Source organism: Styela clava, chromosome 1 (assembly GCF_964204865.1).
Source record: "Styela clava chromosome 1, kaStyClav1.hap1.2, whole genome shotgun sequence".
Classification (NCBI taxonomy): Eukaryota; Metazoa; Chordata; class Ascidiacea; order Stolidobranchia; family Styelidae; genus Styela; species Styela clava.
Window position 1 is genome coordinate 2746137 of NC_135250.1, and position 144179 is coordinate 2890315.

General features: G+C 35.5%; 7 protein-coding genes and 1 non-coding gene across 9 annotated transcripts; 5 read left to right on the plus strand and 3 right to left on the minus strand.

Annotated features, from left to right (window-relative positions):
- Positions 1-767: 767 nt before the first annotated feature.
- On the minus strand, positions 768-4035 carry LOC120334149 (uncharacterized). The gene has a single exon (XM_039401636.2). It carries the CDS (start codon positions 3382-3384, stop codon positions 1747-1749), a length of 1638 nt encoding a protein of 545 aa, XP_039257570.2. The 5' UTR covers positions 3385-4035; the 3' UTR covers positions 768-1746.
- A 2674-nt stretch (positions 4036-6709) lies between these two features.
- On the plus strand, positions 6710-10929 carry LOC120333835 (sodium-independent sulfate anion transporter-like). The gene has a single exon (XM_039401246.2). It carries the CDS (start codon positions 6734-6736, stop codon positions 8582-8584), a length of 1851 nt encoding a protein of 616 aa, XP_039257180.2. The 5' UTR covers positions 6710-6733; the 3' UTR covers positions 8585-10929.
- LOC120333926 (NADH dehydrogenase [ubiquinone] 1 alpha subcomplex assembly factor 2-like) lies at positions 10887-12713 on the plus strand. Its single transcript, XM_039401369.2, has one exon. The coding sequence runs from the start codon at positions 11007-11009 to the stop codon at positions 11439-11441; it is 435 nt and encodes a 144-aa protein (XP_039257303.2). The 5' UTR covers positions 10887-11006; the 3' UTR covers positions 11442-12713.
- Positions 12443-13826, minus strand: LOC144427336 (small nuclear ribonucleoprotein E-like). The gene has a single exon (XM_078116405.1). The coding sequence runs from the start codon at positions 13727-13729 to the stop codon at positions 13439-13441; it is 291 nt and encodes a 96-aa protein (XP_077972531.1). The 5' UTR covers positions 13730-13826; the 3' UTR covers positions 12443-13438.
- Positions 13827-15201: 1375 nt separating this feature from the next.
- LOC120341612 (U11/U12 small nuclear ribonucleoprotein 25 kDa protein-like) lies at positions 15202-15618 on the plus strand. Its single transcript, XM_039410154.2, has one exon. It carries the CDS (start codon positions 15202-15204, stop codon positions 15616-15618), a length of 417 nt encoding a protein of 138 aa, XP_039266088.2.
- A 1-nt stretch (position 15619) lies between these two features.
- Positions 15620-100431, plus strand: LOC120331615 (kinesin-like protein KIF27). Of its 2 annotated transcripts, none has more exons than XM_078116390.1 (29): positions 15620-16365; positions 17164-17265; positions 18541-18768; positions 19978-20083; positions 21651-21802; positions 22988-23172; positions 23668-23790; positions 24171-24330; positions 24908-25003; positions 26688-26856; positions 28116-28249; positions 29898-29993; positions 31231-31443; positions 85206-85423; positions 86737-86810; positions 87519-87683; positions 88184-88311; positions 88507-88569; positions 88912-88996; positions 90244-90356; positions 90902-90989; positions 91567-91772; positions 92200-92451; positions 93473-93688; positions 94150-94262; positions 94904-94989; positions 95637-95742; positions 97210-97328; positions 97688-100431. In XM_078116390.1, exons 1-29 carry the CDS (start codon positions 16285-16287, stop codon positions 98473-98475), a joined length of 4665 nt encoding a protein of 1554 aa, XP_077972516.1. In that variant the 5' UTR covers positions 15620-16284; the 3' UTR covers positions 98476-100431. The 2 variants fall into 2 exon arrangements, with proteins under 2 accessions (XP_077972516.1, XP_077972519.1); XM_078116393.1 differs by having other exon boundaries at positions 97691-100431.
- LOC120338709 (U5 spliceosomal RNA) lies at positions 29077-29192 on the plus strand. The gene has a single exon (XR_005569140.1). It is a non-coding gene; the product is annotated as a U5 spliceosomal RNA (small nuclear RNA).
- Positions 31847-67447, minus strand: LOC120331761 (uncharacterized). Its single transcript, XM_078116397.1, has 7 exons — positions 67281-67447; positions 44853-46367; positions 38111-38275; positions 37205-37350; positions 36618-36754; positions 35830-35997; positions 31847-34915 (listed from the first exon to the last, which is right to left on the minus strand). The coding sequence occupies exons 1-7, from the start codon at positions 67405-67407 to the stop codon at positions 34672-34674; spliced, it is 2502 nt and encodes an 833-aa protein (XP_077972523.1). The 5' UTR covers positions 67408-67447; the 3' UTR covers positions 31847-34671.
- Positions 100432-144179: the final 43748 nt, after the last annotated feature.

Sequence of the window (144179 nt, forward strand, 5' to 3'; positions counted from 1 at the left end):
ACCGCAGGTTAAATTGAAGACAATTAAATTAATAAAGCAAGATATTTTAAATATGCCCGTATAGGTCACGAATTCATCACTTTGCACAACAGAAAAATATATATTCGTTGGTATATTATTTGTTGTAAAAGTCGACTCTTTTAACAGGTGGCATAATCGCGGCGATGAATATGTATTTTTAATTTACTGCTAGACTTTATATGTATATTCATTGTATGAAATGAATCATACTCTACACTTAGCAAAATTTTCATTATCTGAGATTTTTCTAAGGGCGATAACGAGTTGGCAAGATTGCAAAAATATGTATTAAAATTAAATACATCAGGCAGTTTATCTCGTACGTTTAGGTCACAGATCGCCGTGGACCGAATAGTAATGTTTTTTTTGGCGTGAGAAGAAGAAACCGCGAGTTACGTTGGACACATTAAATTATTATATAAAGATATTTTAGAATCTCGTAGTTGTCATGGATTGAATATTTTACGTAACAGGATGATCATTATACGCTGAAAATACGGCTCTTTCAACGAGCGCGGAATCGCGGTGGGTGTTACAGGCGGCAATGGGAATTTCCGATTTTGAAAATCCTGGCTGCGCGGCTGGCAGTGGTGGTCATCTATCCTCCACTTATTTATTTCTAATTTCAGACACAACAATATGCTACACCTGATAATAATATCTGGTTCACATAAATTATTATACAAATATACTGGTAAGTAGTAGAATATTCTAGGCCTAAATAAATAAATATCTGAATACAAGTAGTATTTTTGTCAATAGACTTGACTATTATCGTAATATCATGGTACCAATGATAGAAAGCGTCAGACAACTCCTTGGCTATTATTTCATATGGTCATTTGTACAAAGTGAATAATTTTAATAAACTGCCAGTGTCACAAGTTGCTATTATTTTTTATTGATAGCTGTAAACTATTAATTACTTTGTGTACATATACTGTTGGTTTGTGGCTTTATTCTGATATTTCTATTGAAGCTTATTTCCTAATTTACTGGGTTTTAATAAACTAAAACAAAAATGTGTTATTTTCGATTTTAGAATGTATTCGGAATTCCACATTCGAAAACATTATTTTAGAATGTACTCGGAATAGTTTAGTATTCGGAAATGGCCATCCCTGAGTCCGGAATACAGAATCGTTTTCTAATGGCTTCATGTACGCTACAAACTTTTCTGACTCTACAGCATTACTCACTTCATTTTATCAATTGGGAACATATTAAGAGAAAGAATGAGAAAACACCATTGAAAGAACCAAACTGAACATATCAAAGAAAATTATATAAATAAGAGATCAATGCTCAAATATTTGGACACGATGTGATAACGAAACCACAGCACAGTGCGAATTTTTCAATTTTGACAATGTCATCTCAACAAAAATTTAAAATCGAGAAAAATTCCACAAATGCCCAAAAATTTTTTGAAATAATAGCCGTAATAAATAATAATTTTTGTAATAGCCTTCCAGCCAGTGGTGGGGTTCAGCCGGGTCGTAACCGGTTCTATAGAACCGTCTCTTTGAATTTTATGAGATCAGCGAACCGGTTAGCATTACTGGTTACTGTCAATGTTTTGTTTGAAACAGAACCGGCTGAAAAATATGACTTTGGTGAAGGAACAGGCTGACAAAAAATTTGAATCCCATCACTGCTTCTAGCCATAACGATCCATCAGTCCACTTTGTGTTAAAAAAATTTATTGAAAGACTTAAATTTTGCTTACACATGCACATCTTTTGCACACACGTTTTCTTTGACATGATGTTTCCAAGAGCTGTGCTGAGAAAAGGACTTCCCGCATGCTTCACATTTGTACGGTTTTTCTCCTGTGTGAACTCTAAGATGAATTTCCAAGTTAGTCTTGAAATGAAACAATTTTCCACAAAAATCACATGAAAAGGGTTTTTCATTAGAGTGAATCACAGAATGATGATTTAGATAGTCTTTAGTTAAAAATGACCTATCACATTTTTTGCATGAAAAAGATTTTAAGCCTGTATTTTTCAATATATGTCTTTCTTCATGACGTGCCCTATTCGGCATTTGCGTGAAACGTTGTCCACAAATTCTACATTCGAATGGTTTTTCTCCAGTGTGCACTCGTTCATGTGTTATTAAATTATGTTTCACTAGGAAACGTTTGTTGCATACTTCGCATGAAAATCGCTTTTTGCCAATATGTATCTTAATATGATTTTTAAGCGATGCAGTATCGAAAAATTTCTTTTTGCATTGCACGCATTCAATGTCCCTGGTACCGGTGTGTGCTCGATTGACATGAACACTCAAATGTTTAGCAGCTTTGTAGGTTTTATCGCAGAATTTACACTGATATGGTCTTTTATTAGAATGAGTTGCCATATGCTTTTTAACATCTCCTGCACGTTTGAATTGCTTGCCACAGACCTCACAGAAAAAAGACTTCTCGCTCGAGTGTACTTTGAAATGCGCTTCCAAATTATGTTTAATTGAACAAGTAAATTGACAGATTGGGCATGAAAAGCTTCTCAAAGCAAGATGATGCTTTTCATGTCGTAACATATCCGCTCTAGTTTTGAAAGATTTATCACACTTGTCACATTTATGGAGCCTCTCATTTGAGTGAACTCTATTAAAGTGTATTTTGAGCTCTTTCGAAGAAACAAATTTCTTCCCACAATCTTTACATTTATACGACTTTACAGCAAAATGACGCTTCAAGTGTTTCCCCATATCTCCAGTATTAGAAAATCTCATCCCACATACGTGACAACCATGTGGCTTATACCCAGTATGGGTTCGAATATGTAGAGTCAGCCCCCAGCGACTTCGGAACTGTTTACCGCACTTGGAGCATTTATAAGCATATTGTCCAGTATGTTCAAACCGATGCACAATTAAACTTTCCTTGCCACTGAATGTTCTCGGACAAAACTCACATTTATAAGCTTTATCTGATAAATGAACCTGCTTGTGCTTCCAGTATGTACTTCTATCTGTCAAAATCTTGCCACAAACTTCACATTTACGGGGTATCTTTCGACGTTTTTTATTTCTTTTATTCCCCAACAAAAGCTCTTCGATATAGTTATTTTCCAAACAAATTCTTTGTTCATCAAATAAATCTCTATTTTCGGATATAAAAGAGTCGTCAGCCTCCAGATTACAAAGAGAATTGATTTTCTCAAAAATATTGGTAACTTCAGTTTGATTTTCATTGAAAAATGACAGACCGTCTTCAATAATTTCTTCTTTAATTTCTGGCATGAATGCCGGTTTTGCAAATTCATCATCAAATGCGAGATCAAAAAAATTAATTCGATCCATTTCCAGTGAATAAATAATTGGCCTGTAATTTAATCTAGAAAATATTATCATTATCCATCAACCAGAAAACTACATTACAAATACTAAGCGAGTTGCTATCACATTGACTTGACTGACCTTCTAAGCAAGACTTTGTAGTCGAGAAAAATTTATGATCGAATCAATGGGGTGAATATAGTTTGAAAACGTCACTTTGTTTCAGACTCCAATATCGATGACCTAATAGCCATGATATAACCAATCAATCAATTTTATTTTGGTCACATACGGTATAATTCTTGAACATTGAAAAGAAAGTTGGCCCAAGAACATAACCTTGTGCGACTAGCAATACAGGAGTAAACTGAACCGATATTGACGGACTGAAATAACCTCGGTTCTGTAAAAGCTTGGACCATGACGATGACTGCTCAACGGGAATTGCAATTTTTGAGAATGTGGCAAAAAGAGTCAAAGAACACCCCAAAAAAAGACATACACAACAGTAATACAAAATCGGGCAATACCTTTTAAATATAAAAACCTCATGAGTCGGCTACCTGATATTACACACAACATGTCAATTTTAATGAATCCTTGCTCCGGGGCTGCCCTACAGTACAGCACACTATCCAAATTCCATAAATATCCCTCCATTTGGCTCAATGAAACAAACACTCCACGTGTCTCACAAATGAGGGGCGTCTGGGACCATGTCAGATGCTTCATATCGCGCCATGCTTGTCTCCATAATAATCCAAATTGATCGTGGGCGTCACATGACCAAAATTGCCGTTTTTTGCTAAAAACTCTCGAATGCTACGGTAAATTTTTTTTTCCTTCGGTAAATCGGATTATTTTTTCACAGGGACTTCAATGATGACGTTACTAGATTGCGCTTTTTTGTAGTATTTTGCGCAACTTCATTATACTGTATTATTACCGATATTGAGGGACAACAACGTCCAGACGTCTCCCAAAGGGGGTGTCTGATCATCTGTAAAATGGGTTTCTCTGAAACGAGACAATGTCACCCGATTTGTATAGTGTGCCGTACTGTCCTACTGTACCATCAATGACTGGAACTTATTACGAAACCGGTACTGTATTAATTACAATCTGACAATGGTGGTACACAGAACCGGTACCGTACTTTAGTTTCGAAACGCTAGAACCACTAGGCCTTCTGGGTAGAGCTCGACCGCTATCACTTTTTGACGCCGATATTAATATAAATCATATTTTGTGCCACAAAATGGGCTTTTATTATGTACCTCGTGAGTCTGTAGTTTCATTTTGATATTTATCATCATTGCAGTAAGACTTTTATTTAACTAGCTACTGTTAATGCTTGAACAAATGTTATTCTGTAACTTTTCCTGCGACTTCAATATCAGTCTAGCCTTTTCCAGGAAAAAGAATTGTTAATCTGACGATTTTAAATATAACTGTGGCCGTGGGCATGTGTTAAGGGTATTGAAAAGTTATAAATTGATATATTCTAAAGTGAATCGTGATAATGATAAAAGACTTCGATATTGTAATAGCATATGTGCAGTTACATGTGAAATTTTTAATAACTATCTTTCTAGAGACGCTCAATACCTTATTATAATGGATTAAGGTTTTTTTGTGTAATTCTCATGAAAATGATAAACAAATATCCATATTGATAAAACTGTTAACCCCAGAAATTCAAAATTTAATTTGGGAAGGTCACAAATTCGGGAGCTACTTTGATGACATTATTGCTTTGAGCTACCTGTACCATGTTTCTGTGATTACTAACCCACCAGCTTCAAATCGATTCTATTTATAGAACCACCGTTTTCTATTGATACTAAATTTGCCTTTTTCTTATTGTGCTTTCTCTCTCGAAATTGTTACTCCGGATGATAACTGCTCAGTTATGACCATGCATGAAATGGCTAATCATGTACCGGTACCAACGGGAATTGGGAGAGACATCTTTTTAATGCAAAATGGATAGAAATTTTGGTAAACCAGCAGTTATGCAGAGGCGAGAGCCGTTGAAGCACGCATCCCGGCGCTTGCCGAGTATGGCCGATATATATCGACGGTATGATATATCGGCAAACACGCAATATCCGCCCGATATATCGGTCGAGCTCTGGGCCTAACGTCAAGCACCGCATTAACATTATTCTTGCAGTTTCGAAGATAGGAACTTTGTCTAAACTGAAATAATTACTAAAAAAGAACGATACACTACCGGTACCGGTGTCGACACTTACTGACAATGCAGAAACTGATAATGAACCTAACAACATGACGGCGTGTGTTGCGCTGCGAAAGTTTAATTTTAACATACCGTTAGATGTCATTCTTGAGCTGATTTTTGTGAAGGTGTTTTTGCATTATTGCAACAACTCGTGATCGGCTCTTGCACAATTTTGCGGCAAAGGGGTAGGATTGGGGCAGAAATAAAGACTAAAAGATTTTATTTCACAGAATGCGTTAAAAATTTAAAAATACCTGAATATATACATTATTGAATATGAAAGCCACTGTTCAGATAATATTGTTTCATGTGGGTCAGTCTGTAAGACCGACGAAGGTCATCGAGGCTCCTTTTCCGTTGACAGGTTGAGTGAGTTTTACCGTACTGTTTCAGTGTTTATAGGTATTCATTCGTACGGTGCCGGTATTTGGGTACCGTACGAGTCGATGAGTAGGCTACGTTGAAAATAATAAAAATGTGGTGTAATTCAAACATAAGAAAATAAATTTGCAGAGAAAAGAATTAGTGGGCCTATTAGTGCAGTTATGTGGATTCTTAGCTCAGACGGGTCAAGAAAATCATGAGAGCTTTTATTATTACGATACGGTACTAGTTCAGAAATCATATTGACACAGATCAGCAGATTCAACAGGAAGATGTACCGTAATTATGATGCGAAAATATCACTGTGCAACCTTGTGATATTTATGTTAGTGTCAACCCTGGGTGTAATAAGTTAGGCAATGTAAATGCAAAGCCTGAAAGATTTCCAACCCTTTCTTTAATAATAGCTCCTTTCATATCAGATAGACTATCAGTATATTGTTGTTACCAATAGTCGCTGTGCTGGGCTTTGTTCAGAAGGAAATGTGTTGAAAAGTGTCATCTGAATAGTCTCATGCTAGATACAGTACTTGTCTCTATGATGTATTATTATTATTAATTTAAATTATCACAACTAGTAATAATAGTGAACAATCCTAACTTTTCAATTTCTGAAAGCTAGGATGAATTTCTCTTCGGTTGGAAAGCGCTGACTTGAAGCCAAATTTTATGTAGTCAGATTTAATATTTAGGGTGTCCATAAAATCTGGACAATTTTGTCTATCTATGTAGGCTACAAAATATTAAACAATTTTTATTTAACCCAGGGCATTTATGCAATAATAATAATTGATAATGACTAATATAAATGTCTCCGATCCATTCATCAATAACTCAGAGTCCCAACCATTTTTACCTCCAAAAATTGAGGAACCTGAAAAGTCGAAGAAAACAATCTTTGGACAAGAAGTTGAATTTGAATGTACAACGAGCAAATGTCTAGATATCACAAAATCTTACTTTCCGATTTTGAGTTGGCTCCCAAAGTACAAATTAAACTGGTTGCAATGTGATATCATCGCTGGATTAACTGTTGGATTGACTGTGATACCACAGGGACTTGCTTATGCTCAAATAGCTGGTTTACCTGTCCAGTATGGTCTCTATAGTGCTTTCATGGGTGGATTTGTGTATTGTATATTTGGCACAAGCAAAGATATAACGCTTGGACCAACAGCAATCATGTCATTGTTAGTGCACACTTATGGTGATGGAGATCCTGTTCAGGCTGTTTTGCTGACCTTTCTAGCAGGCGTAGTTCAATTTGCAATGGGGATATTACGTTTAGGATTCATTATGCGTTTCATTTCTACCCCTGTAATCAGTGGATTCACTTCAGCGGCCGCAATAACAATTGCTCTTGGCCAGTTCAAGCATATATTTGGAGTGAAAACAACTTCTAGTAGCTTTGTTCCTCAACTTATCGAAATGCTGAAAGCCCTTGGAGATACTAATGTATGGGATGTTGTAATGGGTCTCAGCTGTATTGCATGCCTGGTGTTACTCCGCTATATAAAAGATTGGATTGAGCCTGAGTCCCCAGATGATACTATTTGTCAAAAAATATCGAAAAAATTCGTTTGGCTTATAAGCACAGCAAGAAATGCTGTTGTGGTCATATCAGCTGCCTTTGTAGCTTATGCAATCCACTCTCAAGATATCACATCATGTAAAGTTGAAGACTGTGTTACCCTCACTGGAAAAATTGATGAAGGGTTGCCAGATTTTAAGCCACCGGAATTCAATGAAGTCAATGGGAACACTACAGTAACGACAAAGGAGCTTGTAAGCAGAATAGGTGACGGCATGTTTGTGATTCCGTTAATGGGACTCCTTGAAAGTATTGCTATTGGGAAAGCTTTTGCGAGAAAAAACGACTATTTACTAGACACTAATCAAGAAATGATAGCTATCGGTGCTTCTAACATCCTCAGCTCATTTGTATCATCATATTGTGTTACTGGAAGTTTTTCTCGAACGGCTATCAATGCTCAAAGTAATGTTAAAACCCCTGCTGGTGGGATCTTCACCGGAGCGCTTGTGATTTTAAGCCTCGCGGTCCTGACGCCTTCATTCTACTATATCCCCAAAGCTGCACTCGCTGCCGTAATTATCTCCGCTGTTATTTATATGGTTGATTATGCTACTGTAGTTACTCTATGGAAAGTCAAAAAGATTGACCTGTTACCATTAATTGCAACTTTTCTTGTGTGTTTCTGGCAAATTCCTTACGGAATCCTAGCTGGAGTTGCGGTCTCGCTTCTAATCATGTTATATCCAAATGCTTTCCCGGGAATCCCATACAAAACCATCACAAATCGTGATTCTGGAACTAATGTCATTGTAACCCCTGAAGCGGGTCTACACTACCCAGCTGCGGAATATGTAACTGATAAGATAAGGCATCTTATCTTCAAAAAGATAAGCGATCAAGATATATCAACGATTACAATAGATGCATCAAATCTATCTCATCTAGATTACACTGCGATTCAGAGCTTTATAGAACTTGCTGAAGAGTTTAACAAACACGATATTAAAATGACATTCATTAATCTCAGTACAGATATGATGGATTCACTACAAAAAGCTGACCCAACTTCGATCATTATATTTGACAGTGATATTGATGATTCAAGCAGTTAAAAATGTTCATGTGTGGTAACTTGTTATCAAAAGCTGCTTTAAAAATGTCCCCACTAGTCTCACACTTATCCTGATTGTATGGCATTCTAAGCTTCTGCGAAAGCACAATATTTATGCTCAGAACGTCCTAGCGTGAATCTCACTTCATATGCTTACGTTAAACATTTTCCCAACAATATACTCGGACACAACACTGATTTCCTAGCAATAATGGTAAGTCTATACAGCAAGAAAAAACCTCAAAAATTTCGTATATATTGTTCATAATGGAAGACCTGAATATAGACATATGCTTGTTGTATATTCTCTGTAAGTGTACTGGCATACTCATGAATCACAGCATTTTTTATTACTTTACGCAACCTCTTAGTACCTTTCAATACTCCATCTGGTAAAGTATCTTAGCCCTGAACAAAGTTTTAGACAGACATCTGCTTATGTGATAGACATTCTATTTCTGGAGGAATTAGAATCTGTATGGTTCATCACAAATATCTGGCTAACTAATCACATACCTGACATTGACTGGTAACCAGACCAGGGGTTCACCATATCTCTAGAATAATATGCAAATCTCATCCTACTGTACTGTACCTACTGGTTCATATTAATTTTAGTACATAGTAGAAAAGTTGATTGGCACGAGGTTTGCACCCAAAACCTTTATTCATTGATACCGCATGACGACCACACTAATCATAGGATTTGTCCATATCTGCATAAATTTCAATATACGGTCATAGTCATTTATCATTGTGTACCAAGAGTCATTTCTGTATTGGTAAGCTTTTTTCGGTAAATTTCATTGATAATCTGTATCAAGTATTTACAGTGTATGTTCTATTTAATCTGTATTATTCTTTCAACATTATATTGGTATTCATTTATTTATTCACAATTAGCATATTACATTATTTTTGATTTTCAATACCTTTTATATATATTCATTAGAACCTATTTACTATGCTTGCCAAATGCCATCAAATAATTGTGATAGTACAATCTATGCTGTAGCAAGTGATGGGATTCAAACTTTTAAGAATGAGTTCTCTTTTGTATTGACCCTACCGACAACGGATTCCCTCATTCCATGTATGTATTTAACATGACACTCTTTACATAAATCTACTACATAACTTTGGAACGTTAATAAATATAATGCTAGTTGTCAGCTGCGGTCTTTTAACATAGCTGTACACTAGTGGTGTCCAACCTTCTATGGCTCGAGGCCCCCTTTCGAAGGCCTTTGGCAGTCAGTCCTGGCACTCTGTTTATCATTCCAGTGGTATTTATAGTGCTACTTTGATTGGTAGATTCCAAATCCCATTATGTTCAAATAATTCTTGCTCAACAAAGTAAAAACACTCTGTGAAATAACCTTATCAAGCAATGAAACTAGGAAGAACGAGTGGTTTACTTATGAAGTGGGAAGTAAAATGATTTTTGCGCCCAGCATTGTGCCCCCCCTCCAACTGCTCTGTGGCCCCTTGGGCAGCCACGAGCCCTCGGTTGGGAATCGCTGCTGTGCAATGTCATTGTTCAGTTCAATTACTTCAATTTATATGAACGAGTATATGATAATACATTTTCAATCTCAGTAAATTTTAGTACATGTTACATTTCTATTATAAAATTTGATTCAAATTCATCTGTATTGCCATTTCTGTGCCTGATGTTGAAATTTTCTATATGCTTCACATTAGTGGTTTCCAAACTGTGCGATAATTTTCAATGTACTGTGAAATGTTGATCCATTGAAATTTGAAATTGTTGAAATTTCAGATTGTTTTCTGGTACCTCCCACCCCCCCTTCCCTCCACCATTATTACCCCGCCCTGTTTTAAAATAACAAATTAGTATTCATCCAGTTAGGGTTAGGAATGACTTGAATGGAATTTGATTTTCCAGCACAATCTGCATTGCTAACTGGGTAATCAAAAATAGGTAGTCATTAAATTAATAAAACTATGGATAACTTTTGCCCACCCTGTATATTAAGGGGTGGGGGTAACTGGAAAAGGTCCAAATTTTTTCTTATTGGCCTGTGTGTTAACTCAGACTCAAGAAAACTAAAGTTAGTTAACAGAAACACTGGTATATGAAAGCATTTATTAGTCTAATGAGAATTCTTAGTAAAGTTGGTGCTTACTCGTTTTCTGTCAAAAATTTTTGATATTAACACCAGTAAAAGCCTGAAAGTGGGCCTCTGCATAATTTTAAAATTTTTGACTCCTGATTTATAAATATGAATTAGTCATGCTAAACTTCAACCTTAATTAATAGATCATCTTGACTACTTTGTTACTGGCATATTTGCTTTTCTCGATTATACTATCAAAGTGCAATATTTTGTTAATTTTTGATTTTCTTAGAGCAGATAGTTAAATTAAAAAATGTTTTAATATAAAATCATCGTGGAATAATGCTTCGACGAGGTTTGCAAGCGATTTCGAAATCACTACGATTGGAACCGGATAAAATATGCAAAGGAAGAGACTTTATAGGGAATATTTACTATGAGACACCGCCACAAAAATATTATTTTGGACTCAAAGAAGTATTTAAAACGCGACGATCAGTCGATACTCCGGTGAAAGACCCACATCAACGAGATATAATTGAATCGGGCCGAGATATTCCCACAGAATGGTTATCTTGGCTTCAAGGGAGAAGGAAACTTCCTCCGACAGAGCTAGAAGTTGAAAACAATTTACTTAGAATGCGAAAAATGAAAGAAAAAGTGAAATTTTTAGATGAACAGCAAAAAAAAGAAAGGGATATACCAAAAACTGAAGTTCCTAAACCTAAGAAAAAGGACCCAGATCAAGCTGAAGTAGAATCCTGGGATCCTAAATGATATTAATTCACCTTAACTTCTTAGGGGAGCAGAGCACATGTATATGCTTGAACAAATTCCTCAGAAAATGAAATGGAAGTAAATATCCCTTGTTGCCTCATAGTGTTGTGCATTTCTCAACTCTGAATTTAATGATCTGTCTGAAAATTCATTGGGCTGTACAAGTGTGATGTTTTTTTAGAGTCTCGAAGTGCTAATAATTTTCATGGTCCCCTCATTCAGAGTGCTTGACAAGCAACAGAAAATTCACTGTGCCACAAGAGTGTGATGTTTCTTAAGGTCATGAAGTGATAATAATATTAGAATCCTGAGATATGAAATGATATCAACTCCTGAGTGAAAGTGCATGCTATTTGAGTATCACCTTGCTATCTGAGTATCTATCTCTTACTAGTGTTGTACATTTCTGACTAAAAATTCACTGGGCTATAGAAGTGTGATGTTTTTTAGAGGCACGCGGTGATAATAATTTTTATAGTCCTCAGAATACTTGTCCTATATCACTTGGTGTCACCATGAGTTTAATGATACTAAATGCACCTTGGTAGCACCCAGGTAGCATGTGTACTAGGTTAGGCCATAATTTATCCTAATTTGCCTTATTTTAGTTCTATTACGAGTTCGGGGACTATCCAAGTGACACCCCTAGTATTTGTACCCGAAATTATGGCCTAGCCCAAACCTGGTTCACATACTTCGGGAGTACCCAAGTGTGAATCATGGTTTAGTGATTAGAAGAGCCCATGTTGTAACTGTTATAACCCTTACAACCCTCTTGCACATTATGTGGCGAAATGATTATAAGTACTCAGGGAATCATTCATTTACAGCTGTCATAGGTAGTGATGTAGTTCCTTTTAACACGAGCAGTCTCACTTGGTTACATAAACCAAATCCATGCTCCACACTAAAGAGATCTGGAACCCATATAAAAATTCAACAGCTGCGCAGTGCAAATGTAAATTCTGACAAAATGTCGGAGAATAAATTACAACAGTTCATATAGTATAAAGGTTTATTGGGAAATTTTTTAAGTTCTAAGTAAGTCAAAAAGCAGCAAAATATATCCATTGCCAGTGAGATGGAGACACCACCATTGGCAATAGCATGAAAGGTTTTACTGCACAATTGAACAAACAGCAGCAGCGATCGAATTTGCACTCCACATGATAAAAACTGAACTAGGACTTTAAAATAGGATTTAAAAAATTAAGAAGCAGCTTTCAATAATTTTGAATTTGGTTATTTGCCTTTTTCTATTAAGGTAATACAGACAGTAATAATAAAACTTGTTGCAGCATCGTTATTAAAATTATGAATAATGAGAAATTAAAGTATGTTTGCACATGTAAACTGCACCTTAAAATCTGTTTTCAGGTTAAAAATATTTTTGATGATTGGAAAGCTAATTGCAACTTATAATTCCAGAGTTCCAGTTTATAAAACTGTAAATTTAACAGCGATGGTCTTGTTGAATATTTTTAATAAATGTTACTTGCGAAACTTATTGCAGCATTTTTAATTTCTGAATGAAGTGAAGACTTCAGAATAGGATATAAAAATTGTTGAAAATCAGCTTTCAATAATTTTGAAGTTGGTTATTAGACTTTTTCTGTTCAGCTAATACAGTAATAACAAAAACTGTTGCAGCATCATCATCAAAATTATAAATAAAAGAAATTAAAGTCTGTTTGCACTTCAGGTAAACTAAACCTTAAAATCTGTTTTTAGGTTCAAAAAATTTTGATGATTGGAAAGGTAACTGCAATTTATAATTCCAGGGTTTCAGTTCATAAAACTGTAAATTTAGCAGTGATGGTTTCGCTGGATTTTTTTAATAAATGGTACGAACAAAATTTATTGAAGCATCATTACCAGGATTCAAAAATTACATGGAACCGCAGCTTAAATTCCGTTTAAGTTTAAAATAAAATTGATGATCAGAAAGTTCTTTAATCCGTTGTTTCAGTCCATAAAACTAGCTGCCAATAGACGAACTATGCAGCCATGGATTCCGGCTCCTGGACCTGCTGAATGACAGTGATATTGTCTCCCTTTAACATGATTCTGCCAAGAGTTTTTCTGGTGCTCCTCTTCAGGTGAACTTCCTCTGATTCATCCAATACTAAATTCATGTATTCATCGAATCCGACAATATGTCCTTCCACTCTGATGTTAACTTGGTCATACAACCAAATTGAAACTCTCGATCGGTTTTGCAAGTATCGGAAAATTAGATTAATAGGCTGGACCATAACCTTCTGTACTTTGGTTCCTTTGTACGCCATTTTTCTCCGTAATTTCGGCTTTTGAACCAGAAAATTTCAAAAATTCGCAAGCAAAACCTGCGCGCCTAAGCAAGAATAACAGAATAGTGAACACGCTGAGTGCAATCGTCGCGGGAACATACGCTATCAAGTGGACAGAAGTTGACAAATGTTGGTGTATGATTATCTATTTTGCACATTTTAGGCTGATTTATATAATAATTTGGGTTAAAATAAAGATCGAAACTTTAATTCATTTTTTATTATACTTTTGCTCTGTCTCGATTATTGAGAATTTAAGTAAAATCATTGCACACATCAGTGGATTTCCATGGTCACGTGACATCAGTTGTCAGTACACAAACAGAAAATTTTGTTTGGATGCCTTTGAAATAAAATTGATACAATTAGCGCCGTGTTTCGAGTTTGTTCAGATTTGCTCGTTGAAGGTGGGAGCGTGTGTTTTATTGGGAAGTTTAAAAAAACACGGTAGTGAAGATAGGTTACAGATTATATAGTTTCTTAACATATAAGCAGAAGTTAAGGAGAGTGCCGGTATGATATTGCGGTATTGCAATGGTTTCCACTTGCTGGGCATTGAGCCTTGTTCTGAGTTGAATATTAATAAAAAATTATTGTAGTATTTGTTTGGGTTGTATTGGTATATTCTAGTCCAGTGTTCTTCAACCTTATTTATCGAAGTATACCTTTTACAGTTTTTCAAGAACTTTGTATACCGGGTACCTTACAAATACCAGTGTTTATTTAAGGCTCAAATAAACAATAAATTTCAAGCACATATTGTACTGCAATATCATCATGCAATCTAATAGGCTAGTGACCGCAAGTTATAAATTTGACTGACTGCCTTAGCGTCGACGGGAATAATGTTCGACATAAATGAAACAAAGTGCATGGCAGCCGAAATCACCAACCCAGACACATGACCGTATTATCTATATAATTTGTGATGTATCAACGTGCTCACGTAGTCACGTCGGTTCTTAGCGTTAATAACATTTTATATTTCATGTGCATTTTCATTGTTGTCTCCAATTGAATATTTTATATTTTATTATATACTGTATATATATCAGAGTTTAGATTTCCTGATTTAGGCTGTACACCTTTCGTATTCCCTTTATCAGTTGTATACCCAACGGTCTATCCTATACCCTATGGTCTGGTATACATATACACTTGGGTATATCGTATACCCGGTTGAAGAGCACTGTTCTAGTCTATATCAAAATATTTGTGGTACTATCTATTATTACATGTATACATATATTCTGGTTTAAAAATCGAACTCTCTCTTTTGATACATTTGGGACCTCGAAGTATGCGCACCAAGATGGCGCACAACCTGAACCTAGGTTGTGTACCAGGTTGGGGTTCAGGTTATGCGACATCTTGGTGCGCATACGTCAGGAGTACCTACATTTGAGCCATTTCCGAATTTATAAATTTCACAGTGCTACTGTATTATTATAATGACTGAGGAAGATAGTAAGGATATATTTAAAGAAAAATTGGACGAAATGTTGGGTGATCCACTGCTCTATGACATCAGAGATGACATCACAATAGAAGAAATAAACTCTTTAATAGACCTCGAATATGGACGAGCCATGACTATCACAGTGAATAGAGCTGATGGGGATTGCTACACAGTTATTGTCAATCAAAATGGAACAGTAAAAGATTTAAAATCTGCAATAAAACGACACTTTATGCTTAAAATGCAACGAGAAAATGGGCCTAAGCATATCAGTTGGAAATATGTATGGCGGACATATTGGTTATATTTCGATGGACAAAAACTTAGAAATGATAAAGATAAATTAAAAACTTACGGGATTAGAAATAATGATACTGTTTGTTTTATAAAACGACTGAGAGAAAAATGAATCAATGAAATGTTATCCTCTGTTTGAGTAGCCTATGGATTTTTTTCATAAATGCCTACAACGAATGTATAAGGTCAGAAGGTATTTGTTGGATTGGTAAATTTTGGATTTCAAGAATATTTCAGACTCCAATATGATAGCTTTTGTATTCCCTTCCTGCTTGGAATATAATTTTATTTGATTTGCCAGAATCAATGATTTCATATTCTAAATCAGTTCTGTTGTTCTCTTTACAATTGACATACATAGATCGAATTGACTTCATCGGATCACATCCTGTGTTGATAATTCGGTTTGGGCCTTCCGACAAAATATAAAGCTGAGTGGAATGAGTTTAATGAGTGTTACAGATTCATGAACAGCTGGAGAGGAAATGGATCTGATTCCCGAAGATGCTCAAAAAAAAATTATTGGTAGTCTAAACTGAATGTGCTGAATGTAATGGCAAAGGCAACCAAGATGATACTGTCATCAGAACAGCCTGCACCTTGACCCATAGCCCTGAATAACTCAGTAAATTGATCACCCAGTCTACTCTGGATTGCATTGAATAAGTGTAATAATGTAAAAAATCATTTTTCATTTTCTCAAATCCTTTTTTACCCAGGAAATAATATGATTTCAATATAATTTTAATTTTCTTTGATTGCACATTGTGAGAGCAAGATGGCCGATGATTCTGTAAATGTCTGTGTTGCTGTCCGTGTGAGGCCTCTTCTACCAAGTGAAAGACTTCACAGCCACCAGGTGATAAATTGAAAGATATTTACAACATTGAAATGATTTTTTTAACCTTCATATATGTCTAATAGGATTCATTTTTTTTCAATGTCAAAAGTCAACAATATTTGAAACTGTCTCCAGATTACTGGGGGAACCAGGAATTTCTGAAGGGGGGTTCTAAAATGTCTAATTTCCATGTTAGATCATAACAATTAGCGGGTCCGACGTGGGTTAGATCATCGGTGTGGGTTTCAAGAGTCCCTCAAGCTACAAAAATTGCTATGTATGATAAAGCCATTTCAAAAGATAGGGGGGGAGGTATGACAAATTATCTTGATTATACTGTTTAGGCGCGATATTTATTTAGTGTAAATCTAACCATATATGATCATACTACGGCAGACTGCAGATAATAGGTTGTTTGACACTTTCCAGTGCATTAGTCTAGCAAGGGGGTGTGCAAAATTGGCCAAAACACTAACTTCAGACATCTAATCTGGCTAACCCACAAACATTTAGTTTTTTTACGTAAAGAATTAAAAGATTATTGACAAATGGAGCGACACAAGGGCAAAAATCATTATGTATTTTCACCCTTGTGAGCGGCTTTTTGAACATAAACTGTTGGATTTGGATTTTATGCCTGATTGGGAAAATCTGAGTGTTGACCAGGGCTTGGCTGGCAGGGCTCTCTGGTTTAGCATATGGAAAATATGGCATAACATATCATATAACTATTTTTCCTTAATTTTACAACTCATATTCCTCACATGCAACCTTTGGGCGAGTAGTAAATTGACATCAGTGTTTTTATCTATTCAGGTTTGTGTGAAGAAAGTCCCGAACTCCAAGAATCAACTTCTTGTTGGAAAAGACAGATCTTTCACTTTTGATCATTTGCATTGGTGGAACACAAAACAACAGGTTCAAATTTATTTTGGTTGAAAAACTTGAATTCACTTTATCTGCATGTTTAATAAGTATTCTTTTGAATATTTATAGTTTTCATACTTGTTTACACTTACTCTTTCTGGTTTGCAGTGTAGGAATGTTTTTTTTTATATTAATTTGAGGGTAAGGAACGACTATAAGTGGGTTTATCCATATGGCGACCACTTGTCTGGTTATCAGTCCATATCAATTACATTAAGTTAGTCGTTCCAGATGCATTGAATTGATAGTGGAGGAAACCATAACTGGCCAGCATTTATTTGAACTACCATGAGGTGATGACACAAAGCATTTGTAACATGAATTTAAGCTTGCACAAAAGTTTTGTTATCAAATTCGGTTTTCACAGAAAATGGCACATTATTTCAGACTTGAAGTCAGGTGCCTGGGTCAGAGTTAAATTTTTTGTTGATTCAAAATTTAGAGTTGGGTGTAAATTTTCTATGATAACACTGGCCTGGTTCTACGTAAGTTTATTCTCACATATAAGCTGGCCTCCTAAAATGGCGTATTTATAAAAATTTGCATAAAAGCAGACTCTACAAATCGTAACACGCCTTACACACACATCACAGCAAATGGTTACAGAAGAGAATTAGTGCGATTGGATTTAGCGCGTTGAGCCAAATTTTTACTGTGATCAGAGTTATGCGCATAGAAGTCGACCCCTTGGTTTGACAACTTTTATTGGAGTTTCAAACTCTGAAACTCCGCTTATATGCGAGGTTATATGGTATATGTTCTTAACTATTTATAAAACCCCTTGTGTAATGTTGTTTTCATCAATGACCCGCCTTGTGCTGCAATAGCACAATAAAGGAAATATCCCTGTTATTTTAGTGTCAATCATTTATCAGAATGCTTTTATATATTATTATTATATTATATATTATTATCATTAGTTATTTGTTCAGCCTTTTATTACTTATCGATTTTAATCGGTAAGTATGTTGATAGGTGTTTGTCTGTTAGATGCACGCGATATCTCACGAAAGTGAGATTGGATCTGCTGCAGATTTTGCATGTGCATTCATCATATCTTAGACCAGTAGCCAATTGATTTTGGACGAATTATGTCGTATAATTAGCGAGTTATTAATTAATTAGTGATGGGACACAAGGTGTCACTATGGAGTAAGCGCGCTGTGTTGGGGGATCCCCTTAATTTCTATCGATAAGTCTTCGGTCTCTGACCGATATTCTCATTTTTTTATTATTTAAATTCAAATCTTTTCTTTTTACTTTCAGGATATCTATAAAACCACTGTGAAGCCGCTAGTTGAAGGGTGTTTTCAAGGTTACAATGCGACAGTATTCGCGTATGGTCAAACTGGTTCAGGGAAGACATACACTATCGGTGGAAGCAACCCTGCAAACATAACGAGGGATGAACAAGGAATTATACCAAGAGCTATTAATGAGATGTTTTCTGAGATTAAATCACCAGGAAGAAAACATATTGACCATGCAATTAAGGTTAGGATAAGGATAAGGTTTACATATTTATCCCGGGGGAGAGGAAAGACGATTTGACGGCTTAACCATATGGCAAACCACGTCCTCTCGTTCCATTACCATTCCATGTCGGGTATGGGATTAGTTAGGTATTTGTTTTTCCGAAGCATGGACTTGATGGTGGAGGAAGCCGTGACCGACCAGGGGTTACATGAACAACCCAACGGCGGCGAGGAGTCCAGCAATCCTCTCGCACATAACCATCCCGCATGGGATTCGAACCTGCGAACCCACGCAGAGTAATTAGAGATGCTGTTGCGAGCGTATTACTAACGCTTAGCACAATGAGCACGATGAGCCACACCGCCGCGGTTATTTTGAGTTTTAGTTGTCACTGATGTTGTTTCAAGCTATGAACAGTGAACACAGTCTTTCTTGGAATATTCCAGCAGATTTTTGAGGGGTCACCCATAACTTTACTCATCGGGGAGTCTCTCACATTTCAGTGAGTATGTGTAAGTCACCCAAACTCTAGTCGGGGAGGAGTCTCTTACTTCTTTGTGAGTGTGTGTAGCACACCCATAACTTTACTTGGAGAGTCTCTTACTTATTAGTGAGGGTGTTTAACCTTATTTTGAGCAAATTTCCTATTATGCCTCCTCCTGCATGTCCATCTATGTAAAAGATGGTAATTATTCTCATTACCATACCAAACCTAGACAGGTCATTGTGACTGGACAATAGCTATATGCCTAACCTGGTACTCCCGTAGTATGTGTACAAGGTTAGTCCATAATTTTATTACGATTTTCCTTGTTTAGTTTTATTACGAGTCGGAGACTGTCTGCTGTGTTAGCCAAGTGAATATACCCCCTGCCCATAGGTTTCAGTCCCTTTACACAACTTGATGTAAAGTCGACGAACAAAATTAGTTACCTCCATATTGGTACACTTCTGGATCGACCCTAACCTAAGCCATTTATCTCATTGCCTTCCTTCTTTTTGGAATACCTAGGAAATTCTACTTAACTATTGGTGCATGGCTATGATGTTTTATTTTTTGATGTTTTCACTCAGAATAATAAGACTCGATGGGCATCTATTAATAAGACTCGATGGGCATCTATTAATATGTAAAGAAAATATAAATTCGGACACCATAGTTGAGTTCGGCGCTAGTCCCTCATGCTCACAATTTTATATTTCTAATATTAGTTTTTCACCACCCAGGTTTCTTATGTTGAAATCTATAAAGAAGAAGTCCGAGATTTATTGGAAGTTGATCTTCAAAAATGTAAAGATGTTCATATCAGAGAAGATCAGAATGGGAACACTGGTAAATAATTGCTTGAGTCAAGGGGTTGGCGATTATTTTCTATACAGCTTTTTTACACTCTCATTTCGGCCAAGGATCTCTGTAGGGATGCGCAATGTAGAATAATTTACTAGTCTAGAATATATTTCCATGCGAGAAAAAATGCTCGGATTAAACAAAAATTGTGCAATAACGAGTCTTCGCCATGAGGTGTACTTCGCCGACTTCTTGTCTAGAATACGCCAATTGAGATTACAATTACAGTGTTTGATGTTAACCGATTTTACGGGTTCTTTGCGAGCAGACGCAAGTTCAAATAGACGAGTGAGATCTCCCTGCGAGAAAAAAACGCGCGTCTTTAATTGATAAATTAGAAACCTGAAATACAAAAATTGATGCATGGCGCCGGAGAGGTAGAAACCGAATCCTGTTATTGGATCCTGTTGGATTCGAAAACTTTGGTATTAAAACCCTCCGAATTCGGTATTCTACATTGCCCATCCCTAGTTCTCTGTCCATGAGCAAAATCTTTGCAACTAATATAGGAAGATCTACTATTTTCATTAGATATCTTTCTTACATTGCCTATACGGCTTTGCAGCATTGCATACACAATTTTTTTTAAACCAGGGGTATAGTCTTTCGAATTGCTGACTGATATATGTTATATGTTTGCTCTTTGCTTTATTATCTTTTATCTCTTAATTATGAGTTTGGTTGCGTGAGACTAACTCCCTATCTTTTCTCAATGCATTTATGCTAGTGGATCTGTATGTGTATAATGCAAAAATGCTGTAGCAAGGATAAACATAGAATAAACAAGTCGCGTTTCAAACTATGTATAGCGTTAACATGAAAATTTTCGATGGCAATTTAAAGTAATGGATAGTCAGGCAAATCCCGCCCTCAATTAGTGACGATACGTTTCTAAACGCCGACCAAACATAATGTGTGCGGGAGGCCCACAAAATTTTGCGATTTTCACTGCCTAGAAAAGCGTTTTTTGAACTGTTGGGGGCCTCAATAAAACTTATGTTGTTTACCCTTTTTATTTTCATTATTTTAAATTGCCGCTTCTCAATCAAAAAATTTGCGTTTTTTTTTAAAAACTCCGCCGATGAACGTATTCACCGGATTCACAATTCTGTGCGAGTACAAAAATAAAATCATTGTCATCGTTATCGTAGAACAAATCTGTGGAAAATTTGCGTTTTAGAGAAAATAACACAAACATAAGGACGTTTACGGCCTAAATAATACGTCACGCTGATGAAAACAATCGCGCGAAAGTTTCTATCGAGAATGTTTTCAATCAACGGAAACGTCTTGGAAGCGGCGTCGACAATGAGTGACGTCACACAAATATCCGATTTTCTTATGAAAGCTAATTTATTCGAATTGGCCATCCCTGCCTGCTGCACACTATCATAAATGTATTTCTGCAACATTTTGTCTGATCAAAGTCTTAGATTGTCTGAGGAATCAGATGAAATGTTACAAAGATTCATTTGTGTTAATGTGCAGCAAGACCCTTGAACTGTGTAATATTTTTCTCTTGTTGCTATTTCATCTTCAATATATATTTCAGTGATAATCGGCGCAAGAGAGGAGAATTGCTCCACAGCTGACGAAGTCATGAGCTTACTTCAGAAGGGCAGCGCAGTTCGTCACACGGGTGCGACACAGATGAATGAGTTATCAAGCAGATCTCATGCAATATTTACTATTCACATGATACAGGTAGGTTCAGTATGGTTCACTATATTTTTAACAATGCATTTGCTTACCCAATTTTACCTATTTTTCTACATTTCTCTATAAACCATTACACCCAACGAGCAAAATGAAATTTGCATTCACCCTAACATGCATATTTCATGCGCATTCAAAATACCGTTATGAACAATAATAAATAATTTAACATCTGTAGCTTATATTTTCCTTTTTGTACTTTTGTTCGCCCACTGCCTGCTTTTATGGCTGCCGTGGTTCAAATAGCCTTGGGTTATGTAGGTAGAATGAATGTTTTATTACAAAGCAAGAGATTGGAAGGAAAGTTACTATTATTGTAGTTTAGTGTACATGGGTTCTCTGGAATTTTAAATTGTTGGGCTGCGTCTCGTGTAACAGTTTATTAATATTGAAGTTAAAGAGATAGATTTTATAAGCAGCTGGAATCGCTAAAATTTCTGGTACCTACAGTTTCAGGCTTTCAGCTCCATCTATTTTTGTAAGATTGGCTTCAGCTCTGGATCCCCAGCCCTCTTGAAGAGGTGACTCTTGAACTCCCCCGCACAGGTCACACGGGGGTCCGGCGTTTTAAATAAAAAAAGAGGCCAATAACTGATAGTTCATCACATGTCCCCTGTTATTGTAACCGCTGGTCGTTTACAGCAGTGGTCGGCAACCACCGGGCTGCGGCCCACTGCCGGTCCGCGGAAAAGTCACTACTGGTCCGCAGAAAGGTGACACGAAAACGAAAAGTCAAAGTGGGCCAAACGTAAGAAATACGTTACATGAATAGTATCTTTGTTTTTGAATGTATTGTCAATATAAATTTTCTAACGCAGCTACTAATCTAATAAATTATATGCGTAAGAAAATTTATGTTGACAATACATTTGTTCGTTTGTATAAAAGTGGTCCGTCAAAATTTTGGTTATGCTTCACCGGTCCGTCACTGAAAAAAGTTGCCGACCACTTGTTTACAGCTTCCTCCACCATCAAGTCCATGCTTCGGAAAACATATAACTGGCTAACTAACCATACTCGACATGGACTGGTGACCGGACCAGAGGCCGTGGTTCACCATATGATTGAGCTGTCTTATCGGCTTTCCTATCTCTCGAGATAAATATGTAAATCCAATCCCACCCTACCACTTTTCTGATTCAAGATTTATGCATTTCTTTACATCATTGCCAGACATGGCCGTGCACACCGAGACCTAAAAATTTGAACACAAACAACAGTAATAATAGCATGAATGGATTGATGGATTCAGATGATCTTGATGATGAGAAAATACAGAATGTAATGTCAGCTAAGTTTCATTTCGTCGACCTCGCTGGCTCAGAAAGAGCTAATCGAACTGGGAATACTGGAGAGAGGTTTGTTCAAGTATTATTATTTTTTCGTTTGGCGCTTTTTGCTTTGAACAAGAATCTGTACAAGACCTGGATCTTTCGGGGGCGACATTGCCTAACCAATTTATTACACTTTGCATTAGGTGGGGTTTATCAAAAATGTTTTAATATCTAATATTTTAAGGCAGTTTTATAACAGGAAAATAGATAATTTGCAAAATTTGAAATAAAATTGTAGTTTTAATTCTCAAAACAGTTCACAAAGGAGATCTTATTAAAGAGATTAGTTTTTATACATTTCTTGCTTCAGTATCATGTGATACTAGCAATTCAGCTACTTCAGTCCCTATCTATACAGATTTACTACTGATATATCTAGAATTTATGCTTTAAATGAATTATATGTACACTGTATGTTTTAACTTTATTAGTATTTAAGGAGCGTTTTCAATGTTAAACATCTTACCATCTCCAAATTTTCATCCTATTTATGTATCTATCACATTTGTTGTTTCATAGGTTCAAAGAGTCAGTTCAAATCAACACTGGGCTTCTTGCTTTGGGAAATGTTATCAGTGCTTTGAGTGATCCGAAGAAAAAGAAAATTGGACACGTGCCTTACAGGGACTCAAAGATTACAAGGTAAATTAAAATTCCACCATATTTCTATCATGGAAGTCAAATGTCTTCTACAGCTGGTGGATTTTAGCATTTTTGGAGGTAATCAAATTCGAGTTTTTAAACTTCTACACATGAATTTGGATGCCATACGAAGCCATAACCAAGATACTTTTGTATTTTCTTTGTATTTCTTGTGGCGCAGTAATAAAGAATTTTCAGTTCTGTGAATGGGCATAAGATTTGAGTTGATCTCGATTTGTAATTCATGTCCATTTATTTCCAGAGTCCTTAAAGTGGTATGTGAAGAGCTACAATTTGGGAAGGACGAGAATTTTTAATGTTTGAAATAATGAAGAACTTGCTTTGCCACCCAAATCAGTTCCAACCCTTTGTATTTCCAGAGTCCTGAAAGACTCACTCGGAGGGAACGCTCGCACAGTCATGATCACCTGCATTAGTCCTTCTTCAACAAGTTTTGACGAAACATTGAATGCTTTGAAGTACGCAAACCGTGCCAAGAACATTACCAATAAACCAGTGGTAAACAGAGATCCTCAGCAGGTGGGCACTGACAATGAAGTCTGAAGAGTGGGTTTTTGTGGGGTTCTTTCATGGGGCAGTGACTTTTTTGGTTGGGCGGAATAATTCCAGAGGTCTTAGGAACCAATGTGCAATAGTTTTCTTTTATTGTCTGAATTGTATAAATCATATAATCCTCGGCAGGTGGGTGCCGACAGGGGACATGTTCTTTCGATGTTGTGATGAGTCAGTGCAGTGATTCTCCAAGTTTCTTGATCTGTGTTCCTCTTTCAAAGACTTTCAACACTTTATGGCCGGCCTGATTTTCTATAACAAAAAGCTAGTTTTGTTTTAACAGGTTTTCGTCCGTTAGTTTATGCGACAAGTTTAATATTAAAAAGTCAACAAATGAAAGTATAATAATAAACACATCATGGTCGAAAACTTTAACAATTTTTACCTCAAATTAATGTAGTCATCATGGATGTTACCAACCCCTTGGCTTATATCCTCCAGAGAAACACTATGTGGTCGCCTAGGTGTCAAAAGGCACAATTTGACTCTGGTGTGAATCATACTATCATAAAGGGAAATTTGTTCAGTTTTATTTTTTTCATAGATTCTAATTGAAGACCTTCAAGATGAAATTGAAGAATTGAAACAACAGTTACAGAGCAGACCAACAACAAGGGAGATTGCAATGCAAAAACAAAAGGTAGAATATTCAGCTTTCCAGAAATTATAGAAATTCAATTCTAATATGACTACAGTGGAAACTGTCTTGGGATTTGGCATAGCATACCCAATTTATTGAAAAAGAAATTTTTTTCTCCATCCAGCTATTTTGATGATATAGTACTACACTGTCACTACACTGTCAGTATTGGTCAGATTAGGGGGTGGTTATGTGGGTCGGAAAAAGCATTTTTCTGTACCATACGTAGCAATTTCTTGTAACTTGAAACGCTTTCAAGGGGGCTCCCGAAGTATGCGAACCAAGATGGCGGACATCGGAATGTAATATGTGTACTAGGTTAGGGTTAGGCCATAATTTTAGGTATAAATACTACGGGAGGCTCTTGGCTAGTCTTCGAACTGATAATAGGACTAAAATGAGGAAAATTGGAAAAAAATTATCGCTTAACCCTAACCTGTTACCCATGTTACGTTCTGATGTCCGCCATCTTGGTTCGCATACTTCGGGAGCACCCTTTCAAGACCTGAAAACCCACATTTCGCCGCTACCTACCTGCTAGCTCAGTGGTTCCCAAACTTTTTAAAAAAAATTCTATGACGGACCTCTTGCAGTTTTTGTAATGATTCACGGTCTTGTGCACTAAAATAAAACATTTAAAGATCAAAACAAAACAAAAAAATGCGCCGTACGGTATAGTGAAAAACCAACAAGTGTGCGAAAAGGCACCGTCAGCTACCTCTCTGCAGTCATCAACTTGTAATGCATCGATTGAACTCTCTCTGTGATATCACAGGCTCACAGCTTTGTGACATCACAATTGGGCAGCGTGATCGAAACAGAAAGTGGAAAATCCCCAGCTGGGATTGTGAAGTAGCAAAGACGAGAATGTTTATTTGCAAATTTAATCGCTTAATTTTCATATTATCAAACTATGAGCCATATAACAGATTTTTTTTGCGGACCCTCCGAAAGTGCTTCACGGACAGTGGCATAGCCAGGGGGGTTGTTTTGCGGGTCGAACCCCCCCCCCCCCCCCCTTTTGAAATGTGAAAAAAATAAAAAAATTTTTGTATCATAGATTCCGTAGCTTAAAATGCTTTTTAGACCCCAAGACTAATAAAAACACGCGTATTCAAGCGTTTGATCGGATCCGCTAGCAGTTTTGATCTAACTTGCTAAAAAAAATATTTAGAACCCCCCCTCTTTGAAAATTTCTGGCTACGCCCCTGTTCACGAACCCCAAAATGTCCGCGGACCCTAGTTTGGGAACTCCTGCCCTAGCTGTTATGGTCTAACTTGGCAATTGGAAATTTGTGAAGCCTTCCTGAACTCCTGGATACACCCCTAGTACATATTATGTTGCTTACAAACTTATGCAAATGTTTTTGCTTCAATCTTGTATTTAATCCAGATTAACAAGATAAGTTGAGATAAGTTAATTTTGCCATAAATAGCAGCATTACTGCTAAGTACTCTAATCGCATACTTCAAATTTGAAATATTGATTACGGCAAGAGTTCTGAAGTTTTTGCGGAACACTGCAATGATATATGATGCAGAAAATTACTTTTATACATTTCAAAAGGGGGGTTTGGGACAGTATCCTGGGTACGGCCCTGCCCCACTGTCTGGTCTACTAGAAATACCCCAAGTTTCCTGCTGGATGTTATTTTTCATCAAAATATCAACAATTCTATTTCAGATGCTTGAACTAGAAGTCGAAGAGTTGCAAACCCACTGTAGATTATACAAGAAACACATAGAAGAAGCAGCGAAGCATTTCAAATTAGTTTGTGCTGGAAAACAAGTCAATAAAACACACAGTAGTAATATTAAGAAGTGGTTGGAGTCTGTCTCAAAGAATGGCCTGGGTAAGTCTTGGTAACTTTTTTTTTATATCCTTCTCAAAGTGAACTCTCGGACCCATTAGGGAGCTGGTTCTCTGGGTCTCATGAGCAAAGGGAGCTGGTTTATAGGTCTCATGAGCAAAGGGAGCTGGTTCTCTGGGTCTCATGAGCAAAGGGAGCTGGTTCTCTGGGTCTCCTGAGCAAAGGGAGCTGGTTTATAGGTCTCATGAGCAAAGGGAGCTGGTTTATAGGTCTCATGAGCAAAGGGAGCTGGTTCATAGGTCTCATGAGCAAAGGGAGCTGGTTCTCTGGGTCTCATGAGCAAAGAGAGCTGGTTCTCTAGGTCTCATGAGCAAAGGGAGCTGGTTCTCTAGGTCTCATGAGCAAAGGGAGCTGGTTCTCTGGGTCTCATGAGCAAAGGGAGCTGGTTTATAGGTCTCATGAGCAAAGGGAGCTGGTTCTCTGGGTCTCATGAGCAAAGGGAGCTGGTTCTCTGGGTCTCCTGAGCAAAGGGAGCTGGTTTATAGGTCTCATGAGCAAAGGGAGCTGGTTTATAGGTCTCATGAGCAAAGGGAGCTGGTTCATAGGTCTCATGAGCAAAGGGAGCTGGTTCTCTGGGTCTCATGAGCAAAGAGAGCTGGTTCTCTAGGTCTCATGAGCAAAGGGAGCTGGTTCTCTAGGTCTCATGAGCAAAGAGAGCTGGTTCTCTAGGTCTCATGAGCAAAGGGAGCTGGTTCTCTAGGTCTCATGAGCAAAGAGAGCTGGTTCTCTGGGTCTCATGAGCAAAGGGAGCTGGTTCTCTAGGTCTCATGAGCAAAGAGAGCTGGTTCTCTAGGTCTCATGAGCAAAGGGAGCTGGTTCTTTGGGTCTCATGAGCAAAGGGAGCTGTTTCTCTGGGTCTTAATACTGCTTTTTTCTTCCTAGTTCAGGGTTCTTCAAACTGAACTTTTGACCCCTCATGGAGCTGGCTATTATATTTGAGCAATTGCCAGATGTGAGAGGATTGCTAGATTTTTCCAATATCTTTGACGGAATTTATCTCGGGAATGCTGACTCAAGTCTTTCTTTTTTTTTTTACCCTGTTTTATCCTGACTTCAGTTCCTGTACCTTTGCTTTCGATTTTATAGCGCGTTATTTTATTTGTCATATCTTAATATTAAAAAAGCCAACAAGAGAACTCCACCATGGCCAGGGACTGAGCCTGAAAAACCCTGATTAGGGCCATCATGTCCACTTGTTTATTAGTTCAGTTTCCTCATTATTATCTCATTTCAACTCCCAGCTTTCTCCAAACAAAATCTCAACGCAAGTTTCTCTGCTTCTATGTCTCGAGATGAGCGGATACAACAGGAACTAGAAGAATATAGAAGAACTCTGGAATCTGATGATAAGGTTTTTGCAGCTAAAGATGCCCAGGTGGGTTTCTTATTTTAACAGGCATTTCCACTGTGAATGAGATTTAACTATTTGTGTTTGATTGTATCGGAAAGTTTCAATAATCAAGGACACTTTACACAAAACTCGTGCTTGCTCTGATAAGTTCCAAATGACCTGGGTTTTGTTTTTTGGCCACTCTGCAAGGGGCATAGCCAGGGCGAGTTCCAGTGTTGAAACCCCCCCTTTTGAATTTAAAATAATGTCATTTTTCTGTATCATAGATAGCAATTTTTCAAAGCTTCAAGCGCTTTTTAGACCCTCATGACTTTTGAAAACCATGTTACCCAATGAACCTGCTAGCTGTTACAGTCGACTTGGCAATTAGAAATTTTGAAAATTCCCTCACCTTGAAAATTCATGACAATACCCCTGCAACCCTGTATGTCTTTATATGCTATTTAACACAGATTTCATGTGATCATTACCTGCATTACATACAGATCTAATTTCACAAATCCCACACCCTTTGAAAGTAGAAAAAAAAAACAGTGTTGTTTGAAATGGGTTATTAGTTATGATAAGTAATGACTTGGTGTTAAAAGGGCTGGCAAAATGTCATCAGTCGCAAAAGGAAAAGAAAGGTGCTTCTCTCTTAAAAGAACTCATGCATGGCAATATTTTCTCTCTCTTTTTTTTATTTGCACTACCTCATTCTCTCACTTTTTCTATTATGAGCAAAGAGTGAGAGAACAAAAAGAAAAAAGCAAATCTGGGATGTTCTTCATTTATTTTATTATTATCTACTTACACCACAAACGTTAGGTTATTTAAATTGGGTATATAATTTTGTATGGTTTCAATCATTAATACTCTGGTTTCTCTTCATTACACGCATAAATCTTTCGCCTTTTACTAAAGATTTCCGTGGAGAGGAGCATTCAATGAGTCTTCAACAATTTTTCTTGCCCAGGAAATCCTGGGTTCCTAACCTTAATGAATTCTAAACGACTCATTTCTCTCTAAAAACAACAGAACTCATTTCTGGGATGGAATTTATTGAGAATGCTGACTCTTTCGTTTTGTAAATTTTTTTTACCTTGACTTCTGTTCTATAAAAAGCTGAATTAGGATAAGCGTTTGGAATACCGCATATCTGATTACCCTGCGTGGTTCGAATCCCATGCTGGGATAATTTTGTGCCAGAGAACTACTGGACTCCTCGCCGCCATGGGGTCGGTTACGACTTTCGCTACTCTCAAGTCCATGCATCTGAAAACAAATAACTGGCTAACTAATCCCATACCCGACAACATGAACTGGAAACAGCACAAGACACCGCGGTTTGCCAAATGATTTATCGGCTTTCCTCTACCCCGGGATAAATATGTAAATCCTATCCCAATTCCAGTTTGATCTTATCCTCTTTTGATAATATGTGTATCTATGTTCGGTCACTTTGGTCTTATCAGCTTTTCATAAAATGGTTATCTGTACTTGGGCTTATCTTCTTTGTTTGATATTGTCTCTGTTGAATAAGATATTTATCTTTGTTTGATTGTATCTTCTTCTGATAAGATAATTACCCTTTTTTTTCACAGATTGAGCAACTTGGTAAGGCATTATCTCTTAACCTTATCTTCTTTTATGATGTTTTTATTCTTGTTTTATCTTATCCTCATTTTAACAGATTGATCAACTTGGTAAAGCATTATCTGAAGTCCAAGATGAAATCAGAGATAGAGAGGAAACTCTTCAAATGGCTGAAGAGATAAGAGAACAGCAGGTTTGCTGAACAATTTATATTCAATGGTTTGAATGCCTTAACACAGGAGTGTGCAACGGGCAGTCTGCAGGCAGAACCCAGCGCTCCAAACTATTTAGTATGGCCCTTGTCAACATTCATATTTTCCCCATCAAGCATAAAATTTGAATTCGACAGTTAATGTTTAAAAAGGCGCTCACATGGATAAACATATATGATATTTTTTGCTCTTTACTCTGCGTTAAAGTTTTTGTCGTTTTTGCCCGGTGCATTTATTACTGTAAGGCTAAAATATAGCCACATTCTTTTCTGTTGCGTTTTTTCCTTAATTTTTTGTGTAGCCCAGCTAGATGCCCGAAGTCTGTTGTGTGTGTGGCCCATCGACAAAAAATTTTGCACTCTCCTGCCTTAACAACTAGTGGTTCTCAGACTTTCGTGATACGTTGCCCCTTTTTGAAGACTCCAAAATTTGTATTTCTCTGCTTCCCAATGAAAATACCTAGTTACTATTCGATTTAATCGGTAAGTATGTTGATAGGTATTTTTCTGTCTGTCTGTTAGATGCACGCGATATCTCACGAAAGCAAGATTGAATCTGCTCCAGATTTTGCATGTGCATTCATCATATCTTGGACCAGAAGCCTATTGATTTTGGGCGAATTATGTCGTATAATTAGCGAGTTATTAATTAGTTAGTGAAGGGACACAAGGTGTCACTATGGAGTAAGAGCGCTGTTTTGGGGGATCCCCTAACTTTCGATCTAAAAGTCTTCGGTCTCGTTTTGTTTTCAACTGGACCCATTAGTTAAGCTCAGCTCCATCAGTCAGCCTGACGTTGGATAAATTCATCATTTCGTCTACTATTGGAAGCTTCACAGGACAAGTTTTTAAATGAAACTATTTTGAATTTGGTTCATCACTTGATGGGGCTAATGGGTCACCAATTTATCTCAAATTTAAGTACTGAAGAAATTACTGTTCCGAAGTAACAACGAAGTAACAACGGTTTTGATACACCGCTGAACTATTAGCGCTTCATGCTTTTTATGTGCTTTGTTTGTATTGTAGTAGCTGTCACAGCTATCTGGTTGATTCTGTCAGTAGTGATATGCTTGCCTCAAAGGTTGGACCATGAAGGTACAAGTGTGAGTTTTCGTAAAGCGAAACTGCAAAATGCTCTTTTAGCGCTTTATGTTTTTTTGTGCCATGTTTGGAGTATTTTATTTTGCAAGCTACATAACAAACATTTTATTCACAGGGGGCGAAATTAATCGAACAGAAAGTCATCATTGAGGAATTGCAAGAGGAGATTCTTTACATGAGAGAAGAGTTCCAACATCTTCAGAATCCTTCTCCATCTGGACATCATCATCATGTTGGGTTGTTGGGAAGAGCTCAGTCTGTTCCTCATCCAGCAAGAGGAGCTGCATTCTCCACTGATTCAAAATTGCTATCAGAGGAAGCGAAAAGAGTGAGTTATTTTTTGTTTTTGTAGGCATGAGTTTTCTTTACAGCTCAAGTATTGTGGATGGACTAGGGTCGGCCGCTGAAAGAATTGGAAAGTTTGAGGATTTCGTTTTTCTGGAGTGTTAGAAATTTGGTGTCACTTTATCCATATGGCTCTCTTTCTTATAGATGGACATTAGAATGATAAAACAGGTGGTATTGGAATGGGATTTAATGAGTTGCCTTTTTCTTCTTTTCATTTGGCGTCTTGCGAAATTCTGCGTTTCTAATGCACTCCAGGCAGATAGCTTCAAAAGCTTAATTAATATACCGATGGACTCTTTATTTTAAATCATTTTTTTAATGTCAGTTAAATTGAACCTTTCATTAGACTGGCCATGACCCAGCATAAGAATTAATACTCATTATTCTGTCATGAAAATCTTTATTGTCTTTGACAAAAAGTCTTTGAGAAAAATAATCGAAAAATAATGAACTGCAGTAATAAATTTAAATAGGAACAAAAAAATAAAAAAAAAGCGAAACTTTTTGAGAATAACGAGATAAAAATATAACACGATCAATATTTAAAAACATAATAAAATGAAGAGGAATTCGGGAGTTACATGAGAAAATGGGACTTTCTACAGTTATAACCAAATCCCGTTCCCCACCATTAATATTAATATATCAGCCAAAAAGGGTTTGATTATGAATGTCCTGATAAAGATGAATAGGCCCCCTCGAACAAAATCCTTTTTTTTTATCATTAAGTGTGAGTATTCATATATTGACGAGGGAGGGAGGGGGGGGGGTGGGGGAAACTGGAAAAGGTTTAGAAAATGAATTGGTTCAGGCATGTCAGGTCAAATTTCGATTACCTTATATGGTTCACTTAACTTCATCAAAATTGGCAAACATATCAGACCCAATTGCTTTTTGTATTGTAAACTGGAAGCAAGTAAAGTCAGCATTTTAAGATTATTTTGTTTATGCAAACCGGTTATAGGCAAGTGAGGGACAGGTGATGTACTACTACTAATTGCTGATGCTTCTGGATTTGTATATAGCGGTGGTTCCAAAGGGACTCGTGGCACACCGAGGAGGCCACAATGCCAGGCGCGAAACTGTTTTTACTTTTTACTTACAAGAAACCCCCCCATTCTTCCTAATTTCCTTGCTTGATGAGGTTATCCCACAGGGGGTTTCAACCCACTGGAATGATAAACAGGGGGCCATGAGTGCTGAAAGTCTCCGGAAAAGGGCCACGTGCCTTAAAAGGCCGGGAATCACTGGTTTATGGGAATCAATGATGTACAATGATGCTTAAGTGTTTCAGAATGTGTCATGACTAGAAAAAAGATGATATTTTGCACAATATGTGGTCCAAACTAAATCAGTTATTTTTTTATTTGAGGTTATTATACATTTTCTGAGGTGTATAGAAAATTTGTTTAAAGTTATGGAAAAACATTTCAACTATATGATCATTGAATTTTAATATAAATTGTTTGAGTAGTACAAAAAATATTTGTTACAATTTATTTTGACCCAAATTATTCTATTTGACATATTTGCTTTTAAGATACCATATATCCTTGCATATAAGCTGATCTCACATACAAGTAGACCCCCTGAAACAGTGAAATTTATAAAAATTATGATCCGAATTTTTAGTGTGACCTTTTAGTTCCGCCCCTTTTTTATTGAGTTTCAGACTGGACTTATATGCGAGGATGGTATCTTAAAAGCAAATGTGTTAAAAAATACCTAAATTCATGAACACCACTGTATTTTTTCGGAGATGCCTTGATCTAGTGATATAGTTAATACAAAGTCTTCCTGAGAAGGCTTATATAAAAATAAAATGCCGGTAACGTTGAAGAGCATAATTAGCTATGCGTATAATGTGCAGAAACTGTTAATTTTCATGGGAATTGTTTGCCAAAATGCACATGTGTATTATTAGAAACAAGGTACATCAGAAAAAGTGACCTAGTTGATTATAAAACTATATATTAAACATAAAACATGTTAGAAAAGCAACAAAACAATTTCTTCGATGCAATTCAAATTCCGCCATGATCTGGGGTGGGCATTAATCAACCAATATCAGTGAACTGTGTGACAAGGTCATGGGTCATACTGTATGAAATCGGCACTTCAGAAGTGTGTGTACCAATATGGAGGCAACTAACTTTGTTCGTACACTTTACATCAAGTTGTGTAAAGGCACTGAAGCCTATAGGCAGGAGGTATATACACTTGTCTAACACATACAGTCCCCGAACTTGTAATAAAACTAAAATAAGGAAAATCGGAATAAAATTTGGGCCTAACCCTAGCTTAGATTGATAGACCTCCCGCTATGGTGGCGCCAAATTATTTTTGTCTCGTTGGTACCGACAGTGAACTTGTGAGAACTCACTATGAACATAAAATAATGCATGACCAGTATGGAGGTAACTAATTTTGTATATCCATTTTACATCATGTTGTGTAAAGGGACTGAAATCTATAGTCAGGGGGTATGATCACTTGGCGAACACAAACAGTCCCTAAACTCATAATAGAACTAAAATAAGGAAAATCAAAATTTAATTAGGGCCTAACCCTACCCTTAACACATACTTCGGGAGTACTCCAAATTTTCGACTGGTTGGTACCCTGACAGTAGATTGGCTCACTCACTTTGAACATAAAAAATAACTTTTGTCAATTTTAATTTCAAAAATGATATTATTACTTAAAACAGTAATAAACACAGTGGTTAAAAAAATGATAAAACAATATGTTGAACAAATATGGAGGTTATTGGTCACCAATGACCAAGATTGAAACTTCTTCGAGATTTTGCACAAAATATAAGTATCGGTAACCATTACTTAATCAGACCCCTTTCTCTAGATTGGAAGCCTTTGTTTGTTGAGTTTTGAGTAAAAAACCGTGTTAATTGAGAGAAATAACTTGGCATGTTGGGTCTGCAAACTATGTCTGTTAGAGAGAATTTTATTAAAAAGAATTATAAAAATCTCATCTGCCTAGTAATGTCATCTCATATAATTTGTTGGTTCATCTTTTTCAAATGCCTAGCTCAGTAGTTCTTACACTCATTGGACTTCGCCCCCCTTGAGGTCCTCCGTCCCAGATGTTGCATATCTCAGATGCTCATCATTTTGAACTTACGCTGTACTTTAGATCTGATACACAGAACTAACAGTGTGTTACTTTTTTCTTCTTTTGCTTTTCTTCATCAAGAGTAAGACATGTTCCTTGGTTTCGGGGCTGGTTCTTTCACAGGACTTGTAGCAGTTGGCATTTGTCGCATTCTGCTTTTTAAAGTTCCAGAAACGCGAGATAAATCTTTCCCTGAGTCCACGATAATGCAGCGTATTGTGTCACACTGACTTAAGAGTTTTGGAAATGTTATCCCAGGGTTTCCAGTAACTGTTAGTTCTTCTAAGTCCGTTAGTTGTACAATTTCTTGATTGATTTGGCTAAAAATGGAGAACATTTATAAAAACCGAGTCATTAAATATATAGGGTGTCCATGAAGTCTTAAAATTTTTCAAAAATGCAAAGGGAATTCATCCATATATTGTTTTGGCCTTCACAGATGTATTAAAGGAGTAAAAATACTTGAACAATTACGGATTAAAAAATGACAAACCTGGTTAGGATATATTGAAAACTAGCTTCATAACAAAATTAAAATTGTAAAGAGACTTTATGGACACCCTGTATTACTTGTGAATTCAATCACAAATGGGTCAATTAAAACATATTTTTAATTAAAAATGGATGGACAGTTAATATAGGAATTTGAATCTGACTAGTGGCGACCTGAAAGATATATAAATGTTTATTTTTTCCATGGTCATGTCAATAGGTATCTTTGCTCAGAGATTAGTCTCTTTCACCTTTGAGCGAGTGGACTTGCTTTTGGCAAATACTCTTAGACACTATCTTGACACAGGGTGAAGAACCCAGCTATATGCCAAGCTGTATTGATTTCAATTATCTTAAAAACATAATAGCTGAATGACTAGAGCAGTGGAACTCAAACTTTTAAGCAGCGCCCCCTTTTTAGTATTTGTCAAGTCTCGCACCCACCCTAAAAATAACTAGCTAACAAAAAAGAAGCTACAAATTACAGATTGTGAGGTGAAAGTATGTTATTTCCAACAAACCTGTTGTAAATATGTGAATGGAACGTAAATAATGAAATAAATGTAAATATTCGAAGTAAGGCAGACAAGAATGTATCTAACGAATACTCTTATATTTTTAATTTGCTTCACAGCCCCTGAAAAAATTGTCTACGCCCCACTGTTTGGGTATCACTGGGCTAGAGCCTTGTTGAGAGCAACGTGTATACCACCTCGGAAAAATTCATGAGAATAGAACTCACCAAATGTAATTATTATCCAAATGCAGATGAGTCAGCTTAATCAAACTGAATACAGACTTTGGTATTTCTTCAAGCTCACAATCATTGAGTCCTAGTTTCTTTAAATCCCATAAACTGCAGATTTCGTCACCAATCTCAATTCCTGGATTTCCACCAAGAGCAAGGACTCTGAAAAGAGAATGTGGATTATGTTAATGATATGTATTTATTTATATAGTCAACGAAATACAATAATTTAAAATTATTTCAAGAGTTCCATTTTAGTCGGAAGAAAAGACGACAATAGGGACTGTAGTTTGAATATTTTATATCTGATCAGTTATATAGTGTACAGGAGAGGTGTGCAACATGTGGGCCATGATCTGGCCCGCCAAGTCGTTGAGTATGGCCCTTTTCAGCACTTGGATTTTTTCCCATCAAGCATTAAATTCTAATCCGACAGTTTATGTTTAAAAAGACACTTGAAATTCTCCGATGCATCTGCATATATTGAAAACTGTTCAAAATGTACAAAAGGCAGAGTACAAGTTGCACGTATCAGGAGTAAATGTTATGTTAAATATTGAATGACAAATAGTAAGGGAGTTAGGAACTTAATAAGCCAAGTGAAGAATGTGTCAAACAGGTTGGTAACCACTGGAACGCTTATTTCAGACGGACAATTCTTTCTGGCCTTTTTTACCAATTTATTCGTGCATTATGCAGGTTCAACCCAAACCAGTTAACTTGTGATTACCGGTAAATCCCTTCTGTTATTCGCAACTATAGTACATTAAGTTGATACTTACTTTAATTTCATCATGTTCAGCACAACATCAGGAATCTTCTTTAAATTGCATCCACCCAGATCCAACCAAATAATATTTGTTAAATGCTTCAAAGGACCAAAGCTCGATAACTCTTTGTTGTTTCCAAGACCCAGCATCTGAAATAGACAAGAATAATTTTACAGCAAAGTTATTTTGATATTATATTTGAAATTTGGGGTTTCGCAGCATTTTTATGTTTTGCCCTCATTTTGTAAATTATGACATGTTAGAATGAGCTTTTCTGCATATTTCCTTATATATAACTTGGGATCTTAAACATGTTCATGGTAGACAGGTGAAATTTTCGATAAAAACACAATATATTATGGTAAAAAGCTGTTTAACAATTTGAGGTTTTTCAGTGTTTTCCTAATATTTATTTAATTCTTGGTGTCGCTGTGTCATGATTTATTATATATTCAGTTAGCTCAGTTGGTTAGATCATTCACTGATGACCAGAATGTCGAGTGTGAGTTCTACTGACATGACCTGCAAGAACTGATAAAAAAGTGGTTTGTTACCACTAGGCCATCTCTCCTACTTAATAAAATATAGATAAAAATTACCTGTAGCTTTGATAGTCTCGACCATGTTTGTGGGATTGCTTTCAAATTGCATCCCCACATGTTGATTATCCGGAGATCAGCAAGTTTGCCAAGCACATCTGCATTCTCTATCTTGCTGTTGTGGTTTAAACTCACAGCTTCAACATCTGTAGAAAGTAGGGCTTGGTTTAGTATTAGAACTTTGAAGAATAGCATAAATATAACTCCATGGAATACGAATACTATATTATATTCTAATATATTTAAAATATGATATTATAATTTTAAATGAATTTAGTATGATTTCTGTTGAATTTGACCGGCGACTTAATAAAATATGGAAGATTACGGGTCAAAATGATATTGCGTGATATAAAATAATGTACTTGATCGACGTTACACGTTCATGAATATCACTTGTGTAGCTGTCTTAAAAACAGAAATTTTTTTTGTCAACCCATCAGACATCTACTGCGGAGGCAATTCGAATGATAATTGGGGGGCTCCCGAAGTATGTGAACCAAGATGGCGGACATCGTGTACTAGGTTAGGGTTAGGCCATAATTTCAGGTATAAATACTACGGGAGGCTCTTGGCTAGTCTTTGAACTGATAATAGGACTAAAATAAGGAAAATTGGAAAAAAATTATCGCCTAACCCTAACCTGTTACCCATGTTACGTTCCGATGTCCGCCATCTTGGTTCGCATACTTCGGGAGCACCCAATTGGGACTATATGTCCATCGGTATTCTCAACTTACTGTATGGCGGCCTAATAGCCTTATACTGAGAAGGTCATTCAAATGGATTCTGGGGCCATATATACATTCTTATACCTAACCTTCTAAATGCTGACTGGAACAATATATCAAACCTATCTGGAGATTAGAAACTATTTTTAAAAATGAAAACTAACCCATCACTCACCTCTAAATGCGTAATACTCAATCTCTGTCACAGCAGCCGGTACACAGTCCAAGTTACAATTATCTAAATCTAATGTTTGTCGTTTCATGTTTTCCGCCGGACTTAACTCCCATTCCACGCTTTCGAAGCGACGTAGTAATGCGTACATATCCCACTTGCCGTTATCTATTAAAAAGAAATAATGTTATTTAGTTTTTCTTTACTACCGGTATGTCAAAAGTTGGAATTACATATATGATAGACCAATACTATTATTGACATATCAAAATTGCTTGCTACATTAATACTCCCTCGACATGCTCATTGGTCAATCTTTATTGTATATATTTTGAATTTATTTTTACACCCAGGTAAATCAATTTTAAACTGAATCCTCAATAAAATTTAATTTGATTCCCTTAATTTTTTAGATGTAGCCAAAGTTTGTTGCTTTTCCAATTCTTTGCAAAAAGGAAAATGTGTTTTCCTCAAAACTAACTTTGACAACTTATAGCCAAGTCTATAAATCTTGTTAATCAGTTTCTAATTCCAGGTTCCTAAACTTTGTTCACTTATTAATATACCGCCGTTAATTAGTCCATAACATTTATTACGTTGAGACTTGAGAGGAATCAGGACCGGTAAACCGCAAAAACTTTATTACCCGTTTTGATTTAGTAATCGTCTCTAACCACCAATAAAATACGACATAGTTCAAGGTGCCTGCAAGGGATGCCTTATTACATTAGGCAAGAAATTCAAATCTTATATTGTATTGCTTATTGTTACAAGAAAGCCTATACATATTCCAGCTCTTACTAAAACCTTTTTCCTAAACAAGAGCCCCCTGATTCATGTCAGCAAATGTAAAGTACAAATCAATGCTGGAGTATTATTTCCTACTGCTTGGTAAGCAGGTTTCAAGAACAATTTGAACTATCAGTAGAGGTTGCGCGAGATTAACTACCATTCCTTTCTCAACGACTTTGCGCTAGTGGATTCGTATGCGTATGATGCAAGGATGCTGTAGCAGGAATATAAATAACATACTATGCAATTCAAGTCTTGCTGCACACTAACACAAGTATATTTCTGTAACGTTTCGTCAGACCAAAATCAGACTTCTTCAGAGGTTGTCAACTGCTTGTCTGATGAAGTCTGATTTTAGTCAGACGAAACGTTGCAGAAATACTGTGCAGCAGGACTCTTCAATTACAATTTGTACTGCTTAACAAAATTATCATAACGCAACAGAACGGAGCGAACAAATACTAGGATAAATTAATTAATGAATTTTCCTAACCAGAGATTGCAGGACAACATTTTTATAACGTTTTTTGCTTTAAACAAAGCTCTGTATATGTACTACTGTACAGGATTCTATCTGTTTCTTGATAATATTCACTTAAAATGTCAAGTTTTGTGTTATGAATAATTGAACATTTGGTCAAATTTTTGATTAACAGGAATCCAAATATTTCAGTTAGTTGAAAGAAATTTTGACAGATAAAATCATTTCTTTTCTGTAAGCGACTGGTAGGCTAAGGGACAAAACCTTTACTACTTAAACTTAGACATCTTTATCAGTTTGGGCCATCTCTGTGCCAAATTCTAGTGGTATCTTTCTTCTGTAATCTTTAACGAAAAATGTTTTTTTTTCAAGGGAACTTCTGTAGGTATAAGTATTTTTATTCTTGAATTTTCAGTGATATGAAACTAACTCAATATTCCTTGATAATAACTGCTTTTGTGTGTAATACACTAATTTTCCTCAACAGACCTTTTTCAAATCTAAATATATATATATATAGGGTGTCTATAAAATCTTGAAATCTTTCAAAATTGCAAAGGGAATTCATTGATACCATATATTGTTTTGAGGCTCACAGATGTAATAAATGAAGGAAATATACTTGAACAATTACTGATTAAAAATAACAAACCTGATTAATATATATTGAGGACTGACTTCATAACAAATTTGAAATTGTAAAGGAACTTTATGGACACCCTGTACTATATAAACAGCTTTGTTCCTTTAGTTTTCAGAAATACGAATCTTAGCTGTTCAGCACAATACTATTGCAGTTTTATTTCAACAGGCTCACAGGCAACAATTTTTTTAAACTGAGAAATCCTATCGATGTACACCTGTATAAACCCTGAGTTTCGTATTTATTAGACTGGCATTTAGTTTCATCGAAAATATCTATTCTATAATAAATACAATTATCCAAATATCTCGATCAATGAGGTATTTTCCAAAATCATGCACAATGTGCGATAATTACTAGTCAATATGTCATGTTTTGTATCGAAATGATTCTCAATGTAACAATAACGTTAATTTTGTTGCGTATCGGTGTATATTCTAATTTTGGAATGCAGACGTATTAGTCTGTCATGTGTAATGTTTCAAATAGAAATTATTTCGTGGAATAAACCGGTCAAAACTGGTCTTAACTCGTATTAGGTATGGTCTATATCTGACTAGCATGGTGTACCAATGGCCGATTTCTGAGAGAATGGTAAATATAGGAGTTTCCTTTTTCTATTCCTGATGGAAGTTTCCTATTTCCCAGTATATGCTGTTCATATAGTTTAGTAAGTCGAGCTTACAAGAAATTTTTATTTAAAATTCTAAATTTTTTACTTTGCAGAAAATACCTTGAAATTCACAAATTTCAACGAGTCATGAAATTATTACCTCATCAAATTTTGGTCATCAGTTCACAAAATAATTTTTTTTTATTGCAATATGACAATTATGATCTATATCAGAATTCACTGTAATTCTTGAAAAATAAGTTATTTTATGACATCATGATGTCATTATTAATCACAAAATTTAAAACAATTCATCAACATATCATGATTTATAGGATAATATGACGTAAAAGTTTTTGCAGAATATTCAACTTTTTCGTAATCTCATAAATTATCCTTCTATGTAAAATTCCTTTTTAAATTAAGTTTAAACTTGATTCCCTCACCTAAATAAATGTTAGTTATTTTTAACTTCATTCTGCTGTATGGGAACACTGTATTAATTTGAAATGGGAATTAAAAACAATTGTAAATCTCAGAATTTACAGTATTCTTATGCCATTGCGCTTTTTATGACATCATTATTAATTATCAAATTTGAAATGATTCATCATCAACAAATCATGATTTATAATACAGTATGACAGAAACGTTTTTGAAAATTTTTGACTTTTTACCTTTTTTAAAATATGTCTTTCCTGCTAAATATTACATTTCGAATTTAAAAATTAAGTTTTCGGAGTTAAGTTATTTTCCAAGTTTCTAGATACTTTTTTGTAATATGGAAATACTATTTCAAATAGTAAACATCGCATGAAAACGTATTAAAGTAATAGATCATTCAGGGGGAACCAGGGGCCCAAAATTTTGCCCACCTAGTCTGGCGGGCCAGGTATGTGTGACATAAATAGTTCCATTTTATGAACAATATTTACAGTGTTACAAAGCAAAGGTGGAAAACAATATGCCTCGTGCCAAAACTAAATTTAACAACAATTTGAACAAATTTTTTGGGCTATTTTTAGCTAAAACATCAAAATTTGATTTTAGTTCGGTTGTGGCAGCATCAGGCAGGCCAGATTGAATTCCCCAACAGGACGGATTTGGCCCCTGGCCATACGTTGCCCATGTCTGTTCTAAAGCTATGATTCAATTGTTGCTACTCTAGACATTTTCCAAAAATATAAGCCCTTATTACTACCAAATTTAACTGTGTTAATTTTACATAAAGACCTCTTATCCCAAGATAATCTCCAGTCCTATTGCTGCACACAAACTTTTTGCAGCACAGTTACACATTTGCAACAATACTATCATGCTTCCTTTCTAAAATGAATGAATTTGTCACATTTGGAAACTACCGCACAAAATCTAGCACCGCTTCCATGAATACAGTATTGACCCTCTGTATGTGTCCAAATTATGTTTATGTATTATATGATTGATAGATGATGTAGAATACGTGCAGTTTCGACAATTGGCTTGACGTCAGTTTTTAATATCTTGTACCGTATTTGTAATTATGATAATTAGAATTTTTCTGCATGGCAAAAAACTTTGCAACGAAACCGAAAATTTTGTATTGTTATGAGTTGCAATAATTTCAAAATTATTGCAATACATTTTTGGATAGGAATAACGCCAACTGAAACTGGATAAAAATGTATATGTGTGTGTCTGTGTGAAACTATTATAATATGGTGAAAAAACATTTTTTGTTATATGGGAAAAAGAAATTCTATTTTGCAATGCATATCAAACATTTCCAATGTGATCTTAATTTTAGGTAAAATAAAATTTGTTTTTTTTGTAAGTTTTTCCTTACCTGGTACACAACCCGAGTTCAGGTTGTGCGCCATCTTGGTGCGCATACTTCAGGAGGTCTTTTTTTTACTATGCATGAGAAAGTTAATGAGCCACAAAATTTTTTGTGCAAAGTGGCCCACGAGAGAAAAAAGGTCTGGATGCTCGTTACTATTTTGTGCTGATTAGTTTTAATTCTTCTATTGACGTAACATGGAAGTGAACAATAAAACTTCCAGGAAACCAACGAGTTAATCAATAGAATTGATATTCGTGCCCTATACCGAAACGTGACTTAATTCCTATGTTTAAATTTTACCAACGTGATTATATCGTGTCGAGGTGCGTTTTTGCAATACTATTAATAATTACGTGATTGTGCATTGATCTTGTATGACAATTCCTTGAAAATATTGTATTCTTACTGCCATCTATGGGTTGAAATTCGGAATGTTGTTATGGTTACAAACAAATACAGAATGCCATTTAATTTTTTTTTGGGGGGGCGGGGAGAAGGGGGTTATTAATAATTTGTATAAAACAAAACGTATAAAGACTGGAGATAGTTTAAACTGGTATGAGAATTTGTCCGACCAGAAACCTTTAGTGTCCGGGAAAATTCATTTGAATTCTCCCACATTGATTCCCTGTTGAAAAATTCTAAACAATCCTTAAAAATATGAGCTTATGTGAAAAATTCGAATGAAATATACCAGTAAATTAGGCATAGCCACTCAATAAGGCGGCCCACCCAAAATCAGGCGAAGAAATCGGGTCTACAAAATCAACTAAATAGCCGGGAAATACGGTATTCTTCTTATTTATCACAAATTCCTAACTTACCGAATACTAAGCGATGTTCAAGAGTGCCGACGCACAATAACCAGGCATTTCTCTTCACGCTGGAATGCGATTTTTTTTATATTTTTTCCGATTCGTGTATGTATAGTTCATATTTTCAGAATGGTGAAGAAATAAATTACTGATTACAGTAATCTAATCTCCATCCAGTTCATTCATTTTGTATAGCAATCTGAGATAGCTCAATTATAATATGATCTCTACAGGCCAGGGATAAATGTAGTGTAATAATGACCTAACTTCTAGCAATTTCATCATTTCTTTGCAAGGAAATTGGTCAGGATATTACAGCCATCAGATTCATACATTGTTAAATGAGGAAATTAGTGGCTGGCAGTGTTCCCTTTCACAATAAATCAATTTCAAATTTGTAAGGATTGATGGTGTTTCAACAACATGTACAATAATTTATGATTCTTATTCCAGTTAATAATCTTTCCTGAGCACTTCGGAAGTGTGTGTATCAATATGGAGGTAAACTAATTTTGTTCGCCCACTTTATATCAAGTTGTGTAAAGGGACTGAAATCTATGGGTATGCGTATATTCATTTGGCTAACACAGACAGTGCCCGAACTCGAATTAAAACTGAAAAAAGGAAAATTGGAATAAAATTGTTGCCTAACCCTAACCTGGTACGCACACAACGGGAATTCCGAAATTTTTTAAAACTTATTGTAATTGGGAACACTATTTTCATACCATGTGAGAGATAAGCTCAATTGAACAACCAATAAGATTTCTGCGGCTAATTCAAATTAGGAAAACACCATTTGATTGGTTGTTGATATTTGATTGAAACATTTCTTGGTATTGCGTGTGTTGTCATAGCTTTCAAATTTTCAATTTCAAAATAAACAAGTACATGACCTTGTCTGAGTGCATTTTCTTGTAGTTTCTAATTACTGGTACTTTACTTACAGACTTTGTTATTTAATAAAACAAATAAACATACAAGGGTGTCTATAAAGTCCCTTTACAATTTCAAATTTGTTATGAAGCCAGTTCTCAATATATCTTAACTAGGTTTGTTGTTTTTTAATCAGTAATTGTTCAATTCTTTTTAATTCATTCATCTGTGGGGCCAAAGTAATACATGGTATCGATAAATTCCCTTTGCAATTTCAAAAAATTTTAAGATTTCATGGACACCCTATAGATACACACACAGAGTCCAGGAGATTCAAACCTATTTTTTTTGAATACTCATGCTTATTTTTATCTATACATTGATAGGCTGTTCTGGTCAATGTTGATTATTGGCCAGTTTAGGTTTTCAAGTACAGATCACGTTTTCATGACTCATGGTATCTCTATTTCGTAATTTATTATCAGAATCAGTCTAAAACTGCATGACTGCAGTTTGATTCAATTCTGAATAATCTAAATTTTTTCAAGAAAAAGTCACTAACACAAATGCAGATATAAGGGAGCAGTATTTAGGAATATGCTATGCCAATCAATCATAAAAATATGATATCATTTTCAGTTGCTTGACAGATGCATTAAAAAAGCAACTGACAGATGCATTAAAAAAATTTAAATTTCCCCACCTCTTATAGATATTGTAAATCCCTTTTTCAAAGTGTCACTGTCACCTTCATCATCTTCCTCTTTAATATTTTCATCTTTCTCCTGATTGGTTGAGGACAGTTTGGGCATTGTTGCATGCTTGGTTGGTCGCTTTAAAGTGCTAAAGTCAAATTCTGAATCATCTTGCACTGAAGATGACTCGAGAGCACTATCTGGGGTTGTCATTGTTTCATTGTCTATGTCATAGTCTTCATTTTCATCAGTTGAATTGTTTTGACACAATGCTTTGTTGTCAACATCAACCCCAGAGTCCCGATCGGCTTCAATTTTTTGAACACCCTCCGCTACCCCTTTGCGATATGTTACGCTCCCATCCTCTTGTGTATATTCCTCCGGAATTTTAGTTTTTAAAAGGGGATAAATGTCTCCCACACCCCCGTTTTTTACCTTGGGCATCATATTTTTAGCGCTTGTTGAAAGATGTGAGTCGCTTGATTTTGGAGCTGGAATTGATGAGTCAGCAAATGCTGATGCACTGTTTTTGATTTGGTCGTTCCACAAAGCGATTTCTTTGTCCGCAAGACTGTTTGAATTGTCTAGATCGCTGTCTGTATGTCTTCGACGGATACCTATTCTGTAAAATGATTGAGTCTGTGTGATTGTTGCTTGTTTTACTTGTTGTCTTTGTTGATATAACACTCGGGGTTTTGTGTCTTTTCTCGGAGATGCAGATGGGTCACTAAAAGATCGAAGTAGTGGGCGTTGTTTGAAAGTTTGTGGCGATAACACCGCCCTTTTTTGAGGCTCAAGGCTGTCGCTACTTTTTGGTCGTTGACCAGTTTTTGTGTTGTTCTTGGCTTTGCTTTTATTCGCTTTAAAACTAAGCCTATTTACTTTATTGTTCGTTTGTTTACTGGAAGTATTTTCTTCTTGTATTTTTTCACGTTTTTCAACTATTATGATCTTGTCAGTTGTAAGTTTAGTCTCGTTTTTCTCGTCAACATGGCCACACGAGTTGCAATAAGACACTTTTGTAATACTCCTCCCTGGAGATGCGGGAATACCTTTGCTAGTCTTCCAAGGTACCACAGTTATGCTCTCGTTATCTTGCAGAAGTGACTTTAAGGAATTATCTTCAAACGTGGTGTAAAGGACATGCTGTGGAGTTGAGTGCTGTGATTTAGAATCAGTTTTTGTTTTACTGGGAGTGTGTTTCTGTTTAACCGATTGTAACACTTTTTCCGCTAAAGTTTTGTCTCTTATTTTTGCAAGCTCAGTTTCTTCTTTTGTTTTTAAATTTGTGGAATTTTTACTAATCAATGGGGATGATTTTTTCTCTTCTTCGTAAAAACTTTTTGGCCGCTTGTTTTTACCTCCTCCTCGCTTTGAATTTTCTTTTAAAGAGTCTGATTTTGAAGCAACAGGACTGGATGACGTCTGCTTGCTAGATCGGAAAACTGATGGAAAATGTAATCGTTTACTTCCAGATCGAGATGAAGATTTAATCTTTGGGGATCTAAGGCTTGACCTGCTACCTGTGAAATAGAATAGAAATAGATAAGTGCGAGTTCTTTATGGTTAGAGAATTGGGTAAATGTAGCATTGTTTATTTGTAATTCTCTCTCAACTAGTCATACATATTAACTACAATAGAAATAAATGTATTTGGTACAATTGAGGGAAACTGGACGCAGTTCGAGATCTTTTTAATCTCATCCAGTATGCTCTTATAAATTGAAGATATAGAGCAGGGATGGGCAATTCCTGAGTGGGCCAGTCACAGATAATAGACTTGGTGGCTGGGCTTGAGGCTCTAAACTCAATATGAAACTATGAATAAAAACAGTTCATTTATGAAACTAGTTAAACAGCTAGGCTAACGTTTATATAACAATAAGAAGAATAATGTAACAATCAGGGTCATTATGATGTTATTTTCATTGATATTTCTATTCATAAAAACTATAGTCATAATTTCAGCTGACAAAAGTGGGTCGGATGAAACACTCCGGCCCACTGGCTGTAATTTGCCCAAATTAACAAAGAGAAATCAGTTCTCTTCAAAATTGAAGTCTCAAATACGTAAGTTGCTGCTCTTCGAGAGCCTTGTTATGAGTGAATTTGTTGAAACACCTAACAAAAAGGGTACTCTCGTAGTGTGTGTACCAGGTTAGGGCTAGGTGCTAATTTTATTCCGATTTTCCTTATTTTAGTTCTATTACGAGTTCGGGGACTGTCTGTGTTAGCCAAGTGAATATACACCCTACCCATAGGTTTCAGTCCCTTTACACAACTAGATGTAAAGTAGGCGAACAAAATTAGTTACCTCCGTATTAGTACACACACTTCTAGAGCGCCACAAAAAGTATATAATATAGCCATATACAGTAATCTAATATCGAATTTTAATACACAACAATATTAAAGTTCAGAAACTAAAATGTTCTCAAAACACAACAATAGTCGCTGACCTAAAATTAAACTACCTCTGCGTTCAAGCACCATCCCTTATATGACTAAAGAAAACTTACATATTGCTTATGACACCCTAATACTCCTTCACCAATTCGACTAAGTATTTGCGTCCTGGTTCAAGTACCCATATAAGTTGAGTATAGATATTGTTGTTCTTGGTAAGTTGTACTATTATTTTTCTCGTAAGTTAAGAGGGCCCCTTTACGTCTCGTTTATTTGAGTATGCTTGTATTGGGAATATTATCTTATAGTTTAGTTGAAAGTTGTCCTATTATTTTTCTCGAGGGTTGAGAGGGCCTTATTGGTTTGCTTGTATGGGAATATAATCTTATAGTTTGGGATATGCTTGGCCATTTATGTTCTGATATGGAATCTTCAAAGGTATTTTTGAGGAATTTTGTTGGGATTTATTTTGGTAACTGTATCATTGTTAGCTTCTATCACAGATAGTATGACTTGATCACTTTCAAAAGTTTTATATCTGCTCAGGCAGGGATGCCCAAAACTGGGTACCCCTGTAGTATGTGTACCAGGTTAGGGTTAGGCCATAATTTTATTCCGATTTTCCTTATTTAATTCCATAAGTTTGGGGACTGTCGTTGTTAGCGAAGTTAATATACCCCCTGTCCATAGGCGTTCATCCCTTTACACAACTTGTTGTAAAGTAGGCGAACAAAATTAGTTACTTCCGTATGGGTAAACACAATTCTGAAGTGCCCAAAACCGAATATTTTTGAATATGGAATATCGAATACATTCTAAATTCGGGGCAAGTTCATGTGGAAAATTACATAAATCAATTTATCTTTATGTTGATCATATCTGAAATAACTTAAATATAAAATTCATTTTTTACACTGTAGCACTCTCATCAGTATTTAAATTGACCATAACTATTTCTAAAAGGTAAAGCCTTTGGGTACATTAACATGAAAAACAGGCTTAAGTTGCCAAAGACAGTGAATCCCAATCTATCCTGTATCTAAGCCCAAAATACAGACAACATACGACCTCTACTATTTATACTGATACAGCACTCCCAGCAGTGTTTAAATTGACCACATAACCATCTCTAAAAGTAAAATGAAGCCGCTAAGTACATTAGCACGAAAAACAGGCTTAGGCAGCCGAAGACATTGATTTTGAGCTTCAACAAAACAGAAAAACTCTTTTAATTCGATTGGAATTCAATCCTTATAGGATTAACTGAATGGAAGCATTCAAAATACACATTGATGGTGTCGAGTTGATTGAAAATTATGAATTCTTTAATCTGAATGAAAAATATTTCATTTTTACATTATTAAAACCCATTTATTCCAATATGTCTTTGAATTTGATTCATAATAATTGCTTTGTGCTTAATTTAAATTTTAAAAACTGAAATTATTTTTCCTCTATTCTAATCAGAATGGATAATATAGGGTATTCATAAAGTCTCAAAAATTGTTTAAAATTGCGAAGGAAATTTATTGATGCCATAATTTTTTTCGGCCCTCTCAGATCTATCAAATGAAATAAAAACACTTGAACAATTAATGATTAGAAAACAACAAACCTGCTTAAAATATATTGAGAACGGATTTCATCACATAATTAAAATTTTGAAGGGACTTTATGGACACCCTGTTCATTATCTTTGCAAAATTGTTTTGGAACTATTAAGTAAACTTGAAAAACTTTCAGAATAAATTTCACTCGCTACAATTCTAAAAGTTTTGTTGCATTTTTTAAAAGTTAACAAAAACTTTTCTGCTTTTAGTGGTTGCTTATAACTCCGCAGAGATTAGTCGGTACTCCCGTAGTGTGTATACCGGGTTAGGGCATAATTTTATTCTGATTTTCCTTATTTTAGTTCTATTCTGAGTTCGGGACTGTCTGTGTTGGTAAAGTGAATAAATATCCCCCTGCCCATAGGTTCTAGTCCCTTTATGCAACTCGATGTAAAATAGGCGAACAAAATTAGTTACATCCATATTGGTACACATACTTCTGGAACGCCCATTTCCCCCCCTATAATAGATAGAGTGCCGATTAGTCTACTTTACTTGACCACTTTACTAATCCTGAGCAGCAAACAATTTGGTACTATTTTTCCCATCCGTGACCATTTTTTATGCCAAGTTAACCATTAAATTTGATACATAAAGCATTCGTACATACTTTAGAATTCATACTATAAAGCATTCGTATCTTTCTTTGTCAGGACTATGCTTGCTATTCAAGTTTTCGGGTTTATTTATTTTTTTTTCTAAATTTGATTTGACGCTCTGACATAATTGTTCTAGCACTGCTTTTCCTGGGTACAATCTTTTTTATACTGACATTTAACTAAATGTCTTGCAAGGCTTGTATTTCAAAGTATGGTTTGAATCCCTCCTTGTAATGAGGCAAGTAATTGATTCTTTCCAACAAATTAATATTGATTCAATTACTAAGAAACAAGTGTAGATAATCAGACCTGTGCTTTGTAAAAAACGATTTTTATCAATTTATCTACCCCTCAAGTATGGGCCTTGGTTAAGATGTGATAGAACAAACCATGGGCAACCATACCTGGGAGAATTTAAAGTAGAGATAAAAATAGGCATCTCAAATCAAAGGGTTTTAATTAATCTGAATGCAGAATTTGCAACTGAAAGTTATTTTAAAGTACAGTTACTTTAAAATATTTTCACAATTTCCTACGTATAAGTGGGTCTTAGTTGACTAATTTTTCCAACATGGAAATTTTAAATTTTTGCAAAAAAAATTCTGAATCATACAAATCAACTATATCACGAACAAATATCTAAGTTGCCGTTCATTTCAAATACTTTTCACTTGGCTAACCACAGACAGTTCCCGAACTCATAATAGAACTAAAATAAGGAAAATTGGATTAAAATTATGGCCTAACTCTAATCTGATACACACACTACAGTATTTCTAATTTTAACCATAATTGGCTTTGAATAACGATTTATAGGAAATTGAACAAAAAAATAGTAAAACTGTTGTAACAAGCTTTATTTGCTATTCCTTGATTATTTGTAAGTACTAATTGGATAACAGAGTGAGAATTTTTAATTTTAAATGTTTCAATTAATCCAATAAGTAACCTTCAATGGTGTTTAGCATGCAGTTCTACACAAATTTAAAATCCAATTTCAATCTGGAATTTTTTAATTCGAAAGCAGTTTTCCATTTTCAATATTAGTTCTATGTCAAAAAGTAGTTTACATAACAATACATAGTATTACTGAATAGTCTCATGGTTGTCTAGAGCAGTGCCACACCCCCTTTTTAGAATTTGTCGCGTCTCACGCCCAAATCGAAAATAACTAGCTGACAAAAAGCTACAAATAACAGATAGTAAGGTGAAAGTATGTTTTATTCAAAAAAACATCCAAAATGAGACGAGCAAGATCAAATCTAACAAATATTCTTTTTGTAATTATCTTCACGCCTCCTCAAAAAATTGTCTAGCCCCCCTTTTATGGTTCGCGCCCAACTTTTTGAAAACCATTTGTCTGGAGCCTTATTCAACATAACTTCTCTAATATAATACCCTTTATTTGTACTACACTATCCTATATATAATGTGTTCTTAAACTCCTATCATTTTTTAAAATTGCAAAGGATATTCATCTATACCATATATTGTTTTGGCCCTCACACATGTATTAAATGAAGTAAAAATACTTAAACAATTACTGATTAAAAATCAACAAACCTGATTAAGATATATTGAGAACTGACTTCATAACAAAATTGAAATTGTGAACGGACTTTATGGATACCCTATAACAATTTCTTACTACTGTGCTTTTTAGCTCAACCTAAAACTTTGACAGAATCAATTCATTATCAATTAAATTAGGCGAGACTAAAGACACTAATTAATATTGACAGACTAATACTTTCCTGTTGGAATAGGATTTTGATCCTAAACCGGAAATTTTATTTTCATACAAATTCGATATGCAAATTATGGTAGATCATGTAATCAGTAATAATGATTGAAAAAGATGTCTTTTAGAAGCTTTGATTGAGCAAATGAAAAAAAAACAGTTTTAGTATAAATTCCTTTTTTTCTAAACAAATCCTTATTTCGAATAAATTCTAAAATGATATATAATTCTTTACATATAGTGAAGATTTTGCGATACATTTCCTTTATCAGTCTACTTAGTAGAGAATTTTAATTTTGTAAACAACGTTAGGGATAATATCCATGACCCAATATCTGCTGTATATTTCACATAGTATAGGGTATCTTTTTACAATAATCAGAGATTTATATTTTTGAGGAATACTTAATTAAAATATATATTCATAAAATATTTATTTTTTTCCCATAAATCACAGGCAAAAATGACCAGGCTAGGTAAGGGCCCACTGCGTTTGTATTTTGTAAACAAAGTTGGAATATTCGTGACCTGGTATCATCAGTATGATCTTACGATATGTCCACAATGACCTGAGATTTATATCTTTGAGGTTTGCCTAAATACTCTCCTTGCGAAGGGATGTTTTAAAAATTAGGAATTTTCTCTTTCATATATATGGCCAAAGTCGAACTCATTCTGGGTAATGGCCTTTCCAATTTATCAATGATATAACTGAATCCGGAGAGAGAATCTGGAGATATATATCATTTTAATACATTGCTGACAGAAGCCTATATTTCTGACTCTTTATATATACAGAGTGTCCAAAAAGTTTCGCCCGATTTTAAAGTCTTAATAAGCAAATGTCGTATCATTAAATTTACATTGAAAAGAATCGGTCAAAGAATCGATTTATAGTCAACCTGTTTCTAATTGGATGTTATAGATGCTGAATATTGTAGTCCCCATTTATCATACAACCAAATTTCTTCAAATTTGCAATTGGTAATGCTATGAAATCGGGTGGAACTTTTTGGACACCCTGTATATGGTATGCTTTTCTAATAATAGACTTTTTCGATTTTTTTCAATGTAAATTTAATAATACGACTTCTTTATATCACGACAACTGCTCAAGGTAATCAAAAATTTTCATTTTTCAACACTCGACTGATAATTCTTTCAGTACATACGTCTCTCCCTCTCAAATCCACGCTCTAAAATTTAATGTAGCTATATGAGAGATTTTTACTGCATATCAACACAATCTTTATCTAACAGCAAATACAATTTCTTTTACTGAGTATATTTCCTTGCTACCATGCCGGCATCTGTTCTCCCTTAACTGTGAAATTCTCACATTTCAAGCACTATTGCTTCCTGCAGAATTTGAATATGATTGACAGCACCCACACTTACAAAATTATATCAAAATTAATTATAAAATGATATCCTGATTCTGTCGCTGTTTTCCTGCTATTATCAACTTGTTATTTAAACTCCAATTTCCCTACTGTATATAACATGTATACATACCCAAGTCATTAAATATTCAAAATGAAAAATAATGTTTAATGAATATAATCATTATAATTTGATTTATACGCTAGTTGGTGCCTTAATTTTGCATGAAGATTGTTGGTAAGGATAACATAGAATAAATTGAACGTAATTAGTAATACCCTAGGATTTCTCTGCATTTAAAACAATTCATACCTCATGTTAATCTCTATAAAAACAATAAACCTGCTATCTGAGCTCGTCAGGAAACAACCAGATCTATTTTTTGGGGTTATTTTTCAACTAATATATAAGGTCTGACTAGTAATAAAGAAATTCTGATTTTTTTTCTAAAATTTTACCTATGAAGCCATCACATTATAAGCGTCAGGCAAAATAATTACTGTGTTTGAATTTGAATTTTTGCCTGAATTTTCGTGTTTGATGATTCAGACAGGAAATGTTGGGATATTTTGGTTCTGTCATTACCTTGTAATGCAGCAGTCTACTTTGCCATTCTGTGTTTATTTTTTATGTAAGTACACTAAAAACAAGGTCATAGTGCTCCCACTATAGTGAACCATGTCTTTGTCCTTCAACTATGTTTTTCAAGGATGGTTTCGCTGGATTACTTCTTTACATTTAACATTATGAACAATATTAAAATCTGCAATAAAATTTCTTTACAATAATAATTTCACTGGTAGGAGATATCTGTACATAAAATATGTTTGTGATTCGATTTCTAATTCTGCAACTTCGTTCTAAGAATTTCGTCCATTTATTTATCCAATTTGACGACTATTTATTATTACTTCCAATTGCTGAAGTATATATGAACAATAGACAATAAACAATACGTTTATTTCGTCGTGCAAGAAATCGCAACAAAAATTCACAACAGATAAAAAAAATTATGAACTTTACACAGGGGTGTAAACGGGTCAAATGCAGCCCGCAAGGATAAGTTGTGTGGCTCGCGGTGCCAATTGAATGGTGTTTGGCACGCGAATTGAGTTTTTAATTTAGTTTAATCTGGTAAGTGCGAGTAATTCCCTTTGCGTTGCAAAGCCTAAACCTATTTAGTCCTATTTATTATCAATGCCTATGACATCACAATGCCCTTTTCATGTCTACTACCTCTAGAAATCCTATGTTGAATAAACTTGCGGTTAATAAACCACGGTTTCACCCAGTTATTTGTTTCTGGCCCTGCTGTATTAAAGGTTGCACACCCCTGCTTTACATTACTGTTATTTACACAACACACTACTAATTACAGACTCTTGTTGCTATTTGTGCAAATGTCTCACAAAAATATCCCTCTATCTATCTGCTTTATATCTTCTGAACAAACATTTACTTCAATAATACCAAAGTCAAGCATGGAATATGTACACAGGTGTTCATGAAGTCCTGTTACAATTTCAAAATTTTGTTATGAAGTCAGTTCTCAATATATCTTAATCATTTTATTTAATGGAGTAAAAAGACTCAAACATACACATATTAAAATTAAAATAAAAACTGATTAAGATATATTGGGAACTGATCTCATTACAAAATTGAAATTGTAACATGACGTGATGAACGCCATGCTTTACATTTATTGGTTATTTCAAATTGTTTCATCAATATTAACAAGTTTTCTGCAGTGCCAACTCAAAATCAATTTTAGAAAAGTATTCCAGACACCCAACCCAATCAAAATTTGAAGAACATTTATATACAGAGTGCTCAAAATATCTTGCTCGACTCCACAGCAATAACAATTACAAAATTGGGCAAAATTTGTTAGACATCCAGTGTGATTATTGGGGGCTTCAATTATGAATTATACATTTCTCTGTAAAGAATTCCATATCCTAACTCTGATCAAGGCTTCAAACAAATACCTACTGTTACATAAGGGTTCACTATTCTTAAGGAACCTGTATATAAATATTCTTATCAGCCAAATGATGTAGATAAAGAACTAATAGAGGTAAATTTGCGTCATTCTTTATCTCATCATTTGCACTGTTTGCTCAATTATCTGCACGATAACATATATAGCCTGCTGTTTATGCACAAGAACATCACATTTTCATTAAAGAAAAACATATATGGCTTCTATGTATCAGTGGACGGAACCTGTGTATCAATACTTTTATCAGCCAAATGATGTCATAAAACTAATACAGTTACTTTTGCATCATTGTGAATCTTGTCATTCGCATTGTTTATTGTCTATTGCGATACAATACACCTAAGTCTATCTATTGTAGCTCTTTTATCAAATATCTTCTTTTTGTTTGCGATTTGTGACTTCGTTTTATTGAATCTTATCTGAGAACATTATTCATTTTGTAACTTATCTTGAACTAAGTATTTGTGAAGTTGTTCTGAGCAATCTTGTCTAATAACATAATGCATTTTGTAACTTATCTAGGAAGAATTATTATGATGACTTAACGAAAGACTGCATAAATTTCTGTAACATGGTATTTATGCTTAATTAAAAAACCGACTAAACAGGCATTACCATTATTATATCACTCAATGCATTAGTTCTCAAACTTACAATTATAACGCCTAACTTTCTTAACCAATCCTGTAACAATTGAAACTTTAAACATTTTCTAATTTGTCAATGTAAGTGTAATGTTACCATCATCAATAGACCAAATATAAACAAATTTATTTTTCACTCAAATCAGACAGAATTTTTCAACAATATTTGGCTTTAACATGGCCCAAATTTAAATAATATATTCCGTCTATGGACCGTGTTGGTCTGGAGAATATTTCGACACAATTATTTGGGGACATGTTGCACCTAAAGTTTCTTGAAATACATCCCAAGTCAAAATATTGTTATATCTCAAGTGCTTACAGGTGGTAAAATACCACACATTCTGATGTTGTTTAAAGTTCTGTTTCCTTTTGAAGGAAGGTTTAATTTTAGATGAAGTGTTTATTTTGATCAATTTTCGTCGGTGAAATTTAAAGACTGTCAAGTATGAACTCATCAGAGAGCAAATTGAAAATTTCCCTGTAAAACATTTGGCCCTCCAGAAGTGTGTTGACCAATATGGAGGTAACTAATTTTGTTTGCCTACTTTACATCGAGTTGTGTGAAGGGACTGAAACCTATATGCAGGGGTATATTCACTTGGCTAACACAGACAATCCCCGAACTCGTAATAGAACTAAAATAAGGAAAATCAGAATGAAATTATGGCCTAATCCTAACCTGGTACACATACTACGGGAGTGCCAAAATTCTATGTTAAAGTATCGGAAGAATTTTTCTGATGGGCGAAAGTGCAAAAATTGGCCAATTCAATCAGACATGGTTTATCTCATATCTATCCATACTTACTCCCAATCTCTCATATTTTTATCTCCTTCCAGTAATTTTCAAAACAATTAGAAAAGCATTACCGGCTTCGGTGGCCTTTATCCTGGCCATCCCTATCTGTTTACAATCTAGAAATACTTGAAAAACATCTGGTAAAAATGCTCTAACACTATATACCCCCCTTTTTCTACAAAAATCTATCAGATTCAAGAATCTTACTGCACCCTAAATAAATGTTTTTCTGTAACGTTCCATCTTACCGAAGTCAGATTTGCTCAGACAAACATACTTGATTCAATGTGACAAAAATACTGCATCTGCATGCGATGAAAAAAAAATTTCCTATTTTAGTTTTTTTATGATTTAATTAATTGACGAATTATCGAGAGTTTGTACATTTGTGTTAAGACTTAGTATTGATTCATTTGCCCTCAAGTAGTATTCTATTAGACTTGATATCTGTCCTCACTCCTCATCCATGTACACATAATATAAGAATCGTATACAAATGATAAAAATAACTGCAAATTTTGTCATGTGTGCGATGAGACTCCTAGACCTATTGCTGCAACGTTTTTAAAATGATTGCATGTTTTCGTGGTAAATCACAGACAAAATAATAATGATGTCTCCTTCCTGTTATCCTATTACATTTCCAGAATTCAATGCACACTGATTATTAATGCACTCATTTTGACCTCCATTTTGTTTTTCTGTGGGAAAAACTACATGCCTGACTTCAGTGTATAGCACTGCTTTGTATTGTAAAATAATTCTCTGATAGCCGAATAGTAGATAGGGCTCCAGAAACCAGATTTGCACATTTTCCATTTGAATCTTTAATTATTCAAAACATATCAACTCAGATACTTTGACAGCTCTTAGTATTACCTTAAAATACACTTGATTTTACAGCTATTTTTAAACATTTCATTAATAATTACCTTTTTTGATAAAAACATCACATTCAGTGCACATAACTTCAATTTTACTTAAAAAAAATTGTTACATAGATAGCTTAGAAAAGCTAATTCCAAGAAACAGCTCAGAAAATTAGAGATGGGCAAAGATAACACAGCACCGAAATTCTAATACCTTTCTTACTTCTATTCGGCGAGACCCAAACTATTTTCAATCTATTTGTTTCTGTCCATACAATAAACTAGAATCATATATACTAAAATCGGCGCTCCAGAAGTGTGTGTACCAATATAGAGGTAACTAATTTTGTTCGCCTACTTTACATTAAGTTGTGTAAAGTGACTGAAATCTATGGGCAGGGGATATATTCACTTGGCTAACACAGACAGTGCCCGAACTCGTAGTAGAACTAAAATAAGGAAAATCGGAATAAAATTATGGCCTAACCCTAACCTGGTACATACACTACGAGAATACCCTATTTTCAATATATTTGCTCTTGTCTATACCACTAAACTAGAATCTATCTTCGCATCTAACTATTGTCACTCTAAATTTAACTACAGACTCTATGCCTATCAATTTCATATATGCTCCTGAAATCTTGGCTATTTTACCCTTTTGGAAATCATCCAAAGGCCACCACACCACACTTCCTCTGACCTAGACATCCTGGCATTAACTGCTGTAAATCATTCTGCTCCCTTGATAATTGAACATCATTGTCATTTGCGACTTTTGGCCCCATTTGCTTGAAAGTGGTTGTATATGCGCCTTAGTATCGGCCGCGGATGGAAGTAGCCTCTTTTCATGAAAGTGGTTTTATATGTGCTTTTAAACGGTCTAAATGGGAGTACCCTATTTGCTTGAAAGTGGTTGTATATGCGCTTGATATTGGCCATTGCTTGCGAAAACTTCGCTATTTTATATCGTACTTGATATAGTAATGGCCATAAAAGTGTACCCTTTTGTTTGATTGTGATGGTATTCTCTATACTAGTTACTCTAGTATTGGTTTAAGATGGGAGTGCTTTTAGGCAAGATTTATTTTTGGACAACTGAACTAGATGGTGCTAATTACAAATAATCTTCTAAATCTCAACTTCGGGCCAGCCTTGATTGAACATAGATGACAATTATAACTTTGCTACATTTGGTTTTGTTTTGTTTATTTTTTAAAATTTTTCTAGGCCAGTGGTTGGTCTTTGATAAACAAACAGTTTTCTTAAATGGGTTTTCATCAGTTTTCTACGTATATATGTCCACAATAGCTATTACCGTTTCAGTGACTGCCATATTATTGCTCAGAAATGAGTCTTTTTTTATTTCTGAATGAGCGATTTTTCTTTAAGTATATTCTCTCAAAAAAAATTGACAGCTCATCAAATTTACCCCAAGTTTTATGGAAAATGTTCAGACATAATTATATTATTGTCAACAACTTTAGTCATCTTTGACTCACTTCCTAATCTTTGATTGTAAATTTCTTACCAATCAACCATGGTCCGAAGTTGAAGTATATAGTTTATACATGGACCTAACTCAGTAGTTTTAATTTTGTAAAACCATTCTAACTGTCTTAGCGACATTACATGTAAATGGTCTTTCTATCAACGGCTTGCGGTTGATTTCAAAGACTTTTTATTGCGGTTTCTCATGGGAAATGGCCACGTGGGCCATTGTTAATGTCATCGCTTATCTAAAGCTCTTTGATTTTTGAAATTACAAATTGTCTATTTTAAATACCGCACAAGTATGGCATACACTTGATAGTACTAGTTATATTCGGCCCATGCTTGTTTTAAAGAATAGTCTGTATATTGAATAGTCATTCTTATGCAACAATTGAGCAAAATGCATTCATTATTGTGACATCACTTTTATTTTTGATCCGTCTGTTTGGCGACAATGAGAATTAAGTAGCTGATAAACTGTTAATAGCAACTAATAGTCGAATAACTTTAATGTGACACAGCTATGGGTTCTTTGAATAGTAATCCCACAAATAGTAGTGGTTTGGTGTAACACTGTTGGTTCTGTAAGTTTGAAACGCGTGGTTCAATACTCTTTCAGTGTCACAGATTTGCCAAATATTTGAGAACACCTTTCATTAAAAAAAAGTTAACAAAGTACAACAAAAAATTGTTGACAAAGTACGCAAACAAAACAGGGTACAAAGCTACTTTCTTACATACTTTCTATTTCCACGGTGGGTAATTTTTCACCAAAATTGCTCTTTCACGTTTCAAACATGTAACCCACAGACTACCATACTTTATCTTAATCAAAAATTCTTGGGCACCTGTTGTTTTGTTGATAAATTCCACTGTGTTATATGGAGGATACGCATAACTGAATTGTGTATTGTTGAAGTTATATTTTTTTAAGAAAATTCGCTTGAAGCAAAGTCGCACAAGGGAACTACAAGAACTGAGCAAATTCACACGCACTCACCTAGAAGTAAATGAGACTCATATTTGAGCAAAAATCACTATCGCCATTTTACCTAGTATTTTTTTACTCTCAAGTAAACTTATATTAAAACTACACCAAGCTATCTACATATAAAAAAGTAATTACAGAATTTTTTAAACAACACATTTATAAGGCTTTTGCTCTTAACAAGGCTTCATACTAGCTGATATAATTGAAAGGACATCTTTCTGCTCTGGCATTGCCTACCTATGGTGATCCAGAAATAACAGAACCCATAAATTTCCTAATTAAATCTACAAAAATGGAGAAAATTTATTCAACACTAAAGCACTTTCCATTTGTGTACGATTGTACCCAAAAGTTTCTACGATAATGAAGAAAATTTAATTCAACACAAAAACACTTTCTATTTGTGTATCTATTGTAATCTAGGAAGCACAAAAGTTATGTTCTATCTAAAATATACTCAAAATGACCTAAGTTCCGCATTTGTGTGTCTTAATTAAATCTACGAAAATGAAGAAAATGTACCTAACTTTTGGCCTCCCATTTGTGTATTATAGTGCCCAGAAGTTACAGTTATCTAGGATCATTCCACGAAAGTTATTTTTTATCAAAAATATACTCAAAATTACCAGAGTTCTGTTATTTGTGTCACCCTGTACAACTTGGAACATAACTTGTCTATCAGTCAAATTCCTTCACCGGTAATAGCTTCTAACCACAACAAGTAAGAACAGAGGCTTTGGTCCATGTATTGATACGGGCAATTGAATTTAAATAACAACTAGGAAGAGGTACCGGCAATTTGTTTCGCATCTGTTTCACAGTTAAGTATAATTGTTTTGAGTTTTTTTTTTTTGGATCATGTCAAATTTGCAAAGCTAGAAAGGAAGATCGTTCAGAATTAATAACTTATTATGTATTAATGGTTACTTGTCTAGGGTTCACAGATAGCATATGAAATTCCCCACAAAAAAAAAGTTTGGGCAGCTTCTATTGAAAATTGTAATAAAATTATGGTCTAACCCTAACCTGGTACACGCACTACGATTGTGCCCAAGAATGTAACATTTAAATCACCATACACTCGAACATACATTTTACATCTTTTATCACCTACTCAATACTGTTCTGCTATACCCAGTTATGCGACCCTAATGTCCCTAATGTGGTTTTAATAGTCTCAACGAAAGGTCATATAAACCACATACAATTGTATTGCAATTAGGGAATCCATTTTCTAACATGTCTTACATTTTGAGAGAAGAGAAACATCACTGGAATAAGTAAGCATAGTTCCCATATATTCTATATACATTTCAACCTAGAGTATCAAGCATAGAGTATACCGAACAAAAATAATGAATCAAGAAACTTCATATAACCATATGTCTGTGGTGCCAATGGTCTAGGCACCCCCTACCCACAGACCTTAGATGATTCTCAATAACCATTCAGGTACCACATATCTTCTAAACCAAATGGCTTTTAATGATGTATAATAGGTAGTAAGCCATATAAATATGAATGAAACTCCCAAAATGGAGAATAAACTTCAATTTATTTATTTCATTTCTACCACTTTTCCTCTCCTAACAACTCATTTTAAATAATTTCTCACATTGACTAAGAAGTAGGGTAAAAAGGTCATCTGTTAGTGACCCTTGCATTTTGAATTTGGTAAAATAGTTGAACACTACCTAAAATAAAAAAGATTGATTACGATTCTACGCTTACATATAAGTGCAAAGTGAGTTACAAAAGTGATCAATCAGGAAGCTTCATTTAACTACCGTATATACTAGGGGTACCAGTTAGCTAGGCACCTTAACCCATAGCTGTGAGAATATGCTTGATAACCATAGGCTTCTCATACAAGACTGTTCTAGACTGTATCACATTCAAATAATGTATAATAGTTTTTAGGTTATTTTGTATGAATAAAACTATCAATAGAGAAAATAAATTTCAATCTATTCTTATGCTGTTTCCCACCACACACGTCAATTTTAAAAATATAATTCTTAACAATACTAACTTCAAACACTATACAACTGTTCCTATTAATCCCATAACGGTTGAAAATGACCCTTTGGACACGTTTCAGTGTCATGTAAACTAACCGCAGGCACCGCGGAGACAAATAAATGTCATTAGCACCAAATAAATGTCATGAGGGCAAATTTTCTCTTAATTAGAACCACAAGTACCCCAGGGAACTGTATTTATATCTTAAATGACCAAGCTAGGGTTATATTTAAGAAATTCAATTTTAATATGGCCCTTACATGGTCTGTATATAATGAATTTGATCTCATTTATCAAATTTTTCAGCCTCAACAAATCAGAACATCAAAATGGCATTACAGTAACATCTCCCGTGGGGAATTTTCTGTGACGTAAATATATACTGGAACAATTAAATATGTAATGTTACACAAAAAAACTTGTCACGGCATGTTTTAAAAAAAAGAAAAAATGTTCCAAAAGAATTTCAAATTTATTTTCAAATAAGTGTAAATACCTTGGTAAATTGTAAATAAATTGCAGATATATAAACCAGATAGATATATGAATCGTATATCGACCCCCTAAAACGGTGAATTTATAAAAATTTGCAAATCGTAACACGCCTTACGCACCTATCAAAGCAAATGGTTGCAGAAGAAAATAAATTATGCGCATGTAACAAAATTTAAAATGTAAAAAAAACATAATTTTTTCTGCGAAAATGGACAATTTCAATTCAATAATAATTAGGTGAAAATTACCACTCTGTAATAAAAAACTGCATCATTCATTGCTACTACCATCAAATTCAATTAACTTTATCGACAACTCTAGCAATTTTTAATAGGTCTGTGGCCCACTTGAAAACGTTCCTGTGGCCCATCACTGGTCCATGGCCCACTGGTTGACAACCAGTGTCTTAGATTCTTAAAAACTTAGAGATTTTTATGAACATTTTTTTTATCATTTTTCTATCTACAGCCCCCGGTGATCCTGAAGTATGTGCACCAAGATGTCGCATAACCTGAACCCTAACCTGGTACACATACTATGTTCAGGTTGTGCGCCATCTTGGTGCACATACATCAGGAGGTCCCAGCCTCCTTCCTTCTTTGAAACTGAATCACAAAATGGCCACCATCCTTTATATAGCAATATCTAGACTTTTTCTCAGTGCTATATCTTAACATACTTTAGATATTGGTGTTATGTAAATAAACAACACATAAATATATTTATGTTATTTTATCATTAATCCTCAGTTCAAATGAAGTATCTATGTCAAGAAGATGCCAATAGTGGCCTTCACGTGAACTGTTAATGCAGTTAGTTTCCAGATGTTATGAAAATTATTTTGGGGGCAAATCACTGGGTTTCACCTCCTCCTCCCCCTCCCAAAAAAATAATAAATATCCAATTCCTCCCATGGAAATCAAACTTGTATTTGTGCATGATTATCCCCAAAAGTTTGAGAAATCTAGGATGACTAAAGTTATGTTTTCACCGTAGAATATGTTACAAATAATCCAGATTCTTTTTTGGCCTATATTTATGTTCAAAAGGAACATAAAATTTAAATTTCTCTAAGCATTTTTCCAATTTTGTTCATTTTAATTCACTCCCAGTAAATGGTGTTCTACTGTATGTCCGGCAATGTCCTTTTTAATCCCCTGTGTATACAACATCCATGCCAGGCAGTGGACATGGTTTCCATTATAAACAAGCAATATGTGACCGCCATATGGTGGCAATAAATAAATCAGAATGTAAACAAAGCAAATACAGGTCGATGGCTCATTGAATTGGTCACGGTCGTGTCTATTTGTGAATCCTAAGTACTTCCTAAGAAGTTAGTAGTAGTTTGAATGTAACAACTAAACCATAAAGTTGTTTTGATTGTATTGTATGTTATTACTCGTGTATTCTATTACCTACCTATTATAATTATTAATTTCATTACATAACAAACTGCGATGCTTGGCAAATTTACAATCGATCTTGCGGTCTATTTTAGTGTCTTGTTATTTAAGATTTTCTCATGGCATAATTGACATCCCAGTCGGACAGCACCCCTCTCCCGGCCTGCGTATATACTGTCCCTCTTCATTTTGGTTTGTTTTCATCACTGTTATAAAGCCTTTATAGTGACATGAAAAGAATAATAAAATTGTTATAATCATAATAATTTGAACCTCATTATATTGCGAGAATACAATTAAATTGCATCCAATCGTTTTTGATATCAATATCTTCAATTGCAGTTAAATAATATAGCTAAACTATGTTCTATTTCCTTTAGGTTTTCTAATTATATTTACATATATCTTATGCAAATTAAGTTAACAACTTATCATATTTTTTATATCGGTATGAAAATATTATAGTACAGTCATAGTTAATATCTTAAAATTTACACCACATTTTAATGTTCTTTAAACCTATTACTTCCTGAGTCTCAAATCTTTTTAAAGTAATAACTTGAGGCTAAACCACATTGCAACATTCTGAAAGGTTCTTTGTATTATTATTGTATTATTTGAATTATAAATATTTTTGAATAATAACTTTTGCTATTCCGTTCCTAAGTCTTAGAATGACTTCTTCCTGCCTATGTCACCAATCAATATAAAAAATAATTGTGCAGCTCTTAAATGTACTAACCAACTTTGTGTTCTCTATATATCCCTCTGCTACAAAGAGGAAGCCTCTATATTTAAAACCTCGCAGACTTTCCATTTTTTTACATTACCTATTTCGTGAAAATTCCTTTTTACATTTCATGCCTACCTAGCCAACCGGCAATAGACAGAATATGGATTTTGAATCCCAAAAATAGAATAAGATCCGCTTATAATCCCCTGTGATATTAACATTGTCTGACACTTGTATTTCATGCTTCTTTTGACATTTCAAGAAAAAGGTTGGAGGGAAATTTGTAGAAGGAAAATAATATGGCATTAAATTTTGAAATGCCGTAAAATTTAGGTCTATCTACTTGTGTCTAACTAAAATTTGAAATGATTTTTCGTGTTGTTTTTAAATAATAATTCTATTTAGTAAATGGTAAATGTTTCCTGGTATTTTAGAAAAACTGATAATAAAGTTTTTGAAAATTGAACTATTATAGCTTTATCAAGTGAACCACCCTACGACGATGAGGAGCCCTATCTATCTATGTATTTTCCTATTCTAAATTTCAGATTTCTACCAATGCTTCAAATATTTTCCCTATTTCATATGAAACGAATTAGACCGTAAAATTACAATTTCTTGCTCCTTTCAAATCATCTTAAATCTCAGCCCATAATCGTTTGTAATCTGTATTTATCAAAACATATAAATATGAAAATTAAGTACAACACTCCCATCCAAGACCTACGGATAATCCAGGTCTAATTAGGTATAATCTATTGTAAAGTTATTGAGAATTGATGTTGAGGTTTATTTTATTCTAGAATTTGCTTAAAGTGAGGTCACAAACACTCACTCAGAGTGAGAAGTAAAATGTCACCTCAGAGTAAATATGAGGGCAACCAATGAAGGTGAAAATTTGAATAAGTACCATAATCTAGTAATTTGGAATAGTAATCTAGGGTTCCAATAAAAACTAGTTCATATTGTATCAAGATATAACAAGGCAACGGAATGTGGTACTATGAAATGGCATTAATTTTACTGATTTTTTTTATTTTGCTTTTCCCCATACAGATTGCCTTTTCTGAAGAAGAAAAGTTTTCAATTTTTTGCATTTGAATCCTGAACAAGGGTTTAGATGTGCAAATGCACAGTTAAATGAAAAGAATCAGAAGGAATAAATATCCTTAGCTTTGCATGGCTCAACAAATTCACCAAACCATTGGAGATGTAATGATTTGGAACTGCCTACGACTGGATTTGCTATTAAAAAATAGGACAATGATATTTTTTCAAAAATTCTGAAATTGGGGTCAAGAATTGGTTGATGAGTTCGAAGAGGTGGGAAATGCTAAGAGTCATTGCACGAGGCAATCTGTCTCACTAAATATTTGTTTATTGTTATTTCCTTTTTGGAAAACAGTTTTAAAAATAAATCTAGATATCCGGCATATTTACAATCTTATTAATAACTTGTTATCCTGTATTATCTGGCAGATATCTTGACAAATAAAATTCTTGACGAAATTATAAATTTTTGTTTTGAAAGTCAAAATAAACTTCTTTATTTTAACTTCATCATTTTTGCATTAAAATTATGATTTATGCCAAAAATTTTCAGAGAAAAATGTAGTTGCACAATGAATGCTATTAGTCAAAAGTTAATTACAAAATGGGTTTTTATCAAACCTGACTACTCTAGCACAGATACCCCGACTTCAATACTACATGAATTGAATCAGTTTGTTTTGGCCTTTCCTGATTATGACATTACAGTTTAAAAAACATAATTATTGTTTTCTCATCTATATTCTGTTCGTCATTCTTTCCATACTATGCCCTGTTCCAAATTCTAGAATTCTGGCTTAAGTTTCGGAAAAAAAAGCAGAAAACTTTGCCCGCTACTGTTTTATCCAATTCCATGAGTCCCAGAATACCAACTGGACTTCAATACTACATGCCTTCCTTTCCTCAGCAAAATATATCTCTCCATTTGTATCTGTATTCTTAGTACGTAAATCCTTCGGCTAATATGTTATGTCACAGTCAATTTGATATGAATATTGTAACCAAATACCAAAACTGGAATCGGAAATAATCAATTATATCACTGTCAAATATGGTCCAGAGATGATTCATACATGAAAGAATAGTTTTTTTATACTCTATGCTTGGTTAAACATGTAAAAGTTTCAACCACACCGCCCCACCATGTAATTGAGGAGTGTGCCATATTATTCATTACTAGAGTGTTGTCTAACTTTGACCTACACAGCTCAAACAAGCGGCAGTATTGTGTTGAGAATTCTGTTTTGACATTTTATCTGTTACCACAATACATACCCCTTTATTTTGGGTTTAAACTTGATTTCAAAGATTTTAGGTAATTCATTAGTTGCTATGTATATTCTAGTTTCATCATACAAAATATACAGGGTTTATTTGAAACCTCTTTAACAACTTGACCCAAATCAAACAAACAAACCAATGTTAACTCCTCACTTTTAAAAGTGACTTAATAGAAAATTTGTTACTAAAGATTAAATTATACCAAAAAAATAACAATCATGTAAATAAGTTCAGCGTTTCTCAAACTTTTTTTAGTCCCAGAACACGTATGCTTTTTATCTTGTCTTGCAGAGCAAGTAAAAGTTTTAACCACACCAAGTAATTGAGGAGTCTGGCATATTATTCATTACTAGAGTGTTGTCTAACTTTGACCTAAACAGCTGCAACATTTTACATTTTACTTTGCTACCACAACGAAACCCATCCAACTTGGGATAAAACAGAACATACATCTCATAAATCATTTTAAATTTCAAGTTCATTCTATTTAAACAAAGCTGAATTTTCAAGAATACATACATAAATGACTACCTGTACAGAGTCATTGAAAGTTCTTTAAAAAAAAGCATAATATTAATATGAAAAAGAAAGCGATTGATTTTGCTTATATAATGGTTAATTTTGTCTATTAGTCCCATAAATTTATGTTATCGCTAGAAAAAAATAAAGTAACAAAGATTTAAAACACATCACATTCACATAGCACACTATAATTTCAACTATTGAAGGAAGTGTGAGCGCATCCCTATTCTGTATAACCCATGTTGAAGTGTTTAAGTAGCAAACATGTGAATAAGCTTATGAATTCTATCTCTTTTTCGATAAAACTATCCAATTTTAGAAAATAACAATCACAGAGTCAAACAGCTGAAGTTTAAAAAAAAATGAGTTTTTATCCAACTTACCTTTTAAAGACAAATTCTGCGTTCCAAGAAACTTTACTCCACCTGGACTAGCTGAGTGTGTTGATGAACGTGCTCTTTGCATTAAATCTTGTAATAAATTCTTCTTTATTGTCCGTGGGTCTGCCATATTGGCTAATCTATTGTTATTAAAAATCTGTATAAAAGATTGAAAGTAATGGTGTTAGTTGAATTATATCAGAGTGGAAACTTTAAAAAAAAATGGAGGATATGGGTACTTGAATAGGCAAGCATTTTTCAAGTGAAAAATAGGTACTCCTGTGGTGTGTGTGCCAGATTATGTTCAGGGCATAATTTTATTCCGATTTTCGGCGTTTTATTCTATTACGAGTTTGAGAACTGTCTGTGTTAGCCCAGTGAATATACCCCCATAGGTTTCAGTCCCTTTATACAACTTGATGTGAAGTAGGCGAACAAAATTAGTTACCTCCATGTTGGTTCATATTTTTTAATCACATATTGGGTGAGATTCACTCAATTCTCTTCCTAAATTCCCCCAATTTAAAAAAAAACTGTCCTCTTGCAAATTTTAAAATGAAAGAATAAACTACAAGATAGTTATGACAGAATAAATTAAAATATTTTGTGTTAGGTTACTCATTTGTGTAATATGGTCTTCATATAGTCTTTCTTACACATTCTACTCTTCTTGTGAGAATTTAATTTATTGTGTAAATAAAAAACTACTTCTTTGTGTGGCCTTGTCAGATGTCTAAAGTTCCTATATAGCCCACCAAAATGTTGCTCATCCCTGGGATCTACTTTATTCTCTCATTGCCAATAAAATACGACTGTAACATGATCTAATTATCTCAAATTGTAAATCGAAATTTTCTTATTTTTCTCGAAACCAAAATTGTCCATTTCTCATCCTATACCTTGTTTTGATTCTGTATTTAGTGTAAATAATCTTATTACCACTTTGAAAAAAAATGTCATATTTACTTTAATTAGCTATTATTCGGGTATTTATAATTTGATGCTGTGAAAAGAATTTAGTAATAACACTAGCATGCATGATATGGCACAAAGCATAATGTTTGATTGATATTTACTGACTGGCAAAAATGACCTTATAAGTATAAGTTTATTTCGACTCCATAATCAGCATAATAATGCATAATAATAATGTAATAATGTAACTGATAAAAACAAAGTAAATAAAAAGGATCATAGAATCAGAAAAGAAAACAAAAATTAAAGTAAGATTTTAGATTGAAAGGTGTAGTCAAAAGTAGCAGTATGTGTTCACTCATCCAACCCACTTGATTTTGGGATTGTAATTGAAATTGACAAAGGGAATCAGATACTAGATAGATCTAGCGAACAAGTTTTGTGAGTTTTACTTGACTTTAAATTTCAGGTATTTTCTGTTTCGACTGCAATATTAGCTCAGATTATTTCCTGACACATTTTGGTCAGTGCTTTGTTATCACCCCACCACATATGTTTTCTTATTCTACTATTTTTAGACCCTAAAGATGCTTGTTGTTTGTTCAATAAGACATTTGTTTAAACCAACTCGCACTGACAGTGCGGGGAATTTTGCCGCAGGCCGGAGCTGGCCCACGGGCCGTATGTTGCCTACCCCTGTTTGAAACCCACATTTTTCGGCTAGCTAGGTCTCACTAGCTCACACAGACTCTCTTGGTAATTAGAAATTTAACAACCCTCCCCCCTTCCTGTTTGGAAATTCTTGGCTAGGCCCCTGGTTGTGCCTATCTTAACCTAAGATAAAAAGAGGCAAAGAGAACAAAACATTAACGGAAAGATAAACACAGAATAGTATTAAACATCAAATCAATCTGAAGTTTTTGAATAATAAAAATTTAATCTGCACTGAATATATTACTGTGTAAATCAAGTTACATTGCTGAACATTTTCTATAGCATCCACCACCGAATGTTCTAAGATAAAGTCAATTGAGAGCAGCTAGGTGGTCTAATGTGTTGGGTGTAAATATGGAAATAATCTGGAGAGAGTAAACAATGTTAAGCTCAATTCTGTGGGTGTTTTGACATGTTTTGCAAACAGACCACAGTGGTTTTGTATGCATGATAAAATGTTGATCATTTATGTATCAAGTTGAATTTTGAAAATGTTGAAGTCTGCAAATAATTTTAAGCATTTTTCTTTAAATTGGGGAATTTCATAAGATTTTTAGTTAGTAAAGTAGTTTTTTATAACGCTTTTTCACATTTTTAAGGTATACAGTCACTGACTATGTGGTGAGCTATTTTTTTGAAGGTTGGAATCTTCCCAGTCATGGTCTACTCAAATTTTTTTTCCTCTTGTCCCGTTCTCTTAACACAGGTTTGCTATATCTGCCTAGTCTAGACAATATTCTAGCAAAGGATGTGTAACACTGGTAGATTTGCCATTGTGTTTTTTTTTTCTTCTTGCTTAAAAATAGTATTTAATTATGTTCTTCCTGTAAATTGCCTTTGTCAAAAAAAATCAAAACTATGAAATCAAAAAAAATTTCACTTAATTTCAATCCCTGCTTTATTTCTACTTTTTTGACGCAAACTACTAATTATGAGAATTTTGAATATACAATTCCCACAATAATAAAGTCAAGTCAAACTCCACAATCTGAATAAAATACACTGTTTTCTCTCAACTTGGTGGTAATCAAACATAAAATCTGTCTCACAACTTTGACCCTAAGTGTGATAATTTGTGTAGGTCAGAAATTTTGGTCTGTCAAATTACTAGTGCTCAAGTGGCTAATGCCCCCTGAAATCTGCATAATCCAAATTGTAATACTTAATATGGTTGTAAATATTGTTCTCAGATAAAATCAGGACCGCCGACACCATTGGAATCTATTTTCTGTTTTTCCCTAATTTGTTTTGATGAATAAGCCTTATGCTGCCGTAACCTGTATCGGTTTCAGTAAAAATATGTACAAGATAATTTAGGTGGTAAAACAAAATGATAACATTTTACAGAATTATGTCCAATGATGCATGTCATATAGATGATTGTGCTGTCCACCCACGGTCCACCGATTAATGCTGTTTTGATCAGATATCTTCTGAGATTCAAATTGGAAATTTATTCTTAGAAAGGATGTTTCAGAAATTTGGTTTTCTGGAAATTTTTTTCAGAAATGATATATACAAAATGATTACACTTTTCAGCATTATGTTCAATCATGCAAGTCATATTGTTGATTGTGCTGTCGAAACACGGTTCACCTGTTAAAATGTTTGTTCTGATACAAACATTTTGCAAAATTTTGTATGGAAATTTTTTCTTAGAAATGATTTTTCAGAAACCTGTGGCTTCTGTTTATACTCATATTACACCTTATGTTGACCCTGGGAAATTTTTGGAATATATAAATAATACCAACAGAAAATTCCAAGATCTGAAATATATTTTTTTGGTTTTGTATTTATGTAGTATATAAAAAAGAAACCATCTTATGTTTACTCTGAAATTCTGAATGAATATTTTTTAGATCATAATAATAATATCAACAGAAAATTCCCAAGATCTGAAAATAACATTTCATGGTTTTTATTTATGTGGTATATAAAAAATGGGTATTCCCGAATTATGTGAACTAAGATGACGGACACCGAAATGTAGTATGTGTACCAGGTTGAGGTTAGGCCATAATTTTATTCCAATTTTTCTTATTTTAGTTAAACCGACCAAGTGACTCCTGTAGTATTCGTACCTGAAATTATGGCCTAACCCTAATCTGGTAACATACTACGGTCCGGTGTCCGCCATCTTGGTTCACATACTTCGGGAGTACCAAAAAAATGTGTTTACATGGCCTAGTTCAAAAGCATCGTATAAAAAAGTTAATAATATTTGAGTCAAAAATAACAATTCAGATTCTAAAAGTACACCATTTAATGACTTGCAACTAGAATTTCTAAATTCCACAGACTCTTAAATGTTAAGTTTATTTACAACAACAAACACTTTATCACTGTTTATATTGGGCCATCTGCCTCCTAATTTGTTCTCATTTTTTAAAATTATATTATCAGTTTTACCATATATAAAAGACTAATTTGAATATAATATTTAGGATTTAATTCATTTTAGGAGAAAAATACTTTATGTAATTATGATTTATCTATTTTTAGAAGCTTACAAAAACTATGGTAGTCTTGATTATCCCCTTCCGATTATATTTTATGAATATTGTTTATTCTTTTTATTGCAATGTGTACTTTGATGATGTATTCAGAAATAAATCATTGTATCTCTCTCCTCTTTGATGTATTCCTTATCCATAAATTTTACTTTTTACTCTTCTACTCTTACTTTAGCTGTAGTATTTTTTTCATTTTCATGGATTTACCGGTAACCGAAAATTCATGTTTTCTTGGTCTCTGTGTATGCACTCATCCCTTCTATTATTCGCTCCCTCTCTCCATATATATATATATATGCTTATTCTTGTATCATATAAACACAACAGAACAAGATTGAAAATAGTTGTTGGAAAAATAAATTCTGCGCACAGAAGTTTAATCTCGGTATGAAGTTTTCAATTCTACCTCTAGGCCTAGTCAGAAATAGAATAATAGGGACCTCCTGAAGTATGCGCACCAAGATGGCGCACAACCTGAACTCAGGTTGTTAACCAGGTTAGGGTTCAGGTTGTGCGACATCTTGGTGCGCATACTTCAGGAGTACCAATAATAGATATACTCCATCCATCACATCACGCTATATACAGCTTTTCTCGCATCATTCAAAAATAACAGTCCAGATTAAAAAATTTGAATATAATTTGTTTGACTAAGCAAGAAAAATATTGTGACCAATTTCCTTCCATTCATGACACCATATGGCTAACACAATTCCTATTTGTGTACGAGAGATTATTCTCTGCATGGAATTCTTTATTACTATTCCTGGGCAAGGTCAGAGAAAAAAATATATTGGATTCACTGCTATACGAAGGGAATTTTTTTCATAAAATCACTCAAATACTATTTTTATACTATTTTTTGTACAATACATAGCAATTTTTCCTGACTTGATACACTTTTTAAACTCTCCAGGCTCTAGAAAACCCAAGTTTTCTGGTCTTAGACAGAATCCACTATAATTTCCTAACTTGGCAATTAGAAATTTGAGAAACTTGAATTTCCTGGCCATGGTCTCACTGTTTAAATTTCACTGTAATGGGTAGGTAGCATCATTATTGCCTTATCTCTAATTTTCTAGTTTGTTTCCTTTTATTTGTGTATTTAAGGTTAGAAATGTGGTGCCGTATCTAAACTAAGCTAACATGACATCAACAATTTGATTATTCTAAGTGATTCAAGAGTCTTGCTGCACACTAACACAAATAGTGTGCAGAATAGAAATATATTTGTGTTAGTGTGCAGCAAGACTCTTGAATCACTTAGGATTGTTATCTTGCTACACCATCCTTGCAATATATGCATACGGATCCACCGGCACAAAAGCATAGAAGAAGGATAAGTAGTTAGTCTCGCAGAAACCAAATAATCAGCGCAAATTTGATTATTGCCTCACGTTTCTCTCTGTAACCTAACTTTTTCTAACCCAACATAATCTCAGCAGAATTGAGTAAATATATCAGTGAATTAACAGTAGGACAGTAACAGATAGTTCTTATTCTTTCTAGGCAATTCATATGATTATTAAATTTTCAAACTTCATCTTATTTTTTCTTCTAAAGATAGTACCTTTGATATTTATATTACACTTATCTTGTGATAATCTTTGATATAATCTTCACGCCTAAGATAAGGCCTATTGTAATCTAACCATTCACAGCTTGACTAGTTCTTGATGTAAAACATCAAGGAGAGTGATAAAATTGCCAATTTTTACTCAAGCTTGCACGATGAAAAATTTCGATAATAAGTAGGCCTACTATAATTTCATTTTACATTCAACTCAATGAACTCAGTATGCTCACAGATTAGATGAAAAATGCTTTTTCAGTTTCTGACCGATCACCGTTTAAATGATTTCAAGTTGATTTTTTTCAAATTTTTAAAAATCACATAGTAATGAAATTATTAGTAATGCTTATCTAACTGGGAATAGTATAAATACATTTAATCACTTTCCTCCCTCCTGGAATAAATATGAATTTGTTTTTCTTTCCAATGATTTAAATTTGTTTTAAATCTCCACTATTTGTGTAATAATATACTATTTAGCAATGTATATCTAAGTAAACACTGTTTTTAGAATATTCATAGTCTTCAAATTTGCTATGTAATAATATACACTAACACAGATTTGTTCTAATTTATAGTTATCAATCATATGATGCATGCATATCCCACTATTCTTGTAATAATGTCACATATAATCCTCACACTTCAGATAGGTCGTATTGTAGATATAACAATTCACAGATCGACTAGTTTTTGATTTAAAAACATCAAAGAAAGTGATAAGATTGCTAAAAATTTTTATTATTTTGATGATATGTACAATATGATGATATTTTGTAATGAATTGATACAGCAATAGGTAGTATCCTTTTATTACCCATCAACTAATTATCTGATTCTTTTCATTCTGTATATCTCAGGCCCCCAAGTAAACAACACTTTTTTCCAATCATAGTCTTTCGAATTTGCTATCTAATTTTGTCACATCACATATTTACACTAATACAGATTTGTCAAATTATAGGTATCAATCATGTTCATGTAATACATTGCATATATTTAATTAAATCAGCCATATTTTAAGAATTCAGACCTATTTAATTACTTTTCTTCTTCCAAATTTATCATTTTTACATTTAAGAAACTGTGATTTATGTCTTGCAAAATGGTGCAAAATTATATTTAAGATGTTTGCAAATGATTTCTCTGGACTTGTCTGCCCTAGGTTAGGTCACTGTTTTCTAACCAGGGGAGAAGTTTTGCTCAGTATTTGCTGTTGCACATCTACTAATATTCTTCACTAATATTACTACGATACTATAATGCTTATCTATGAGGTGCATCCACTGAAATTCTACATTTTCTAAATGTTTTAATGCGACCACCCAAATGCTGCGTATCCAAAATATTTACCTGACTTCATGAATACTTTCTTTACCTGATGTGTTATTTCTCTCGTGTTAGGAAACGCAATTTTCTATGCATTATTTCTATTTCTTATGCGATATACTTGCGTACAAAGACCAACGTCTGACTCCACGTTGCATATTTTTAAATTAGGCGTGCTCAGCTATCGTGATACCGGATAAAAAATATGATGCGTCTACAGGAAATAACACATCACGTTATATTCAATGCTAACTTGCGTCATTGCATGATTTTATTTGCGTTGGTTGCGCTCTGGACTGTTTGAATCTGCCTTTGAAGAACAGTCTGCAATTTAAGGTTAAAGCTGAAAAAAGGTACAATCTCCATGTAGTGTTTATCTTACCTTTTTCTGTGTTATAAACCTTATTCTCAATGAATATTAAAGAAATTTAAAAGTAAAATATAGAATATTTTGTATGATTTACTATTTTATATAGATCAAAAATTTAAACAAGCCTGTAATAAAAGCACTTTTATATATACTCGAATGATTTGTGTATATATTCGCTATACTTTGTATCTATTCATCTACTACTTTATACATATCGTTTCAACTCTAAATACAGAAATATGCATGTCCTGTATAAAAACACACCTCAAAAAAGTACATGCAGAAATTGCATGCCAAATCTTATTTGAATAAATAGTATTGAGGTGTCCCACTTTGTAAAGCTGACAAAAAACAAATTCCGTAACCTTGTACATTCTTAACTATGTGTAGTAAATCTGTAAATGGCAACTTATTCACAGCCTTATTTTGAGCCATGGTTTTCATACAACCCATGAAAATCTTCTATTTGCTATCTTTATAAAACTGTAAAGGCAAGATGCTAAATGCTTAAAATGTTCTTTTACCAGTACCAATTTTGTTGTAAAATTCACTGTATGTACCTGATTAGGCAAAAGATTTAATAGGATTTAAGATTTAATAATTCTATCTATAAAAGGTTATTTCTAGAGCCTTTTTTTGAAATATGATAGGAAACAGCATCCCACAAAAACAAGACAAGTAACATTTTATAGCTATTGTTGAGAAATGAAACTACATAAATTCATAATGGAGCACTCCCCTATTCTTTGAGATAACTGATTCTATTATAAGTCATTTCCTACCTCCTGTGTGGACAATATAAATATTATCAAAGGAAACTATAAATCACTATGTTTTAAGGAGGAAATCACTTTTCCTTGAAGATCTTTTTCATAATTGGACAGACATGGTCAATGGGAAATAAAATTCCAAATTTTTAATGTAATGTATGTGATGTCATAGTAAATTTGTTTTCCATTGTTTTATGCTTGAATGAGTTAGAGTGGTTAGTTGTTCATTGTATCATAAACTCAGATATGAAGTTGATAAATTATACCTAACTTGCACTCTGACTGATCAGTCAGAAATTCTATCTAAATTTAAAGAGTTTGGTGAATTAAATTTAAATAGCATGTGCCTCCATTAGCCAACTTTAAATTTAACCTATCTTTGTTTAATAAATTACTCAAGCTTGGGCAAGGCTCACAATTTAACGAGTCTTATCTTTTAGCAAACTTATTGAAAACTGGAGTGCAACGGTACTAAAACATCATGATACTATTCTATACCACATTCGATATTATTAACACTTTACCTGATGCTCATGCTATATCAATTCTTACTTCATATCAAGGAAACGATCCTTCCCTAAAAACAGTCTAAAGATACTGTATCTATATTTCCCTTCTACCTTGCGTTAGGAATATATCATACCATTCATTAGCCACACATGATCTGGGTATAAGGGATGTATTTTATCATTGGTTCATACCTGATCAAGTCTTAAATATGGTTTCCTGGTTTTATGTCATATCCTTTCCTTTGATTAATATTTTCAGTGTAAACAAATCTAAAATTAGATGTTATTGTAACAAACTAAATTTCTTATCTATGGGATAGAGTTAAATAACACATATCTGGAATGTTAAAATAACTTTAATCGGTACTCCTGAAGTACGCACACCAATATGTCGCAGAACCTGAACCCCAATCTGATACACAACCTGAGTTCAGGTTGTGCGCTATCTTGGTGCACATACTTCAGGAGGTCCCTTTAATTAGACTCTTTAACTTGATGTCAAAATACAAAGTTTGACATCATAATTTGGGGAGTATTGCCAAAATACAAAATATCACGTCAAAATAAATGCCATGACGAAATGCCCTAATCCCCCTTTTCCAGGTCTACCTACCGGTACTTCTTGAATTTATAAGTACTAATAGCCAGAATTAACTTATTCTAAACATAGTAAGAAAATAGGGACCTCCTGAAGTATGCGCACCAAGATGGCACACAACCTGAACTCACTCCATGAAAAATATGAAAGATAATACTGTACTGTACAGTATTTGCTTTTATTCATGTGATATGGAATTGTTTTCTGTTTTTTTTTAATGAAGTACTTTTTTGCATTATTTGTACATTTTATTACAGTACCATACTTTACAATACAGTACGATATGTATAGAGTAATTTATGTACTGTACATTATAATGTTCCGACTTACACTGAAATTCGGGTTACATCGCATCTCGAGACGGAACAACGTCGTAAGTCGAGGACTCCCTGTAATGCATTTATAGGCTTCCAAGGAATAGGAACAAAAGTAATGGCTTTCTAGCGACTTGTTTTATCATCTTTAAATACTGAAGATGGTCAAATATTAAAACAAAGTAACCTAAATTAAAATAAAATGCCAAAATTTTGGTTGAATATTGAACCCTTAGTACTGAAAATTTTTTTTATAAAATAAAAGCAAGTGACTTTCTAGTGACCTCTTTTTAGTACTGAAAATTTGAATGCAATTGGTCCAATATTTGCAAAAAAAAGCGTTTTTCACAACAAATCCAAGCATTCCATTGAAACTAATTTAAATACTGTACCTGTGGGTCCCAGAAAAAGTAAAAAATAAAATAATAAGAGTGTTCTAGCGTCTTCATCAATCCTTACCTACCAAAAATTTGGATTGAATTTGCAGTGTAGATGAGCTATTTTTTTCATAATAACAACAACGAGAATATCGGCTGGAAACCGAAGACTTATCGATCGATAGTTAGGGGATCCCCCAAAACAGAAACTGCAATTTCGATTCATCCGCTCTTGTAACTTGCGCACTGCGCATCGCACACACACACTCGGAGGGTTTCAAAATTCTCTCGCTTTACAAAAATCTAGATCACTATATCAATAATTGATTGATAACTCGCTAATTATACGACATAATTCGCCCAAAATCAATAGGCTTCTGGTCCGAGATAAGATGAATGCACATGCAAAATCTGGAGCAGATTCAATCTCGCTTTCGTGAGATATCGCGTGCATCTAACAGACACACCGACAGACAGACAGACAGACATACATACAGACAAATACCTATCAATATACTTACCGATCTTAAGATCGATAAATAATAACCTCAAGATTAACAACAACTTTGCGTATTGATTCATATATAGACTTCACGTCCAATAATGCAATATTGAATCATCTATTGTTTTGTGTTCGAAATAACCTCAAACACCATCTGAAGAGGTTAAGAATGTTATTCTATCCTCTTAACAATCCTAATCTGCCTTTTCAAGTGACCGCTTGAGCCCAAATAAATATCATTGTCCACTTAAAACCTCAAGTGGTATGGAATTTATATTTATGTTGGTTCAAGTATGCTCCCGAAGTATGTGTACCAGGTTAGGGTTGGGCCATGATTTTATTCCGATTTTCCTCATTCTAGTTATATTATGAGTTCGGGGACTGTCTGTGTTAGCCAATTAAATATACCCCCTGCCCATAGGTTTCAGTTCTTTTATCAAATTGATGTAAATTAGGGGGACAAAATTGGTTACCTCCATATTTGTACATAACTTCTGGAGCGCCCAAACATGAGCCATTAAGATAATGCACAGTTATGCATAGTAGGCCTTTTTAAAGCAATTTTGTGAATTCATTCCATGATAATACATGTGAAGGAGTAGTAAGGCAAAAGTATGTTTTATTAAAAAACACGTTGAAAACACATAAATGGAATCGCAATCTATAACTATCCAAAATAAGGCAGGCAAGATTAAATCTAACAAATATTTTTATTAGCTTCATGCCCCCCCCCTCAAAAATTGTCTAGCTCCTCTTGTGGAGGCCCGCCCCACCGTTTGCTCTAGAATATATTCCAAATCACCTAGGTTCTGTTTTTTTGTGTTGCTCTGTACTTATCCTGTTTAGGATTGTAACAACAATAGGTAATAATAACAGACATTTTATATTGGAACATGACATCATTGTAAAAGGATAAGAGGTCATTTATTTCAGTAATTCAGAATAATTCTAGTGGCGGAGCAGTTATTGAAATACAATTTTGTTATTTCCTGATATCATGGAATATACCTTTTACATAATTGTATAACTGTTCCATGCATTATTTAATAAAATATTATAAAATAGTACATTTAAAACAGTAAATGTAAAATTCCATCAGATCATAGTAAAACTATAGTAATTTTTTGAGAATTTTCAGTGTTTTGCTCAGAATAAGGCTCCGGACCTGACATAGGCAAACTGCGGATCGCAGGCCAAATCCAGCCTGTTCGGTGATTCAATTTTGGCTCCCGATCCAAAATTCTTACTTGCCCCTACTCTAGACAATCAACCATAGATGAAAAAAACTTTCTGAAAGAATTCCTGATTAATCATCAAGCTCACCCATATTTTTACACCTTGGTTAGGTGGTGGGCATGCGGCTTGAAGCAGAAATTTTGATCTGTGACAAGGACATAGTTGAATCCAACTCGCTAAAGGGTTTTTTGACAGATTTAAATCACCTTAATGCGAACTCCTACTTTGGGAATCGCCGTGATGTGTGATTAGTGAGGAGCATTTAACTTTATGCCTCCGTTTTCATTGAAAACCTACTGCTTCTAACAAAAATCTGCTGTAACCACTTTGATTTACGAAGGCAGAATTCTGAGAAGAGCCGCAAGTTGCCGATTGCAGGCCATTGACTTATCCACACTTGGTTTGTGTCACGTTGTGACTCTGGTTGACCCTGTGTTATATGAGTTAGCGCATTTCCTGTAGGTCATACCGTCCATATTTCATTAGATGAGCATTCGGGAATTTCTGCTTCTTACCTAACATACATTCCTGACTCATACCATGTAAATATGTGTATTATAGGGTCGTGACCTTTTGTGCAGTCAAGTCCGGCACGTTTTCACTGTCAGTGTCATATTTTTAAACTCAAATTTGTTTCCTAACCTGTGGGCAGGAGCTAAGTTTGATGCCAAAATTTTTTCAAACTTGAGTATGAGTCAGTTTTGAATTTTCCTCGACTACATAGTCCTGCTTTTGATCAGTCTTTAGATATATTTCCATATATAAGGTAGATTTATACGTCGTATATTAATCAAATAAGCTTTTGCCGAAGCTTTTTTTCTAAAGTTGCCAAACACTTTTCCTGATGTGGGACCCGTAACTGTTTGCATCTCATGTTCTCTAAATATTTCTCTGTTTCTTCTATTTTTTTTTTTTTTCATAGCTTGTTATTTTAAGATTGTCCTGCCATTGACTTAGTCTTGACTAACTGAGTGTGACATTGTACTCAGTGATTGACTGGATCTAAGACTCTCATGACTAAAAATGACCCAACCTGGCTCGCTACTCATTCCTTTAACGTCATATTGGAAACTAGACTATCAAATTAGCGAAACCTTACTTTCTAAATTTCTCTTTTTTCTCAAATCTCCATTCGGAAAGTTGGAATAGTCTGCAATAAGATAGTTTATTTTGTAATCTGATTCCTTAAAATGATACACTTCAATTACTTTCAACAGTTCTGGTTCACTGCATTGGCATTCTATGATGCAATAATGTTTGCAATCAAGCATGGCGAAAGTTGTCTTATTAATTAACCAAGTTCCCTATAAGTGCATGCATCTTCCATAGGTCTTGCACTAAGTTGAGGTGCGTGCTAATTTTAACGTTATTAATTAAAATCACTCATGTTTATTCTGAACTGATCTAGGTTTGACTTAGATTCAGTGTAAGATAGACAGTTAAGTCACGTAATCCTGCAATGGACGTTTTGAGTTTCAATTAGAATATAAAGTTTTGAAATTTTATAGTAACTGTTCTTAATTTCTGTAATTAAATATGTAACTGACGTAGTTCAGTATAATATAACTGTTACTCATCTTTACCAAGATACTAAAATGACTTACAACCATCATAAGTAGGTATTATATTCATATTGAATTTATATTGAATGAGCAGTCGGGCAATTATCTTTACCAATATACAAAAATGACTCGCAACCATTATATGGGAGCATTGTATTTTTTCACACCTTTACTGTGAACAGGGTACTGGACATGTAGGATAGGATTTACATGTTTATTCTATGGGAGAGGAAAGTCGATAAGACAGCTTAATCATATGGTGAACCACGGCCTCTCGTTTGGTCACCAGTCCATGTTGCGTTTGGGATTATCTTAGTTAGCAAGTTAATTGTTCTCGGAAGCATGGAGAAAACATTTGCTTGATAACCGAAATACATGCATAATGCTGGTGGGAAAACTTAAAATATTTGTACCAGCTTTCAGGGGCGTAGCCAGAATTTGCAAATGGGGGATTCTGAAATTTCTAATTGCTAAGTTAGACGACAAACACCTAGTGGGAGATCAAGGGTCTTGAAAATCTAATAAGCGCTTTGAGTACAAAAAAATGCATTGTATGATACAGCAAAATGCTTTTTTTACATTTTGAAAGCTACGACTCGCCAGCTCTCTACATATGAGTTTGTTTGTATCGAGCCTTACTCCGCCGAAAATAGTAATAAAATAAAATATTTTGAAAGTGAATGTTATATTTTGACATATTATACTCCTACAGTGAGCACATAAGTAAATTTGCTGGAGAGTTTAAACACAAGGAAAGTATAGTTTCCATATTACATATAAATAAAGAATAATCTTCAGTTACATTGCGGTCCCACCCTTCTTCCTTTACTCTAAGTGTGTCTAATGCCACTAATCTGACACTCTGGGAAGAACTTTACTAGTGATCGAGGTGTTGGATTACAAATTAAACATTTCTGTCTCGACAAATGTAAAGAGACTTTTTGCTATATTTCTCTCTTTGAATATTTTGAAACACTTCATTCCCCTCACATGCATGAAAACTTTGTTTGTTGTGAAGCTGATATTTCTAAAACAATTTATTACTAAATTATTATCCAATAATTTGGCTCCTCCATGCTATTACAAGTGAGTGTTATAATGTTGTTGCATTATATACATATAAATTGCACAAATCACAACAAGAGTAGAAAAATGATAAGTAGGTAACTTCACAGAACCTCAATTGCAAGATAGTACACTTTAAAACTGTTCATAGAACTTCACTTGATACCTCTCCCACTAAAAAATACTGTCCAAACTAAACCCCATACCCAAAGTCTACACATTCTAAGACAGCATCAGGTTACTCATGATGGGGAAGGCGACTGGCAAGATTTTCGAACAAGTCTTTTCCATTAGTCATTATGTTAAGACTGATTTGCCAATTATTTGCTAGAAACTTTCCAAAATATCTTAGAAACTATAATTCCAAAAGCCAGACTCTGGGGTTGTAATGTCTTTTCAGTAAATGCAAACAAATTACACTAATGCAACAGGATAGGAGTTTAAGAAAATTACCCCACAGAACCTTTTTGCCAGATCACCATTTTTTAAAACAGTTTTTGGATACTTCTTATTTCAAAATACTAGTCAAACTTAATCCTGTCTATATCCAAAGCCTACGTCTCCCACTGCATCGGGTTACCAAATGTGTCCTTAAATACATTTAGTCGCTAATTTAATACTTGGGAACACTTGCTAATGACTTCGGGATCATGTTACAGCATTTCCTGAATGTCATCTCATATTCTTGCCATCCCTGGCAAAGTGTTTGACTGTTTTAATTTAGTATTTGGAGTAAAGAATAGTTTATTAGTAACCGTCCGCTAGCAAAATTAATTTTATTTTGTAAATTGGCAGACTTGGTCCCATTTTGCACACTTGTCCTACTGCTACACTTAGTTTCATACTTATCCTATGCTTGTACCAATGTTCTTGGTTAAGATAAAGATATCGTTAATACTTCGGTCACAAATTTAGTTTGCGCTTGCCTCAATCTCATACCGCACCTGATCTTAAAAAACACTTCACTAAGCCATATGTTTTGTTAACTGGCTAACATAAATAAACATTTACCGCTGATATAAAGCTTATAATGGGTCACACTTCCCCTGTCAATGTGTTATTGTGTTGATATAAGACTGAAAAGGCTTTGTCTGAGTGATTTGAAAATAATTGCTTTTATGGAGTGGTTTTGCATATTCGCTCTATACAAGACTCCAGACAAGTTTGATGAGGAGTTAATTTTAAAATATTCAGGAAAATTTGTTATTTTACTTGTGGTTTTGTTAAATTTTTTATCTCTAGTTATGAGTGTCTGTAAAAGACAAGGTTGTAGATAAGTATATTTTTTAGGAAAAAAATAGGTTCAAAATATTGAGGGATTTTGTTAGTTTGGATGATGGCTCGGCTAATATTCTAATCCTTTGTTCTCTCTGAATACGGATCTAGACAAGTAGGCACTTAAAATTTAGTGTTCATCTAATTACAATGAATCCAATTGAGATTTCCTCGACCCTTGACCCCTAAAAAATAATCTCTCTAATTTACTATTGCCAAATTTTTGACACTTATTTTGAGAGTATTTTGGAAAGTTTAAATGGAGAAATGGATTTCTAGGGCAACATTTTTAGGTCAGATGCCTTTTAGAATCTATGCCTTACTGCAAATGCCGCAAAATTGCATTAAAAAAAAAAGTTGAAAATTTGCAGGGGGATCTTGCCCCCTCAGTCTCCCCTCCTGGCTACGCCTATGGGTGAAATGTCTAATCACTGTCTTTCAGCCCCTGGTTCTGAATTGCTATACCATATACCACTACTATACTACTTAGTAAACATTGGGAGTTATGGTGATTGGTGCCGTGGTTTCTAACAACGCTTAGGAATGCTTGGCTTATCCTCAATCAAAACATTTATCAGGAAGTGGCAATGCTGACCTCTGAACTTCCTTGTTAGAAAAATATTTTGTCAGTTTTGTTAGGGAAATGTGAATTCTGACAAGAGCACTTGTTCTCAATGTCTGGCTAACACACGACTTGACCCTAACTATTAAAATAACATTTCTTTGTCAAGAAAAACATGCCTTCCTTTGTTACTTCCTTAAGGGGTCATCCCAGGGTCAATATCATGCTGGATTCACACCTGTGTTATATTCCATTTGTACAAAAGAAATTCTGATTGAGTTTTTACAGGGCCATCTAATAGATACTGTTACTGACAACTAGTTTCTAATGTACAGCACATTATTCTTGACAACGTATAAACAAAGTATTTGGTAGAGTTAGAAAATATAAAAAAGTTTTTTGATGAAAATAAATTGGCAATTTTCGAATTATACCTCAATTCATTCAATGTGTATTAGCCATGCTTTTTATATTAATACCTCCAAACTTATTCAATGGAAACTACTAACACAGAAAAACCATATCTATTAGAAACTTCCCATTCATGGCCAATGAAAATCATTTGAAATAGACACTTCCGATTCTTAGCCAATTAAAAACCGTTAGCCAGTGAATCAGGAATCAGTAGGAAATAATTCTGAGTAATAGTTTGTTTCTAATGAACCTCCGTGACCTGACTGAGTCCAAAGTAATTTCCTTCTACAGTCATAGAACTGTGATGACAGCATTTCCTTTATGTCTTCTTGGGAGGTTTTTCGTAAACAACTTAGCATTGGTGTGGTGCGTTAACCAGACAGGGCAGGCCTTCGCTTCTTGTTTATAGCAGTAGTTCTGAAACTTTATAACCGTTTTTGAAATTTGTCAAGTCTCGCGCTCCACCTCAAAAATAACTAGCTAACAATAAGCTACAAATAACAGATAGTAAGGTGAAAGTAATATAACAGATAATAAAAATAACAACAATCACAACAGCTCTCTGCAATCTCTGAACAATAAAGAAATGTAAATATAAGACGGGCAAAATCCAAACTAATGAATAATTATCTTCATGCCCCCCCTCAAGTAATTGTCCACACCCCTCCTGTGGGCCACGCCCACCACTGGTTAATAGTGAAGGTGCGAATATGTTTTATAAAAATAATCAGATGAGCAGAAGACACACAGTTGTTTATAAAGTAAACTTTCTTTTTCGTACTTGTGCACTTAAATCAATGCTGATTTTTCTCCTGATTATTGAATTGGGCAGTTTTCTACCCACATGCATGGCCAAATAGGAAATATGCAAGTCCGTGCGTCTGAAAACAAAATAATAACTGATGAATTACACCTATATCCTTCATGGAACGGTAACCGAACGAGAAGCCGTGGCGATTAAGTCGTCTTTCCTATTTTCCTAAATTAATATGTCAATCCTATCTTAAATGTATTTGAATTTTCATCCATCTCTCGGTACTCCCGTAGTATGGGAACCAAGATGGCGGACACCAGACATTAGTATGTGTACCAGGTTAGGGTCAGTCAATAATTTCATTCCAATTTTTCTCATTTCAGTTCTATTTCAAGTTCAGGGACTAGCCAAGTGACTCTTGTAGTATTTGTACCTAATATTTGGTACATATATTACTATCTGGTGTCCACCATCTTTTTTGTTCACATACTTCGGGAGTACCCATCTCTCAACTGAATCTAGAGACTTGTTTACCAATGGCAGGATAATAACATTTGCAAATTTTTATTACAGGCTCATTCATCACCCCCTCTCATCTCAGCTGAACGGATCATGGCAGGCTTTCGAGCTCGAAATCATGTGATCGCAGACAGAATAGAGGAAGAAGATGAGGTAGATCATAGATCCTTTGGGGTCGATGGTGATGAACCAGGAAGTGACCCTTATAACTTAAACCAGGAAGCAGGAGATAAGAGTGATAGGAGTACTGCTTCTAGGAAAAGGGAAGCTTTGTAAGATGTTAATATTTTTTGAAACCATCTTTTCTGACCTTGTTCACCTATAAACTAGCAGAAATTTTTGCTAATACTAGTTAAGCGGATAGCCCTAGCTATTTTTTTTTTGTTATGAGAATTTGCCCAAACCAATGTCACGTATACTCACTCTGGGGTAAGGTAGACTTATCTCCAAGTACAGTTACGGGAGACTACTAAGAGCTACTGGAACTATATAGGGCAGTGGTTCCCAAACTTTTTAGAGTTGCGACCCACTATTTATTACCACAGCTTCTGGCGACCCATTTAACTTTTTATGACATAACAAAGAACACAGCAATGGCTAATCATCGCAAAACTACCGTGTTTCCTCGAAAATAAGACCTGGCCTGAAAATAAGACCTAATTTGAATTTTAAAAATGATTTTAATTGAACCCTTCCCTTAAAATAAATTCAAAATGTGTGGGAGAGGAATGGTTCAATGACCTTAGGTGGAGATCACACCACTATTTAAGATTGTGTGATGTCACAATCACAATTATGATATTTGTCACTTGATTTTTGTATAGGAAATACAAATAATACCAATAGATGTCGGTTTTTATATAAAGTTTATTAAAAAATCTCGTTATCTACCATGTAATTTTTTTTTTGATGAATGAACACAAAAGACCTCTTCCAAAAAAACAGTGTTATTCTTCAAAAGAAAATAAATCTAAATCCTGTATAAATTTCGGGGAAACACGGTATGAAGTGCTGCTATGCGTAAAAACGCCACATGGTCATTCTTTGTGTAGCATTTTTTTTTTGTTTCGACCCATAGTTTGGGAACCGTTGATATAGGGTATTTATAACTAACACTATGGGCAAGCTAGTAAGTATTTGATTGAGACTTCGGATCTTTAACCTTTAACATCTTTCGTCCTGAGCTCGACGAAGCCAGGAATTTTCAAATGGAGGTGTTCTGAAATTTCTAAGTTGGACCGAATCAGCTCTGAAAAACTCGGGTTTTCAAGAGTTCTGACCCTCAATCCATGACCCCAATGGATATGTCCCTGCTTCTAGGTACTAAGTTTTAATCACGAATCATCAGAACAATTTACTACTCCTAATATGCTTGAAAACAACTTTTGACTGTTATCTCAAATTGAGTCGTTCCAAACGTCAATTCTAAAAAAAGCATCAGTATTGAAAATTACATTCCTTCCTGTTCAGTTTATCTAAATATTAAGTTTGAATCTAAATATGATAAGTTTTTATATGAAAAAATCTTGAGTTATTTCTAAATTCATTGCATTCATGTATTTTACCATTCTATTATATGTTCCAGCATTCAACAGCATCAGTGGAGAATTCCTTCTGCAAGGAAGCAAAGTGGCCCAAGCTTTGATCAAGATGAAAAAGGTACATTAAATTTTTGTTTGCATATGATTTCATTTTAGGGTGGGAGCAGATCTTTGACCTTTGGGCTCAATGCTTTTACCCCGGGTTTCCCAAACTTTTTGGGTCGTGGACCCCTATTCCACAACTAATGGGACAAAGTTACCTGAAGGTTATTACTTTTTTTTTTCAATTTTTCTGGTGTTCTACAGGCCCAAATTTACAACCTGGTATTTTTTTCTCCGTCTACACAGGGGTTCCACAAGGCCAGAGCGTGGTAACTGCACAAGAAACTGTGGTTCATCATGTTATTTTGCCAGCTTATCTTTATTAGGACCCAATACTTTTTTTTCTCTCTCCCTACAAGTAACATTTAGTCAGAGCTCAGTGTTCCTACGGGGCCCGATATCTGACTTCAAATTATGGGATAGATATGTTGATAGACTCCTCGCCATCGTAGGGCGGTTCACGTAAACCGCTGGTCAGTTACGACTTCCTCAATCATCAAATCCATGCATACGAAAACAAATAACAGGCTAACTAATCCCATACTTGGCATGGACATGTAACCGGACGAGAGGCAGTGGTTCGCCATATGATTAAGCCGCCTTATCGACATTCCTCTCCATCCGGATAAATATGTAAATCCTATCCTAAGTGTAAGATACTTACTCATCCAAGTTTTTATATTTCTTTTCTTCAAAACTCCTATTCTTTTTTCTCTTTCTATAGGTAACATTGACACAGAACTCAATGTTCTTCGAGAGAGCACAGTGTTATCAGTAAAGAGATTAAAAGACTCAGAACTACGAGCTCAGAATTCTAACAATAAAATACGAGAACTGTCAATCAATATTAAAATGAAAGAAGAATTGATTAAAGATCTTGTCAGAACAGGTAAAATATAATAGATTTTTTAAACAATGTATTTATATGTTTTTCTCTCCAAACAAAACTATACACAGAAAGACACAGATATGTAAGAAAGCGTAAGCTGTGAAAACTGTGAAAGTGTGCTTGAGCCACTGACTGGACTGGACTGAACAGTCATTGATTCAAACTCTGATTGAATACCAGCTTAAAAACTTCTATATCTTTGTGAAATTTCAAACAAAATTTTTTATACTTCAATATTTGCGATTGGGCTTGAAACTCTCCATATATAAAGTGTCCATAAAGTCTTAAAATTTCAAAGGGAATTTATCGATACCATGTATCGTTTTAGCCCTTACAGATGTATTAAATGAAGTCAAAATACATAAACAATTACTGATTAAAAAACAACAAAACTGGTTAAGATATATTGAGAACTGACTTGAAAATATTGATAACTGACAAAATTCAAATCGTAAAGGGACTTTATGGACAACTTACTTATTCCTAATATTTTTTCTCAGGCCATGATGCAGAGGCAGTGAATCGTGATTACTTGACGAGGATACTAGTTCTTGAAAAAGAAGTTCAGACTGCGAAACGTGAATTACTGGATTCACATAAGGCTTTGCAAAATGGAGGGAGTGAACAGGTCAGTTAAATTTTATTTGACTTTGTTTAATGAAAGGGCCTAAATTTGCGTTTTCCCCCCTCAAATCAACTCTATCGGTTTTAGCATGTTAGGTACCTTTACAATTTAAAAAAAATTAAGACTTCATGGACACCTTATATAATTCTAAACAGTGAATTTTGTATGATTATTCTGACAAACTTTGTTTTGTTTCAGGAACTTCTAAAACTAAAAACTGATTATGAGCAGAAACTCAAAGGCGCAAAATCCAAAGTCCAGGTAAATGATCTCTTGCATCAGTTTTATTTTCAGTGTCACTAGACATAGAAATTTTGGCGTTCCAGAAGTCCGTGTACCAATATGGAGTTAACTAATTTTGTTCGTCTACTTTCCTCAAGTTGTGTAAAGGGACTGAAACCTATGGGCAGGGGGATATTCACATGGCTAACACAGACAGTCCCCAAATTTGTAATAGAACTAAAAGAAGGAAAATCGAAATAATATTATGGCCTAACCCTAACCTGGTACACATACATTGGCATTATTGGCCTTTCTAACCCAATTTATTTCACCCTGGAATGTTGTATAACTTACATTCCTGAACATTTCTACTGTCAATAGATGCTTCAGAAAAAGCAGAGAGAAACTGAGAGGATTGCAACCATCCCATCTCAGAATAAAAAGAAGATTAAAGAACTGGAAATTGGTATGATCTTCATTTTTTTTTCTATTTTTGGATTCTTCAATTGTGTAGTTGTTAGGCGTAAGAGAATGATGCTCTTGTAGGAAAAGCCGGAGTCTTTCTGGTTCATCATTGCCCAACCAATTCTACTCTGTGTGAGATGACTGGAATATGATTTCTAACTAAAATCTGTATCCTGTGACCTTAACACATCGATGACCAACTAGGGATGTCCAAACTGAATCGAATATTCAAATACATTCAAAATTCATTATTTTCTATAGTAAATTTTTCAAATTTAGGGATAATTTAGAATATTTTTATTTGAAAATTTGGGATTTTGAGCCATTAGACAAGCAGATCGAAATGTACAATATCTCAAATGGTAAGAAACATCACAGAAAAAACAATGAACTTTATGTCTCTGTCATTTTAGATCAATGATCAACATAAAGATATAGTGATTCATGTCATTTTCCACATGAACTTGCCCCAAATTTAGAATGTATTCGATATTCAAAAATTTTTCTCAGATTGTATTCGGAATAGTGAAATATTTGGTTTTAGCCATCCATGGGACCAACATACTAATCACCAGGCCATTGCATCCACCACAGCTTTACATGCCATGATAGACCCATGTGATAACAACTCACTTGTTTTCAAACTTTCGGGATCTTTTTCACCCTCCTAAAGACTCTTGTGGTCCCTAGTATGAAGCACATGATAATTTAAGAACATGTCAGAAAAATGCATCACATAACACATTAAAATGAAAATTACAATTTCATGTTTAACTGAGAAAAACTTAATATCGTAACACTTTGTTTTGCAATACTAGTGATAACATAAGTCGCACTAAAAACTAGGGATTTAAAAGCCCTTTCCTTAGCTTTTTTGCATAGATAACTTCCCGTTTTGTTTTTCTTTGTAGGGCATATAATCAAAATATGTTTATTGAAACCTGTGAGCGAGGATAAGTGCATGTACGCAAGGGCAGACCATACGATTTTCATGAATATCCAACTCTGTTCCGACTTGATGACGATTAGCACTTATGTCGAGTGGATTGGTCGCACCTATATTAAGGAAAAAATTGCGACCTATCTGCGAGTATAAACATAGCAAAAACTTCCACTCATGGCTCTCAGAGAAACACTTCGTAACTATGAAGGGTTGCTAAGTTTGGGAAACCCTGTGCCAAGCACTAGTCAAGTCAGAATAAATATGGGTTGGCAATGGTATAAATTCAATTCCATTTCATTTTCTAGGTATTGCAGCGATGCGTCAAATGCAAGAAGACATGCAGAAGAAATTGAAAACAGAACAAGATCAGAAAAGAAAGCTCGAATCTGAATTGAGTAAAGATCAAGCAAAAATAAAGGTTTGTATTATGGCTGTGGGGTCAAAGACGTATTTTGAACATCCCCAGTGTCGAAGCCAAAATTCTGAATTCCCAGGTGTTCAGACTTTCAAGAGTGATTTAATAAGTCAAAAATTTATACAAAAGCTCAATTTTTTGTTACCTAAATTGGAGCGAGAATTTTTTGTGAAATCTGACAAAAAAAATTGTTTCCTGAGGGTATGGCTCTCGCCTGTCACATACATATAGGCCTATTACTTATTGATCTTGATCTCTACGTATGTTGATAGGTGTTTGTCTGTCTGTCTGTTAGATACACGTGATATCTCAGGAAAACAAGGTTGCATCTGCTCCAAATTTTGCATGTGCATTCATCATATCTCGGACCAGAAACCTATTGATTTTGGATGAATTATGTCATATAATTAGCGAGTTATCAATTATTTAGTGATGGGACACGCGGTGTCGCTATTGAGTCAGAGCGAAGGATACACGCCGCTAGATCGATCAGTCGGCGGTCTCTGATCGCCATCTCGTAATTGGTTGCAAAAACACTTCTTTTTAAGGATCTTGAAGTGAAAAACAAGAACCAGGAAAAAATTTTGAAGCGGAAAACTCAAGAAGTTGCTGCTATACAGAAGAGATTGAGAAGTGGTGAGTTAAGTTTTGAATGAAACATTGTTTCATCGTTCTATCATGCTCCTCACTACCTATGGTTCAACTTGGCTACTAAAATTAAATGCAGGCTGGATATATTATAGGCCCAATCCCTATCTGAATGGTCCCCTCCATAAAGGACCATTCGGCTGTCATATAGACAGCTGGTTAGGAATATGGACAGACATATTGGTCCGAAATTCGGGCCGGGCCGGGCCAGAAATGTCAATCACTACGTTCGGGTCGGGTTGGGCTTCTCGATCGCTGCCTTTTTTTAATGAGATGTTTTGGCCATGAGAGACTGTGTTCTGCAAAAAAAACAGAAGTTGCCTCATCAACACGACACATACTGTACTTTTGCAATGAATATTCAAAAAACTCCTAAATAAAATATGAAATTCGGGTTTGCTTCGGGCTCGGGCCTGCAAATCCAGTTAATTAGTCGGGGTCGGATTTAATAGCCACGTGCCTGGGTTGGGCCGAGCTGGAATTTTTGGGCCTGATCTTACCTCTAGTCTATTACTTGTTGTTATTGTAATATTTTGAAAAAATCTCATCTCCTTGTCATTTCCAGCAAAATCTATCTCTCCTGAGGAGCCAGATGACATCGATGAGCAACGTCGTTGGTTAGATGAGGAGGTAGAAAAAGCACTCGAGCAACAAAAACTACTCAAACAACTTGAAGATGCACTCAGAGCACGAGAGGCTGCAGTAATCAGAAGAGAAGAAGCAATCCAAAGGAGAACAGCTTTGGAAACTAAGAAAATGAGATCAAGTCAGGTAAGTTGAACCCTAAAGCAGTGCTTCCCATCCTTTTTGAGTTCGCAACCTCTTTTATTGCCATTTTTTAGTGCGACTCACAATGAGTTGGTAAAATATGAGAAAAGAAATGATGTATCCACATGCAATTTACTATTAATTCGAAACTTGATCTTGCATATTTGGTATTATTATATCAAGTCTGATATCGACACATAATTCTTATTGTTACATTGTTCCGTAATGATAATGGCACAATTTCCCGGCCTCATTGAACCCCCCCTTTTAAAAATCCTGGCTGCGACCCTGCTTGCATTATATACATATAGTTCTACCAGCACAAATCATAGAAGAAGTATAAGCAGTTGTTCTCACAGATATACATTTAATACAAATTGTTACATTTTCCTTTGCTTTGCATAAGTTTCTGAATTGTTAATACTTATAGGTCATCTCATCTGAGGCATTACAACTTGCTTCTAAAATGGCTTCAGTCGATCAGAAATTATCTGCAAGATCTCAGCAACTGAGAGATAGTCTTACCTTGACCTCTGACCGGGGTCATCAAGGGTCATCGGCAAATAGACAACACCAACTGAAAAGTGCGATAGAAAGACTGCAATCTGAGAAAATACAACTCGAAGAAAAACGGAGAAGATTGGAAGAGAAGTTACAAGATGGGGATGTCTTGGATACTCAGGTGATCATCTTTTTTATGAATTTTTACATGAACCAGGGTCCATGTGACAACTTGGTACTCCTAAAGTATGTGAACCAAGATGGCGGACACCGGAACATAGTATGTGTACCAGGTTAGGGTTAGGCCATAACTTCAGGTACAATTACTACGCGAGTCACTTGGCTAGTCCCCGAACTCGTAATGGAACTAAAATTGGAATAAAATCATGGCCTGACCCTAACCTGGTACACATACTGCATTCCGGTGTTCGTCATCTTGGTTCACATACTTCGGGAGTACCAAAACTTGTTGATCGGCGCATCGTGCAAAGCATAAGGCTTTCACCAGCTTCAAGAGAAAGGACATACTCCTTTTGTCAAACCGACTACAAAAACATGCTATATACAAAATAGGAATTGCAGTTTTTGGTTAGGATAGGATTTACATATTTATCCCGGGGGAGAGGAAAGCCGATAAGACGGCTTATCCATATGGCGAACCACGGCCTCTCGTCCGGTTACCATTCCAAGTCGGGTACGGGATTAGTTTTACTGTATTGTTTGTTTTCGGAAGCATGGACTTGGTGGTGGAGGAAGCCGTAACCGACCAGCGGTTACGTGAACCACCCAACGACGGCGGAGAGTCCAGCAATCCTCTCGCACATAACCATCCCTGCATGGGATTCGAACCCACGCAGAGTGATTAGAGGTGCGGTGGCGAGCGTATTCCTAACGCTTGTTGAGCCACACCGCCGCGCTGTGCTGGTTAATGACTGGATGATAATGATACAACTGTAAATGTCATTAGAGTCAGTTAAGTCCATACATCTGAAAGAAGTAACTGGTGCCATACTCAACATGAACTGGTAACCAGTTGAGAGGCCATGGGGCATCATATAGTTATACCATCTTATTGGCTTCCCTTTCCACTGAGATAAATATGATATCCCTATTCTAAATTTTGACATGATGTATCAAGGATAAAAGGCCCAATGTTACTTTTAATTATAAACTCATTTTGCCAAATTTTTGTTTCTATTTAGGATGAGAGAGAACTTATTGAGCTTGATGAGGCTGTAGAAGCACTGACTGCTGCCATCGAGTGGCAGGACGATACGATTATGCGGACAAGTACATCAAAAGATTTGAGAGAAAGCAGATTGAAATTGGCGAGAGAGAGGAACTCTGGACTCCAGAAATATATTAAAAGTTTGTCTGGAACTGAAGCAGGAATGCTGCTCACGAAGTGTTTTGAGCGGGTAAGATTAGACTTATGGTTAGAGTTACATAAGATTAGATGCCCCCCTTGAAACATGCCAGTGGTTTCTTTTATGGCACATTCATCTGTTGACTAATCGTCTTTTTACTTACATTGGCAGTGCTCTATATATTTCTTGGGAATGTTTTTTTAATTTTCAATTATTGCAATCAAAACTGTCCAAGAGGAATTGAATACTACAATTGATTCAATCTTCTATATATTCAAAACATAAAAATCTCTTTGAATGCACGATTTCGAATCAACCTCATACATCAGTGTCAGCCTTCATTGTTTCAGTGTTGTCTCAAAAATGAGGTACATTGGCTCACTTGTGTCTCTGAAATGAGGTACACGTGTCTGGAATTTGAGTCATGTGACGCACAACATTTTTGGGACACTCTTTGCTCATTTACCTTTAATCATCGTAGAACAGTCATTTAAATATTTGAAATTTCCTAGGTTATAGATCTTCGTGAATATGAACAAACTCTTGAAAGCAAGTTGACTGATATGGAAGCCAGATTGAATAATAAAGACAGGGCTGTTTTGGAAGCCGAGACTGCACTGAACAGGTCAGTTATATTGTTTTTAGTCTTCGAAGCATCGGGCAGGTGCATTTTTCTAGCCCAGTACAGAAATACAAGCTCAGACACAAAAATTTCTTTTCTTGAAGATTTCGGATAACGTGAAACTCTATAAAAACAAATAGCAATGGGCAACTGTGACATTAAAACTGATCGGAAGGCCGAGACAATCCAATAGTATAATAATAGTTCTGGTTTAAATAGGGTGTCTTTAAGGAAAATGTCATCTCGGGTATAATCACACGCAAACATAACTTTGAGTGAAAATTTTTTGTTTTCAAAACCAAGAAGTGCGTATTATGCATTGACATAGAAAATATTTATCCTCATTTTATGCTTAACTGGCTAATAATTCTCACATATATTAATCTTGAGTGTCTTAATTTCATTTAGCAAAGTCTGTTAGAATCAGATCATGCTTGTTTCGGTAAAAGCACATCCAGTCCAACAAAAACTTAGCTTTAATAAAGGTAGCTAAAGTCCCAAACAATTGTGTGCGTATTATGTAGGGAGAAAGATGGTAATTAGAAATTTATGTGTTAATTGTGTGTATGCAAGTATATTTATGTCCAAGATCAACCTTAACAGACATTCCTTTCATATTTTTAACATCTTTCTTGATTTAATAGATATGTCGTTGAAAGTGACAGACGCCTCATGGAAATGGAGAAACAACACGAAAAGAGGACGCAACAACTTATCAAACAATTATCAGGTAAATATGAATCGTAGTAGTGCCTTTCATAAAAGAATCAATAGCCTTATTTTGCCGCCTGACTTGAAAAATGTATACCTGTTGAAAATACACATCTGTAAATGAGTTTGCGAGGGAAAGATAGAAAATGGACTTTTCCTTCAAACCAACCCTCATGACTCGTGGCCCTTTTTCAGAGGATTTTTCACTCATGCCCGACCCCCCCCCCCCCATTTTATCATTTCAGTGGTATTTATAGTGTTATTTTGTTTGTTCATGCTCAACAAAGTGAAAACACCCTGTGAAATAACCCTTTCAAACAATGATACTAGAAGGAACATGGAGTTTTTTGTAAATGAAAAAGTGAAATTAGTTCTGTGTTGAGAATTGTAGCCCTCTCCAACTGCTCTGTGGCTCACTTGGGGAGCCACAGGCCCCCAGTTGGAAACACTGGCTTTGAACATACAGTAGATTGTATAAAGAATATATTAAAGGAAACTGGGGACCAGAAACCTTGGACTCATTTTAACGACCCTCTGAATATTTCGAAAGAAACTTTCCATTTCAGCACTGCCTACCCAATTTGTCACATCGGTAGGCGTATGGTTGAAACTCACGATGGGAATTTTGTCTTTACGTTGCATATTGAATACAGATTATCAATTTAGATCCAGATAAACCAAGCAATCCTGCTACTAATGATGATGTGTTAGACCTTCAATCGAAGATTCAAGTTTTGGAGAAAGATTTGGCTCATTACAGGGCAACGAATAGGTAAGTTCTCATATTGGACACAAAGTTCAGTTTCAGATATTTATTTTCCATCATGCAAGAATTGATGTATGAATTGATTAAAATGTAAATAATGGCATGAAAATAACAATGAGATGATATATAATACGAAAAAAACGTACATGCGGTCCATAGCAGTTGATATGGGTTGCGAAGGACTATAAAGGTCATCGGATCAGCGACATTCACCCTTAGATAAATGTGGACGTCCAACTCAGCTTGCAATATGGTGCTCCAGTCACTTAGACGTTACCGTATTTGTGCCGTAGTTGTCATGGTTATCTGCCAGTCAGCGTTCGGAGTCGTTTGCTTAGTGAGTCCGGAAATATCCGGTCTTTTTAAACATATTTCTGCCAATGTTAGTATTTTGGCGTCCGACTCCTCACTTTAGTACTATATTTAGTTCGATTTTTGTTCTTGTATAACCCAATGTTAGACTATTCATAGGTGTCGCTGCTCGATAACCAATGCTGGTTTATCGCGTCCCCTTTCACCCTGAAATGCATTATTTTCCTCTCTTTTCTTATCTCGTTCTGTATGTACAGTGTGTATTTCTTGGTGATAAAATAAATTACTGATTACTGACGGGGCAGTGCTTGTGTGGAAGTATCTAATGCGACTATCACATATGAAACAGACTGTCTATAACAGTGATTCCCAAACTTTTATGGCTTGTGAACCCCTTCCGCAGGCTTTTAGCACTCATGGTTCCCTGTTTATCATTCCAGTGAGTGGTATTATGTCAGTAGAATCCAAATCCCATTATGTTCAACAATTCATGATTAATAAAAGTGAAAACATCCTGTGAAATTTTCTTCTCGAGCAATAAACCTAGGAAGAACCAGGGACAAGTAAAATCAGTTCTGCACCTAGCATTGTGACCCCTCTCCAACCGGTCTGTGGCCCCCATTTAATAAACCGCTGTTCCCTAAATAAAAAGATTCGATAATGCGTTCTGACTCGTATTTCTTATCACTGACTGCTCTTATATTTTTCTTTGATCTGATTGAAGTTGTGAAAAACAAAACAATTACATACTGCTTATTCTTGTATATAAACCGAGTATAAAACTAATTTTTTTTGTCAAACTAAGGGGGCGGCTTATACGTGCATGAATGGTTGTCATGCTTGCGTGTTAACGCTATGACAGCAATAACAGTCTGTGATTGGCTCTGTCAGTGGATGGGTCAGTCAGTACAGGTTGAATTTGACGGATTTTAAGACACTTCTTACTGATAATAATGAAAATAAAATATAACAATAATAATTATCATTTTCATTAATTCTCTTCTACAACCATTTGCTGTGATAGGTGGGTGCGGCATGCTACGACTTGTAGGGTCGACTTATAGGCGAGGATATACTATAAATATATTTCAATAAATACACAATCATCATTGGAGGCTGTAACAGCTTGCTAATAATTTACTCTATTTTCTATCATTGAAGAGATCTGAAGAAAAAACTCAGAGAGGTTCTAGCAGATGCTGGACTAGGAGATGACATTGTCCTTTCTGCCAGAAGTACTTCTGAATCTGAGATGAGAAGTGCAAGAAAAGATAGAGATGGTGAGTGGTGTGACCTGAGATACCATATTTCGACAGGTTGTGTATCATTTTAAAGAGAAAAATGTTGCAAAACAATTATGGCTTTTAGTTGGTGTGCAAACTGAAAGTTTTTCCTCTTCAAAGTTGCTTCCCTCTGTTTATTTCGTGTATTATATTAGCAACCTTTGGCATTTTCGTATATACCTTGATTCAGTGATGAATTTACTTTAGCCTCGAGTAAGTACATGTGACCTCGCTTTAAACGAATTCCTACATATTAATAGGAAAATGCACACACACATTCCCCTCCGAATACCTTTTCAAGTCTATCAGATTTGAACAAATTTCATTTTACAAATTTATTTCACTCATTTTTGTAACAGCTCATTCTCCTGACAGTGCAGTGGCAAGCACAGCATCAATATCTGGTAAAAGCAGTAAGCACCATCCAAGCAAAAGTATAGAAAACGAGAACGAAAAACAAAGATTTGGGAGTCCTAAACGACAAAAACGTGCTGTCACACGTCAGTCAAGTGGTGACATGGTTTTAAAAGATCCCCGGCCCTTGTCAGCAGATATTAACAGCGTTCCACTAAGCCCAACGAAGCTATCGTCCAACCCAAACTTGGGGCCGCTACGCAGGTCCCGTCAAGAGCCTCACCCAAGCCATATTCACCCATCTATCCCCACAAATTCAGTTGAATATCTCGAATACCAGGATCTGAATCAAAATTTACCCTCTTCTAGATCGGGGTCAGGGGGTCGAAGGTTAAGCCCTAACCATTCCCAAGATCCTCTCCTATTGGCCAGCCACCCTTCCACCAACCCCACAACGTCGCACAACCTGATTACCGCATCTTTGAGTGTTACTGATAGCATGACCTTGGGGTCAACGGGTTCAAAGTTCAACCCTAATCCCATGCAAGCTTTCTCAGAGAAAATTGGCGACAGTCCCTCAAAACCTCCTAAAATGGACCCCACAATAACCCCAGTTCGTATTTCAAAGAAAGATTTGAAACGTCTTCCGAAGACCGAGATCACCCAGCGTAAAACAAGCTTATCCAGCATAGGGGATTATCCTCAAGGTGGCGCTAAGCAGTCTGGAATCCATGCAGCGGGACCTGGTCCGTTACAAGATTCATTGGAAGGATTCAAAAACCCTTGGTAGATTGGAATCAATGACTCTACCCAACAAAAATTAAAGACAAAACTGAATAATTAGCCATACAAATAGACTATAAAAGGGTGAATGGAACATGAAACATATATCACTTTCACTCCAATGAGCAACAATTTCAAGAAAGTCCCTGTTGTTGCTTTGCCTGATTTGTTATCCCCTGGGTGAAATGATGGCCAGGATGTTGGAATCCTTGATCTTTGACCTTTATCGGTACAGTTAGGTCTAACGTATATGTTCCACACTAGGAAGTTTGTTTTGACTTGTCGTACACACCATATAGTCTCTTTTCGATTTCTGTCTGATTTTAAATTCGAATTCCACCATTAAAACTCCCAGCTCATGGAAGTTCGAAAATATGGTTCTGACTCCAATATAAATGGAAACTTGCCACCAAACTTTGTCTCCGAAGTCTGATATGAGTCGGGCAGTAAAAATGAAATTCCAAATTTGTAACCTATTGTTCAAATGCTTAAACGTGGACAAATAAAGCTTGCTTTATACTCATATTTTTGTTTACTAGGAAGAAACTGTTAGCATAGTGCTATATTACCATATTGCCTGTAGCCTTTTATATTTTTGTATTTTTCAACGTGTTTTATGTCCACTGTGTAATTAGTGCTATGTTTTTAATGGTCTTATAAAATAATCCGACTTTTAAAATCGTGATACACAATTGAACCTGAACCCGTTTTCGTTGTCGTCGTAGGCTTAAATAAAAAGTAAGACGTTTTTTTCTTTCAATTACAGATTGGATAGTTTTGTTATTTGTTCAAACAGAAATTTAAATGCACGAGCATTCAATACCCCTTTTGTATAATGAATTTGTAATGTTAATTTGAGTTGGACTTCTCCTAACCCTCTGAAAACCCCTGTATTCGTTGTTGTAGTGAGTTTAAATAAGAAACGTGTTCCACAGATCTGGTAATTTTGCAATTTTTTAGGTTGGTCACCTTTCATATATTTACTAACATAATTAGACACATTTCATAATATAGTGAATTTTGTAACATTGAGATTTTAAAGAATTTAAATTCGTTGTTGTAGTGGGTTAAAAAGGTAAATTTTTTTTCAATTCGGCGACATTTTGGTAATTTTGTAGGTCTGAATGTAGGTTTTAATGTATTTTACATTCTTTGTCACATTAAATGTTCACCAGAGTCAAAAAACACTTTCAAAAAAATATTTCAATACGTTGTTAAAGAAAAACGTCTTCTGTTAAAGAATTGGTTAATTTTTTAGTTCAAAATTGAACGAATTTCACAAACCTTTCCATATATTTTGTAATTTTAATATGTATGTGATTCAAGCCTCATTCAAAAGTCATTTGGGTAATAATACACAATTGTAGTTAAACCCAAATTCATTGTTGTGCAGTTTTTAAATAAAACAACAACGTTTTTACTCATTTTTGATTCACTAAATTTTTTTCTTCTCAGATTGTACCATTTCGCAGACTCAATATTGTGATTCTGATTCCTTCAAACCAGACTCTTTTTAATTATGATTAGCGATAACATAATGTGAAGCCTCTGTTTAGTGTTTGGATCCTTCGTGTTTACACTCACTGCATGAGAATATAAAAAAATGTTTGAACACTTTGAATAGGTTGATGTCCCTTGCGGAAAACCTAAAGTAGGCATGAATGAAATCAAATTTACGTACGTGCAAGCGCCATTTCAATCAACTTCTTGCAAAAGGAATAAGGAATGTGCTGTTCTAATCGACCAATATACGCTAAATGTACCATATTTGTGTTGATTTTTGTAGGGGCTTTTTCATTGTTCCAGAACTTGTCTATTAAAATAAACTAAACTAGTAATCGTCAATGTATGCCTAGTTAATGTCATTCCCTTGTTTCTTCAGCTTATAGTTTCATATAGACGTTGTTTTTTATTGTTTGTAATAATTGTACAATTTTATAATACATATATTTTTTACAGTGTCTATAGTGTCTGACTAATAAACCATATAGGGGTGGGCAATTACTTTTCTGAGTGGGCCAGTTACAAATAATCGACTTGGTTACTGGGCTGGAGGCTCACAACCAAGGCTGCCCAACCCGCGGGCCGCATGCGGCCCACCAGACTGTTTTTTGAGGCCCGCCCATAAAGTTTGTAAGCAGACTTATGTTTTTACTATGTTATATATAAAATTTAGGGGCTAAATTATGTTTCGTGATTTTGGTGTAAATATTCCTGCCATCTATCTACATTCAAATGCCAGTTCTTGTTATTACGTATGTGTCAAGGCTTGCACCCTGGTGGACATCGATGTTCAATTTCTTTTTATTTCTTACATAACTGAGCGTTCTGTTCGACGAACTCGAAAGATATTGTGCGATCATTGAGGACGAACGCTGAGCGCAATTATAGGAATGAATTTGGAGTCTAAATTTGCAAACTAATTTCATTTTGATTGTTTTCTTACGTGTCGGCTTTGATCGTATTTATGGACAACGTAAAGTTAAAAGTCAACAATATCTTTGGTACTGGTCCCCGGACTCGTTGTCCTCTTATGTTTGTTTGTTTTTATTCAATTTTTGGGTTAAATAGGATTTCGGAAATGTCGTCACTGCGTATCCATCAATGATTCTGATGAAATTGACTTAATGGCATTGCTGCATATTGGTCACAAATCAGTATATATGGACTATTCGTGCAGTAATCTTTGTAATGTTACTTCATTAAATACTTGTATAGGTGTTTCAAATTTTACGAAACGGCCCACTTGAATTTGGCATTCCCGCGACCTGTCGCACATTATGCTCATTTAAACATTGTTAGTATCATAGCTACTGAAAAATCAATAATAAAAACACTATAACGCAAATATAACAATCAATTTCGACGTGATGTGTATGTTCTCGTGTGGTCGTCAAAACGTAAGTGTCATGTCCACGCCCCGTGTTACCAGATATTCGAATAGTTAACTGCTATTCTAATATTCGACTTGGTATTCGAATAATTTGCCAGCCCTACTCAGTAACCAGAGAGCAATTAATAACTTGAATAATTTTATGTAAACTTGCCTTTTACCTATTATATAAATTACATACACCGAAATCAGGACTTAGCTGGTATTAATGTTTGGTACAAACATTTGAGGCCCGCAACGAATTTTGTCACGTGAAAGTGGCCCGCGAGACGAAAAAGGTTGGGCAGGCCTGCTCAAAACTCTATATGAAAACTCTATTTTCAACAGGTAGGCTAACGTTTCATATTAATAAGCACAATGTAGCAATCAATTACAACGTTATTATCGTCTCTATTTCGAACGAAATTCATTTTCCTAAAAACTATAGTCGTTAATTAAGCAGACGCTATTGGGCCGAAAAAAAAACTGTTTGATGGACCGGATCGGCCCCGGGGGGTGTAATTTGCAAAACACAACCCTGGCAGCTATTCAAGGGAATAAATAGTCTTTGTCAGTGAAGGTGGTGTGTATACACGCACAACTATATTGCTATTGCATACTTTATTCACATTCGAAACAGAACACATTCCAGATAAATAAACTTAAAACAACTAATGCACACAGTACCAACTCATAACAGCTAATGTCACACAGTACACGTGATAAGTGCAGAACTTAGAAGTAACATTTAGACATGAACGTACACGGGTCAAAAGTCACTATATTACAGTCAGGACTTTTTAACTGGTGGTGAGGTGAGATTCGCGGGACAACTTGCTAACCAATCTTTCACCCGCCATGAACTGACGGACGAGAGGCCGTGGTCCGCCATATGGTTAAGCCGTCTTATTGACTTTCACTCCTCCGGGATTAATATAAAAACCCTATCTTGTCGCCTAGCAATAAATGTGGTATTGTAACGTCACCATGTATCAATAACGATGATATGCAAAAGGAATAAGGAATGTGCTGTCCTAATCGACCAATATACGCTAAATGTACCATATTTGTGTTGATTTTTGTAGGGGCTTTTTCATTGTTCCAGAACTTGTTTATTAAAATAAACTAAACTAGTAATCGTCAATGTATGCCTAGTTAATGTCATTCCCTTGTTTCTTCAGCTTATAGTTTCATATAAACGTTGTTTTTTATTGTTTGTAATAATTGTACAATTTTATAATACATATATTTTTTACAGTGTCTATAGTGTCTGACTAATAAACCATACAGGGGTGGGCAATTACTTTTCTGAGTGGGCCAGTTACAGATAATAGACTTGGTTACTGGGCCGAACGCTCAAAACCAAGGCTGCCCAACCCGCGGGCCGCATGCGGCCCTCCAGACTGTTTTTGCGGCCCGCCGTGTAAAGTTTGTAAGCAGACAGATGTTTTTACTATGTTCTATAAATTATGGTGTAAATATTCCTGCCATCTATCTACATTCAAATGCCGGTTCTTGTTATTACGTATGTGTCAAGGCTTGCACCCTGGTGGACATCGATGTTCATTTTCTTTTTATTTCTTACATAACTGAGCGTTCTGTTCGACGAACTCGAAAGATATTGTGCGATCATTGAGGACGAACGCTGAGCGCAATTATAGGAATGAATTTGGAGTCTAAATTTGCAAACTAATTTCATTTTGATTGTTTTCTTACGTGTCGGCTTTGATCGTATTTATGGACAACGTAAAATTAAAAGTCAACAATATCTTTGGTACTGGTCCCCGGACTCGTTGTCCTCTTATGTTTGTTTGTTTTTATTTAATTTTTGGGTTAAATAGGATTTCGGAAATGTCGTCACTGCGTATCCATCAATGATTCTGATGAAATTGACTTAATGGCATTGCAGCATATTGATCACAAATCAGTATATATGGACTATTCGTGCAGAAATTGTTGTAATGTTACTTCATTAAATACTTGTATAGGTGTTTCAAATTTTACGAAACGGCCCACTTGAATTTGACATTCCCGCGACCTGTCGCACATTATGCTCATTTAAACATTGTTAGTATCATAGATACTGAAAAATCAATAATAAAAACACTATAACGCAAATATAACAATCAATTTCGACGTGATGTGTATGTTCTCGTGTGGTCGTCAAAACGTAAGTGTCATGTCCACGCCCCGTGTTACCAGATATTCGAATAGTTAACTGCTATTCTAATATTCGACTTGGTATTCGAATAATTTGCCAGCCCTACTCAGTAACCAGAGAGCAATTAATAACTTGAATAATTTTATGTAAACTTGCCTTTTACCTATTATATAAATTACATACACCGAAATCAGGACTTAGCTGGTATTAATGTTTGGTACAAACATTTGAGGCCCGCAACGAATTCTGTCACGTGAAAGTGGCCCGCGAGACGAAAAAGGTTGGGCAGGCCTGCTCAAAACTCTATATGAAAACTCTATTTTCAACAGGTAGGCTAACGTTTCATATTAATAAGCACAATGTAGCAATCAATTATAACGTTATTATCGTCTCTATTTCGAACGAAATTCATTTTCATAAAAACTATAGTCGTTAATTAGGCAGACGCTATTGGGCCGAAAAAAAAAACTGTTTGATGGACCGGATCGGCCCCGGGGGGTGTAATTTGCAAAACACAACCCTGGCAGCTATTCAATAGTCTTTGTCAGTGTAAGGTGGTGTGTATACACGCACAACTATATTGCTATTGCATACTTTATTCACATTCGAAACAGAACACATTCCAGATAAATAAACTTAAAACAACTAATGCACACAGTACCAACTCATAACAGCTAATGTCATACAGTACACGTGATAAGTACAGAACTTAGAAGTAACATTTAGACATGAACGTACACGGGTCAAAAGTCACTTTATTACAGTCAGGACTTTTTAACTGGTGGTGAGGTGAGATTCGCGGGACAACTTGCTAACCAATCTCTCACCCGCAATGAACTGACGGACGAGAGGCCGTGGTCCGCCATATGGTTAAGCCGTCTTATTGACTTTCACTCCTCCGGGATTAATATAACAAGAGAGCTATGCTCAAATATATGGACACGTAGCGCCACCCAATGGCAATAATTTTGATGACGTCATAGCGAAAAAAAAAGTAATAGCCTTCTGGAGAAAAATTTTATCTTCAACCACTGAAAATTTCAAAGCAATTGGTCCAGTATTCGAAGAGAAAAGCGACTTTTTAAAAACGTGTCAAAGAACAAGAACAACAACAAGGACAACAAGAACAAGAACAACATAATATTGAAACGATCGTTATGTCCACTACGTGTCCAAAAACCCTATCTTGTCGCCTAGCAATAAATGTGGTATTGTAACGTCACCATGTATCAATAACGATGATATGCATTGTTAAGTCATAAATGTTTGCGTCATTGTGACGAATATGACCAACAGGGAAGGCTTCACCTTGAGCGAGCGAGTTTTCCGTCTAGGTTGGTCTGGTGTTCGTAAAAATAATGCAAAACCTACTTCGTAAATTGGAGAGACAGGAAAATTGTACATTTTTCACAATGGAACTATGCATGAAAAGCAGACAAACGACTTCATCCTTTACCCGTTGCAATGAAGGGGCCGGAGTATTGGTAGGACAACTTCTTGTTTTCTGATCAATGTTCGCTCAAGAACTAAGCAGCCAGGTTAGTTACTTATATACTAACTACTAGACTTATAGTGTTGAATATTACAGTAATCTAATAGAGTTGCAACCAACTGGGAATCGCGCAAACCCGTTCTTGTTTTGGACATTAGACGGCCGCAGCAAATGGGTAACGTCCATCGCAGTTGAGTTAAGTATTAGACCTATGTGAAGCATGTCATGTTGACGCAGCTTACATGGTGACATTCATTTTATAAATTGAGAGAACCTGCTGTTGTTCGATAAATAGAAAATCTGTTTTTAGAATTCGAAATCCCGTCGCTAATTGCAACCTATCTTGTGGGCAGGTGCGTGTGGAACTTTTTTGTTGCCCGAGCGAGTTTCTGATAATGATACCTCTCCTTAGTGGTAACGCTTTCACCCTTTCGGAACTCGGAAGCGACTGCGGAGCTTTTTGATACAATGTGGTCAAGCAAATCAGGAAATTATTTAGAGCTGAGAGAACGGGAACTACGATATTATATAGGAAGTTTAAACACGTAATAAGACAATGATGAATCTTTACTTCACAATTGCACGATTTAACAATGGCTAGGATAACAAAGAACAGTTCAGAAACAAGTGAGCAATAACAACAAAACAATCCATAGGTCTGCTTCATTGCCCGACACTCCCCCCCCCCCCCCCCCACACCCTTTATGAATGAATAGTTAAAACTCGATACTTTTAATATCATGAAATATTGCTAATTGTTAATATTGTTATAGGTATTCTAACGAAAAAATTAATATAACGAAGTCTAAAAAACGTTAAACTTTGAACAAGATCTGCCTTTTCAGCTCAAAAAAATATTTGGGTTATAGATGAAGAGCTTGAACATCTTTCCCTTTCAATTAAATAAAATTAGGAAAAACTCTTGTTATTCCAACGAAATACGTAATTTCATAAAAATTAAAAAAACGTTAAAATTGACCCAAAAATCAAAAAATATCTTGGTTATTGATGTATAATTAAAACATTTTTCCATAACGAAATATCGTAGTTTCACAGAAATTCAAAAAAAAAACGTAGAATTAACCAGAACTTTGGAAGATATTTGATACCCAATAGCAACATCGTTGGTTTCGACATGAATTAACGCTAAGAAATCAATTAGCATCGGTTTCACTAAAAATTAAAATTTCAAACATATGTATGCATCGATAAAAAGGATATATAATTTCGTCGGATTAAACAAAGTAAAAAAAAAACTCTAAATACAAAACGGAATTCATTCAATCGCAGTTTTGAGATGTAAAAGTCAAAACAAACTGAAATACCTAATCCGAACATCAACAAATGAATCTCGGCGTTTCATTCACAATTTTACAGGTTTCTGATAATGACACTCTTTATACCTAACTTCAGGTCACTATTAAGGTCAAGTAAGTGTGAAAATTATTATCTAAAGCAGTGGTTCTCAAACTGGGGTCCGCGAGCTAACGTCAAGCAGGCCGCGACAGCCTTTAGTTTTTGCACTATAGGCTAACATTGTTCTTGGCGTTATCTTGTAAGTTAGTTCTTTAAATTTTAAGCTCTTTATCATTTTCAAGTTCTTTAATTGGCGCTCCCGTAGTATGTGAATCAGGATGACAGACGTCGTATGTGTACCAGATTAGGGTTGGGGGCTGGGGCATAACTTTATTCCAATTTTTCTATTTTAGTTCTATTGTGAGTTCGGGAACTAGCCAAGTGACTACCGTAGTATTTGTACTTGAAATTATGGCCTAACCCTAACCTGGTACACATACTACGTTCCGCTGTCTGCCATCTTGATTCACATACTACATGAGTACCCTTTAATTATTTTACATGAAGTGGACATATGGATCATTTTGTGTTTATCTAAAAACGCTTTTCTCTTCAACTACAGGATAAATTGCTTTGTGATTAAAGATTGTACAAGAATTTTTGCTGTGGGCTCTATGAAATTCGTTTTTCGAGCTGCAAGCACACTGTTCACACTAAAATAATAGGCATCTTTTAGTTTCAATAAATCAGTAAGCGATTTGTGTTGCGTGCGTAAAAAGTAGCAGCTAATTCAATTGTTGTCTGAATAGCTCTATGCTATGTTATTCTATTGTATTTTAGGTTTAAAAATGTGGGTCCGCCGTTACTTCAATGAAGCGTAAAGTGTCCGCAGGCACATAAAGTTTGAGAACCCCTGATCAAACTCACCCCTATAAGGTGTTGCGTCTATGGCCCCTAGTAGAAACGTTTTCGACCATTTCTAAGGAATCCCAAGGGACTGCGGCTCGAATTTCCTTTTTTTTTGATACAATATGCTCAAGAAAATGAGGAAATTCATTAGAACTAACAGGACGGGAACTACGATATAGGAAGTTCATGAACGTAATAAAAGGATCATAAACTTTTGTTTTACAACTACAACATCCACAATTGCACGATTTCACTATGGCTATGATAACAAGGAACAATTCAAAAACAAGTGAGCCAGCGAAAAAAACAAAAAATGGCCTCAGCCCCTTTGCAAGTGAATAGGAACAAAAGTAGTTCTGGTGATTTCTATGATATTGAGATACTTGACAGAAATCTTCCTCAGCGATTCTGCAGTGGAAATAGTGATTATCCTCAAACATCCACTTTGTGAAATATATACTTCCACCCAAGCTTCCAACAGTGGAAGCGAGCATCAAACTACAACGAAAGATGTACCACATGTTCGGTGTAATATTGATATTACATGGATAACAGCAGCATGATTTGCGCGCGCCATAATAGTCCAATACCTTTGAACAGACATTTCGTAAACGCGTTTCGTTTTCGGAAAGACCTCTACTTTTATCAAATAACTCTTTATTTACTTTTTCTTTCAATTCCTCCAAGGTTTTGATACGATCTTCCCACTTTGATTCCGTTAGATTTTTCAACTCATCTTCAATTTGTTTGTAAGTGTTGAAAGCACGTTTCACTTCGGGAACTGCATTCCAGAAATGAGCAGCTACGAACATTACAACCACAGTACAGAACGGTAGAATGCCATATATTGAGATCAATCTGACTTGATGAACGCAGTATGTGTTAACGAAATCGATTGCAGAAAAGGTAGCCGCACTGTTATTGGAATTCACCGGCGAACAGTGAGGTATGCTTGTTTGAGTAATCAAGTACATCATAAATAGAGAAGATGCAACACTCAATCTCGTAAAAAAACCACGCCATGCTTCCCACCACGGACTCAAACGAAATTGAGCCATGAGGCCATTGAAATAGAAATGATGAAGTTGAGCAATTGCAGTTGCCATTATAAACACTACCAACTATAATAAAACACTGAAATAGAAAATATATCATCGGAATGGTGGACCTCACGCTAAAGACTGACGTGGGGTAGATCTCAAGCCAGAATAGCACCCATCTTGACTTAAAAACTTTGTTACCGTCATTTTTGCTTTTCTTGATTATACTGCTAAAGTGTTAATTTTTGATTTCCTTACAGCTATTTAGTTTAAATTGAAAAATGTTTTAATAAGAGCATCATCTTTTAGTATTGCGCGAAAAATGCTTCGGCGATGTTTACAAGCGATTTTTTAAATCTGTACGTTTGCAACCGGATAAAAAAAACAAAGGCTGAGACTTTATCGGAAACATTTAGTAGCATACACTGAAACCAATAAGAAGTCTCTCACACTTTTGTTCTGAAATAGGTAGAACGCTCCATTGTAATTTTGTTTGAGATGAAGGCGTGTATTCTGTGTTTTTTGTGCGAAGCAAATAGGAGAGTCCTTTTTATATCAGTAAAAAGTCGAGGCTCGTCTACGAAAAGAGAGAGTCATTTAAAAAAGATTCAAATCAACCGTTGATGAATCTGACCATCTCTAGCACTGAGAAAAGCATAAATATATTAGCAATAAAATATTAAGTCAATGGACGCCATTTTATTTCCTGTCTTTTTTCTAGTAGCGTAAATTTATATTCATTGAACGCTATGATGTCATTGTAATAAAGGTGCATTACAGTATCAGAGTTACCCCAATGGCATTTTCATCTTTTTTTTTGGTTCGTGTTCACAGTAAGTGCATTTTAATTTAGGTGATAAATAAACTACTGACTGACTGACACACTTGCTCAGCCAACACTCAACTTGCGGTCAACGGGTTAAACATTATTATACTCATTGTATAAACGTTATTCCTACATAACTTAGTTGCTCTGATAATATTTCGACTATAGCTGATATATTCCACGCAAATGCAACACAAAACTCGGCCCAGTTACCATCAGTATTACCTAACAAAACATTACTGTGGGCTGGCGTTCTGACAATGTTATACGGTTACGGCGTCCTAAAAGTCCACAAACACTAAATTACAAAAATCCATGTCGTAGTCAGCACCAGAACCTCTGAGAGTCGGCCTCATTCGCCCGATATTGATAATTTTAGTACAATTACACACAATATATATCTACCACATAAAAATTTTATGATTATTTATCAAGCATTTTTTCCTAGGACTTTAATTATTTGGAACATACTACTTTATAGGTATTTTCCTGCTTGTATCGATATAAGTTGATTTCGCGTCGATCAGTATTTACTAATGCTCAAATCTGTACTGTGACTTTTCAGTCTCAGTAGCTCTCTGACCATAACTTACGATTTTACAGCAAAAGAGATTCAATAGCCGTTACGATTATGTTGTATATCGATTTTATTCTGCACTTTGGAAATGTTTAATGGTTCGTGGATAAGCAATGAAATAAATGCGAGTTAATCTAAATTATACTTCAATTGCTAAATTTGAGCGGACGAATCCGATTTAGACATTTCGGTTCACTCCGGATATGAGAGCGCGGATATAAGTTTATCAACGATACGATGGAAGCTGAAGCTCGATTATGAAGTATAATATATATATCTGAACGTTAAATTCAAATGAAATGGGTGAAATTTCTTCATGATACTACCACGCTCATACTAGCATTCCTCGAACGCCACAGCATCTCGATCTCAAACAAAACGTCCAGACGAAAGACAAGGAACAAAGACGAAGGAAGACAAGGAACAAAAACTAATAAGGGTATCCACAGACTCGAGCTTGCTTGAAAACTTCTGTTATTTTATACTCTATACATCATAAACAAGGGAATTCAAACGGTAGATTTTTTATTTCACTGCTTTTGTGTCAACAGAGAAATTGGAATCGATATAACTCTTAAATGATACGGGGGTTTCACCTGAATATAGAGCCGTCACGCTTAAATGAAGTAAACATGGGTTCCTCCACCATCAAGTCCATGCTTACGAAAAACGAATAACTAACTAAACCCACACTGTACTTGTTATATATACCTTCACCGAGGCATATAAAGCAGTATGAAAATCGAGGTTTTTCCTGATTTCCAATGTGTTGCCGCGCTGATCACTAATGCAATGATTGCCCGATTTATAACTTGTATTTTGTATTTCAATTTTTCTTATTTTAGTTCCATTACGAGTTCGGGGACTAGTCAGGTGACTTCCGTAGTATTTGTAAATGAAATTATGGCCTAACCGTAACCTGCTACACATATTACGTTCCGGTGTCCGCCATATTGGTTCACATACTTCGGGAGTACCGTATTTTTAATTTCTATTTCTTTCCTTTTTTGGTTTTGATATTTAGATACTAGACACTATTATTTATCAATCGAAAAGGGTCGAATGGTTGGGTAGAAAGATTAAGAGCCACCGTATATAACATAGATTTCTTATATTTATTCTGGGGGAAAGAAAAAGCCGTTAAGATGGCTAACATGGCGTACCATAAACGAGTAATATCGCCATGGAATCGTGGAAAAATATTCCGAAAATCGGTGTGAAAATTGTGTGACGCCTCTCATAGCTGGTTCATAACTCACGGCCACAGGAGCATACGCCGCTCTATAAGTTTTTCTATTCGGAAGGTTGACCTGTGCAGGGCCCGTATCGCACCAGAGCCCAAAATTTGCCGCTGCAGTGTCTTATCATCTTTCTATCCTTCTCCCTTGAACAAATACCAAACTTAACCATAGAAGACAACACTCTTTTGGCACATATGCTTATAAATATTAGCATTCATCAATTTATTCACAAAACATTCAATCCCCGAATCTCAAAAAGCTGTGGAATGCAAGAATAGGAGTGTTAGTGTTCTCGGTTTATAAAAAGCTTAACCTAACCAAACATAATGCTATAAAACATTGGTTCTCAAGCTTTTTCAGCTCACAGACCGGTAAAATTTTAAAATGAATTTTGCGGACCGGCGGACCTTCAAAATTAACCAAAAATATCATGAACACAAAACATAATCAAAAGAATGCAATTATGACAAAAGTAGGCGCTGCAAAAGAAGACAATCCATTTGTCGGCGATGCAAAAGAAGACAATCAAATTTAATGAAAAATTGGCTGCTCTCTTTTTGATATTATACGTGCTAAACGCGGTTTTAATGAAGTTTTTGAAAGGCGAAGTAGAGCGTTGACTTCCACACGATTTCTCTGTTTGGTCTTGGTGAGAGTTAACGTTAAAAAGCTTTTCTCACAAAGGTAAGTTGTACAAAAAAACAGCAGTAATTTAATTGCTCTGTCACTGAGTTCGGGATATTCGTTTTCAAGATATATCCAAAACTGTGACAATGGCAACTCTTTATGATTGGACATCAACGTGGTATCGCACGGTAGATCAATCGTCGATTCGTTCTTAGCAATGTTAAGATTGCACAAATCAATATATTTTGCAAAAGGATTAACAATCCAAAAGTTCCCCAGACGAGGATCCGCATTTTCTGGAAAATATTTTTCATTGCTGATGCGTAAATCTTTTGGGTGTTGACTTATAACAGCAAATAGCTCTTAGCCTCTTTTGTATTTGCCACGTCTTGTAAACATAAACACCTGTTATTGAAAGCATCAGTTTTGCTACGCAATGTAAATAAGTTGGTGTGATCGCATAAATAACTTATAGGCCTACTGTCAAATTACGGAACGTGCGCACTGCGAAGTTCTCAATCAGGTACCGCACTATGTGCTATCAAACACCTCCGTTATGACGTTAGCCGCCGTTATTGAGGTCATAAACTTAACGAACATCCAGCCGTTCAGGGCTTAAATGGACCTCTCACCAAGTTTGGTTGTTAAACGAATACCGGTACTACGAATCAATAAGAGTTAAAAAATCACAAAATTAATGGACATGTCGTCAATACTTTTTATTTTGCAATTCGCTTATAATATTTTAATATTGGATAAGTAGCGATAATTATTATTCATAATTATTATTACAATTACTGCTGTGAACTCGATCTTAACATCAGCTATTTCTGTTTCGAAATCCCAATCAAGATCAAATATTCCAACTCTTCCCATTTTGTCTCTAGCTCTTTAGGATAATTACGAACCTAACAAAATATAACATAACTAAGTGAAAAATTACCGAGGAATACCATAAAAATGGCCATGCTCAAAAATATTGAAAACAAAGTGTCGTTGTCGGCAGTTTAACTTCACTGCAAGAGAAATTGTCTAATAAGATCACCAAAAATACTTGGGTTGTTAAAAATTGACTGAAATTAGGAAAATATTCAGTAAAACAACAACCGTTTACCTATCAAATATTCAAAAACAATTGGTTAAATAAAACTACTTTTTGTGTCAACAAAGGGAATGACAATTTAAGAAAAAGATCTATGAGTCGACTTGTCTAATAACAGTCAGAGTGATTGGGTACACGCTTCAATTAACATGATGTACAACAAGATAATAATAAATTTGTACTAATAATGTACAGCCAAGTTATCTATCAACACGTCTTGCAGTATTTTTACAAAAACAGCCCAATCAAAAAAAAATTTGTAATTTTAAGAAAATAGATAGATCTTCTGTACAAAGCCCCGCCTCTATTGCAATATAGAGAAAAAGATTGGGAATAATTTTAAATTTCCGGCGCAATCTGCATCCTCAACCCTAACTGGATGATTGCTAATTTTCATATTTGTTGCGGGTGTTTTTCTAGCGGGAGACTTTGTACAAACAAGATGGTTCACATGATGGACATTTCAACTGTAGGGAAAGGAGTACACGAGTTTATTCATTAAATTTTCGATCCTGTTTCGTATGTTACATAGTTGGCGACTTTTCCAGTTGTTTTTGAGAAGTAAAAGGGAGTGAAAACTCGTTAAAAACCGCTGTCCTTCACCAACCGCTTGGTTTATTGAAGGAGGTAAGGAAATATGGGCGACAATATGTGTCAGAAAATTAAAGACACGAAACAATTAGATATATAGAGGACTTGCACGGGTCACGTGACTTTGTTACTGGACGGCAATAAATCAAAAACGTCCATTTGGCTCCTGTCAGTTGCAAGTCGGATTATACGTTTCCGTGTTGTTTGGCTGTTGAAAATGGTTATTTCGTATTGTTCCGTTGGCTGTACGTATAGTATAAACAACGAAATGAATCTTAAGTTTTATTCCACTGATTTCAAAAGATCCGGAACGTCGCGCAATGTGGATATCATCTATTGGCAGAACTGCTTGGTGTCAAGTCCAGAAGCCATCTCACTTGTGTTTCACTGTTTGCGGACAGCACTTCGTTGATGGTGAGTGATAATGTGGTTGGTGATAGTGTGCCCTTATCAATTTCTTTAAATATTCACAAGCTCCCTCATTTCAATGGAAAGCAGATGACAAACTACTGTTGTTAGTAGGCCTAGGCGTGGGCCTACTTGCAGTTGCAGACTTGACTTGTGTAAGACTGTAAGACAGTAAGGAATTAATAATCAATTGCTATAAGGTATTGTTTCCCTAATTAGCAGGTAATCTATTACCAAGTGTGAAAGGTTGAATAGATAACTAAAGTTTAACACCATGGGGCCTGGAAAAAATAACCAGAATTCAATTGAATTCGCCATCTCGGAATACGCTCGCCACCGCATCAAAAATGTATTTTTAAAAAACAATTGGTTTTATCTACAGAGACTAGGTTGATATTGAGATTGACCATTTCAATGCTAAATTTTCTTTAGTCAAAAGGCACACTTGATTCGCATGAATGAAATCAAATTTTCGTACGTGCAAGCTCCATTTCAATCAACTTCTTGAAAAAGGAATAATGAATGTGCTGTTCTAACCGACCAATATATGCTAAATGTACCATATTTGTGTCGATTTTTGTAGCGGCTTTTTCATTGTTCCAGAACTTGTCTATTAAAATAAACTAAACTAGTAATCGTCAATGTATGCCTAGTTAATGTCATTCCCTTGTTTCTTCAGCTTATAGTTTCATATACATTGCTTTTTATTGTTTGTAATAATTGTACACTTTTATAATACATATATTTTTTACAGTGTCTGACTAATAAACCATACAGGAGTGGGCAATTACTTTTCTGAGAGGGCCAGTTAATTAGGGCGGTATGATACAGAGGTAGGAAAATTGGTTAAGGGAATATATATGGTGTTTAAGGTTCAAGTAAGGTTTCCATGACCCTAGAAACCTTACTTGAACCTTAAACACCATATATATTCCCTTAACCAATTTCCCTACCTCTGTATCGCACCGCCCTAATTAATTTTAATTATGATTACCGGTACTGTTATTGATTAATAGTATTTAAAATAATTTGGACGTTATTTGGCTTGTTGTGGCTTCTATTTGATGAGTGAAGCAGGTCTAGCCCACCTCTTCATACATCCAACTTGGCAATTCTGATTGGGCAATTTGGCATTAGGTGACTCCAATTATAATCAGCTTGACGATATCTTTTGAGGAATACTTTTCTATCCACAATACATTACTCTTGTTGACTAATTCGGTATCCAATTTGGCAATTCTCATAAAATTAATAATTTGGTGTGGCAAAAGAATTTATTCATTTTTTTTTTATTTGTTTGTATATTTTCCTTCCTTTTTACTTTTAAGTCTCGCTTTTTTCGCTTCCGACAGTATCATGTCTCGATGATTGCGTGTGTGTGTGTGCGTGCGTGCCTTAATTAGTTTTTTTTTTACTTTTGGGTGAGCGAACACGTACTACTTCTTTTATCAATACCTTTCCATCTAAAATCTGTACGTTTCAAACCTTACTCGAGGTTTTGTTCGCTTTCCCGATTCTATAATCAGTTACTTTTATCTATTTTTTTTATCGTCTATTGCTGATTATGGAGTCGAAATAAACTTATACTTATACAAATAATAGACTTGATTACTAGGATGGAGGCTCAAAACTCGATATGAAAAACTATGAATTAAACATTTTATTTACAACACAAGTCCAAAAGGTAGGCTAACGTTTTATAATAATAAGCACAATGTAGCAATCTGGGTCATTATAACGTTATTATCGTCTCTATTTTAAACGAAATTCATTTTCATAAAAACTATAGTCGTGATTTAAGCAGACGCTATTGGACTGAAAAAAAAAAATGTTTGATGGGCCGGATCGGCCCCGGGGGCTGTAATTCGCACAACCCTGGCAGCTATTTAAGGGAATAAATAGTTTTTGTCAGTGTAAGGTGGTGTGTATACACGCACAACTATATTGCTATTGCATACTTTATTCACATTCGAAACAGAACACATTCCAGATAAATAAACTTAAAACAACTAATGCACACAGTACAACTCATAACAGCTAATGTCACACAGTACACGTGATAAGTACAGAACTTAGAAGTAACATTCAGTCATGAACGTACACGGGTCAAAAGTCACTATATTACAGTCAGGACTTTTTAACTGGTGGTGAGGTGAGATTCGCGGGACAACTTGCTAACCAATCTCTCACCCGCAATGAACTGACGGACGAGAGGCCGTGGTCCGCCATATGGTTAAGCCGTCTTATTGACTTTCACTCCTCCGGGATTAATATAAAAACTTTATCTTGTCGCCTAGCAATAAATGTGGTATTGTAACGTCACCATGTATCAATAACGATGATATGCATTGTTAAGTCATAAATGTTTGCGTCATTGTGACGAATATGACCAACAGGGAAGGCTTGAGCGAGCGAGTTTTCCGTCTAGGTTGGTCTGGTGTTCGTAAAAATAATGCAAAACCTACTTCGTAAATTTGAGAGACAGGAAAATTCTACATTTTTCACAATGGAACTATGAATGAAAAGCAGACAAACGACTTCATCCTTTACCCGTTGCAATGAAGGGACCGGAGTACCGGTAGGACAACTTTTCTTTCTGATGAATGTTCGCTCAAGAACTAAGCAGCCAGGTTAGCTAGATTTAGAGTGTTGAATATCACAGTAATCTTATTGAATTGCAACCGTCAGGGAATCGCACGGGGACTCGTTCTTGTTTTGGACGTTAGACGGCCACAGCAAATGGGTAACGTACGACAGGGCTACTCAACTGACGGTCCGAATCCGGACCTTCGAGTATTGGATTCGGAGCGCACCTAATTCTTTATTTTGGTTCATTGGCCCCACTTTTGCAGTTTCCTTTCATAAAATGACTTTTACAGTTTTGAAAAAAACTATAACCCCATAATAAGCAATGTTGATTTGCTAATAATCATTTGCCGACCGAGGAAGTGCGCGTTTGAGGTTGCCGAAATATAATTTCTGGAAAGACCGGACCCAAATAATTTTGAAGTTTTGTATGCGGATCTTTGGTAAGAATAGTTGATTAGCCCTGACGTACGGTATGCATCGCAGCATACGGATAACGGTATATTTTGTGTTTCGAAAGTTAAGTATTAGGCTCATGTAAAGCGTGTCATGTCGATACAGCTTACCTGGTGACATTCATTTTAAAAAATTGAGAGAACCTGTTGTTGTTGAGTGAACATCAGGAAATTAATTAGAGCTGAGAGAACGGGAACTACGATATATATAGGAAGTTTAAAAACGTAATAAGACAATGATGAATCTTTACTTCACAATTGCACGATTTAATAATGGCTAGGACAGTGGTTCTTAAACTGGGGGCAAAAGGTCACAAGATGAAATCAAAAATGTCCATGCAATACGTCTCCTGAAACGGTCTTCGGTTCGTTAAAAATGCCTGCTTTTTCACGAGATAATACCCCGTTTTTGTCCCGTAATATTCAATCTATGACAACTACAAGAATTCGAAATGTCTCTCTATTTTACTTCATTTGTGTTCAAGGTAGCTCGCGGTTGCGACGACTCATGACAAAATAAACTCATTACAGATCTAAAATACCACGTTAATCCCTGGACATAAGTAGGTGGGATCAACTGACCGACAATAATCAGTTTTGATATATATTGCGCTCATGCAAATTCGTTATTGTCGTTAGAAAGATCTGATGTAAAATCTCAGAAAGTATATATTCAATGTAGTACAATGAAAATACATATATTATAGTATATTAGTAAATCAGAAATACATATTGATTGCCCCATAACACACGCGGTACAGCTCCTGGGTCAGTTGTTGAAATTACACCACTCGTTAAAATAGCCGACTTTCTCAATGGATATGTATTGGTTTTCCTGTTGAGTAAAACATTCAATCCATGATCGATATAAATATTTGAAATGGTTGCTTTATCCACACTACAGGTGTGCCGCGGGAACAAGGAATATACGAGATTTGCGATGTCTAAGAAAGTGTTTTTAATCTGTCGTGTTCCATCCCATAACAAAACTCGTTGGTGTTTTCCGTTTTAGTTTTAGTATTTTATAATGCCGTTTTTTCTATCAAGAAATTCTTGGTTGCGGATTCACTTCTTTATTTTATTCTTTGCATCTCGTCGCTGATGATTATATAATGAAAACCAACTCGTTTTCCCCACAAGTATCATGGTTCCATGCGAGAACGCAAAAAGTAATTATCATGTCTTCGCGGCACAAAATATTTGTTGAGAGAAATTTCTGATTTAGGAAGATAAACACCGAAATAAAGATTTTTACGGCTTAAATAACACGTCCTGTGGGCGAAAACAATCGGAGATTTAAACAAATGCAATCGCAAACGTCATTTAAGGACTTTATTTTTGTGCGCTCAAGGGCCGGGAAAAGTCTACCTGCATAATTACTATTAACGGCTTTTTTATGCTACAAATCTACTAAATTCATTTGCACTTCTCCATTGTGTAAACTATATTTTTGACCTGGTGGTTGTCCAAAGGTATTGGTAGTGAATTTTAGAGACGTTAGGCAAGCCAAGAAGTCTGTAATTGTTGTGTATTTTTATAACACAGTAATTATTTTGGCATTGCTCAATAGTGAAGTAAACGATTGAAATTTTACGTGTCCTAAACGTATATGCAGAAAATACCTCAAAGCGCAAAGAGCATACGTTTATTGCGTGTTTAATTTTACGTAAAACTTAAATTGGCTTCACCAAGTATTGCAATCTGAGCGGAAAAAAGAGAATGTATGATGACCGGTCTTTGTGTATGGCTGTATACATACGACAGTAAAAGGCGTACCCCCATGCGTTTTATACCTAAGCAATCTGAGCAATGACGCTATGAGACCAACACTCTTACAGCGCCATCTTATTATAAAGCAACCTGCCCATTACAAAAGCATTTTTCCAAAGCAAAAAAAAGGAAGGGGGGGGGGCGCGAAGTTCATAAAATTTTCAAAGGGGACGCGGCTTAAAAAGTTCAAGAACCTCTGGGCTAGGATAACAAAGAACAGTTCTGGAACAAGTGAGCAATAACAACAAAACAATTCATAAGTCTGCTTCATGCCCGCCTCCCACCCTTTAGGGATGAATAGTTCAAACTCGAGATACTTTTATTATCATGAAATATTGTTAATTTACAAATATTCGAAAAAAAACGGTAAAATAAACCAAATTTTGAATAAGGAATACCTTTGGGATTTGAATACCTATTTTGGTTATGAATGAATAGTTTTTTTACACACTCTACACAACTCTACATAGATGTTCTAACGAAAAAAATTAATATAACAAAGTAACGTACTTTCACAAATATTCGAAAAACGTTACACTTTGAACAAGATCTGCCTTTTTGGCTCAAAAAATATTTGGGTTATAGATAAATAGCTTGAACATCTTTCCTTTCAATTAAATTAAATTAGAAAAAACTGTTAGTATTCCAACGAAATATGTAATTTCATTGAAAGTTTAAAAAAACGTTAAAATTGACCCAAAATTCAAAAAATATTTTGGTTATTGATGTATAGTTTAAACATTTCTTCATAACGAAATATCGTAGTTTCACAAAAATTCAAAAAAAAACGTAGAATTAACCAAAACTTTGGAAGATATTTGATACGCAATAGCAACATCGTTGGTTTCGACATGAATTAACGCCAAGAAATCAATTAGCATCGGTTTCACTAAAAATTAAAATTTCAAACATATGTATACATCAATAAAAAGGATATATAATTTTGTCGGATTAAACAAAGTAAAAAAAACTCTAAATACAAAACGGAATTCATTCAATTGCAGTTTTGAGATGTAAAAGTCAAAACAAACTGAAATACCTAATCCGAACATCAACAAATGAATCTCGGCGTTTCATTCACAATTTTACAGGTTTCTGATAATGACACTCTTTATACCTAACTTCAGGTCACTATTAGGGTCAAGTAAGTGTGAAAATTATTATCTAAAGCAGTGGTTCTCAAACTGGGGTTCGCGAGGTAACGTCAAGCTGGCCGCGACAGCCTTTAGTTTTTGCACTATAGGCTAACATTGTTCTTGGCGTTATCTTGTAAGTTGGTTCTTTAAATTTTAAGTTCTTTATCATTTTTAAGTTCTTTAATTGGCGCTCCCGTAGTATGTGAACCAGGATGACGGACGTCGGAACGTACCAGATTGGGGTTGGGGGCTGGGGCATAACTTTATTCCAATTTTTCTATTCTTAGTTCTATTGCGAGTTCGGGAACTAGCCAAGTGACTACCGTAGTATTTGTACTTGAAATTATGGCCTAACCCTAACCTGGTACACATACTACGTTCCGGTGTCTGCCATCTTGGTTCACATACTACATGAGTACCCTTTAATTTTTGTACATGAAGCGGACATATTGATCACTTTGTCTTCTTGATGTAAAAAAAAAACGCTTTTCTCTTCAACTACAGGATAAACTGCTTTGGGGTTGAAGATTGTTCAAGAATTTTGCTGTGGGCTCTATGAAATTCGTTTTTCGAGCTGCAAGCACACTGTTCACGCTAAAAAACTAGGCATCTTTTAGTTGCAATAAATCAGTAAGCGACTTGTGTTGCGTACGTGAGGAGTGGCGGCTAATTTAAAAGTTGTCTGAATAACTCTATGTCATGTTCTTCCATTGTATTTTAAGTTTAAAAATTGAGGGTCCGCCGTTACTTCAGCGAAGCGTAAGGTGTCCGCAGGCACATAAAGTTCGAGAACCACTGATCAAACTCACCCCTATAACGTGTTGCCTCTATGGCCCCTAGTAGAAACGTTTTCGACCATTTCTAAAGAATCCGAAGGGACTGCGGCTCGAATTTCCTTTTTTTTTGATACAATATGCTCAAGAAAATCAGGAAATTCATTAGAACTAACAGGGCGGGAATTACGATATAGGTGGTTCATGAACGTAATAAAAGGATCATAAACTTTTGTTTTACAATTACAACATCCACAATTTATCGATTTAACAATGGCTATGATAACAAGGAACATTTCAAAAACAAGTGAGCCAGCGAAAAAAACAAAAAATGGCCTCAGCCCCTTTGCAAGTGAATAGGAACAAAAGTAGTTCTGATGATTTCTAAGATATTGAGATACTTGACAGAAATCTTCCTCAGCGATTCTGCAGTTGAAATGATGATTATCCTCAAAAATCCACTTTGTTAAGTATATACTTCCACCCAAGCTTCCGACGGTAGAAGCGAGCATCAAACTACAACGAAAGATGTACCACATGTTCGGTGTAATATTGATATTACATGAACAACAACGGCATGACTTCCGCGCGCGATGATACCCCCATACCGTTGAACAAACATTTCGTAAACGCGTTTCGTTTTCGGAAAGACCTCTACTTTTATCGAATAACTCTCTCTTTACCTTTTCTTTCAATTCTTTCAAATCTGATTCCGTTAGATTTTTCAACTCATCTTCAATTTGTTTGTAAGTGTTGAAAGCACGTTTCACTTCGGGAACTGCATTCCAGAAATGAGCAGCTACGAACATTACAACTACAGTACAGAATGGTAGAATGCCATATATTGAGATCAATCTGACTTGATGAACGCAGTATGTGTTAACGAAATCGATTGCAGAAAAGGTAGACGCACTGTTATTGGAATTCACCGGCGAACAGTGAGGTATGCTTGTTTGAGTAATCAAGTACATCATAAATAGAGAAGATGCAATACTCAATCTCGTAAAAAAACCACGCCATGCTTCCCACCACGGACTCAAACGAAATTGAGCCATGAGGCCATTGAAATAGAAATGATGAAGTTGAGCAACTGCAGTTGCCATTATAAACACTACCAACTATAATAAAACACTGAAATAAAAAATATATCATCGGACTGGTAGACCTCACGCTAAAGACTAACGTGAGGTAGATCTCAAGCTAGAATAGCACCCATCTTCACTTAAAAACATTGTTACTGTACCGTCATTTTTGCTTTTTTCGATTATACTGCTAAAGTGCAACATTTTGATAATTTTTGATTTCCTTACAGCTATTTAGTTTAAATTTAAAAATGTTTTAATAAGAGCATCATCTTTCAGTATTGCGCAAAAAATGCTTCGACGAGGTTTACAAGCGATTTTTTAAATCTGTACGTTTGCAACCGGTTAAAAAAAAAAGGCAGAGACTTATATCGGCAACATTCAGTACGATACACTGAAACTAATAATAAGTCTCTCACACTTTTGTTATGAAATAGACAGAACGCTTCATTGTAATTTTGTTTGAGATGAGGACGTGTATTCAGTGTTTTTTATGCTTATATATATTAATGAAAAGTCGCAGCACTAGAACCTCTGAGAGTCGGCCTCATTCGCTGCTGCCAGTAATCAACAATGAAGCCAACATTGATAATTTTAGTGCTATTATACACAATTTATATCATTGCTAATACCGTAAGAGTAATACCTACCACATACAAAATTCGTGTCTCAAGCATTTTTTCCTAGAGCTTTAATTATTTGGAACATACTACTTTATAGGTAATTTCCTGCTTGTATCGATATAAACTGATTTCGCGTCGATCAGTATTTACTAACGCTTAAATCTGCATGATTTTTCAGTCTCAGAAGTTCTCTGACCATAACTTGCGCTTTACGGCAATTTAGATTCAATAACTACTGCGCGAAACTAACTACCTTTCAATGCCTTTGCGGAAGTAGGCCCGTATGCGTGGGTGACCGTACATCTGAACCCATGTGTATATCCGCGGGTTCAATCTATATGCGGGTGCTAAAACCCATGGGTTAGTATGGGTTCAAATATCCGTAAAAACATTTCCATATGTGCAATTGTCGTGGGTCCAGATGTACGGGAACCGTATGCGTGCAACGCAAGTATGCTGTGGCAAGAATAAAGATGACTATTCTATTAGATTCAATTGTCTTGTTTGCTGCACACCAACACTGATGTATTTCTGTAACGTTCCGTCTGACCTCAGTCCGATTTCACCAGATATAGTTGCAAAATTTCTGATCTGAAGAAGTCTAACCTCTGTCAGACGAAAGTTACAGAAATACGTTTGTGTTAGTGTTCCGCAAGACTATTGAATTGTATAGAATAGTAATCTTTAATCTAGCTAGAGCATCTTGCGTTATACGCATACGGATCCACTTGAACAAAGGCATAGGGCAAGGAAAAGTAGTTAGTTCAACATAACCCCAACTGATAGATATGCTCAAATCTACACTGTGATTTTTCTTAGTCTCAGTAGCTCTCTGACCATAACTTACAATTTTACAGCAAACGAGATTCAATAGCTGTTACGATTATGTTGTATATCGATTTTATTCTGCAATTTAGAAATGTTTAATGGTTCGTGGATAAGCAATGAAATAAATGTTAATCTAAATTATACTTCAATTGCTAAATTTGAGCGGACGAATCCGATTTAGACATTTCGGTTCACTCCGGATATGAGAGCGCGGATATAAGTTTATCAACGATACGATGGAAGCTGAAGCTCGATTATGAAGTATTATATATATATCTGAACGGTTAAATTCAAATACAATGGGTGAAATTCCTTCATGATACTACCACGCTCATACTAGCATTCCTCAAACGCCACAGCATCTCGATCTCAAACAAAACGTCCAGACGAAAGACAAGGAACAAAGACGTATAAAACTAATAAGGGTATCCACAGACTCGAGCTTGCTTGAAAACGTCTGTAATTTTATACTCTATACATTATAAACAAGGGAATGACAAACGGTCGTCTTTTTATTTCACTGCTTTTGTGTCAACAGAGAAATTGGAATCGATACAACTCTTAAATACGGGGGTCTCGGGGGTATACGGTAGGTATACGATACGGGGGTCTCACCTGAATACAGAGCCTTCACGCTTAAATGAAGTAAACATGGGTTCCGTGCGGTGGTTTGTTTCATTGTGCTAAGCGTTAGGAATAAGCCTGCCACCTCTGATTACTCTGCGTGGGTTCGCCGGTTCGAATCCCATGCGGGGATGGTTATGTGCGAAAGGATTGCTGGACTCCTCGCCGCCGTAGGGTGGTTCACGTAACCGCTGGTTGGTTACGGCTTCCTCCACCATCAAGTCCATGCTTACGAAAAACGAATAACTAACTAAACCCATACTGTACTTGTTATATATACCTTCACCGAGGCATATAAAGCAGTATGAAAATCGAGGTTTTTCCTGATTTCCAATGTGTTGCCGCGCTGATCACTAATGCAATGATCGCCCGATTTATAACGTGTATTTTGTATTTCAATTTTTTTCATTTTAGTTTCATTACAAGTTTGGGGACTAGTCAAGTGACTTCCGTAGTATTTGTAAATGAAATTATGGCCTAATCGTAACCTGCTACACATATTACGTTCCGGTGTCCGCCATATTGGTTCACATACTTCGGGAGTACCGTATTTTTAATTTCTATTTCCTTCCTTTTTTGGTTTTGATATTTATATACTAGACACTATTATTTATCAACCGAAAAGGGTCGAATGGTTGGGTAAAAAGATTAACATAGATTTCTTATATTTATTCTGGGGGAAAGAAAAAGCCGTTAATACGGCAAACATGGCGTACCACTGTATCGTCCAGTTACTAGTGCATGCAGGGTATGGGTTGGTTCGTCAGTTAATATTTGTTTCGGATGCCTGAACTTTACGTTAAAGTCCCTGAAATGATTCCTGATTTAGAACACAAGTTTCAAACGAGTAATATCGCCATGGAATCGTGGAAAAATATTCCGAAAATCGGTGTGAAAATTGTGTGACGCCTCTCATAGCTGGTTCATAACTCACGGCCACAGGAGCATACGCCGCTCTATAAATTTTTCTATTCGGAAGGTTGACCTGTGCAGGGCCCGTATCGCACCAGAGCCCAAAATTTGCCGCTGCAGTGTCTTATCATCTTTCTATCCTCCTTCCTTGAACAAATACCAAACTTAACCATAGAAGACAACACTCTTTTGACACATATGCTTATAAATATTAGCATTCATCAATTTATTCACAAAACATTCAATCCCCGAATCTCAAAAAGCTGTGGAATGCAAGAATAGGACGAGTGTTCTCGGTTTATAGAAAGCTTAACCTAACCAAACATAATGCTAAAAAACATTGGTTTTCAAGCTTTTTCAGCTCACGGACCGGTAAAATTTGAAAATGAATTTTGCGGACCGGCGGACCTTCAAAATTAACCAAAAATATCATGAACACAAAACATAATCAAAAGAATGCAATTATGACAAAAGTAGGCGCTGCAAAAGAAGACAATCCATTTGTCGGCGATGCAAAAGAAGACAATCAAATTTAATGAAAAATTGGCTGCTCTCTTTTTGATATTATACGTGCTAAACGCGGTTTTAATGAAGTTTTTGAAAGGCAAAGTAGAGCGTTGACTTCCACACGATTTCTCTGTTTGGTCTTGGTGAGAGTTAACGTTAAAAAGCTTTTCTCACAAAGGTAAGTTGTACAAAAAAACAGCAATAATTTAATTGCTCTGTCACTGAGTTCGGGATATTCGTTTTCAAGATATATCCAAAACTGTGACAATGGCAACTCTTGATGATTGGACATCAACGTGGTATCGCACGGAAGATCAATCGTCGATGCGTTCTTAGCAATGTTAAGATTGCACAAATCAATATATTTTGCAAAAGGATTAACAATCCAAAAGTTCCCCAGACGAGGATCCGCATTTTCTGGAAAATATTTTTCATTACTGATGCGTAAACCTTTTGGGTGTTGACTTATAACAGCAAATAGCTCTTAGCCTCTTTTGTATTTGCCACGTCTTGTAAACATGAAAACATAAACACCTGTTATTGAAAGCATCAGTTTTGCTACGCAATGTAAATATGTTGGTGTAATCGCATAAATAACTTATAGGCCTACTGTCAAATTACGGAACGTGCGCACTGCATTCGCAATCAGGTACCGCACTATGTGCTATCAAACTCCTCCGTTATGACGTTAGCCGCCGTTATTGAGGTCATCAGGGCTTAAATGGACCTCTCACCAAGTTTGGTTGTTAAACGAATACAGTTACTACGAATCAATAGGAGTTAAAAAATCACAAAATTAATGGACATGTCGTCAAAACTTTTTATTTTGCAATTAGCTTATAATATTTTAATATTAGATAAATAGCGATAATTATTATTACAATTACTGCTGTGAACTCGACTTTAACATCAGCTATTTCTGTTTCAAAATCCCAATCAAGATCAAATATTCCAACTCTTCCCACTTTGTCTCTAGCTCTTTAGGATAATTACGAACCTAACAAAATTTAACATAACTAACTGAAAAATTACCGAGGAATACCATAAAAATAGCCATGCTCAAACATATTGAAAACAAAGTGTCGTCTTCACTGCAAGAGAAATTGTCTAATAAGATCACCAAAAATCCTTGGGTTGTTAGAAATTGACTGAAATTAGGAAAATATTCAGTAAAACAACAACCGTTTACCTATCAAATATTCAAAAACAATTGGTTAAATAAAACTACTTTTTGTGTCAACAAAGGGAATGACAATTTAAGAAAAAGATCTACGAGTCGACTTGTCTAATAACAGTCAGAGTGATTGGGTACACGCTCCAATTAACATGATGTACAACAAGATAATAATAAATTTGTACTAATAATGTACAGCCAAGTTATCTATCAACACGTCTTGCAGTATTTTTACAAAAACAGCCCAATCAAAAAAAAATTTGTAATTTTAAGAAAATAGATAGATCTTCTGTACAAAGCCCCCGCCTCTAATGGAAAATAGAGAAAAAGATTGGGAATAATTTTAAATTTCCGGCGCAATCTGCATCCTCAACCCTAACTGGATGATTGCTAATTTTCATATTTGTTGCGGGTGTTTTTCTAGCGGGAGACTTTGTACAAACAAGATGGTTCACATGATGGACATTTCAACTGTAGGGAAAGGAGTACACGAGTTTATTCATTAAATTTTCGATCCTGTTTCGTATGTTACATAGTTGGCGACTTTTCCAGTTGTTTTTGAGAAGTAAAAGGGAGTGAAAACTCGTTAAAAACCGCTGTCCTTCACCAACCGCTTGGTTTATTGAAGGAGGTAAGGAAATATGGGCGACAATATGTGTCAGAAAATTAAAGACACGAAACAATTAGATATATAGAGGACTTGCACGGGTCACGTGACTTTGTTACTGGACGGCAATAAATCAAAAACGTCCATTTGGCTCCTGTCAGTTGCAAGTCGGATTATACGTTTCCGTGTTGTTTGGCTGTTGAAAATGGTTATTTCGTATTGTTCCGTTGGCTGTACGTATAGTATAAACAACGAAATGAATCTTAAGTTTTATTCCACTGATTTCAAAAGATCCGGAACGTCGCGCAATGTGGATATCATCTATTGGCAGAACTGCTTGGTGTCAAGTCCAGAAGCCATCTCACTTGTGTTTCACTGTTTGCGGACAGCACTTCGTTGATGGTGAGTGATAATGTGGTTGGTGATAGTGTGCCCTTATCAATTTCTTTAAATATTCACAAGCTCCCTCATTTCAATGGAAAGCAGATGACAAACTACTGTTGTTAGTAGGCCTAGGCGTGGGCCTACTTGCAGTTGCAGACTTGACTTGTGTAAGACTGTAAGACAGTAAGGAATTAATAATCAATTGCTATAAGGTATTGTTTCCCTAATTAGCAGGTAATCTATTACCAAGTGTGAAAGGTTGAATAGATAACTAAAGTTTAACACCATGGGGCCTGGAAAAATATGACCAAACCTAATATGACCAAAAGGGAAGGCTTCACCTTGAGCGAGCGAGTTTTCCGTCTAGGTTGGTCTGGTGTTCGTAAAAATAATGCAAAACCTACTTCGTAAATTTGAGAGACAGGCAAATTCTACATTTTTCACAATGGAACTATGAATGAAAAGCAGACAAACGACTTCATCCTTTACCCGTTGCAATGAAGGGACCGGAGTACCGGTAGGACAACTTTTCTTTCTGATGAATGTTCACTCAAGAACTAAGCAGCCAGGTTAGCTAGATTTAGAGTGTTGAATATCACAGTAATCTTATTGAATTGCAACCGTCAGGGAATCGCACGGAGACTCGTTCTTGTTTTGGACGTTAGACGGCCACAGCAAATAGGTAACGTACGACAGGGCTACTCAACTGGCGGTCCGAATCCGGACCTTCGAGTATTGGATTCGGAGCGCACCTAATTGGACACGTAGTGGACATAACGATCGTTTCAATATTATGTTGTTGTTGTTCTTGTTGTTGTTCTTGTTCTTTGACACGTTTTTAAAAAGTCGCTTTTCTCTTTGATTACTGGACTAATTGCTTTGAAATTTTCAGTGGTTGAAGATGAAATTTTTCTCCAGAAGGCTATTACTTTTATTTATTTCAAATATTCCTGTTAGCTCTGTAAGATTTGTTTTTGTTTGCTATGACGTCACTAAACGTTCTGCGGATATCGGACGCCATTTTGTGTCCAACGGACCATCTTGCAATTTCAATTCACGCTGTCACAAGACAGGAGTTCTGGTACCGTAACACAGCGCGGTGACACTGAACTAACTCGTAGCTGTCAAAAGCTTGAAAATCCATACAAGTATGAGAAATAAAAAGATGAAACTTGGCAGGTGGGTAGAGTTGTGTTTCTTTTAACCATATTTGAAAGTTTCGCGTTTCTACATTTGAAGGAGGGGGAATAGGGGGTGTGCATTACCGATACGTCGATAATATATTTGTCAACCAATTTGCGGCCACCGTGTTTTCGTCTGTTTGATTGCTGCGATGTGGTGCTTTGTTTATAATTTAACGAGTTTTGTTCGAAATAACCGTGTTCTTGAAATATATGACGGTCAGAAATGCAATTAGAAGCCCAATGTTTTCACGCTGTCACAAGACCAACAATTGTCAACCAATTTGCGACCACCGTGTTTTGTCTGTTTGATTGCTGTATGGCTGCGTATGCGATAGTCTCGACGCAGCATAAACGATGATCAAGGCTTGAAATCCGTGGTCGCACACTGGTCGTTCGGTCGCAAATACGTCTTTCGAGTGCCGTACTTTGGGGATTTGTATAGCTTCAACCCTTTGTCGTAGAAAGTTAATACGAGGTTTAGCGTGTAGAATAAATGCCGCCAATGCACCCACGGTGAAAAAATTAACGGGTTAGATATATTGGTTTTTGTTTTATAGCGGTTTGAATGAAATTGTCCGCAGACTGGCTACACCACCCTAGGCCTGGTGAGTTGTCCGTGTAGTCGAATTGTCCATCAGCCCTAAACGGCTATGACAGTCACTGTACCAAAAATTGTACCCCGATTCGGCTGGTGTTAAGTTGACGCATGTTATTTAGTAACGTTTTTATCTGAAATGTTTGACTGTGGTTCGGTACCTGATCCGATAATACGGTACATAATTGACTCATATCACGAGATATTTCAACTGATGTTTCAATTGTCACAGGACCTAAAATATCTATGACAGTCCCTGTACCGTCACGGTACCCCGATACAGGTACTGGTAAGTCACCGCCGGTATGTTAGTCGTTGGTCACCGCATATGATTTTCGGGGAATTGTTCTGCGTGTCCATATATTTGAGCATTGCTCTCTTGTTCTTTATTTTGGTTCATTGGCCCCACTTTTGCAGTTTCCTTTCATAAAATGACTTTTACAGTTTTGAAAAAAACTATAACCCCATAATAAGCAATGTTGATTTGCTAATAATCATTTGCCGACCGAGGAAGTGCGCGTTTGAGGTTGCCGAAGTATAATTTCTGGAAAGACCGGACCCAAATAATTTTGAAGTTTTGTATGCGGATCTTTGGTAAGAATAGTTGATTAGCCCTGACGTACGGTATGCATCGCAGCATACGGATAACGGTATATTTTGTGTTTCGAAAGTTAAGTATTAGGCTCATGTAAAGCGTGTCATGTCGATACAGCTTACCTGGTGACATTCATTTTAAAAAATTGAGATAACCTGTTGTTGTTGAGTGAACATCAGGAAATTAATTAGAGCTGAGAGAACGGGAACTACGATATATATAGGAAGTTTAAAAACGTAATAAGACAATGATGAATCTTTACTTCACAATTGCACGATTTAATAATGGCTAGGACAGTGGTTCTTAAACTGGGGGCAAGAGGTCACAAGATGGAATCGAAAATTTCCATGCAATACGTCTCCTGAAACGGTCTTCGGTTCGTTAAAAATGCCTGCTTTTTCACGATATAATACCCCTTTTTTGTCCCGTAATATTCAATCTATGACAACTACAAGAATTCGAAATGTCTCTCTATTTTACTTCATTTGTGTTCAAGGTAGCTCGCGGATGCGACGACTCATGACAAAATAAACTCATTACAGATCTAAAATACCACGTTAATCCCTGGACATAAGTAGGTGGGATCAACTGACCGACAATAATCAGTTTTGATATATATTGCGCTCATGCAAATTCGTTATTGTCGTTAGAAAGATCTGATGTAAAATCTCAGAAAGTATATATTCAATGTAGTACAATGAAAATACATATATTATAGTATATTAGTAAATCAGAAATACATATTGATTGCCCCATAACACACGCGGTACGGCTCCTGGGTCAGTTGTTGAGATTACACCACTCGTTAAAATATCCGACTTTCTCAATGGATATGTATTGGTTTTCCTGTTGAGTAAAACATTCAATCCATGATCGATATAAATATTTGAAATGGTTGCTTTATCCACACTACAGGTGTGCCGCGGGAACAAGGAATATACGAGATTTGCGATGTCCAAGAAAGTTATTATTATTGATTATATTATATAAGATTATATATTGAAAACCAACTCGTTTTGCCCACAAGTATCATGGTTCCATGCGAGAACGCAAAAAGTAATTATCATGTCTTCGCGGCACAAAATATTTGTTGAGAGAAATTTCTGATTTAGGAAGATAAACACCGAAATAAAGATTTTTACGGCTTAAATAACACGTCACGTGGGCGAAAACAATCGGAGATTTAAACAAATGCGATCGCAAACGTCATTTAAGGACTTTATTTTTGTGCGCTCAAGGGCCGGGAAAAGTCTACATGCATAATTACTATTAACGGCTTTATTGTGCTACAAATCTACTAAATTCATTTGCACTTCTCCATTGTATAAACTATATTTTTGACCTGGTGGTTGTCCAAAGGTATTGGTAGTGAATTTTAGAGACGTTAGGCAAGCCAAGAAGTCTGTAATTGTTGTGTATTTTTATAACACAGTAATTATTTTGGCATTGCTCAATAGTGAAGTAAACGATTGAAATTTTACGTGTCCTAAACGTATATGCAGAAAATACCTTAAAGCGCAAAGAGCATACGTTTATTGCGTGTTTAATTTTACGTAAAACTTAAATTGGCTTCACCAAGTATTGCAATCTGAGCGGAAAAAAGAGAATGTATGATGACCGGTATTTGTGTATGGCTGTATACATACGACAGTAAAAGGCGTACCCCCATGCGTTTTATACCTAAGCAATCTGAGCAATGACGCTATGAGACCAACACCCTTATGGCGCCATCTTATTATAAAGCAACCTGCCCATTACAAAAGCATTTTTCCAAAGCAAAAAAGGGAAGGGGGGGGGGCGCAGTTCATAAAATTTTCAAAGTGGGTCACGGCATAAAAAGTTCAAGAACCACTGGGCTAGGATAACAAAGAACAGTTCTGGAACAAGTGAGCAATAACAACAAAACAATTCATAAGTCTGCTTCATGCCCCCCCCCCCCCCCCTTTAGGGATGAATAGTTCAAACTCGATACTTTTATTATCATGAAATATTGTTAATTTACAAATATTTGAAAAAAAAACGGTAAAATAAACCAAAATTTGAATAAGGAATACCTTTGGGGCTCAAAAAATATTTTGGTTATGAATGAATGGTTTTTTACACACTATACACAACTCTATATAGATGTTCTAACGAAAAAAATTAATATAACAAAGTAACGTACTTTCACAAATATTCGAAAAACGTTATGAACGAAATTTGAATAAGATCTGCCTTTTTGGCTCAAAAAAATATTTGGGTTATAGATAAATAGCTTGAACAACTTTCCTTTCATTTAAATTAAATTAGAAAAAACTCTTAGTATTCCAACGAAATATGTAATTTCATTGAAAATTAAAAAAAAACGTTAAAATTGACCCAAAATTCAAAGAATATTTTGGTTATTGATGTATAGTTTAAACATTTCTCCATAACGAAATATCGTAGTTTCACAAAACTGCCTCTATGGCCCCTAGTAGAAACGTTTTCAACCATTTCTAAAGAATCCGAAGGGACTGCGGCTCGAATTTCCTTTTTTTTTGATACAATATGCTCAAGAAAATCAGGAAATTCATTAGAACTAACAGGACGGGAATTACGATATAGGTGGTTCATGGAGGATCATAAACTTTTGTTTTACAATTACAACATCCACAATTTATCGATTTAACAATGGCTATGATAACAAGGAACATTTCAAAAACAAGTGAGCCAGCGAAAAAAACAAAAAATGGCCTCAGCCCCTTTGCAAGTGAATAGGAACAAAAGTAGTTCTGATGATTTCTAAGATATTGAGATACTTGACAGAAATCTTCCTCAGCGATTCTGCAGTTGAAATGATGATTATCCTCAAAAATCCACTTTGTTAAGTATATACTTCCACCCAAGCTTCCGACGGTAGAAGCGAGCATCAAACTACAACGAAAGATGTACCACATGTTCGGTGTAATATTGATATTACATGAACAACAACGGCATGACTTCCGCGCGCGATGATACCCCCATACCGTTGAACAAACATTTCGTAAACGCGTTTCGTTTTCGGAAAGACCTCTACTTTTATCGAATAACTCTCTCTTTACCTTTTCTTTCAAATCTGATTCCGTTAGATTTTTCAACTCATCTTCAATTTGTTTGTAAGTGTTGAAAGCACGTTTCACTTCGGGAACTGCATTCCAGAAATGAGCAGCTACGAACATTACAACTACAGTACAGAATGGTAGAATGCCATATATTGAGATCAATTTGACTTGATGAACGCAGTATGTGTTAACGAAATCGATTGCAGAAAAGGTAGACGCACTGTTATTGGAATTCACCGGCGAACAGTGAGGTATGCTTGTTTGAGTAATCAAGTACATCATAAATAGAGAAGATGCAATACTCAATCTCGTAAAAAAACCACGCCATGCTTCCCACCACGGACTCAAACGAAATTGAGCCATGAGGCCATTGAAATAGAAATGATGAAGTTGAGCAACTGCAGTTGCCATTATAAACACTACCAACTATAATAAAACACTGAAATAAAAAATATATCATCGGACTGGTAGACCTCACGCTAAACTAACGTGAGGTAGATCTCAAGCTAGAATAGCACCCATCTTCACTTAAAAACATTGTTACTGTACCGTCATTTTTGCTTTTTTCGATTATACTGCTAAAGTGCAACATTTTGATAATTTTTGATTTCCTTACAGCTATTTAGTTTAAATTTAAAAATGTTTTAATAAGAGCATCATCTTTCAGTATTGCGCAAAAAATGCTTCGACGAGGTTTACAAGCGATTTTTTGAATCTGTACGTTTGCAACCGGTTAAAAAAAAAGGCAGAGACTTATATCGGCAACATTCAGTACGATACACTGAAACTAATAATAAGTCTCTCACACTTTTGTTATGAAATAGACAGAACGCTTCATTGTAATTTTGTTTGAGATGAGGACGTGTATTCAGTGTTTTTTATGCTTATATTAATAAAAAGTCGCAGCACTAGAACCTCTGAGAGTCGGCCTCATTCGCTGCTGCCAGTAATCAACAATGAAGCCAACATTGATAATTTTAGTACTATTATACACAATATATATCATTGCTAATACCGTAAAAGTAATACCTACCACATACAAAATTCGTGTCTCAAGCATTTTTTCCTAGAGCTTTAATTATTTGGAACATACTACTTTATAGGTAATTTCCTGCTTGTATCGATATAAACGGATTTCGCGTCGATCAGTATTTACTAACGCTAAATCTGCACTGTGATTTTTCAGTCTCAGAAGCTCCCTGACCATAACTTGCGCTTTACGGCAATTTAGATTCAATAACTATCAGTTAGGGTTGCGCGAAACTAACTACCTTTCAATGCCTTTGCGGAAGTAGGTCCATATGCGTGGGTGACCGTACATCTGAACCCATGTGTATATCCGCGGGTTCAATCTATATGCGGGTGCTAAAACCCATGGGTTAGTATGGGTTCAAATATCCGTAAAAAAAATTCCATATGTGCAATTGTCGTGGGTCCAGATGTACGGGAACCGTATGCGTGCAACGCAAGTATGCTGTGGCAAGAATAAATATGACTATTCTATTAGATTCAATTGTCTTGTTTGCTGCACACCAACACTGATGTATTTCTGTAACGTTTCGTCTGACCTCAGTCCGATTTCACCAGATATAGTTGCAAAATTTCTGATCTGAAGAAGTCTAACCTCTGTCAGACGAAAGTTACAGAAATACGTTTGTGTTAGTGTTCCGCAAGACTATTGAATTGTATAGAATAGTAATCTTTAATCTAGCTAGAGCATCTTGCGTTATACGCATACGGATCCACTTAAACAAAGGCATAGGGCAAGGAAAAGTAGTTAGTTCAACATAACCCCAACTGATAGATATGCTCAAATCTACACTGTGATTTTTCTTAGTCTCAGTAGCTCTCTGACCATAACTTACAATTTTACAGCAAATGAGATTCAATAGCTGTTACGATTATGTTGTATATCGATTTTATTCTGCACTTTAGAAATGTTTAATGGTTCGTGGATAAGCAATGAAATAAATGTTAATCTAAATTATACTTCAATTGCTAAATTTGAGCGGACGAATCCGATTTAGACATTTCGGTTCACTCCGGATATGAGAGCGCGGATATAAGTTTATCAACGATACGATGGAAGCTGAAGCTCGATTATGAAGTATAATATATATATCTGAACGGTTAAATTCAAATACAATGGGTGAAATTCCTTCATGATACTACCACGCTCATACTAGCATTCCTCAAACGCCACAGCATCTCGATCTCAAACAAAACGTCCAGACGAAAGACAAGGAACAAAGACGTATAAAACTAATAAGGGTATCCACAGACTCGAGCTTGCTTGAAAACGTCTGTAATTTTATACTCTATACATTACAAACAAGGGAATGACAAACGGTCGTCTTTTTATTTCACTGCTTTTGTGTCAACAGAGAAATTGGAATCGATACAACTCTTAAATACGGGGGTCTCGGGGGTATACGATACGGGGGTCTCACCTGAATACAGAGCCTTCACGCTTAAATGAAGTAAACATGGGTTCCGTGCGGTGGTTTGTTTCATTGTGCTAAGCGTTAGGAATAAGCCTGCCACCTCTGATTACTCTGCGTGGGTTCGCCGGTTCGAATCCCATGCGGGGATGGTTATGTGCGAAAGGATTGCTGGACTCCTCGCCGCCGTAGGGTGGTTCACGTAACCGCTGGTTGGTTACGGCTTCCTCCACCATCAAGTCCATGCTTACGAAAAACGAATAACTAACTAAACCCATACTGTACTTGTTATATATACCTTCACCGTGGCATATAAAGCAGTATGAAAATCGAGGTTTTTCCTGATTTCCAATGTGTTGCCGCGCTGATCACTAATGCAATGATCGCCCGATTTATAACGTGTATTTTGTATTTCAATTTTTTTTATTTTAGTTCCATTACAAGTTTGGGGACTAGTCAAGTGACTTCCGTAGTATTTGTAAATGAAATTATGGCCTAATCGTAACCTGCTACACATATTACGTTCCGGTGTCCGCCATATTGGTTCACATACTTCGGGAGTACCGTATTTTTAATTTCTATTTCCTTCCTTTTTTGGTTTTGATATTTATATACTAGACACTATTATTTATCAACCGAAAAGGGTCGAATGGTTGGGTAAAAAGATTAACATAGATTTCTTATATTAATTCTGGGGGAAAGAAAAAGCCGTTAATACGGCAAACATGGCGTACCACTGTATCGTCCAGTTACTAGTGCATGCAGGGTATGGGTTGGTTCGTCAGTTAATATTTGTTTCGGATGCCTGAACTTTACGTTAAAGTCCCTGAAATGATTCCTGATTTAGAACACAAGTTTCAAACGAGTAATATCGCCATGGAATCGTGGAAAAATATTCCGAAAATCGGTGTGAAAATTGTGTGACGCCTCTCATAGCTGGTTCATAACTCACGGCCACAGGAGCATACGCCGCTCTATAAGTTTTTCTATTCGGAAGGTTGACCTGTGCAGGGCCCGTATCGCACCAGAGCCCAAAATTTGCCGCTGCAGTGTTTTATCATCTTTCTATCCTCCTCCCTTGAACAAATACCAAACTTAACCATAGAAGACAACACTCTTTTGACACATATGCTTATAAATATTAGCATTCATCAATTTATTCACAAAACATTCAATCCCCGAAACTCAAAAAACTGTGGAATGCAAGAATAGGACGAGTGTTCTCGGTTAATAGAAAGCTTAACCAAACATAATGCTATAAAACATTGGTTTTCAAGCTTTTTCAGCTCACGGACCGGTAAAATTTTAAAATGAATTTTGCGGACCGGCGGACCTTCAAAATTAGCCAAAAATATCATGAACACAAAACATAATCAAAATAATGCAATTATGACAAAAGTAGGCGCTGCAAAAGAAGACAATCAAATTGAATGAAAAATTGGCTGCTCTCTTTTTGATATTATAGTGCTAAACGCGGTTTTAATGAAGTTTCTGAAAGGCGAAGTAGAGCGTTGACTTCCACACGATTTCTCTGTTTGGTATTGGTGAGAGTTAACGTTAAAAAACTTTTCTCACAAAGGTAAGTTGTACAAAAAAACAGCAGTAATTTAATTGCTCTGTCACTGAGTTCGGGATATTCGTTTTCAAGATATATCCAAAACTGTGACAATGGCAACTCTTTATGATTGGACATCAACGTGGTATCGCACGGAAGATCAATCGTCGATTCGTTCTTAGCAATGTTAAGATCGCACAAATCAATATATTTTGCAAAAGGATTAACAATCCAAAAGTTCCCCAGACGAGGATCCGCATTTTCTGGAAAATATTTTTCATTACTGATGCGTAAATCTTTTGGGTGTTGACTTTTAACAGCAAATAGCTCTTAGCCTCTTTTGTATTTGTCACGTCTTGTAAACATGAAAACATAAACACCTGTTATTGAAAGCATCAGTTTTGCTACGCAATGTAAATATGTTGGTGTGATCGCATAAATAACATAGGCCTACTGTCAAATTACGGAACGTGCGCACTGCGAAGTTCTCAATCAGGTACCGCACTATGTGCTATCAAACTCCTCCGTTATGACGTTAGCCGCCGTTATTGAGGTCATCAGGGCTTAAATGGACCTCTCACCAAGTTTGGTTGTTAAACGAATACAGTTACTACGAATCAATAGGAGTTAAAAAATCACAAAATTAATGGACATGTCGTCAAAACTTTTTATTTTGCAATTAGCTTATAATATTTTAATATTAGATAAATAGCGATAATTATTATTACAATTACTGCTGTGAACTCGACTTTAACATCAGCTATTTCTGTTTCAAAATCCCAATCAAGATCAAATATTCCAACTCTTCCCACTTTGTCTCTAGCTCTTTAGGCTAATTACGAACCTAACAAAATATAACATAACTAACTGAAAAATTACCGAGGAATACCATAAAAATAGCCATGCTCAAACATATTGAAAACAAAGTGTCGTCTTCACTGCAAGAGAAATTGTCTAATAAGATCACCAAAAATCCTTGGGTTGTTAGAAATTGACTGAAATTAGGAAAATATTCAGTAAAACAACAACCGTTTACCTATCAAATATTCAAAAACAATTGGTTAAATAAAACTACTTTTTGTGTCAACAAAGGGAATGACAATTTAAGAAAAAGATCTATGAGTCGACTTGTCTAATAACAGTCAGAGTGATTGGGTACACGCTCCAATTAACATGATGTACAACAAGATAATAATAAATTTGTACTAATAATGTACAGCCAAGTTATCTATCAACACGTCTTGCAGTATTTTTACAAAAACAGCCCAATCAAAAAAAAATTTGTAATTTTAAGAAAATAGATAGATCTTCTGTACAAAGCCCCCGCCTCTAATGGAAAATAGAGAAAAAGATTGGGAATAATTTTAAATTTCCGGCGCAATCTGCATCCTCAACCCTAACTGGATGATTGCTAATTTTCATATTTGTTGCGGGTGTTTTTCTAGCGGGAGACTTTGTACAAACAAGATGGTTCACATGATGGACATTTCAACTGTAGGGAAAGGAGTACACGAGTTTATTCATTAAATTTTCGATCCTGTTTCGTATGTTACATAGTTGGTGACTTTTCCAGTTGTTTTTGAGAAGTAAAAGGGAGTGAAAACTCGTTAAAAACCGCTGTCTTTCACCAACCGCTTGGTTTATTGAAGGAGGTAAGGAAATATGGGCGACAATATGTGTCAGAAAATTAAAGACACGAAACAATTAGATATATAGAGGACTTGCATGGGTCACGTGACTTTGTTACTGGACGGCAATAAATCAAAAACGTCCATTTGGCTCCTGTCAGTTGCAAGTCGGATTATACGTTTCCGTGTTGTTTGGCTGTTGAAAATGGTTATTTCGTATTGTTCCGTTGGCTGTACGTATAGTATAAACAACGAAATGAATCTTAAGTTTTATTCCACTGATTTCAAAAGATCCGGAACGTCGCGCAATGTGGATATCATCTATTGGCAGAACTGCTTGGTGTCAAGTCCAGAAGCCATCTCACTTGTGTTTCACTGTTTGCGGACAGCACTTCGTTGATGGTGAGTGATAATGTGGTTGGTGATAGTGTGCCCTTATCAATTTCTTTAAATATTCACAAGCTCCCTCATTTCAATGGAAAGCAGATGACAAACTACTGTTGTTAGTAGGCCTAGGCGTGGGCCTACTTGCAGTTGCAGACTTGACTTGTGTAAGACTGTAAGACAGTAAGGAATTAATAATCAATTGCTATAAGGTATTGTTTCCCTAATTAGCAGGTAATCTATTACCAAGTGTGAAAGGTTGAATAGATAACTAAAGTTTAACACCATGGGGCCTGGAAAAAATAACCAGAATTCAATTGAATTCGCCATCTCGGAATACGCTCGCCACCGCATCAAAAATGTATTTTTAAAAAACAATTGGTTTTATCTACAGAGACTAGGTTGATATTGAGATTGACCATTTCAATGCTAAATTTTCTTTAGTCAAAAGGCACACTTGATTCGCATGAATGAAATCAAATTTTCGTACGTGCAAGCTCCATTTCAATCAACTTCTTGAAAAAGGAATAATGAATGTGCTGTTCTAACCGACCAATATATGCTAAATGTACCATATTTGTGTCGATTTTTGTAGCGGCTTTTTCATTGTTCCAGAACTTGTCTATTAAAATAAACTAAACTAGTAATCGTCAATGTATGCCTAGTTAATGTCATTCCCTTGTTTCTTCAGCTTATAGTTTCATATACATTGCTTTTTATTGTTTGTAATAATTGTACACTTTTATAATACATATATTTTTTACAGTGTCTGACTAATAAACCATACAGGAGTGGGCAATTACTTTTCTGAGAGGGCCAGTTAATTAGGGCGGTATGATACAGAGGTAGGAAAATTGGTTAAGGGAATATATATGGTGTTTAAGGTTCAAGTAAGGTTTCCATGACCCTAGAAACCTTACTTGAACCTTAAACACCATATATATTCCCTTAACCAATTTCCCTACCTCTGTATCGCACCGCCCTAATTAATTTTAATTATGATTACCGGTACTGTTATTGATTAATAGTATTTAAAATAATTTGGACGTTATTTGGCTTGTTGTGGCTTCTATTTGATGAGTGAAGCAGGTCTAGCCCACCTCTTCATACATCCAACTTGGCAATTCTGATTGGGCAATTTGGCATTAGGTGACTCCAATTATAATCAGCTTGACGATATCTTTTGAGGAATACTTTTCTATCCACAATACATTACTCTTGTTGACTAATTCGGTATCCAATTTGGCAATTCTCATAAAATTAATAATTTGGTGTGGCAAAAGAATTTATTCATTTTTTTTTTATTTGTTTGTATATTTTCCTTCCTTTTTACTTTTAAGTCTCGCTTTTTTCGCTTCCGACAGTATCATGTCTCGATGATTGCGTGTGTGTGTGTGCGTGCGTGCCTTAATTAGTTTTTTTTTTACTTTTGGGTGAGCGAACACGTACTACTTCTTTTATCAATACCTTTCCATCTAAAATCTGTACGTTTCAAACCTTACTCGAGGTTTTGTTCGCTTTCCCGATTCTATAATCAGTTACTTTTATCTATTTTTTTTATCGTCTATTGCTGATTATGGAGTCGAAATAAACTTATACTTATACAAATAATAGACTTGATTACTAGGATGGAGGCTCAAAACTCGATATGAAAAACTATGAATTAAACATTTTATTTACAACACAAGTCCAAAAGGTAGGCTAACGTTTTATAATAATAAGCACAATGTAGCAATCTGGGTCATTATAACGTTATTATCGTCTCTATTTTAAACGAAATTCATTTTCATAAAAACTATAGTCGTGATTTAAGCAGACGCTATTGGACTGAAAAAAAAAAATGTTTGATGGGCCGGATCGGCCCCGGGGGCTGTAATTCGCACAACCCTGGCAGCTATTTAAGGGAATAAATAGTTTTTGTCAGTGTAAGGTGGTGTGTATACACGCACAACTATATTGCTATTGCATACTTTATTCACATTCGAAACAGAACACATTCCAGATAAATAAACTTAAAACAACTAATGCACACAGTACAACTCATAACAGCTAATGTCACACAGTACACGTGATAAGTACAGAACTTAGAAGTAACATTCAGTCATGAACGTACACGGGTCAAAAGTCACTATATTACAGTCAGGACTTTTTAACTGGTGGTGAGGTGAGATTCGCGGGACAACTTGCTAACCAATCTCTCACCCGCAATGAACTGACGGACGAGAGGCCGTGGTCCGCCATATGGTTAAGCCGTCTTATTGACTTTCACTCCTCCGGGATTAATATAAAAACTTTATCTTGTCGCCTAGCAATAAATGTGGTATTGTAACGTCACCATGTATCAATAACGATGATATGCATTGTTAAGTCATAAATGTTTGCGTCATTGTGACGAATATGACCAACAGGGAAGGCTTGAGCGAGCGAGTTTTCCGTCTAGGTTGGTCTGGTGTTCGTAAAAATAATGCAAAACCTACTTCGTAAATTTGAGAGACAGGAAAATTCTACATTTTTCACAATGGAACTATGAATGAAAAGCAGACAAACGACTTCATCCTTTACCCGTTGCAATGAAGGGACCGGAGTACCGGTAGGACAACTTTTCTTTCTGATGAATGTTCGCTCAAGAACTAAGCAGCCAGGTTAGCTAGATTTAGAGTGTTGAATATCACAGTAATCTTATTGAATTGCAACCGTCAGGGAATCGCACGGGGACTCGTTCTTGTTTTGGACGTTAGACGGCCACAGCAAATGGGTAACGTACGACAGGGCTACTCAACTGACGGTCCGAATCCGGACCTTCGAGTATTGGATTCGGAGCGCACCTAATTCTTTATTTTGGTTCATTGGCCCCACTTTTGCAGTTTCCTTTCATAAAATGACTTTTACAGTTTTGAAAAAAACTATAACCCCATAATAAGCAATGTTGATTTGCTAATAATCATTTGCCGACCGAGGAAGTGCGCGTTTGAGGTTGCCGAAATATAATTTCTGGAAAGACCGGACCCAAATAATTTTGAAGTTTTGTATGCGGATCTTTGGTAAGAATAGTTGATTAGCCCTGACGTACGGTATGCATCGCAGCATACGGATAACGGTATATTTTGTGTTTCGAAAGTTAAGTATTAGGCTCATGTAAAGCGTGTCATGTCGATACAGCTTACCTGGTGACATTCATTTTAAAAAATTGAGAGAACCTGTTGTTGTTGAGTGAACATCAGGAAATTAATTAGAGCTGAGAGAACGGGAACTACGATATATATAGGAAGTTTAAAAACGTAATAAGACAATGATGAATCTTTACTTCACAATTGCACGATTTAATAATGGCTAGGACAGTGGTTCTTAAACTGGGGGCAAAAGGTCACAAGATGAAATCAAAAATGTCCATGCAATACGTCTCCTGAAACGGTCTTCGGTTCGTTAAAAATGCCTGCTTTTTCACGAGATAATACCCCGTTTTTGTCCCGTAATATTCAATCTATGACAACTACAAGAATTCGAAATGTCTCTCTATTTTACTTCATTTGTGTTCAAGGTAGCTCGCGGTTGCGACGACTCATGACAAAATAAACTCATTACAGATCTAAAATACCACGTTAATCCCTGGACATAAGTAGGTGGGATCAACTGACCGACAATAATCAGTTTTGATATATATTGCGCTCATGCAAATTCGTTATTGTCGTTAGAAAGATCTGATGTAAAATCTCAGAAAGTATATATTCAATGTAGTACAATGAAAATACATATATTATAGTATATTAGTAAATCAGAAATACATATTGATTGCCCCATAACACACGCGGTACAGCTCCTGGGTCAGTTGTTGAAATTACACCACTCGTTAAAATAGCCGACTTTCTCAATGGATATGTATTGGTTTTCCTGTTGAGTAAAACATTCAATCCATGATCGATATAAATATTTGAAATGGTTGCTTTATCCACACTACAGGTGTGCCGCGGGAACAAGGAATATACGAGATTTGCGATGTCTAAGAAAGTGTTTTTAATCTGTCGTGTTCCATCCCATAACAAAACTCGTTGGTGTTTTCCGTTTTAGTTTTAGTATTTTATAATGCCGTTTTTTCTATCAAGAAATTCTTGGTTGCGGATTCACTTCTTTATTTTATTCTTTGCATCTCGTCGCTGATGATTATATAATGAAAACCAACTCGTTTTCCCCACAAGTATCATGGTTCCATGCGAGAACGCAAAAAGTAATTATCATGTCTTCGCGGCACAAAATATTTGTTGAGAGAAATTTCTGATTTAGGAAGATAAACACCGAAATAAAGATTTTTACGGCTTAAATAACACGTCCTGTGGGCGAAAACAATCGGAGATTTAAACAAATGCAATCGCAAACGTCATTTAAGGACTTTATTTTTGTGCGCTCAAGGGCCGGGAAAAGTCTACCTGCATAATTACTATTAACGGCTTTTTTATGCTACAAATCTACTAAATTCATTTGCACTTCTCCATTGTGTAAACTATATTTTTGACCTGGTGGTTGTCCAAAGGTATTGGTAGTGAATTTTAGAGACGTTAGGCAAGCCAAGAAGTCTGTAATTGTTGTGTATTTTTATAACACAGTAATTATTTTGGCATTGCTCAATAGTGAAGTAAACGATTGAAATTTTACGTGTCCTAAACGTATATGCAGAAAATACCTCAAAGCGCAAAGAGCATACGTTTATTGCGTGTTTAATTTTACGTAAAACTTAAATTGGCTTCACCAAGTATTGCAATCTGAGCGGAAAAAAGAGAATGTATGATGACCGGTCTTTGTGTATGGCTGTATACATACGACAGTAAAAGGCGTACCCCCATGCGTTTTATACCTAAGCAATCTGAGCAATGACGCTATGAGACCAACACTCTTACAGCGCCATCTTATTATAAAGCAACCTGCCCATTACAAAAGCATTTTTCCAAAGCAAAAAAGGAAGGGGGGGGGGGGGCGCGAAGTTCATAAAATTTTCAAAGGGGACGCGACTTAAAAAGTTCAAGAACCTCTGGGCTAGGATAACAAAGAACAGCTCTGGAACAAGTGAGCAATAACAACAAAACAATTCATAAGTCTGCTTCATGCCCGCCCCCCACCCTTTAGGGATGAATAGTTCAAACTCGAGATACTTTTATTATCATGAAATATTGTTAATTTACAAATATTCGAAAAAAAAACGGTAAAATAAACCAAAATTTGAATAAGGAATACCTTTGGGATTTGAATACCTATTTTGGTTATGAATGAATAGTTTTTTTACACACTCTACACAACTCTACATAGATGTTCTAACGAAAAAAATTATTATAACAAAGTAACGTACTTTCACAAATATTCGAAAAACGTTACAATTTGAACAAGATCTGCCTTTTTGGCTCAAAAAATATTTGGGTTATAGATAAATAGCTTGAACATCTTTCCTTTCAATTAAATTAAATTAGAAAAAACTGTTAGTATTCCAACGAAATATGTAATTTCATTGAAAATTTAAAAAAACGTTAAAATTGACCCAAAATTCAAAAAATATTTTGGTTATTGATGTATAGTTTAAACATTTCTCCATAACGAAATATCGTAGTTTCACAAAAATTCAAAAAAACGTAGAATTAACCAAAACTTTGGAAGATATTTGATACGCAATAGCAACATCGT

Coding starts and splice junctions, on each gene's coding strand:
- LOC120334149 (XM_039401636.2), bottom strand. CDS start 3,384: ATGATAATATTTTCTAGATTAAATTACAGGCCAATTATTTATTCACTG.
- LOC120333835 (XM_039401246.2), top strand. CDS start 6,734: ATGACTAATATAAATGTCTCCGATCCATTCATCAATAACTCAGAGTCC.
- LOC120333926 (XM_039401369.2), top strand. CDS start 11,007: ATGCTTCGACGAGGTTTGCAAGCGATTTCGAAATCACTACGATTGGAA.
- LOC144427336 (XM_078116405.1), bottom strand. CDS start 13,729: ATGGCGTACAAAGGAACCAAAGTACAGAAGGTTATGGTCCAGCCTATT.
- LOC120341612 (XM_039410154.2), top strand. CDS start 15,202: ATGACTGAGGAAGATAGTAAGGATATATTTAAAGAAAAATTGGACGAA.
- LOC120331615 (XM_078116390.1), top strand. CDS start 16,285: ATGGCCGATGATTCTGTAAATGTCTGTGTTGCTGTCCGTGTGAGGCCT. Junction 29,994..31,230: donor AAGAGATAAGAGAACAGCAG/GTTTGCTGAACA, acceptor TTTTATTCACAG/GGGGCGAAATTAATCGAACA. Junction 88,570..88,911: donor GCGCAAAATCCAAAGTCCAG/GTAAATGATCTC, acceptor TACTGTCAATAG/ATGCTTCAGAAAAAGCAGAG.
- LOC120331761 (XM_078116397.1), bottom strand. CDS start 67,407: ATGGCAGACCCACGGACAATAAAGAAGAATTTATTACAAGATTTAATG. Junction 38,276..44,852: donor ATTTACAATATCTATAAGAG/GTGGGGAAATTT, acceptor TCTTTTTAATAG/ATAACGGCAAGTGGGATATG. Junction 34,916..35,829: donor TTGGATAATAATTACATTTG/GTGAGTTCTATT, acceptor CTCCATTTTTAG/CCAAATCAATCAAGAAATTG.